Source organism: Girardinichthys multiradiatus, chromosome 21 (assembly GCF_021462225.1).
Source record: "Girardinichthys multiradiatus isolate DD_20200921_A chromosome 21, DD_fGirMul_XY1, whole genome shotgun sequence".
NCBI classification, from domain to species: domain Eukaryota; kingdom Metazoa; phylum Chordata; class Actinopteri; order Cyprinodontiformes; family Goodeidae; genus Girardinichthys; species Girardinichthys multiradiatus.
The window spans coordinates 33708325-33812202 of NC_061813.1; the positions used below are offsets into that span (position 1 = coordinate 33708325).

The window sequence follows — 103878 nt, forward strand, 5'->3', positions numbered from 1 at the left end:
TACAGGTGTTTGTCAGAACTCTGGCAACAGAATTTTGGAAGAGAAGCAGCTGACAGATTGATTTTATACAGAGACCCGTATAGACACAATTACAACAATAAATCCACCAGTTTTTCTGCATCCTGACTGGAAACCCTTTATCCTAGTGAAATTGTAATAGGGTAATTTAGTAACAGACTTTATTTGGATTATAAAATTTTCATCTAGGTCCAAAAAGCAGCTAGAGTCCATGCTTGCTCTGAGGTTTCAGTCTTAATGAGTCTACTTGCGTCTTAATCTAGCATTTTTGAGCCCATAAACAATTATTTCTGCTATTTCTGCAATGATTTAGAACACCAGGAAAGACTGGTAATTCAGTGACACAAATATGAAGTTTTATGTCATCAGCAGAAGCATATAAGAAATGTTGTAGTTCCTTATAATAAAAGCAAAGGGAAGCACATTGGTGATGAATAAAAAGTGGCATGAGAACAAAGCCTTGAGGAACCCACCTTTGATTTGCTGAGATTCATAACTGCCAAATGAAACAAAGTAGTACAATCTATCAACGAGGATGTTTTGATCAACTGTCTCTAACACTTGCACTAAGATTCAGGAAAACAGTGTTTGATGTACTGCTGTTAAATCCTGGTGTTAAATAGTTTTTCTAATGAAAAGAGAGTAAATGTGTTGCCTTTTCAATGATTGTTGTCAATAATGCCAGGTTAGATGCTGGCTTGTCACTGAGGCCTCGAATTTATGCTTCTTTAGCAGAGGTTTGATCACTGCGGTTTTCAGAATGACCTGAGACCTTTCTCATCACTGTTTAAGATTAAAATTATTCTTCATCAAGAATCAATGTTAGATATGATTACTAGTGTAATTGACTTCCTATGTGCATAACTCAATCACACTTTGCTACTGTTGGATACAGATTTTTAAAACTCCATTCATATCAATACTGGCAGCACATAATATATCTCTGCAAGAATGTTTGTCATGGTGACTCTAGTATGCCATCAAAGCGATATTTAAATAAGAAACTGACTGTGATCCTGTTTGAACAGCAAATGAAAGGAATGACGATGTTCATCACAGTAAGCATTAATCCGTTTAACTGTCAAATCCTTTGAATGGTTAGGATTCTCTGTTAGTCCTCCGCCAAATTAATAAGCAGCTTAAATTATGTCAGATGAATCTAACAAAAGTTAAATTACGTTTTAAAATGCTGAGTCAGCAAAAAGTTAGACTAAGTCAATATTGAAAACTACTGATGCACAATGATAACTGCCTAAAGTTTGTCATATAGCTAAAATCATTAGATTAATCATTAGATTAAAATACCCCACATTCTTTAAAGCAATGGCTCATGGAAGTTTTAAACTCTGACTTTTCTAACTTCCACTAGCAGCTAGCTGTGCTGCACCACTAATGCTAGCTTGCCTATAAACAGAAAAAAAGATTCATTTTTATCAAGTTATTTTGTCACTTGCTTTTAAGTGCAACAACTAACAAAATTTATGAACTTTGTAAAAAAAAAAAAAAAGAAGGTAATTATTTGCTACTGTTAGCACAACAATTCTTTTAAAGGGGACATGTCATGCAAAATCCACTTTTTCAACCCTCAAATGAATTTTTTGTGTACATGGAGTCTGTAGGAGGGCAGAAAGGTTGAAAGGTTTAGTCTTTCCAGATGCTGTGTAGATATCTTTATTTTCTGTTTGGGTCATATTTTTCAATCCATTCAGTTTTCTCTTTTCATTATTACATCTTTGAACTGTTACGTCACAGTAGTTACTGCAGAACAGCTAAACAAGGTCATGGGGTTCCGGCTGATTTGCCATTTTTATTCCTCGCTGTGATTTTGTAGTCCAAGCTCAAAAACAACACAGCTGCAAGTGATGCAAGTCTAAATGTTTGGTTGTTGGCTGTATTAACCCAAACAACTCATTACACCGTCCCCCAGCATCAGAGCCTCTTCGAAGTGCCTTGCCTTCAAGGACGAGTATCAGCAACCTCCGCCAGTATTAAAAAAGATTTGACAAAAGACAAAACAAACATTACTTTAGACATGAATTTATTGTGTTATGATATCCTGGCCATTGTTTTGATAGCAGTAGCATCGTGCCCTCTACTTACGTTAGTTCTGTGTGTTGCTTTTATCTCCTTAAGGAGATAACTGTACTGTGTGTTTTGAATATTATTTTTACATAAACAGTTTTGCATGTTTTTGCCATTTTTGTCTTGTGTCTGCATTGCTAGATAATTGTGTCTCTGTTATCAAACTACAAAAATGGCCGAATGGAATAAAGTTGTTCGCTTTTCGACCTGGAGGCATTTAAAGAGACAGCACCAAAACGAGTTGCTCTCAGGCCACCTCAGAACAAGGAGTTGAGACCAACGCATTGCAGTTCCACGTTACATAAACCACAACTAAATGATTTAAGGGTGAAAAGGAAGGATTTAAAAGCATGACACGTTACCTTTAAGTTAAATTGTTCAGAATTTCATCACTGAGTTTCTATACCCTAAATAATACACTGAGGGATGTGGATAAATAAAGGAAGTAAATCCTGGCACCTTCTGATTTAAGCTGATAACTCTTAGCTGACTTGGCCTTTAAAAACATATAATTAAACATTTGTTTAAATTCATTTGACATAATTCAAGCTGCTTAAATCAATTTTAATTTGGTAGAGGACTAATAGAGAGTCCTAAATACTCAATGGATTTGACAGTTAAACCGATTAAAGCTTACTTTGATAAACATCCTCATTCCTTTCATTTGCTGTTAAAGCAGGATCAGAGTCAGTTTCTTATTTATTACAGTGCTTATTCAATGCAAATCCATTCGAAAGAATAAATTAACTAAATTAGGAAGCCGCAAGTGAATTCAGGAAAAATTACATTTGGTCTGAAGAACTATTAAAAATACCAGAAATAGGAAGAGACAAGTTGCCTTCCATCATCTTGGTGCACTGAGGGGGAAATGCCAAGTTGAGATAAAGGCAAATCTGACAATCAATAACATCAAAGATAATTTCAAAAGTTCTTTAAGATTTTGTAAGCAGAACTGAGGTGCATCAAACACTACAAGAAATTAAGTAAAAATAGTCTATGTCCAGAATACTGAGGAACAAGGCTAGAAAATTGGGATGAAGGCAGCTTCTATTTTATATGGGACATTTAACTAATGCTAAACATAACAGTTAACCTTTAAAGTCTACTGTACGTTTGTTTTTACCGATTCATTTTGCTAACGAAAATATAGCTACAATGACCAAGTATCTTTACCAGTAAAACACAACTATTTGTATTCAGTTTCTTATATTCTGACTTCATCAGGTGGGAACAGTAAGATTTTTAGAACAACTGCTGCTCACAAACACTGCTGGTGAATTAATTAGTTTGGTGAAATAATAAAACTGCCAGCACATCAATGCAGGATGTGGGGGCTTCCAGGTGCAGCAAATCAATTCAACATTAACTTTACATTTAAATAAATAAAGCAACAACAAATAACACCATACGTTTCATTAAAAAAATACTAATATTGCTTTCAGAGTACTGATAAAAAGAGATGATAATCCATCAGAAGCTTTGCATTTTTTGGTTTTACATACGTTAGTGCTAGCTAGCAGCCTTACAAAGTAAGGAAAGCAGCAGTTAGATTTAGTAATTGTTAGAAACATTATCATTGACAACAAATTAAAGGATGAAAAAGAACACAAGATATCATTAATTGGGTGGTGGACCAATATATAGACAAGGGCGATGGAGCCACAAAGTGAGTTAAGTTGTCCTTAATAAGATTTACAGGCTGATGCAGGACTAGGAACACAGGTAGGATTACAGATATGGAGAAGATGAAAAAATCAGGAGGAACCAGTGGTGAGCAATGAAAACCAGAGGGTATAAATATAGAGGGAGGGGGGAGAATGGACCAATGAACAAGGGGGGCTAATCAGGAGAAATATGGAGCAGCTGATGACAGGGAGTACGCAGACAACTGAAGGAGTGAGGTTAATTAACATGGAAGAGCAGGGACCTGGAGGGAATCTAACAGAACTCTAAATGTACAGGAATACAAGAAATATGTAAACAATGGGAGTAACTAAAGAACAGAAACAGGGTGGAAACAGATCTAGGCGTCAGAGTGTGACATTTTTGGACTTTGTTTGTGGCTTTGTTATTCAACTTTTGCTTAGATATTTCTATCTTGGTTTTTGCATCATGTCTTCTAGTTCCTTTGCTCCCACTACCGCCTCCTAGTGTTTTCCCTCTTAGGTTTCTTTATGTTGGTTTTCTTATGGCCTAGTATGGTTTATTAGGCCCGAGCAGGAAAACTGCAAGGGCCTATTGTAATCGCTTGAATTCTTATTCTTTGTTTTTTCCGCTGCCTCTTTGCGGGGCAATATGGGGACTTTGCCATGCCCCAAAACTCACCAAACTTCACCCAAAATTGTCCCCCGCGTGAAATTCTTGATCCTTAATGTCGTCGTCGGTGGGCGTGGCCAAACCACTTAGCCACGCCCCCAAACGTGAGATAGGCCGAACCGTAAGTCGTACAGATCTGAAATTCGGCACAATGCTAGAACTCCTAAAACCAAGAAAAAAAGTATCTTGGGGGTTTTGGATTAAAGGCCGATTTTTGCCCGTTTTTCACTTTTACTCACCTCGAACTTTAACGAACTCCTCCTAGGGATTTTTAGCTATCGGGTTCATATTTGGTCAACATACAGTTAATGAACTCCTCCTAGGGATTTTTAGCTATCGGATTCATATTTGGTCAACATGCAGTTAAGGCATGGGGGATTAAAAGTTATCAAAATCCTGAGTTTTTGGCCATGTTTAGGGGGCGTGGCCGTGGCACGAAGTTGGCGTTCGCGCCGAAAGTGAAAAATTGCAATAACTTTCCCAAAAAATATACAAATCACACCAAAGTTGGCATGAAGGAGGACCTTCGTGTTCCTGACGATCCTATGGGGTCAAATGCTGACATCATCAAAGCCACGCCCCCTCAGAACAGGAAGTCCCTTTTTCCACTTCGAAAGGTGCCTCTCTGACCCTCTTGACCCAATCAACTTGAAAGTGTGTCAGAAGACAGATAACTAGTGGGTCTAACTTCGTTTGAGGCACAGTGACTTTTCATAAAAGAGCGTGGCTGTGGCGGCGCGCCGAAGTCAGACGTCACGCCATGGCCATACGTTTGACTCTAATTTCCACATAGATCATCTGATCTGCACCAAATTCAATGTGATTGAACCTACTCCAGTCCCCAACAGAGATCTGATGACATATATGGTGGGCGTGGTCTAATTCGTCCACAGCGCCCCCTAGAAAACTTTAAAAAATCAGCCCCAAGCCATGCTTTGACCGAGGATTGTGAAATTTGGTACACATATGTACCTTCTCAGGACCTACGTAAAAGTTTATTGGAGCATTGGTCCAAACCCCACAGGAAGTCGGCCATTTTGGATTGAAGTTGCCATTTTGACCCTGTTTTGGCCGTTTCTAACTCGCATATCTGAGCGAACTCCTCCTACAGCTTTTGACTTAGAGACTTGAAAATCACTCAGTATACTCTTAAGGGATTGGGGATCAAAAGTTATCAAAACCTTTTTGATACATGAAAGCGTGTGGGCGTGGTCACGCCTCAAAATATGACTTCTCGCCATAAAACACTAAATTTATATAGCTCCTACAAGGAAAGTCACAGACAAATGAAACCTTCTGGGATTGATCTACCTCTAGGCCTGAACAATATTCACTCATCACATTCTGACATCATCGAAGCCCCGCCCCCTGAGAACAGGAAGTAGCAAGTTTTCCTTTACAGAGTCAATGTTTGATGTTCTTCACCTAATCAATGTGAAAATGTCCCAAGTAACAGATAACATGATGCTCTTAGACAGTCGACAGTACTTACTGCTTTAGCTGGAGGGTGTGAATATGATGGCGTGGCAAATTCTGATGTCACGCCACGGCCATACGTTTGGCTCTAAATTACACATGCATGGTCCGATTCACTCCAAACTGAATATGCTTGATCTTTGTCATCCCCCAAACAGTTCTATTGGATTACATTTAAATTTGGATCAATAGCGCCCCCTAGGACACTTCAAGGGCTATATCTCCCTCATACATCATCGGATCCACTTGAAATGTAGTATACATGATCATGAGTTAATGATGCACATTTTGACACAGTCAATTGATGATGTTCTTTTAGCCCCACCCACAAACAAACAAGCGACTGCAGCGTCCTTCTGGAAGGTCCGATTTACTGGACATTTTGAATGCTTTTTGCCAGACCGAAACTCTGCATGACCGAAGATCATATGACATGTTGCTCACAGTACCACTTAGTGACGACGTGTTGAAGTGAAGCAGTGTCATCGTCGGTGGCGTGTATGAGGCGATGCCAGGCTCCTGCGGTCGCTCAACAACCCGAGTTGCGCTGAGGGGTGCGAGGGCCTTCAAAGCTGCTTGCAGGTTTCTAGTTAATAGTATTATTGTTATGGTAATTATTATAGTTCATTGTCTTCCTTGTATTCTCTAGTTTAATCTCTCTTTTAGTATCTGTGTTTCTTCATGTTTTGGTAAATTGTTCCTTTGCACTCTTCTTGTTTACTAGTTTCAGTTCTAGTCTATTCAAGTCAGTATGGTTAGGTTTGTTTACTTTTGTATTCAGGTTTTCTTTATGGGTTCTTTGTTTGTTCTTAGGTTGTTATTGTAGTTCCTATGTTCCCTCTAGTTTCTCTGTTTACTTTAGTTCATGGTTATTCTAGTTTTCTTCTGCTTCATCGGATTAATTATCTTGCTTATATTTTTGCTTATTCTGTGTTTTCTGGTTATTCTTTATTAGTCATTTTTCCCATGCTTAGTCTTTGTATTCTTTGTCACCTGTTCCTCTGCCTCCCTGCCTCATTGTCACACCTGTTCCTTGTTCCTTTGATTACCTGCCCTTTGTTCTCACGCAGTATATTAGTTGGTTTGGTGTCATTGTTTGTTGCTGGTTCCTTGGGTTATCTATGGATTAATGTAGGGTTAGTCCCGAGTTCGTCATGGGTTTACATGGATTGGGTTTGTCATCCCCATTCCTTTATGTCTATGCTTTGTTTATGCCACGCTTTGGAAGACTATGCTTCGACTATGCTACGTTTTGCCTATGCTATGCCTTGCCATGAGTACCTGCAGGTTTGTGCAGGTTTTTGATCTCGTCTTTGTTTCATCCCTGCAGTGTTTTTGTTACATTTTTGGACTTTGTGAATAAACAAGGACGTCATTAAGATGCGCTTCCCAAGCTCTTGTCTGCATTTTGGTCCGACCCAAAACCCCACCCTGACACTAGGACATTCAAACCAAAACGCCAAACACAGGAATCCAAGAAAATAATTTTTACACAAGAATGATTTATGAATCTAAACTAACATGAATAACAGCAACTAAACAGGAAAGTTGCAGATAAATAGGCAAGAAACGTTAAACACAAACATCTAAAACAGGAGGATAATGACACAAGAATGAACTAAGAAGTATACACAGGAATTAATTAAAATGGCAACACTAAGAGAATATAAACAAGAGGGAAATGAATATAAGGAAGACATGAAAGAAACTCAAACTCTTAAGGAGCATAACATTTAGTTTATTTTACTTTAGTTTAGTTTATCTTGGCTTAATTTAGAACCGCATAGCTTATCTTGTCTTGTCTCATCTAAGTATAATTTATTTTCTCTACTTGATGCAAAAAAAGTTTTTCTGTTGATTACAGCAACACCAATTCATACAGTAATGTGTAGTATGTTTCAAATTACCATGATATTCAGCTGTTAAATATATTTAGTCTCTTTTTGCTACAAAGCAAAAATATCTGGCTTTACAGAAGAGGTGATTCCATATTGTTTGCCCAGGGTTCTTCTTTAATTTATTTGAGTTCCAAATAAACCGTCCAAAATTTCATATATTTGTCTTAATCGTGTTTCAAATACTGAGGCTTACAGAGACTGAATCCCTTCAGAGCAAACTTACAACATGGAGACCAGGGATCAGCCTTAGTGCATATTTTCCCTCTATATTATGAGGAAATAAATTATGCATATCAGAGCAACACAGAACAGTCCTGGAGGCTTTTGTCTGCATGGTCTGCTCGGTGTTCACACTCTGGCAAATGAGTCATTAACTTAGCGTTTCTAGCTGTCGCTCCAGCGTTTGCTCGGTTTTTCACCGTACAGAGAACAGAATGTGGGGAAAAAAGCATCAAATTTCAACACAATGATCAGACTTTAATGTAAATTGGGTTATAAGATGGGTTCAACTAATAAAACAGGAGACTGAAGACAAATTAAACAGCAAACCTGGGGTTAGTCTTTTAATCTTTTCTAAGCAAAAAGAGGAGTTTGTAATGCAAGTTTTCAGTGTTTAATTTTAGATGACACTATGACTTTTTCCAAGAGAAAGAAAGTCCTCAACTATTGAAAACGAGGCATTGGCTAATACATTGAGATATTATCTCATCGGAAAGGAGTTTGTACTTGAGATCATCATGCTTTAGCATGGATCCAGAATATGAAAGACACTAACATAATAACAGGATGGACTTATCTCTCCTGCCATTTTGTTTTCACGTCCAGTATAGACCGGGACACAAGGATGTCATAGCTGACTTCCCTTCCCATGACTCAGAGGAGAAACTGTCTTAAGGGGAGGGGAGTGTGACAAAGTGGGTGAGAACACCATTTGGCCAGAGAGTTTAGGATATTATTTTCACAACATTCTTGTTTGTTTTAAATTAGCCATGCCTCATCTTGTAGTCTGAAAACAATTACTATCCCAGGTCTGTTTATGTTTTGCATCTTTACAGATTTCTATGACATCTTGGTTTAAGGCTGCACGGTGGCACAGTTGGTAGCACTGTTGCCTTGCAGCAAGAAGGTCCCGGGTTCTGGGGTCTTTCTGCATGGAATTTGCATGTTCTCCCTGTGCATGCGTGGTTTCTCACCGGTTACTCTGGCTTCCTCCCACAGTCCAAAAACATGACTGTTAGGTTAATTGGTTTCTCTAAATTGCCCTTGAATGAGTGTGTGCTTGGTTGTTTGTCCTGTATGGCTCTGTGTTGCCCTGCGATGGACTGGCGACCTGTCCAGGGTGTACCCCCCTTCCCACCCATAGACTGCTGGAAATAGGCACCAGCCCCCCCTGTGACCCACATCTTCTATAGAAGATATACCACGGTATATCTTCTATAGAAGACATAGAAGATGAATGAATAATCTTAAACTAATTCTAACACGTTTTGTTAAGTCCACCTTGGATTTATTTAGAGCAGTTAATTTGTGCATTTTATTTGTGGTTATGAACTTACCTGACTTAGATGTGTTCCAGGAGCAAATGGAGAAAATGCTGCCTCACTTCCTGTAATTATAGCTTCCTGTAGAAAGCTGATTTCACAGGAAGGGACCAAGTGAAGAGGGGGAAGAGAAGTTGTTGAATTTAGCTAAAGTTAAAGTTAGGCTTTTTGTTTGCCTTAGCTTTGGATATCTTATTGTTCTGTGATGTAATGGCTAAACTAAAAAGTTCTCACTAGCATAAAGTAGCATCAATAAGTAAATGATTGTGATGTTTAGTTATACCTGGTATTATATTCTGTTAGGGACCATTTTGTTTGACTTCCCTGAGACTATTTAAGCAGAAGAATTTAGCTGTTCAGGAGGAGAGGACCAGGCCAGTGTAGCTGAGTGCATTTGACATTAATTTTGGTTGACTTAAGTTCAGTTCAGTTCATTCGTGCAATGTTAAATTTTGAGTCAACAAGTCTTTTTGATTTTTGTAAATATTTCTTTGGTCACAATATTTTGTCAATTAACCTCCTGCTACACTGGACAACATCTGCAACCCCCAACGTGATTTTAAAGCAAGTTAAACCTTAGCCTAAGAATCTCCGTAATAGAAATACCCGGTCCTATATGCAGAAAAGTTATTGCAGACATTTATTACTTATAGGCCAGCCGACTTATATCACAATTTCCCAAAAGTTCAGTAAAAATCCATTTAGCTGAGAGAGTTCCTTTGAAAATAATAGGAAGAATCTTCCTTTAAATGTATCTTCGTACAGGCCAAACTTTCTCTTTTCTTGTCTGAAAGTTCATTAGTAGCCAGAAATTTCAGTTATGAGGCTCATCTCCAACCTGCTGCCAGTTTTCAGGCAGTTTCTCTGTTTTAAAGACAAACCTTAAAACCTTCCTGCTTGTTATCATAGGGCTGCTTGAAACCAGGCATGGCTTTAGTTATGCTGCAATAGCACTAAACTGCTGGAGGACTGGATGCTGGTCCATGAACTTTTGCATTCATTCTTTATTCTATTTTTGGAAGTGAAATCAAACTCTGGAAAGGATGTCATTTTGGTTTTCTGATTCGTATAAATTAAAGACAAAAAAACAGAAATGGCTTTATTTTGCTTTAAAATATCCATGTATGGTTCGTTCTTTGGCTTTTTCGCTTCATAACAATACGAGAAAAAACGAATAATGAGCTGTTTTTTAAATTTTTTTGTTTTAAAATTAAATTAGAAAAATGAAAATTCCAAAAATAAAGAAGGATGTGGTTTTCTATATTTATCAAGTTTTCTATGTTTTTAGGTCACCATTTAGGGCATTTTGGCAGAGCCAGATTCAAGCAATGGCTGCACTCAAACCCAACACTGATTACAGAACTTGTGCGAAATTCTGTTCTCCTGAAATAAGTTCCCCTGGTCACACAGCACAGATGTTACACCACCACAGGGGCTACATGGATATGGTGTTTCACAGAGTTCATAAGGTTCAGGTATGAGTCCTGTTAGTTTAGTGTTAGTGGACAGCAGACTGGTGAGGAGAATCTCCTGAGACAAGCACACAGCCCATGTGTAGTAACTGCGCCTCCTGGAGTCAATATACAGACAGAAGGGGGACAGATTATTTCAGGGGAACAGAATTTTCCCAAGTTCTGTAATCATTGCATGTTCGCTGGTAGGGGAGTGTTGAGGCACTTTACACCCTGCGCCCCTCAAGGTCAAACAATGCTCCACTTTGACCCGTTCGACCATTGTTGTAGTTTGATAACAATTATCTAGCGCTGCAGAAACAAGACAAAAACGGCAAAAACAATGCAAAACTGTAGTATACATAAAAATACTATTCAAAACACTCAAAACAGTACGGTTCTGTCCTCGAGCTAAAAGCAGCACAAAACAAAAAAAAGCAGAAGGTACAATACTACTGTTATCAGAACAATGGCCAGGATGTCATGTCAACACACAATAGATTCATGTCTAAAATAAAGTTTGCTGTCATTTTAGCGTTATTTGCAGCTTACAGCTTTGCTGTGTCCGTCGTTTCCACAGACAGAAGGAACTGACCCCTTAACCAGATGAAGTATTTCAGCAAATCCTTCTTGATACTGGCAAAAGTTGCTGAAGAACTCATCCTTCAAGTAGAAATAGGAATTTCCCCACTAAGGTGGGTATATTTCTATGAAAAATAAAATTTAACCAGGCACTTCAAAGAGGTTCTGATGCTAAGGGACGGTGAAATGAATGTGGGTTAATACACCCAACAACCGAATATTTAGACATATTCACTTGCAGCATAGGTATACTTAAGCTTGGACTACAAAATTGCAGCGTGAAAAAAATATTCCGGATACGCGAAATTGATCAGCCAGAAGTCAATGACCTTGTTTAGCTGTTTCGCAGCAAATACTGTGACGTAATAGTTGGAAGAACTGATAGAGAAAACTGAACAAACTGAAGAATATGACCCAAACAAAATATAAAGATATCTCCGCAACACCTGGAGAGACTAAATTAAACTTGTTTGCACTTCTACAAACTCCAAGTACACAACAAAATATATTTAGATTTTGCATATGTCCCCTTTCCTCCTTGCTACGTTTAACATTTGTTCACTTATGGAGCTCTCTTAAGGCCTAAGGTGCTTCATGAATAACTCACTGAGGGAAAATTTTAAGATATTTCTTAGAATGACTTCACTAGGAGTTATTTTAGTCTTGGGATTCTTTGTGAATACGGGCCCAGAACATTTGTAGACAAGAATATTTAATGGGGTGTCCTATTTTTCTAAATCAGTATGAGCAGATGAGAGCATCATGTTGCAAAAGCAAAAGTAAAACTAAAAGTACAGTAAGTTGTATAGTATAGAAATAAAAAAGTGCTTCATTAGATAAACTCCCTCCTTTAGAAAGCTTTATCCGATTGACCTTCTGCAAACTAAACCCCTAGAAAGTACTCCCACCTTTCTGATCCACAAAAATCACCATAAAGTAGCATCAGTGAGGAGAATAACTACCTGAATGACAGCAGGAGCTGACGTGCTGAGGCACGATTCCCCACCAAACATAAAAAGGTGTTTTTTCTGTCACTTTGTGCTCATAACAAGGATCTGGTAATAAAAGAGCTCTGAGGGGGTCGACCTCTCCCCATATTTCCAAATTAGTGACCTAAAGGAAGGACAAGCAAGACAACCTGATGGAGGGAAGGTGAAGAAGAAGTGAGAAGAAATGTGAGAATTATAATAAAGTGAAAGGTTGAGAAATGAAGGAACACAGCAGGTGTAGGACTGAAAAAGGACAAGCTCATGGCCTTTTGATGTGCAGGGATATTTCAGCACTGGTCACTGGTTATGGAACATGCTACCAAACTGTCAGGACTCGTTTCTTTTCCGAGTCACAAAAGAGTACACAAAAACAGAGCAGTGTCTTCATGCTGAGATGTGCAGGGCGATAAGGTCACATATGACTTAATGCCCTTTAAATCAGGGATGAACTAAAGGTCCCTCATTAGTCTTATTACCAAGTCTGGCTCAGGGATATAGTAACTTAAGTTATAAGCTGTTACATGGTGACTTACCACACGGTTTGACTAAGTATAAAACCTTTTCTTTTGAATTTTAATGTTTAAATGAGCATCTATAGAAATTAAAGGTATAAGCGAGTTTTAATGAGGGGTTTTCTAATAAAAAAACAGTTTTCTAACCGGTCATTCACTTTTGCTCCTACAAAACAGAAGCCTGCTAAAGTTTGTCTTCCATCTTACTTACAAAGCCCTTTCAAAGCAGGATTTGAACCTCAAACTACGCTGCTGAGCAAATTGCAAGTATCTGTTTTGATGCAGTTCTGTGACCTTTAAAGGTCAGGTTTATCCACCATCCATCTGTATTTATATTTAGCTAAATCTGAGCCAAAAGGCACCAGATTTTTAAAGAACATCGCTGTTTGTGATACACCGTTACAATGAAATATTCACTCTCTCCTGAAAGTTGATGGTATTATCAGTGCAGGCGATATAACAAGAAAATAACCATGGCTTTGCTTTACAGTGAACACAAAGGTAAAAAAAAGTAACACATCCTCTCTTTTGTTGATTGATGCTTGATAGTATAGCAAATTATTCCTGTAATCCTTTAATAAATTTAGAACACTTATTAAAGTTTTTTCCTCCCTAATATAGTCCCTGTCTGCTCATATTCATATTGTGAATCAAATAAGTCATTCAAGTTTACATTATTTCCTAAATAATAATAAGGGAGGGGCAAATTGACATTTCTTTGTTCATTTGTTTGTATATAATTTGCTCTATTTGGTACTCACAAATGTTTTTTTCTTTTTATGTTGTTGCTTCATCTTGCCAATGGACTTCCAGTGCATTTATTTAGTTGATAACTCCTTGCAGACTATTGTGGCAAATTTACATAAAACCACCACACAGCCAAAATGGCGTACCTCTAAAACCTGTTGATGCATATTCACAACAAGGATCGCTTTGAAGACACTTCGTCACCATCTAGTGGTCTGAACTATGCTTAGTTTTGCCTAATTTGACTCATTTGCATACTAAATACCTAAATATATGTTTTGTTTGTGCTATTTTCAAAATAACAGTCACCCCAAGAATCTGACTGCAAAAACACAAATACATGTTTTATATATAATAGATGTAGGTATTAATAGATTAAAGTTTCTGAACCTGCCTCATTATGTTTGAAGATTGCACCGCTGATGGCAGCCTTGGAACTTCGCTCCCCAGGAAGCCGTGTAATTTAAATTTAATTTGTGTTGCTCATTGCTTTGTAACCTTGTATCTGAAAGGAACTTTATAAATAAACTTTGCTTACTTCCTTACTTACTTAGACAAACTTCATATACCGAGAAGGGAGAGTTCAACAGTACATTTTGAATTCAGATTTAAATCTGAATTCGGTGCATGGATGGTTTTGTTCCAGGTCTTCCGGCTTTCTGCTACAGACCAAAAACATGACTCATGGCAAAGCTCATGACCATAGATGAGGGTAGGAACGTAGATCGACCAGTAAATCAAGAGCTTTGCTTTCTCACTCACCTCTGTCTTCACCATGACAGACCGGTACAGCGCCCGCATCACTGCTGACACAGCACCGATCCATCTATCGATCTCCCGCTCCATTTTTCCCTCATTCGTGAACAAGACCCCAAGACCTCCACAGAAGATGTGCCGGTGGGATTGAGGAGGGTCTTCGAAGAACTCAGCCCACCAACCCACAACGTCCCAAGTTGAGGTCAACAGCACACCCTCCCCACACTAAACACTATTGGTGGGGTACCTCTTCCCGTCCCCTGAGACGTCAGATGGTGGACCAGAATCGCCTCGAAGCCGTACGGAAGTCGTTTTCCATGGCCTCTCTGAACTCCTCCCACGCCCGAGTTTTTGCCTCAGCAACCACCCAAGCCACATGCTGCTTGGACTGCCGGTACCCTGCTGCTTCTGGAGTCCCACAGGCCAAAAATCCCCAATAGGACTCCTTCTTCAGCCTGACAGCCTCCCTACCAGCGGATTCGAGGATTGTCGCAGCGACAGGCACCAACAACCTTGCGACCACAGCTCCGGTGAGTCGCCTCGGCACTGGGGGCGTGGAACATGGCCCACTCGGACTCAATGTCCCCCACGTCCCCCGGAACATGTTTGAAGCTCTCCCGGAGGTGGGAGTTGAAGCTCGGCCTCACGGGAGACGCATGTCTTTCAAAAGAGGACACAAATAAACATTGAGAAAAAAAGAAAAACAAACATGTTAGAATGCCATATAACTCAAATTTGCTTCTAAATTATCAGTTAGGTCATCCTTAGCCTGTCGTTGATGAGTAGATAGTCTCCCACTTTCCTCGGCACTGATCTTCTTGAGTCAATTGTTCCATTATATACATTACTTTTACAATTTTTAGCCAGTCATCTTGTGTTGGTGGATCTGACTTATTCCACTTCCTCATGATTGCTTTCTTACGCGCTGCCAACAAAATTTAAGTAAATATTTGTCTTCTTTTACCCAGGGTGGGCTCATCTTATCCTAATTGTGCAGGGTTGCTCACAGACTAAAACTCATGAGCTAATTTAGACCAAATTTACATGAAAATCACCATTAATTACTCTGTTATGTCGTGAATGGAAGCCTGAGCAAACATTTTTATGAATTTATATGTTTTTAAACCCTGTGTGAGGAGCGTGGGTCTGGTTTATTTAATGCATATAAAAAAGTAGCTATTAGTGAATATTTAAAGGTTCAACAAGAGTCTGGAGAAGTTTCCAACCTTGGTGTGATAGATGTCCCCTCCTCCTGCTATCCTGGCAATGTACCTCTCTTCATCATGCCATCCTTTGCTTTGAGCTCTCATTCATCATTGTGGCGCTGAAATAGGAGCAACCGCCCCACCTAACGGTGCATCTGATTAAATGTGAATCACTTTGCAAAACTTAAAAAAGCACTGCCAGGCTAGTGCCTTCAGGTTTCTTTCCTGCAGAGCCAACTGGAAGTGTTTTCCAAAACTTGCTGCCATTCGCTTCTTTCTGAGCTCCAGCCTTTTAGCATTTAATTAGGGAAAAGTGATGAAATGTTCTGGAAATTAAGTCTGAAGTGGCCATGAAAGTGGAACAAGAGCCATTTGCTTGTGGTGTCACAGTCCGTCCTAATATTTCTGTGTGAACATCTGAGCCTATTTGTTTCTGAGTGAGGCCTCTTTTTGTGCATATCCCATGTCCAGGCCATCTGGAGCTGCGACGCGTGTCTCTGTACGTTTTTACACAATAAACGTTCACAACAGATGGTTAGATATCCAAAAGATGGATCATCCTCTTCTTCCTTAAAAGTCATCCAATTTAAACCCTGGAGCAGAAAACAGACGTTTGGCTAAAAGACATGATAAGATCCATCCATCCATCTATCCATCCATACTTCCATCCATCCATACTTCCATGTGAAAAAAAACTTAACTTAAAAATTATTTGGAATTTAACAGATTTATTAAAGTGTCTTTTAGCTGGTAAACTTCATGATTTCTAGTCAGAAATATTTAGTTAAGTTTACTAAAAAATGTGAAAGTTGTCAAACTAGTTATATTGGTTAAATGTTAAGATGCGGCATTTAAATGTACTCATATTTATACCTCAAAACTTCATAGATACATGAAACGTTTACTGGTTTTACTTTGTTTCTTGCAGACAAAAAGCCTTTTTTGTATCTTCTGCACTCAGAAGGAAAATAGTGCAACAAGGAGTTCGGCTGAGGGTTTGTCATTGTTTTCCAAAATTGCATTTCCTGGTGAGGAGAAAAGAAATAAAACCTGCAAAGTAAAAACTATCAGGAATGCTTTTTTTTCTTCTCGGCTTCAGAGGTTTGGATGGAGTCCATACGAGTGGATGCATGGGTTTTGATCAGCCTATTGTTCATGGATTACAACTGATTGTCTAATTTAACAGACTGATTTAAGTAGCGGTGAATCATGCATAGTTACAGCAGGAGTGTGTATTTGGATTCTGACACTATTGCACTAAAATTATACTGATGTCCACCAGATTACTGCAAATTTATCGACCACATTAAATAGTTTGCTGTTTATTCATTTAGGTGTTGGCATGTGTTTTTTTTTTTTAGAATTATTATTTATTTATTAATTTCTCCAAAACAATAGAAATCTAGGGAAAACAAAATCTTTAATTATCAAGAGTTTCCTTTTCCTGCTTATGTTTTCAGCTAGAAGCTTTTTGTTCTGACTTTGACTGCCGTCTCACCAGGCTATATTCTTGTAAAATTTGTGTAATTAGTCATTTTTCCTTTCCAGCATTGTTTTTCAGCCAAGCATCTCATTTGTAGCACAGTTCTCCTGTGAAACTGCTGTGAAGGGCTTTAGGAAAAAAGTTAAACAAATAAAAGGTTTAAGTGGAGACACCAACAACACAGATATGGTCCAGAAAATCAACATGATTTGGATTTTACCAAGTGCTGTATTTTATATTCATAAAATGAATGAAGCTTGGCTTTTTTTTAAATTATGTAGTTCTGTTTTAAAACTATGTTTTTCTGGCAGACATTGCTGTTCAAACTGAAGTATCTAAAGGGGCTCTTGTCAGTGCACCACATATGGAGGCTATAGTCCTTGATGAAGCTGTCCCGGGTTCAATTCCCGACCTGAGCCTGACATAATGTGCTGAGTTTTTGTAGGACCAAGGTGCAGACGAATGCTCGGGAGCAGCATGGTGAGTTGAAGAGTCTTTCCTTTAATAACAATAAACAAGAACAACTTACATGAGTAAGCCTGACAGTGAAACGGACATGGAGCCAAGAAGCAAGCAGGGTAGCATACAGGGTTGATGACAAGGATGTAAACAGGAGGAACAATGAAAACCAGGAAGCTAATAAACTGAGGGAAGTGGAGTATGAACCAATGAACAGGGAGACAGGCTGATCAGAAGTAATCTGGAACAGGTGTACACCAGGGCTGCAGGGAGACTGAGGTAGTGTGACCAATTAGTATGACGAGCAGGGGGAAAACAGGGACATGAGAAACTGAACAGAAGGTAAACAAAGGACTAGACTAAATAACAAAACCAAGAGAAAAAATAGATCTAAAGGGAAATGCAAATAGACACCAGAATCAGAAAGTAACAAAAACTTAACAAGAAATCCACAAGACCTAAATGAACAGAAAACACCTGGCTGAGAACAGAAAACAAAAACAAAACACTGACACTGGCTGAGAAGAAGGAACAAAACACAAACTCAAAAACCTAACACTGGCAGATCATGACAGAGCCATTTACTGCATATCTTCCCCTTCTCTGCACTTCTTCCTGTCAAACTGTCAAACTGCTAATGCAGGGGTGGGAAACTCATACACTGTGCCAAAACGAAAGACTTGAACAAAATTGCAGGCCAACCTTGATGTTTATTGAAAAACTGTTCATATATTTTTTTGGTTACAGCTAAGTTAGCTCCGCACATGAGACCAACAGCCTTTATGAACACAGAGCCTGCTTTCTATCTGTCCAGAAAGCTTCAGTTTTTCACCTTTTTGTTTGGTCATTTTTGGAAGGGATGGCCCGATGTGACTGGCATGAGGTCGCTAATGAATGTCAACAGAGGAGGTGGGACTTGCAGGTCCTGATTAACATGCCAGCGCACCAGCAGAGCATTCTGGGATTTTTACCATTAGTTGTGCTTGGCATGCTCTAATAAGGTAAGGTAAGGTAAGGTGAGGTAAGTTTATTTATATAGCGCTTTTCAGTAACGAGACACTCAAAGCGCTGTACATACAATTACAATACAATCACAAAGAACACAGAAAAACAAATCAAATGCTGAGAAATCTAAAAATCTCTGGTCAATATTACAATGATACAGGTAACATTAATAATTCTTTGGGTTTTACTGGTAAGAGCTGGTTCTAAACCAATCTTTCTAAAGAGGTAATTATATCATTAAGTCCTCTATGTAGGGGAAAGCATCTTGTGCTAAGAAGTCTCATCATTCCACTGAATTCTAACTAGTGAAGCTGAGTCACTGGTACAAAACAGCTTTAATCCACATTTTCAGGTGCTAATAATATATTGCTTTTACTGGTGCTGAAGTTGAACTAAGTAATCTAATTAAGAAAGCTGGGTCAGTGGTGTAAGAGCAGCTGAAGTCCAAGTTATTAATAATGTTTGGTTTTCGCTGGTAAAATCTATGAAAAGTAATGAAATCACACATTTAGGTAAAGTAAGATAGGAGGGAAAAAAATAATATTTCAGACTCTATTCTTAGCAGAATAGAGTCTGAAACAGTACAAAAAAACCTTAGCAGGGGTAAGCAACACACACATAAGTAAAGATTTAGCAAGGTTACGGTGGAATCTTGAGGGTGCGAATATATAAAAGTCTGTGTGTTTGCAAGAATTAGACTGTCAACACTGATAGAAGCGCCATTGTCCTTGAGAAGAGAGGTGGAAGTTTTATCAATCGGCCGCATAGTCCTATCAGCACACAGCTGGGTAGGGGAGTGCTGGGGAAGAGCGTCGTGTTTATATAACATCCAGGAAATATTTTGTCGATGGCCAGTTAGCAGAAGTTGCCAAGGCCACATTGGGGAGCCAGATTTAGAAAAACAATAAATGTTGTGGTAAAAGGGTGGCTTGCCCTCTTCAGGTTGGAGGGGAGTTCCTGCCTCAAGTGGAGGAGTTTAAGTATCTCAAGGTCTTGTTCACGAGTGAGGGAAGAATGGAGCAGGAGATCGACAGACGGATCGGTGCAGCTGCCACAGCAATGGGGGCACTGTGCCGGTCCGTTGTGGTGAAGAGAGAGCTGAGCCGAAAAGCAAAGCTCTCAATTTACCGGTCGGTCTACGTTCCTACCCTCACCTATGGCCATGAACTTTGGGTCATGACCGAAAGAACGAGATCCCGGATACAAGGCTGAAAGGAGCTTCCTCCGTAGGCAGGGCACTCCATTAGAAATAGGGTGAGGAGCTCGGCCATCCGGGAGGGGCTCGGAGTAGAGCCGCTGCTCCTCCACATCGAGAGGAGCCAGTTGAGGTGGCTCGGGCATCTATACCGGATGCCTCCTGGACGCCTTCCTCGGGAGGTGTTCCAGGCACGTCCCACCGGGAGGAGGCCCAGGGGACGGCCCAGGACACGCTGGAGGGACTATGTCTCTCGGCTGGCCTGGGAACGCCTTGGGCTCCCCCTGGAGGAGCTGGAGGAGGTGTCTGGAGAGAGGGACGTCTGGGTGTCTCTTCTGAGTCTGCTGCCCCCGCGACCTGGTCCCGGATAAGCGGAAGATGACGAGTACGTGTACGAGTACGAGTAAATGTTGTGGTTCAGGCAGTTGCGAATTTCCAACCACCTTAAGAGTTTTACTGGTACGTCTCAATTGCGAATCCAAATAGCCAAATTTCTGGTATTTTCCGCTGATCCTGAGCATACAACTTCTCCAAAATTATATCCTTTAACCTCTGAGTCCAACCGCTGCCAGGCTGCGATTCTGTTCAAGAATCGTGTCCAGCTTGCGATTCTGCTCTCTTAACATTTCAGTCTGAGTGTTGATCGCTCTACAGACATCGCAGGAAGCTTTGGAATGCTTTGAACAGCTGCCCACGTTTTGCAAATCACTCGATAAGCCAGGTAACCACCAACTCCAAAAAGCAGAAATCCTGTTATCAACAGTCCAAATATGTACACATTTTCTGCATCCGCGACCGACATTGTAGTCAGGCACACAATCTTCCACTGCTGCCAAGAATCCATTGTGTTTCCAGAGAAGAATGTCCCGCCTGGACAAGAGGGTCTGCTGTACACTGTCTTCCCGTAGGAACAATTTTTTTTGACCAATTACGTTGAGAGTCCAGCTGACCAAAACCATAATTTACAAGTTTGAAGGATATGCAAAGAGAGGCTCTGAGAAAAATACAGACAAAAAGCAGAAGCAGGGATCAGCAGGGAGGGAGGGAGAGAAAATGCGTGTGTCTTCCACCGAGAGCAAGAGAAAAGTGGGCTAAAAACAATTACATCGTGGGCGAAATTACGCCCGTGGGCCTGAGTTTGACCCTAATTAATAAAGGCCACTAGTGTTATGAATGCTTAAAAAAAGAAGCTGTTTTTTAAATTTTTACAAAAGAAGTCTTCAGTTTGGTCCCTTTCAGATGAACTTCCCTTATGGGTAAATGTGATGCTTGTCATGCACATAAATGTCAATTATTGGTGAAAACTTAAACATATATTTTATTTTTTTAAAAGCAACAGTTTAAAGTTTTACTGTATATTTTCTCCCAACCCACCAAGGGTCATAATTATACATAAAGGTTCACATATATACTTTATATTTGCAGTTGCCCTACAGCAACTAGGTCCTAGGTTTAAATCCTGACCTGGGGTCTATGCATGTAAGAGAGAATCAACAGTGAATTAAAACTTGTGTACACTATAGAAAACAACATGCTGGAAATAATAATTAAAAGCCCCAAAATAAGGTAATTCCTGTCCACGATGACTGTGAGAAAACCTACTTGATGCTTTCAATTTAAATTATAATATTGTTTTTGGTCCTTATCTAAACTGTGTTTACCTCAATTTCTTTGGATCCAAACCCAACAGTGTGGCAGCATTTTGACTTTCCCAGCATGGTGAACAAACAGAACACCAAGACTAAAGAGCAAAAAGTGAAAACAGTCACATCCAAGAAGGACGAATGTTGGTCAAAGATACCGGAGAGGGTTTCTTTTCACTGATGGGAGGATGAGCAGCAGCATTTGTCTTCATCTCTCCGATCAGCCTTGGCACAGGGAGAAGGGCAAAGGTGAAAGATGATAGATGAAGAATAAACAAGCAGCACAAAGCCCTGAGCTTGTGTTGCATATTTGAGAGATGCCCAAGTGTGAATTCAGCCACCACAGTCCAGGTGCATCTGTTTAAATGTAATTGTTCGATGAATATTCTCATTACACAACTTTGCCCTTTTGATGTTTCTTTCTTTTTGGAGGGGGAGAAAACACAAATCAGGTTGGTTTATTGAGCATATTTCATCATATTTTAGTCCTACAAGACCTACAAATCTTGACAGTCATAATTTATAATAGCCAATTCCTCTGCTTTTCAAACCAGATAGGTAATTTTAAAATTCACTTTCCTGACATCATGAAAGGCTTTGGAAGTAGGAGATGCATCTTCAACAGCACTTATGGCTTTTAACAGGAATTATTTCTTGACAAAAAATATTTTCCAGAGAGATTATGTCAAATGTATGCGTGGACCCTTCTTGGAAACACATTAAATGATAGAGTGAGCACTCTTACTTTACTCAAAGATCCCTTGAAACCAGAAGAGGGCAGATTTCTTCTTACCCACCAATTATCTGTTAAATTGTTTTTCCTCAAAGATTACAAAACAATTAAAAGGCTTTGAATGAAGGAAGAACTCAAAACTGAGGGAAGAGGAGACAACACAGTTCACTGCATGTCTACAACAGATGTATATATTCACATACTGTAATATTAACTTACAAAGGCTAAATTAGCATACTGAATGGAATGAGTTAATATTAGCCAACATGCTAATGTTATAATTTAAGCTAACATCAGCATTTAGGCTAATCATGTTAGCCAACATGCTCGCCCATATGCTAATGTTAGCATTTAAGCTAACATTAACATTTTAGTTAATATTCAGTTATAAGGCTAAATTAACATATTAAATGGGGCGAGATAATGCTAGCCAACATGCTAGTGTTAGGCAAAAATGTCACTCTTATAATACTCTGTTTCAACAAGTAGTTTTGAGGTAACTTCAGCTTGTTAAGCTGTTTTTTAGCTGATAAGTCTTCCTATTTAAACAGATGAAATGACCTTTTTGCTTTGCTAATGTTTCTGCTATTTCTGCTAATTTATCAGATTTTGAATTGAATTTCAGCCGATATTCTGCTGTCTAGCTTAGTATCTTTCTTCCAGCTTTCAGCAGAGGAGTTTAGCCTTCTGCTTTCTGCTAATTCATTACATTTCAGCAGATTTCCTGCTGTCAATTTCAGCTTGTTTCTGCCAGCTTTCAGCTAAACAATTCAGCTTACAACATTCACACTGCATTTTAGCAGGAAATGCAAATTTTTCTAGTTACTTAAATGCTAAATTAGCATGTTGGCTAACATTACCTCACACCATTGAAAATTTTAATTTAGCCTTATAAGTGAATATTAGCCTAAATGCTAACGTTAGCTTAAATGCTAGCATTAGCATGTTCGCTAACACTAGCATGTCGGCTAACATCAACTTAGTCCATCTATAATGGTTATAACAGCCTATATGCAAAAGTCTGTGAAATTTCCCTTTAACCCTCTGGAGTTCATGGATGCGACCCTGCCTCTGTGAGTCTGTTTTAATTTATGTTTAAAGCGATGATGTTAAACTAAACACCTATTTATAAATTGTGTTAATAGGCCAACTAAACCAGAGTTATTCTAAATTTATTAAAAACAAATTTTCAGAATATTTTCATCTTTCTTGTTGGGAGAAAAAAACGTTTTCTCTGTAATCTCTGAGAATGTAAAACTGTATGTCCTAGCAAACATGCTTGCTAATGTGTTTGCTGTTGTAAATCTCACATATTCAATCAATAAGAATGGATAGCAAGTTGTTGCTAATGCATGGAGGCAAATTGCCCAACGACGTTGAGATGAGAACGATGAGAAGCGGAGTAATGCAGGAATGGAGTAGCAGGAAAATTATAATAATAACAATATTTACAGTGAGTTTCTACATTTAGGCATTTGTGGCATTTAGTTTGTAAGTTTTACACAGTTTAGTAATTTATACTGTGATGTCAAGGATTTTCAGAAGGCTCGAAGACAAAAAGGGAGATTCGCAGCTGACTGAGGGAGAAAGTTCTGAGTTTGTCTCAGAAACTGAGAAAGAGGAGGGACGTTATAAAGAAAAAGATTAGGTTCTGGCAGATGCGGATTAGAGGCTGACATTTTTTTGGGAGTCCCACGGGTCACGGGATTCCCACGGGAAACCCGCGGGACGGGAGACAGCATCAGTAAAGATCCCGTGATTGGGACGGTACAGGATAAAAAATGAACGGGAGCAGACGGGAGCGGGAGCTAACTAATAGGAGGGAAATAAACTAGGATCAATTGTCTTTGGAAATGTAAAACTGAGACTTTGCTACAAACTTTAAGAAAAAAAAACTTGGATCGACGCCGCCATTGTGTAGTTTTTTTCCAAGAAGCCTATACTATAATGTGAGTCTAACGAACTACACGACCCACAAGCCAACAGTGCTTCTGCTCGGTGTTTTCCACCTGCGTTCAGAATGGAGGGAGCAAACGCAGGTGGAGAACTGGACGTGGTAAAATTGGATTTGTAACGTAAAGTCAGAAGTAAGGACTTATCTATTAAACTCATAGAGCTGACAGGAAAGTCGCAAATATTACCAAACTTCAGGAGAGTTGAATGTAGCGGTGTTAACATGCAGTCTGCTGCTTGTAAAACGTGTTTAGTCGTAATCAAGTTCACCAGTGATTAAGGGACACTTGTAAAACAGATTCTGGATTAAATCAGCCCTGCATCTCTTCATTCATCAAACCAAAAGTACCAACATGTGTCAAGTCTCATCTGACCAACAAAATTGCTGCATGTGCTCTAAAGATTTAAGAGGTAAGGTACGGAAGCCCGTGAGGGGACATGGGGAAATTTATTTATTTCGCGTCTCCACGCAATACTTTTGCGTTCAGCATTTTGGAACAGCAGCACAGATGATAAACTGCTCATAAAACAAACACTGATATGTGATTGATATGGTTTATTTGTCATATGCAGGTTAACACGCAGTAAACAATGCGATAAAATGCTTAGGATTAGAAGAACCGTTCAAATCACGATAAAAACAAAAACACTAATGGCGTACAAAAAAAAGTACACATCATGCAGCAGTAATAAGGAAATAAAGTGTCACAGATGTGGTTTCGTGCAGTTTTATGGTCCAGAGTTCAGTAGTTTGTTTGACAGCTTGTGGATAAAAACTGTCTTTTAGTCTGATTGAAGATAATTTTATTTAATGCTGATTTCAAAATAAAACTCAATAAATCTCAAAATGGGTGTAGTGTTTGTTTCAATTTTGCAGTTATCTGGTTTGGAAACTATCCCACAAAGTATTGCGAAATAACGCAAAGACTATTGCGTGGGAACGCAAAAGAGAAAAAATTTCCCATGTCCCCTCGCGGACCTCGTAGAAAGGCTTCATCAAGGGAAGATATTAAATAAATATGTTGTGAAATAGAAAAAAATTGAATGTACCATTAAACGTACAATTTATTTAATACATCCTTAAATATTAAGTGTACCACTAATTACGTCATGTCGTCTTTAAAATTATACTTAATTATTCAGTGGCATATTTAATTGCATTATAGTCCATTTCATGATATAATGGTACATTTATTGTTTCTAATGATGTATTAAATAAATAAATGGTACCTTTAATTTAATGGCACATTTAATGTTACATTTCTTTCATGTTACATTTACTTCACTTATGGGACATTCACAACATTTATTTATTTAATGATGATTTTATTGTATTAATTTTGTCCAGTTTGACCCTCCATTCTTGATGCCTGTATAGGAGGTCATGTTAGAATTTGAATCAGGTGTTCTGGAGCAGACACACATCTAAAACTTGCAGGGAAGGGGTCCCTGAGGACCAGGGCTGTGAACCATTGAGGTACAGTTTCTAAATTGTGAAGGTAATGCCTTTTTGGCCTTTTGTTCAACAAGTACAGTTCTCTTACTAGGTGCATTTTTCTTTCGTTTCAGTAACTTGAAACATAAAGGTGATGTCATTGTTCAAAGGAAACAGTCACTTAATAAATAAGTAAAATACAACTATGTACATTTTGTTTATTCAACTAAGATAGGCATGGTCTGTTTCCTTGTTTGATATTTTATTATTTCTTCATTATTATTCTTTTTACTTTAACTGGCCTTTACTACAGCTAAAAACAGGGACCTAACTGGTCCTTCAAAGAAAGAAATTGCCAAAAGACTAAATAAAGAAAACAAAAATGGGAGTGGCACAGGAGTGGGAATCGTTCTGAATGGGAGCGGGATGGGAGTGGGAGTCAATTTACCAGGAGTGGGACGGGACAGGATTTTTTTCGTTATGCTGGCCTGGGATTGGGATGGGACAAGACATTTTTCTGTGGGAGCGGGATGGGACAGGAGAGAAAATCCACTCCCGTGTCACCCTCTAATGCGGATGTGGCTGCTCTGAGATTCAAGCAGCGGCGCCTCGCAGCTGTAAGGTCCTGATCTCCGCTGGGTCGGGCCGCAGAACCACTCCCTAGATGTGAACCCTGGAAGACAGAAAAAGATGCTGACAGTGTGCCAGAAATAAGCAGGTTCCAGCCATGGGGAAACACCAGGAGTCCAGGTAGATAAAGTAATATCCCATAGTCCAAAATATCTTTTTGTATTGTTTTTTTGCCACTGAAACAGTGAAGACAATCTGCCGCAATACCAACAAAAATGTAGCAAAAAACAAGTCATCAGGGAAGAAATACAAATGGAGTGACAGGTGAGTGGAACGTTTGTAGAAGTTTTATGGTCTCCTGATCTACATGTCTTTGGTGTCACTTCCAAGTATTCAGGACTACTGGAAACAAAATAATATTTTGTCTGTCCCCCTTCCCCAAAAATTGATGTCAAGAGACAAGTTTAAATCAATATTTTGAAACATCCACCTTAGTAATCCTGATGAAGCTGTACAGAACGACAGAAAAAAGGGAACAATTCCACATGACAAACTGTTTAGAGTCAGGCCTCTCTATGATGACATCCTCACTACCTGCCTGGCTTATTTCCACCCCAGTAGGGAGCTGGCTGTGGATGAAAGGATGGTGGCAACTAAGGCAAAAACTGGAATGACACAATACATGAAGGACAAGCCAACTTTTTGTTCTTGCTACACAAGCAGTAGCTACACAATCAGATTCAGATAAACCAGTACATCTGAATCTCAAAGTGAGCATAGGTTGTCTTATGATGTAGTCATGAACCTCATTCAGACATCTGGTCTTGGCACCGGATACCATATTTAAATGGACAACTTTTACACCAGTCCCAAACTGTTCATGGATCTGTCACATGTGAAATTTGGAACATGTTGCACCTACAGGGAGAACAGAAAAGGATGTCCCAAAGGGAGAGAAAATGCTCTTACGAAAAAAAGGTAGAAGAGGGTCTGCCAGATCAGAGAGGGGCCTCTTGTTTTTCTGAAATGGATGGACACACAATGATGCTACAACATCCATCCTGCATTTTCTAGAGAGAAAATGAATAGAAGGATGAAGGATGAAGATGGCTCCTGGGCTGTGAGGAATTCCATGTCCAACACCAGTTACAGCCTACAATAAAAACATGGGTGGAGCTGACCTTTCAGACCAGCTGATCCATTATTACTCCACCCACAGAAAAACAAATCGCTGGTACAAGACCTTGTTGCTGCACTGTCTGGACATTGCCACAACAAACAGGAACAGGCCAGAGTCACTAACATGCAGTGCAGCACTTCACTCCGGATCTGCCCTCAGTCACCTTTTTAACATGACGGAGCATGATCCTGAACTACTCCCTATAACACGGAAACTGAATTGACATCAGAATGGACAGGTGAACATTAATGTCGATCGTTTTTTGTAGAAAATATAATATTAAAGGCATGACATTACATAAAGTGAATGGGAAAAATGGACAAAAGGACAAACTGCTTGAACTTGCTCTCGAACAACTTTCTCTTACTCAAAAACTATAAGGCCTATTGATGAGGCTTAAAAATGTTTTTTTTGTTTGATGATATTCTTCAATGCCCTACAGCAGACTTGATATTGATTATAGCACCTGTTTTCTTAATTCCTTAAATGACCAAACAGGGATCAACATGGATTTGAACACAGGACCTCGAAACAGCCAAAGTGAAAAACCAACCCCTAGACCAGCAAGCCACTGCCAGCTGACAGCCTTCTAAGTATGTCAGAACAAGATCAAGCTATCGCAGGCTGGTGGAAACCCAAGCGCTGTCAACATGCCATCTAGTCCGAAACCACACCCTACAGGTTGCTGACACAGACCTTGGCTCGTTGGTCTAGGGGTATGACTCTTAGTGTGGGAAGTTCTAGGTTCAAATCCTGGATACATTCAAATCAAATGTGCATTCAAGTGAGTGAGAGAAACATATGATGGAGTTCACACAGTTATCTGGAATCAGCAGATTTAATCCCCAGACAATAGATGTGTTACTTCTTGTTTTAGTGTCAGCCTTCTAAGTATGTCAGAACAAGATCAAGCTATCGCAGGCTGGTGGAAATAGTGTCAACATGCAATTTACAGGGGATGGTCAGTTAAGAGCCAAAAAGCATTTCAAAACAAGAGAGAGAAGGAGAAAAGTACGTGAAAGCAAGTGCACTTTTCGTTTTTGGTTAAGCTTTTATGTTTCACATTACAAGTCAAACAATAAGGGTTCTAAGATGAGCAGATACAATCACAGTCCTACCCACCACTTAAACCAAAACTTCTGTAATGTGCACCTTAAGGTGGTTGATGAGAGCTTAAAACTGCTTTTTGTTGATCATATTCCTAAATGCCTCAAAGCTCTACAGCAGATGTGATATTTGTTTTAACACCAGTTTTCTTAAATTTTCAGTCTTTTAGGTGTACTCTCCTTATACAACCAAACAGGGCTCATTAGAATTTTAATCTGGGATCTCTCACACCCAAAGTGAGAAGCCTACCCCTAGACCAGTGAGCCACTACCAACTGCCAGTCTTCTAATGACCCTTTTCCACTGCCTCGATTTGGCCCGACTCGGCTCCACTCCATTACTGTTATTTCACTACCGGTACCTACTTTTTGAGTACCTCCTTCTTATGGTGCATTCACACCGAACGCGGATTCTGCGAATATTTTGCCTCATTTGTGTGCTTTTGCCCGCTTGATATTCCGCATGAACTCCGCGTTGGCATTTCGCAACAAGCGGCAAAGCTTCGCCGCGTCATCAAATAGGAGGAGCTTCCATCTGCTGCTTGCTGGTTTCAACTGAACATGGCGGACATGGATTTCATGGATAATTATGGTGTTTTACCTGTGGAGAGTCGAAAAACGCCGCCGACGTCGACGTCCCTGGGTTCACCACATTCTTCAGGGACGGGAACAGTTTGGAGAGTACCACCACCTACTCCAGGAGCTGCGTCTGGATGACGGTCGATTTCAGCGGTACTTCCGTCTATCCAGGACCCAGTTCGAAGATCAGCTGTCCCGCGTTGGGAGACAAATCGGCCTCCAGGACACCAACTACCGGCTCTGTATCCCCGCTGCTGAACTTCTGTCCATCTGTCTTCGGTGAGTAAATAAATCTTAGCTCAGTAAAAAAAACAGCCGATTTTTAATGTCCAGATCTCCTAAATATAAGATATTTGTGCCTAAACATAACCAGGCCAGGTCCTTTCTGTACTTGTCTCGGTAAAAGTAATTAGTTGAGTCATACAACTCTGGCTTGCCGCACACCGCCACTATGATCTGGTCCTCCATCTTCACTGACAACCGCTTCTTCTCCGCTGTGGTCTTTTACCCTACGTCACAGCCACATCCAGTCCCTGATTGGTTAACGCGACGCGAATTTAGGAAAAAGTTCAGATTTTTCAACTCGTCCATCGCTCTCGCTCCGCTCCCGCTTCACTCGCGTCCTCCGTCTCCTTCGCACCGTGCCGCGCCGCTCCGCTCCTGAACGCGCCTCTACATAGGGATAGCATGTAAATTGGCCACTCCTATTGCAGAATCCGCGTTCAGTGTGAACGCACCATTAGCAGGGCTAAGTGAGGCCGAGTCGGTACTATACGTGGCGTGAACAAATGGCTGTTCACTGATTGGCCGTGGGCGCGGCCAGCTGTAAGAGTCGACCAGCGTAAAAAAACAACCTGCATTTTCAAACATGCATTCAAGCGAGTGAGAGAAACATATGATGGAGTTTGCACAGTTATCCGGAAAAGTCACCCCTTGGAGCAACAACGTGGTGCAAGCTTTTCTGGTGATCATAGGAGACTACAATATTCAGCGGCAGCTGAATAAATATATAGGAAACAACTATTAGAAATAAAATGGGACCTAATTCAAATCTTTCCAAGTCTCTTAAAGGGAAAGGGAAATCTTAAATAAGAATAATAAAACAGATGTCAAAATCCTACCCATCAAATCTGATTGTCATTGCAGTCAGCAGATTTAATCCCCAGGCAATAGACGTGTTACTTCCTGTTTTTGTAACGCGTTTCAGTCTTTTCTTCTTTACATTGGCAGTTGGGTGTTTTATTTGCAGTTATGCAGCACGACACATGATGCTTTAAAGTCACGCCTCCAGGAGGTGTCCCCTTCAGCGGAGCAAAAGCGGGTTTATGGAAATACAACACACAACGTGCAGAGCCGTATGGAGCCTTGCAGAGCTGTTCCGGGCTGGCCAAATCGAGCCAGTGAAAAAGGGGCATTTGTGTGTCGGAACAAGACCAAACTGTCGCAGACTGGTGGAAACCCAAGCGTTTTCAACATGCCATCTAGTCCGACACCACACCTTACAAGTCGCTGACATAAACCTCGGCTCGTTGGTCTAGGGGTATGATTCTCGCTTCGGGTGTGGGAGGTCCCGGGTTCAAATCCCGGACGAGCCCTGTTAAACACTTCATGGACAATCACTCAATTGCAGGTTTGATATATAAGAGTTTAGATAGAAAATGATGTCTATGGGGTAAATTGTGCATCTTTTTCACAAGGAGTCCTACCCAAAGGGGCAAACACAACTCTATGAGAGCAGCGATATACATTCTTCATGGTCTTGGTTCTTGAGAATACAATAACTTTCATCTCATACACTACATGTTTTCTCATGGTCTCCTGTATTACTTTACAGTAACTCTAGCAAATGTCAAAGTTGAGACCAAAACACGAAGTGACAATATCTGAAAGCACATTCCCAAAGAGTTGAGCCAAATTATGACCTAACCTTTCTTTGGTATTTGTAATAGAATAAGTTGAAGGTTTTCTCAGATATCAAGTCTCAATTAATTTGAGGGGTAAATCAAAGTTAAGTCTCAAGTCGCTAAGCGGAAAAAGTAGTCAAGTCTCGTCTTTTGCTTCAAGCCCGTCAAGTCTTAAGTCATTCAACCCGAAGTCCAAGGCGAGTCTCTGGTCTTTATGTGACAAGTCCACGACAAGTTTCATGGTTTTTGCCCGAAGTCCATGTCAAATTTAAAGTTTTTGTGGGGCAAGTTAAAATCAAGTCCTTGAGAAGAAAGTCCAAGTCAAGTCTCCTGTAAGTCAAAGTCAAGTTCTAAATATTTTAGCCTAATGTCAAATCTCAGGTTTGTGAGGGTCAAGTCCAAGTCAAGCCTCAAGTCTCTAATGAATAGAGCGTTCTCATATCAGACGCATGCCAGCTAGTTTGCATCAAATATAAAGTTGCAGCAGGTTTTTAAATTAAATAATTGAAGGGATACATCTAGAGGTTCCCAGATTGTAGCTCTAGAGGACTGGATTTAGATACTCCTGAGTTTTAAATGGAAACCTCTGTTACAGCTTGGATCTCTCTTAGAATAGTATCAAACTTGTTCTATGTGGGAATCATTAAAAGTAATCCTTCTGACGTTCTTTTAACCTTTGCTTTTCTTCTCTGCACAATATGCTGACCCAATCAGGTCAGAGGACCTGGCAGAAAGTGATTGAGAAACACGCCAAAGTCCAAAGAAAACTGAGAAACCTTTCTAGAGTCTGAACAAACTGATGATCAATAACACTTAAAAAAAACTTTAAAAGTCTTGCTGCGTAGAAAAAAAATATAAAGAAGAATCAGGATTGGTTTAAAACTTCTGCACAGTCTTTGTGAGAGTGGCTAAGGCTGCTGTTTGTTTTTCACCTCCCTTAGTGGGCATTTCTCAGCCACTTCTCAAGTCCTTACCTTTACTAGAGCCATCTGTCTCCCATATTAATTACTCCACAACTAACCTGTGGCATCCCATCTATTGTACCACCTAATCCAACCTTTTGCTCCATGTCTTTACGAAAGCTGCAGAAAGCTGAAAATGCTTTAAAATGAATGTTTGGACACTTTCAGGAATGTTTTAGTACCTAATATAGATTCCTGTCTACACTCTGCAAAAGAAAAAGCTTTCAAGTGTTTCTGGACTTGAGGAAACCACCATTCTGCAAAGAATGTGTCCTTTTCTCTACCACACGTTCAACCAGAGCTTGACAAAAGTATTTTTAGATTAAAACTGTAAACCTTATTGTCTCACAACACCTGAATAGTCCAACAGACTTAACATTTTCCTTCCTGTGTCTCAAAGTGAAAATAAAAATATCTACCTGTCCACGTGGAATCTGAATCTGTCCTTTTTTTGTTTGTTTAGAATAATTTCAATTAATTTATAAGCATCTGAAGTAAATCCTACAGTACAGACATCCGACCATCCATCCGTGTAATAAATAAATGTTATAAGGTTAAAGCCCAGTCACTGTGCTGTTTGATATAAGATTAATTTAAATGTCATCATGTAGATTTAGAAATTAATGTATTGTTTTATTATTTTGCAGGATACCATATTAGTTCAAGCAAAATTGTTACGTGCTTTTATCTGCTTCCCATTTGCCAAATCTCCCTGCTTGTTTTGCCAAGATGTGTACTCATTTCATTATATGTGTTTTAAAAAATATTTTTATAATTAACTTAAACAGTCCCCTTTATTGAGTTTTGGCAGATCAGATTTTCAGCGATCATAAGCCTTCTTTTCAAACAAAGCACTAATAAGCTATAGGAAGGAGAATCGATTTTCTGCTCCAACAATAACAGCGGTTCTCTTTGAGTTGGCCGTTGCTTTGTCATTTGTTTCTTCCCTTTCAGTCTCCGGGGTAAAACCGATGATCAGTTCTCTTCTGAAGTCATACCCTTGTCTCAGGCGGCATTTTGATATTGATCAGGGGCCAATAAGATTCCTGATATTGCATGAGAGTCCTTTGTTCAGTTGAACATGTAACAGTTTAATGGCTCTGCAAATTAAAGTTGAATAAGATGGTTGAAGCTTTCAAGTCCATCAAAAGCTCTTTAAGAATGACTTCTTTTAAAATTCACACTCATTTACTGAAACAGTTAGGAAACCCAGAGGTAATGGTGTTATTTAGACATCATGTGGTACAAATTGAGATTGGTGAGTAAAACAACTTGGTTAGCAGGGAACAGTTTAGCAGATTTATTTTGTAACAAGTAATAAAAATTTTGAAAGTCCAGAAACCTCAAAAATGAATCTTTCACACAATGGTAGTCAAGTTGTCAACCACTAATAAAATCCAAGAAGAAGAAGAAGAATTTGTGCAAAACACCTGAGGATTGGTCATACGCGCCTTAACATATCTCAGTGAACATCTGGCATCACTACTGAAAAGAGCAAAAAAAAGCACTTTAGTTTATATGTTAAGGAATATATCTAGAGATATTTGAAATCAAGTGATGAGATTTCTTAAAAACACTGGGTTGTCAAACCATGTTTAATTTTTGCATACACTAAGGTGTATATTTAGGGAACTTCCCTGACTATCTTTGACGTCCACACTCCAGTTTGATAGATGGCGGTAAAAGCACCTTAAATGAATTTGCCAACCACCAAATAAACTCCAAAAGAAGGAGAAGAATCTGTGCAAAACTGAGAGATCTTTATAAGTACCAGAGAGGCAGGTACGGAAACAAACATTTGAAACAATATTGTTCTGGACTTGGTTGCTTCTAAGATGTTGCTAATTGCTTAATAGGGTGTGACCCAAACATTTCTGATCAGTAACTATTACCATGCATTGTTTGCTTTTCCTAAATGTTTAACATAAATAATTAGCTGTTTATTGAAAACATGATGTGCAAGAATTTGTTTAGTGTGTATTTATGGCAGTCAGTCAGTCAGTCATCATTTTCTACCGCTTATTCCATAATGGGTCACTGGGGAGCTGGTTCCTATCTCCAGCAGTCTATGGGCGAGAGGCGGGGTACACCCTGGACAGGTCGCCAGTCCATCGCAGGGCAGCACACATATGTATTTATGGCATCCTGATATATTTGGAATATTTCTTCTTAGCAAATATTACAGAGTTTCTGTGAGAAAGGAGACTGTTGTGAAGTAAAAATTGCTTTGGTGTAGTTTCTGGTTTTCAGTCATCAATACGTTGACTTATTTACACCACAAACACAAGTATTCCTTACACTACTTCATATCTAAGTCTGTGCATTCTTTGTGTTGTTTGTTCAAGGTTTTTCATCATAATGAGCTACAACAACATTTAATTTCCCTTTGGGATTGATAAAGTATTTTTGAATTGAATTGAATTTTTCACCGGGAAAAAATGACTGGAAACAAAGAACTGAAGAACTGTCTAAAAATAAATGATGAAAGAAAGGAAGATTGTTTGGTCATTGAGGAACTCAGTGGAAGTAACTGTGTGTGGATGTCTATCGCTTTCAAGTAGGGAAGCACAGTTTAGATAACTTGACAGTGGTTGACTGCAGATGTTTTTCTTTTAACTTAACAGATTTGTTTCCAGGAAATTTTCAAAATGTGCACATAAAATAAAATCAATATTTTCTGACACATTGTGGGTAAAATGGAGAAAGCAGAACTGTTTTAAGTGCTGTAAAATTTCAGCGGTCACTTTCACTCACTGGAAACATTCTGAAAATGCTTCTCTTTCCTCTTAATTGAAACACTAATGAGGATTCATGCAGGGATTTTGCACAGATAATTACTCATTTTTCCTAAATAAGCCCCAGTGGTTTTGGACTTTTCCAGTTATGGACATGGAATTGATGGGATGTTTCTGAGGACGGGGAGGCTAAGGATGTTTCAAATAATCAGTTGTTCATTAAAAAGACTTAATGTCTTTTTTTTCTGTTCCTTTTTGTTTTGCTCTGGCAACACATGTACCCTGAAATTGAGCAATTCATCTTTTGCAGACTCTTTGTCCTTGTGATGGTTTGAAAGGACTGATGTTTATCTTCATTATCTTCATCGTTCCTGCGTGGTCAAATTATTGTAGTTAAGGCTTTGACAGAGCATGTAAAATTACGTCCGTATCACAGTTTTGCTTTTTATTCTATTGAAGCGTCTATTCAGCGAAGCTTGACTATAATTAGGATTATTGTTTGATCGTATTTTTCTGAACATAACAGCTTGTAAGCAAAGGATAACTATACAGTACTGTGCAAGTGTCTTGCTCTGATCAGCCTGACTTTCTTGTAAACCTTTAAAGTCGTCTTAAGTAAGTCTTTTTCTTTGGACCTTTGCAGATTTTAATTGTAGTGTATTTTATTTACTCTGTTGACATTTCTTTGCCAGCTTTCTTTACTGTCTTTTTCCACAGCAGCTGTGTTGCTTTAAGCGTGGATTAAATATTTAAATTGCACATATTTATTCTTGCCTATTTATTCCTCTTGGGAGGAACATGTGGCTTCGGATACATGTTGCTCATCAGCTGCCAGCACTGTTCAGAGAGTATGGAAAGTGTCCTTATTGCATTTAGTTGTCTGGGTTTATTAAGGGGTCCCTGGGTACGTTGAGCTTTGTAGCAATCAGAAATGTCTATCATCTTCAGTGCTCCATGTAATAAAAATGTAATTGCTCAGACTCTGTCAGATCAATGTTTACTATGAGGTACCAGCTGAAATAAAGGTGTTTTCCTTTTCAGGACTTTGATCGCTACCTGCTCTGTTTTTTCTTGTTTTCTACTTTGGCTGTAGCCTTAGTGTTGTACTCCTCTTAGATTAGTCTGTTCCTGTGGCCAACCATCATTCAAGCCTAATTTGTTGGCTCTCTACTTTCACCAGATTTGCTCCCCTTCACCTTGGCTCCGAGTCACTGGGTGGGCTTCATATCTAACCATCTGCTGTCTTCTGGTAACACCTAACCAGCTGAGGGCAGCTTAATGAGCAGAAAATCCTATACTGGTCTGTAAATGGAATGAATAGTGCTTTTTTAATCATACTGACCAATCAAAGCATTTCACAGTAGAACCACAATCAACCAGTCGCATTAAGAAACACGCACACATTCATACTCAGATATGCAGATCGGTGAGCAACCTCGGGTTAAGTGCCTTACCCAGGCACGACTACTCTTCCCACTGAGCCACAGTTGCTCAGCCACCCACCATATTGAATATATTTGAAAATGGAAGCGAAATGGGCTTTGTGGTCTTTAATGTGTTAAATAAGGAATATAAGAAGTTTAAAAAAGTTATTTTCTTCCAGGAATTATAGGTTTTTATTTAATGAAACATGTTGCAAAAAGTCTGGGAATTAACTGAACTTATTTCATTGAGCACTTTTAAGTCCAAACTGAGAGCACTAGAGATGACCTCCCTAAATTGTGACGGTTTTTCTTAATTTGTACAATATTTTAATTGTGTAATCTAATTGTAATTGTTGTTTAACTTTTGCTGCCTGTTGGTCACGGCTCCCTTGAAAAAGAGTTTCTTAATTTCAATGGGACTTTCCTTGTTCATTAAAGGTTAAATGACATAAAAAAAATATATTATCTTGAAACTGCTGATGATCCTACATGTGCAAGCTTAGTGTGAGGGAGGGATTGCTGCATAGTCGGCGACACAATGCAAGCGACAGTCTGCTGTTGCTACATGCTCATCCAAGAGGAGTGACTGCTGCAAGTCATTGACTCGACGCAATCTGCTTGGTTGAATCTGTTTGTATAATTGGGTTGAATTGACTTTTTTTTTTGGAAAAGTGCATTCAGAATTGGCGCTATATAAATAAAACTGAACTGAATTTAATTGAATTTTGATATATTTTAGCCACTCCGACTGGGAAGAAACACCAACCAATATCCCGTCCCTGCACTCACTGAATGAACGAGCTTATAATTTAGCTGTTTAATGCTGAAGTGGATGTTTTGGTGTTTTAAAAGAGCTCCCTAAAGAACATGAGACACACAAGCTGTTTAACTTGCCTCTCGGCAATCTGTCACGGAGCTAACAGTATGGCAGCATAATTTCCCTGTTAAAATTCAATTAATGTTAATGCATCCTGCTGATAGATGGATGAAAGGAGAGAAGAAGAAGATGACAGATTATTTGGAGGCCGAGAATTGCTCACAACCTTACTATTAATAAATGGGAGCGAACACAAAACATTTGCATGTGTAATTTAGGTCATTTTAGAATTTTTTTTAATCACACTGTAATTGTTTGAGTTTTGTATTCCTTTTTGTATTATTGCTTTTCTAATCTATTATACCACTGTGCCCGGTTGCGCTCCTTGCAGTTAGAATATGGTTGGATTGTTGCATTTGGAAAACTTTAAAGCACAATGTAAGGGCAATCTTGACTTTGCTACAGTCTCTGCTTTCATGAAATAGTTTTTGTCTATTTTTCTTTAAACTTGCTGCTAAATTTCTAGGCTCTATGCCTTTATTCAGAGTGGATACACGATTTGATTAGGTTAAAGGAGTCAGTAATTTGAAATTGTCTTCGATTGTTAAGTTTGAAATGGAAATAGTTTTGAAGTGGGGTTCTGTAATGTTGTAATCAGTGGCCAGTATCTTACCTGCCCTAATTTGTGCCTCATTTATTGGCTCTCATGCTATTAATGTTTAGTACACCCCCATTTTGCAAATAGGGACCACACTTAGTCTTGTCCTATAATATTTGATAAGGTGGAGCATACAGAGGTGAGTATTTGGACCATGCTTCTTAGCACGATCTCGTTCTTGATCATCCAGAGTACCTCCTGTGGAACAAGACTCCTACGTCATTTGGAAGAGGAAAAGGCCCATTTTATGACAGATCCTCCACCATACCAGTGAGTATAAGGTGTCTTTCCACGTACTTCCCCTTTGTGCCAACCTAAAGCCACCAGTTTGTTCCTGTAAAACTAAATCTAAGTCTCATCTGACCAAAGCATAGGAATGCTTAGCAAACTCCACATGTTTACGTGAGACAGAAAAGGCTTTTCCCTGCATTTCTCCAACACAACCAGTAAAACATGTACAGTCGTATAAAAATGTCGAATATTATTGAAAAGTTAATTTATTTCATTAACTCAATCCACTAAGTGAAACCAACTATATACAATGCATAAATTACACACTGACTAATGTTTACAATCCATTATTTCTGTTAATTATGATGATTTTCTCAACACAGCTAATGAAAACACAGCATTTAATTTAGAATATGACATCAGACCATTAAAAATATATTTTTAATATGTGGGCTCAATGGAAAGTATGTTTAATACATGCTTAAATCTTGTTATTTTCAAAAGGTACTTTTAATGTGACAAACGAGCCTCATCAGAAAGCATGTTCTAATTTATTGAATATGACTGTAGTTAGTCTAATGGCTGTTATGGAGACGTTGTGACCCCTAGATGTCACCTTACCTAAATTACATGTTGTCTTGTCTTTCCCATTTTGAGGAGTGGCTAAAAGAAGTGTGTCTCGGTGGCATGTCATATTTATGCTAATAAAAAGCCATGATTTACTAATTAAAACTTTCTAAACACTCTGAAAAACCAAAAAAGTGAAGTGTAAATTATAAAAATGCTTCAGTTACATTTAGTTTATAGGGCTGCCAATACATGTGGTAACTTAGTTAAAAACAATTATTTTTAGCCATTTTAAAGCTCTTTACCAGGAGTGGCGATACTTGTGGAGGGTAATAAAGACATGGTTTTCCACAAAGAAGACCCCAGTTACCTTTATGGTCTCTGTAAACCAGAATGGTTTTGGGGGCTAACTGGACTATGAAATAATTTGACACAAGTTGACTAGAAGAACAACATTTCAAAGCAATTAACAAAAACAGTATATTATTGTATTTTTCAGCTTATTACCCGACCTATGTAGAAACACATATATTGATTGTGAACTTTTGTATTAATAGTATGGATTTGTTTTTTTTTAAAGGACTGGAAACTATGGAAATCTGAATTTGGAAATGTTTGGAATTGTGTTGTGAGAACGTATGTGTTATATGTACTTTTGCTGGAAACTTAAATGCCTATTTCACTCAATAACAATGAAAATTGTGCTTTAACTTTAGTGTAATGTGTTTTTTCTAAATACCATGAAAAAGAGCTTGATAGACTATGTTTTCTAAAAGATTTTCATGAAATTGTTTTTAATACAAAGTGTTAAAGAAATCACATAAAGTTGTATACCACCTATTATGCACTATTTTTGTGTGCAGCCCCATGCTCTTCAGTCATTCATAAATGTAATTCGTAACATTGCGTTCGAACACTGCGAATGATGTTTGTCTCTCGTTGAGATGAAGGCTGTAATAGAGAAATCTGCTTTTCTCCTTATAATAATCCATGGGTTAATCCACATGCTTTAATACGCAGAGAGGAAAAAGTAATTGTCCCGCTTTCCGAAGAAAGACAAATTTACACATGCTTTGCTTTGAACTAAATAAATAAAAACACAGAGGCATCTTTTTGTGACATGAACTTGTTTATGTTACCAAGGCGATGAGACGACTCGAACAGATTTACAGCGAAAAAGTGAAAGCTGCAGCTTCACAGACATCTAGACCAGTGCTTCCTAAACCTTTTAATAAGAAGCATACCACCATAATGGCAGAGAAACAGCGAAAACATCAGTGCAACGAGACGTTGACTATGTCAGTTTGTGGTTTTACATCTGAAATGCAAGAAAGAAAATATTATTTTCCATTGGCGCAGCATGTTTAATGGAAGTTTTTTTCTTATTTCAAAGTTTTAAGTTGGAAAAATCTATAGAAAGTTCCCTTAATTAATGTTTGATAGTCGGAAATTTCTTACCTTAACAGACCTAAAAAAAAAAAAAAATCAAAGTTTATTCCAAATTCCAGCACAATATAAGTGGCTTTACTCTACACTGCAGTGAAAAGGTTGCCCCTTAATTATATTTGTAATACTTAAATTATCCAAAAACAATAACCTGAGTAAATACAAACAGCCGTTTACAAATGATGATTGGTACCAGAATTAAGAAATGGCTAAAGCAGAACCTGTCTGACAACATAAAGTAGGCTAAAAAATCTCATTGCAACATATCACTAAATAAATTAAAGATTAAGGTTGATGACATCTATCAGTCTGGGAAGGGTTACAAAGCCATCTCTAAAGCTTCGGGACTCCAGTAAACCTAGGAGAGCATCTGGCCTGCAGGTCATATTCAATTCAGTTAATGTCAGAGTTCATCATTCAACAACTGGGAAGAAACTGGGCACAAATGGCATCCAGGGGAGAGTTCCAAGGCCAAAACCACTGCTGACCAAAAAAACAAAAAAACAAAAAAGGGCCGTCTCACATTTGCCAAAAAATGTCAGGAGGATCCCCAAAACTTTGGGGAAATATTTTGTGGACTGGCAAGAAAAAGTGTAACTTTTTGTAAGATGTGAGGCACTTTGGACCCAGAGTAAAACACCATTTCAGAAAAGTAAATCATACTGACAAACATATGGTGGTGGCAGTATGTTGGTCTGGGGTTGCTTTGCTCCTTCAGGACCTGAACCACTTACCATAATTAATGAACCTATAGTTTCTGGTCAAAATCTTGTTTAAAGGGGGACATATCATGCTAAATCCACTTTTTTAGCTCTAAAAGACCTTTTTGTGTATTGGGAGTCTCTGAAAGTCTAGAAAATGTGAATTTAGTCACTCCTGTGGTGATATATTTAGATGCTTTTTGGGTCATATTTGGTCAGTCTGTTCAGATTTTTCCATTTTCCAATACGATTTGTTCTGTATTACGACACATTATTTTTTGTGCAACTTCTAAAGATGGTCATGGACTTCTGGCTAACCAATCCAGCGAATCCGCCATTTGTTTTCTCGCAGTATTCTTGTAGTTCAAGTTGAAGGATGCCGAAGCAGCAAGCGTAAAAATCAAAATGTTCTGTTGTATTAACCCACACCAGTTATTACACTGTCCCGCAGGATCAGAACCTCTTTGGAGTTCCTGGTTAAATTTGATTTTTTATGGAAACGTGCTGACATCAGTGGGGAAAGTCCTCTTGGTTTCAGCAACCTTGGCCCGTATGAAGGAGGATTAGCTGAATGACTCTGTCTGTCTGAGGAGTCAGTTTTGGTCCATGGAAGCGACGGACAGAGCAAAGAGGTTGGCTGCAGATGACAGTAAAATGACAGCTAGCTTGATTGTTGAGGTGTTGATAAACTGACTGGCTGTTGCTTTGATAGTACAGCTTCATGCTTCCTGCTAATGTTAGCGCTCAGCGCTTGCTTTTAGCTCCTTAAGGACATCACCTTATTGTGTTTTGAATAACAATATGAAACAGTTTTGCAACCTGTTTGGTTGCCCTTTTTGCCTTGGGAACAACATGATCCAAATGCATTCATTAACTATGTTAGGGTCTTGTTTAAAAGTTGTGTTCATTCAAATTGTGGTAGCATTTACATTTTAAAAGGTATCTTACATGTAGTTTGTGTAAAAAATGTCAGCGACATTAATAATGGGCTTTTGTTACTACTGTGAATTCCTTAACTTTTCTCTGCTATTGTTTAAGAATTTACATTTGTCATGGTATACTAGGGCAGGGGTATTCAAAGTCAGTCCTCGCCAGGTCCTGACATTTCCCTTCTTTAACACAGCTGATTTAGAAGATTGCCAGCTCAGCACATGCCTGTTAATAAACCATGTTTGATAGCTTACAGCTACAGTATTAGTTTTAGTGCTGTTGTTCTCATGCATTAGTAAACGTAGCACGTTGTTGGTGCAATGATTTTGTATGTGCTTCTTGTTTTTTAGACATTTGTTGATATTTATCGAGGGCAAGTAAAGTGATGGAATCTTGTTTTATTCAGATGTCTAAAGCAATGAGGCAGGAGCCATCATTTACCAGCACAGGCCCAACGAGGTGGAGGGGAAGGCTCCGCAGCCTGGAGGGGGGCGGGGTGTAATGTGCCTCATTTGCATTTAAAGAGACCGCAGCAAATTAAAAAATGTGTTAAATTGACGCCTGAGGAGTCCAAAAACATGCCTGTTTTGAATAAGCAGTATAGAAGATGAATGAATGAAAAGAATGAATAAAGAACACCTGAGGAGCTAAAATAATGACAAATTCAAACCAAAACATTGCAGTTCCACTTTACACAGACCCCATCGGAATGATTTAAATAGGAAAAGGAAGGATTTAAAAGCATGATTTGTCCCCTTTAAATCCAACTGGGATGCTGTATTATGACCTTATATGGGTTGTTTTGATGCTTAAAAAACCCTTCAATATGTCTGAATTTAAACAATTCTGCAAAGAGGAGTGGGCAAAATTCTGTCCCCGCAATGTAAATGACTCTTTGCAGGTTATCATAAACCCTAGACAGGATATGTTTCCACCACAGTTGGTACAATGTTTAGGTTTTAGGGTAAATTACATTTTCATGTAGAACCAGGTTGTTGTTTTTTTTCCTCCGATAGATGAAATCATTATTTAAAACTCTTTGTCTTTACTTTATTATACGCTTATATTTGTCTGAAATGAAATTTGTTTAAACATCTGAAACATTTAATGGTGACAGAAAAATCAGTTTGGGGCAAATATTATCACTTATCATTGTAAGTCATTCACTTCACTTTGTAGAGGAATTTCCCAATTTCTTGTGCCGAGCTTAATGCTTTTAAGATGATGTGCTTGGACAGCTCATATTTCATGCTGACGGTGACAAATTGCTCAATATTACAGTCCCCTTTGCAACTGTGCCAACATTTCTTTGGCCACTAAGCCACTGAAGGGGACCCAGATGCCCACTTTGCTACTTATACCCCAGTTTAGGCACCACGACTGTACATAACTGTAAAATGTGTCCCATAAAACATTGTGTAATGTTCCTTTAATGGCTTCCAGGTCTGATGACTGAGAGTTTATTTGTGGCAAATTGGTTAATATTTTTAATTAGTTTCAAGCTTTGAAATGAGGACATGAAGAAACTCTTATATAAACTCTTTTCCTCAACCAAATTATTACTGAAAAAAAATAAAAGCTCCTCCCACACAAATTTAAATCAGCACCAAAATATAACAAAACAAAAGAAAAGATTTGACTGTAAATATGTTGCCAAACTTCGTAGTGCTTCTCCAAAATGTCTGAGAAAACAATTTAGTAATTTAACAAATAACATCAATATGTAATAGGTGCTGTTTGCTTTGACTTTCATATATAGAAATGAGTTAACGAGGGGATGACAGGAAGAAGTTTGGCATCTTTCCTCGTAGTTCTTCAGATTCAGTCTTGTTGGTTTCCATGTCTGTTGCTAACACGGTAAATTGGCCCCATAAACATGCTGATTTTTGGCTTGCAGCAAACACATTTCCATTTCAGATGCTACATGCCACACGTTTACCTAAAATCCTTCCAAACATCTGAATTCAAACAGAAAATGACTGATTTAACAATTTCAGTTCTTGGAATATAAATGTCTAGTGGACCAATAACACTTCAGCGTTTAGATTTGTGGCTTCAGACTTTACATTGATTTTAGATGAGTGTTTGGAGACATTAGAAGCATTTTGATTTTTTGCCAAGGGTTTTATTTGCTAACAATGTTTGCTTTGTAAAAAATAACCAGCTACAGTTCTTTAAAAAACTATTTAATGCCTTTTATCTTAGTTTTTCTTGTTTCACATCATGAAACATATGAATATCAGAAAAATATTATCTAATTAAATACAAACTGCAAAATGTTGCAAAAAAGCAATGCAAACCAACATAGCCCTCTGAGAAAAAAGTAATTGCCCCTCATAATAACTGGCTGCAACAATAGCGGTCAAAAAGTGTTTCTGAATTATCGCTGTGGAGGAACTTTTGGCCACTCTGTTTTTCAGAAATGCATTCATTTAGCCACATTGTTAGGTTTTCATCCATTAAAGGCTTGTTTAAGGTCATCCCCCAGCATCTTAACTGGATTTAGGTCCATACTTTGACTAGGACAGTCCAAAACCTTTATTGCTAGTATGCTTTGGATCATTATCCCTCCTTAGTCCACAGAATATTTGAATATTTTCTCAACAGATTCTCCCATCTGTGGATTTCTGCAGTCACATTGGCCCTTTTAATGCCTTTCTAATTAATGTTGTAAGTTAAGGTTGTTGGCCACGTCTTGGTAAGTTTGCAGTTGTGCCATACCTTTGTATTTCCAGATGATGGATCAAACAGTGAAATGTTCAAAACGTATGACACTGTTTTATAACCTATCTCCGCTTTAAACTCCTCCACACATGTATTGCCATTTTGTTTATGGATATTAAATACCATTGGATGCTATTTAGAGAGATCAGAGCAAAAGGGGACTGAACAGAAATGCACATCACACTTTTTGAGATCATATTTCCTAAAAAATTAGCAATCCATGAACCTCTTTCCTTCTTTTTTTAAGATTATACGCTACTTTGTGTTTGTCTGTAACATGAAATCCCAGTAAAATATGTAGAAGTGTGTGGTGCAACATAACAAAATGTGGAAAAAAACCAAAAGAAATATGCACCCTTTTATGTTATTAAATTATATTGCAAATAACTACCCGATTTTTCTAAATCTAGGCACGATTCTGTCTAAAAACATTTTAAAGACCTTTTATTTGAGAATAAAAACAAATTATTCCTGTGTTTTATGATTGAACAGTAACTTGCAGCATTCTGCAATCAACCCTTTCACGTTGACTCTGTTTTGGCCCTAATGGTTTCCCACAAAGTGGACTAAAATAACAAATTAATACACAGACAGTTAAATGTGAATCCAGTATGAATCCCTCTGGTTTCCTTGTTGCTTTACTCCAGGTAGGGCTGTGTGTGGTGTTATAGTTGTGCTCTTTTGAATGGGATTCAGCGGTTTAATCCTGGTGGGAAAGGTGTGTAATGTCAACACAAAGCACATCTTCAGTCTGCTTTGTACACAAAGCTTTAGAGGGCTTTTGTTTTTGGATCGCAGAGTGTTTCTCTGGGATTAAAAGACCCCAGCACGTTCTGCATTTTCAATCCTCTTCTAATAAAGATGCTTTGTCTTATTTGGAGACCTGCTCCCTTTAATTTGCCTCTCCTCTGCTGTTGCTTTAGTCCTTTATTCCCTGTAGTGAGCCACCAGAATCAGTTTAGGTGTGGGGCCTACAGGAGCGAGAGCAGCAGCAGCTTCCGCAGCAGTGCAACCAGCGTTCGCTGGTGACGGCATCATGTGATTGGCTCCCTGGGAGGACCCGTGCACAGAGTTGGGTGTGGGCGCGGCGGTTGACAGGGCGGGAGCGGTCACCTGGATGTCCCTCTCCTGGCGGGCGGTGCGACACGTCTTCGTCGGCCGAGAAAATGTCTTTAAAGTGGAGCTTCGCTCTGAACTGGGACAGCAAAAGAACGCCCGGAAACATCTGTGAAACTGCACACAAACACAAACAGCAGTAGGTGGAAAGGTAAAGTGTAAATCTTTAGGATACAGATACAAAAAAAAATGAAAGACATCACTTCAACTGAAGCAATTAACAGTCGTATTTTAACCCGATTGTTGCTTGTTTCCACAGTAAATGTATTTCTTATATGGGTCCTGTCACAACACTTCAGGCAAAACATGAAACGAAGCTGGTTTCCTACATGTGACCAGGTAGTTTTTCTCTAAAAGAAGATATTTCAAGATGTCCTCCTTGACTCTATCGGAACAAGACTGCATCTGACATCAAAGTAGACAGGTCACATAAATAAAATAGGAAATTGTATTTTTATGACCTTTAGCCATATGGGTGAGGGTTGGTGTGTGTTCGTGAAAGGCAGAAACCCCACAACAATCAGCATCAAAGAGCAGCACAAGGTGTTAGCTTCAGCAGCTCAGGGCAGACAGACACCAGACATCGCCCACAGGATACCCATACGCCCAACAGGGGAGCGGGACATCGGTTTCCACATGGTCCAAATATTAAAATGTTACTTTGTAAGTACAAAGAAATAAATAACAGTTGCGGGGGCAAAACAACATCAAACAGGCTAAAAGAAGGAGAAGGAGTCTCCATGAATAAAAGTCGACTGCAGATGGTTTGGGGAGGACTGGGGAGAGTGGTCTATTCCAGATTAATTCCACAGTCTCCCACTTAGACACTCATGAATGAAAGAATTGAATAATTTAAACTGAAGTGGGCAATATTGCAGAGTCACCAAGGAAGACTGAGTGCCGATGGTGTGTCCAAAACGTTTTTGTATTTAGGGCTGGAGACTTAAGTTATTGCAGCTTTTACATGTTTCCCTCCAACATATTTGTTTGTTTTGTTGTACAGGATAACTACCAGATCAAATGTGATTTAATGATTTATCGTGGTCTCATTCTTTACACCACAAAAACCTGGCATTTCAACAGGAATGTAGACTTTTTTTAATTCTCTGGAAGTAAAAGACAGATAAAACAGAAGGAGATAAAGTTAGAAAAAAGAAGATGATTAGGAAGACATAAATTAAAGTCAATAAAGAACAACAATGGGAAGATTAGAAAGAGGAATGATTCAAAGAAGAGACTGAAAAGGGACAATTCAGGAAAGAAGAAGTTAGCAAAGTCAGAAAGAAGAAAATAAAAGAGAATAAAATTTGAGTTAGGGAAAAAAAAATGAGAGAAAGAAGAAAGAAAAATATCGGAACAAACGAGCCAAAATGGGAGAAGAGAAATGGAGGGAAACATAGAAAAGAAAAGGGAAGAGGTGTAAAACAAAGACAAATAAGAGAAACAAATACACAAATGCAAATCAGGAAAGTTAAAAAGATAATGAATTTAATAATAAAGGAAAAGGTGAAAAGAAAATGGATGGAAAGACTGGAAAGAAGAAAATAAAAAGGGCAAAATGATATGGAAACGTCAAGAAAGAATGAGGAAAATAAAATAAAATAAAGGGGGATATTGGGGAAGAAGAAGACAAAGAAGTAGAAAACAAGGAATAGAGACACACAGGAAAAAAGAAAAATACAAGAATGTATGAAAAGAAGAACTAGAAGAAAGGAAGAACAAGAAAGAAAGTTTAGAAGCAGGAGAAGAAGAATCTCAAACCAGACTGAAACACCAATTATTTCAAAATAATGTCCATAAAACAGCTATAACAGATTCAAAAGGAGAAAATACAAACAAATGTTCTGGATGTTGTAATGCTCCATGATCTGAATCATGCAGTCGTTAAATACATGTGGCCCAAGAATGGAGCCTTGAGGAACCCCATATATGACTGTGAGTTTGGTCAGATTTATAATTATCAAATGATACAAAATAGTTCAGATCAGAAACAGTTTAACATAGCAACCAACAATCTCATGTGCTTTTTAATCTATCAATCAGAAAGTTAAAAATATAAAAATATATCACAGTATTGGTTTCAAATAAATAAAAAAATCCTGTTTTCTTTTCTCCATGTTTGTCGTCCAGCAGGCGTCCCCTGGATAAACGTAGTGTACTTAGTATACTCTTCAATTCCACACGTATACTGAAAGTCTACTACATTTCCCCACAGTCCTGCAACTTAAACAGACATGCTGCCAGAAACAAAATAGTACCCGAATTCACCCAGTCTGTTCTTATCCTTCAGCGCTAAAAAGGAATCCACTTATTTATAGGACAAATGAGACCAGTTTGCTGTGGTTCTTAACCGAGATACTTAAGGGAGACAGTGCATCACATATGATCCAATTAATTTCTGTTACCCCGAGGACATTGTGAAATTATACGGCTCAGTATTAAGTCTTTTAGAGTCCCAAAATAATAATCTACCACAGAGTGAGAGGGGGAAAGAAATGTATATTAAAAAGAACCCCACAGGAAACACACACTTACATATGAAATAAGACAGAAAAAATAAGACAGGAGTGGTAAGAGGACAACAAACTGACGTCAAGAGGGATTAGAGGCAAACACTGGGATCTTAAGGCTCAGGAAAGACCAAGCTGCCACCTGCAACTCAAAACCTCCCTGTCTAAAACCTGTGAGAGGTAAACAAAATATCTGACGATGCTTTAATTGAACGTTTGTTAGGGGTAAAGTGACTATGTATAAGGAGACTGCCATCCAAAGCTTAAGAACAGATAAAGAGTCGCCTTTTTTGGCCATCCTATCACAGTGATGCTGCTGCAGGTGTGACTCTGTTTTCTAACAATCTGTTGTATTTCTCAACTTATATGGCGTTGTGAAAAAGTGTATGCCCCCTTACATATTCCTTTTGTTTTTTGCTGTTTTGTCACAACTAAATTTTTCTGATCATCAAACTACTTTTAATATCAGACTTTTAAGATAACCCATGTAATATCAAAAGCATTTCTCAAATTATGATTTTATTCATTAAGGAAAAAAAAGCTATCCAAAATAACCGGGCCCTATGTGAAAGAGTAATTGCCTCTTATATCTAATAACTGGTTGTGCCCTTGGCAGCAAGAGCTGCATCAAACAAATGTTAAAAAGTCTCTTACATCGTTGAGGAATAATTTTGAACGGCTCTGCTTTGCAGAAATGTTTTAATTCAGCCACCTTGGAGGGTGTTTGAGCTTGAATGGCTTGTTTAAAGCCATGTTCAGAGTATTTTAATCAGATTTTATTCCCGACTTTGACTAGGCCACTCAAAAACCTTCATGTTGTTTTCTGACTCATTCAGAGCTAGACGTGATGGTATGCTTGCATCACTAAAGTGGGATTGACCATAAGGTTATTAATTAATGGCAGACATTCTCCTTTAGGGTTTTTAGTAGAAATCATGGTTCCTTCAATTACGGCAAGTCGTCCAGGTCCTGAAGCAGCCCCAGACTATAGCACTACCACCACCATGTTTGACTGTGGATTTCTCTTTTTCTGAAATGCTGTCGTAGCTTTAAGGTCTTGAGGATCATCAAAATGTATCTGGTAAACGTGAGATGGGCCTGTGTGTTTGCTTTGATCAGCAGTGGTTTTGGTCTTGGAACTTTCCCATCATGACAATTTTTGCATAGCCTCTCTGTCATATTGTTGATAACCTTTGACCTTATCTGACACAAGTGAGGCCTGCAGAGCTTTGTTCTGTTGTTTTTCTGGGTTATTTTGTGACCTCATAGATGATGTCAATGATTTTGCTTGCAGTGACTTGAATTTCTTTATTACCCCCTCTCTCCACCCAACTTCTTGTCTGCCTACTTCAAATAAATAACAAAACAAAGGCCACTAATACTAACCTATCTGAGCAATGAGTCTGAGAATAGAGTGTTTCTACTGTCTTTGTATTGTTTATTTAAGCTGGTTGGTGAAAGCCTTTCATTACAGCCAATGAAATGACCAGATGCCATGCGGATAGCTAATGCCTGGTTTACACGGCAGGATTTTAATGATGATTTTTGCTCCAATGTTCCCCTTCCGACATGCCCTAATCATCCTGATGGCTCCTATGAGATATTCCTGCCGTGTGTGGAGTTTTATGAGTGATCGATTTCCCAGCTCACATCTGAATGTTTGTGAGTGAAATCTGTTTGTGTGTGGCGTGTTTTGCTTGCTGTGTGGCTGGACTCAACACACATCGTAGGACCAAACCTGTGATACCTACGTTTTTTTTATTATCACGTCTGCGGTCTCTCAGGTGTGAAAATCATCTGACAATTTGAAAATCTTGCCATGTGAACCAGGCATAAAGCATTACAATTAGTCAAATGCAGGCCTGGCAGTTGGGTATGAGTGTGTTTTGCTTGACAAGCGGTGACGAGTGGTCAGTGCTGCATCAGATTCTCTGGTGGCCAAGCATGCGTCAGCTTTGCTTTTAGAGCCATCATTTCTGCTAAAGTTACTTGAACTGCACCATATTCCTATATTCCACCAGTTTATTAGCTTTTATTCATTTACAAATTTAGGACAATTTAATCAAAACCCTTGGATACAGCATGAATGCTCTAAAGACCTCACATCTGTGCATCATTACTTTTAACTCCCCCAGCAAACCTCCTCTCTATGGCAGGGGCATTTTGGGGACTCGTGACATCCTTCAAGATGTTCGCCATGAGTCAAGTAGACTGGAAAAAACGCAGAGCCTCAATATTTCCAGCTGTTGCTGAACAGTTAATTAAAAGCAGCACAGATTAAGACTCGCCATCAGTACGTCCCTGATTCCAGCAGTGGACTCTCAGCATCATCTGTTCAGAGGAGACTGTGATAATCAGATGACTACGGAGAGAGGCAGATAAAGACTAAACAGCTCAGACGCAAGAGGACAAACAGATGGCCTCTACATGTGTGGTTCCCACCATGAAGCAGCGAGCAGCAGCTGTGATTGGGTGTTATGGGGCCAGAGGCGCTGCAGGAGATGGAGTAAAAATAAAAAATCTATTTAACACTCAGGGTGACCAGCCCACCTCCTATATTTCAGCAGCACAACAACATAAAACAGACTTCAGATTTCTGCAAGAAGCAGAGCGGTGGCCTTCATGATCTCTGACCCAGTCTTATTATAGATGGTGAAGGTAAACAACCATAATCAGCCACTAATAGGCCATTAAGAAGCATTAATTTCATAGAATTCAAAAACATTAAATACGTGTTTTGTACATCTTTTTTCATCCATTTATCACCATTAATTTCAAATGTCTAAACTGTGCAAAAGAGACGCGACATTTTAAAAATTAGGCTTTATGTCAGTCAAAATCTGCGCTTTTAACTAACTAATAGTTAACCATATATAAACGTGATTCGAAGCATGAGGAAGCAAAATAAAAACCACATTATTTTCACAAAATAAAAAATCTTTCTGCCTCATTTATCTGTACCTCCTCTAATAACAAATCTCAAAAAAGAAAGTGAAGTATGGAAGTTTTAAAACTATCCCTGACAGAAGTGAGTGTTAAATTGCCAAAGAAAAGAAAAGCTCTGGAAGACTCAGAGGAAACAAATTTTCTCAAAAAGGAACCACAAATAGCTTTTATAATACAGTGCAGAGAGGAAGCAATGAAACGCTGCAGTTTATCTGAGGTCACAGAGATAATGTACATTATTTTCTATACTGTGTCCCACACTGTGGCATTATTTTAAAAAAGATGAAACTGTAGTCTATATTTAGGCTTAGTACTTTTAGATTTGTCAGGAGTCTTGGAGATGTAATTTTATTTAGATATTTCTTAAATTTATTTGCAAATAAAATTACAACAAAACTCAATGAAATACATTTAGTCATTCCTTGTCAGAAGCCTGAAGTTTGGTTCTTAAACTGTCTGGTTAGAAACATTCTGATGCAGGAGTAGGCCTAGTTAAAAACACATCTGCTCAGATAAAATGAAGGGTTCTTCCATTAAAATGGAGCAAAGCAGATGTAAAAATAGCAATAATTAGGCATATGTGCAAATTCCTTAAAACTGAATGTTTGCCTTCTTTGTAACTTTCTCAAACATATGCACATATTTTAAGGAAATTATCACTTTTTAAGCCGTTCTCTTCCTTAAATTTGCGAAACTTTGAGAAAGAGAAAGATCTTTAAAAAGTCGGGATTCTCAGAGCAACTTCGGTGATAACACCTCAGACGTGTCAAAGCAGAGGTGTAAAGGTGTCGTTGCTCCGGGTCGTGAATCTGCCCAGCGCTTGAAGTCTTCAACTCGCCTCAACTCACTGTGTTTATAGTCATGGGCTGGGAGGAACTGAAGACTGAAAGCGCCACACAGCAAAGCCTCCTCTTCAGCTCAGCAGGTTCGGGCTAGCAGTATCGTCGATCAGAGAGAGAATTTACCCCACCTCACAACAAGTCAGACATCAAACAAAACTAAATGTCTCACAGGCTGGAAAGTGACAAGCTTTCTGAGCTTGTCACTTTCCAGCTGTCTGAGCGACAGCTTGAGGAGGAGGCACATAAAAGGAGCGTGCGACGAAGGGTGGGGAGTGAAAAGGTCATCGCCAAGGTGCGTCACATCACACGCTAATCAAAATCAAAGCTGCGTTACCTTCAGAAGATTAAACACAACTCTACATCTCCACACAGTCACCTTTCCATTTCCTGGCCGTTCTTTATCTTAATGTCTACACATTCATCTTTCAGTTTTTACCACAGCATGTTCACTCCTGTTTCATTGTCAGTCCCAAATTTCCAGTTCCATCCCGTCTTTAATCGCGCCGTCATAACTTTACTTTTACTTCAGCATTCCTTCGCTGACACTTTTCCCTGCACCTCAGTTTTCCTTGTCCTGTTACTGCTCCTGCAAAAAAGTATGTCCAATACCCACTGCTGAAAGATACTCACTCAGCTGTTTTATTTTATGAAGAAAAATCACATTTATGACCTTTTAAATCATTTCATTAATAGGTAAGGTTGGTCCAGTTTGTAAAGTGCACCTGAAAAACTGGAAGAAAATTGTTAAAATGTATGGGTTTTTCTCAGATTGAGTAGAGGGAAAATAATTTAATCATCTCTTATTTGCAAACAAGTACTTGCAAAATAAAGTCAGACTATTTAAATGAGTGTATGGTTGAATTAGGATCCTGCTGCTGACGGGTGCTAAATCACTAGGATAAAAATTGGCCCCATAGGTTTCAAAATGCAGTTTGTGGATTAACAATAACACCATTTATTCTTGTGTCACAAGTTTAAATTCCCAGGTAAGAACATCAGTGAATATGCTGGTAGAACCAGGGTGAGGATATTTTGCCAGCCGACTTAAATGGAACCTGTCTGACAACATGAAGTAGGCTAAGATGCCTCAAACTGCAACATATCACGCCCTGATGTAAAATAATTCCAAAACAGATTAAAAACAAAAAGTAAAAATTTTGAAGTGGTTGAGTCAAGTTACATCTGGTGTTATGGATGGCTGAACATGGCTGTTGTAGTCTGATGGTCTGGGCTGCTTTACTTCTTCAGGACCTTGATGACTTCCTTTAATCTGTTCTTGCTTAAAACCCTTCAATGTGGCTGAATTAAAATTATTCAGCAAACAGGTGCGGGCCAAAATTCCTCCACACTGATGTAAAAGACGTATTGCCACTTATTGAAAATGCTTGATGGCAGTTGTTGCCACCCGGGCAAAACCAGTTATTAGGTTGAGAGGAAGATTTCTTTTTCACATAAGATCAGGTTGGTTTGGTTAGCCTTTTCCCCCTAATACATAAATCATCATTCTAAAACTGCATTTTGTATTTAATCTGGTTTTATTTGTTTGACAGTAACATTTGTAGTGAAAAAAAAACGCTAAAACAGAAGTACTTTCTCACGGCACTGTAGATATGTTGCGGCAAAAAAAGCATTGCCGTCTTCGTCGGGAACACAAGTTTTTCTTTATAAAGAGCAAAGCAAACAAACTACTGTTAGTGCAGAAATCTTCAGTCTTTCATCATATCGATCAATATTGATTTCTACTCGGAGTTCTTCAGGCTTCCCGAAGGTCTTAAGATGTTTTTTATCTCAGTTTTTTGTCCATTGTGGGATTATTCTCAAAGTAAATGTTTTTTTTAATTCATTAAGCTACTTTCCTCTGGACTATGAATCACCCATGCATAAAAAGGCTCCTGGGTGGCCTAATGTTTGAATCAGCTGTCCTTACAAAGACATAATTTCTTTCCATGTCTTTCTTCTAATAAAAAAAAAAAAACTTTCAGCACCAACAAGGTTCCCCAAAGAGCTATTAATTGAAAACTTGTTGAACAGTTGATGATCAGATGAAGGATGATGCATCTCTCAGATCTTGTCAGGTCTTTTCTGGATTTACCTCTCGTTTTCTTGTAAGATATGATGTTTAGACACTATTCGTCTAGAGTTGATATTTGTTTCAAGCCTGGCACTTCTTCCTGAATGTTCTACTAATCTGCTTCACTTGCTTTTTAAACACACTGTGCGCTGTCAAAATCAGATACAGGAACAAGACAGAAAATGAGTGGAATAACGACTCCTATAACAAATACACCCAGAAGTATTGGGTGACTGGAACCATCCATTTCAAACCACTTAATCTATGATATCTGAATCTCTGTAAAGTATTTTATGGAGCTGCAGATGATACGAAATCTGTAACAAACCAATTTAACTGAGTAAAAATAAACTGTTGATGTGATTTTTTTACTTGAATGTGTCACTTACTTGCAACTGATCCAACTCATTTAAGTAATTTACGTTTCTTGAATTCATTCTTCTAAATCAGTGTTCTTGTGATCCAAATGTCACAGCAGACTGACCTTAAAGAACTACATCGTGCCTAACAAAAAAAGAGTTATCTTCAGTGACTCCATAGAAGAAAATGTGCTAATTTGTTTGGTAACATACAGCATATAAACCACAGAGTCCTGCTGAGAAATGTGCAAACCTCATCTAAAAATGACCAGAGCTGCAGGATACCAACACCTCTCTCTGCAGCAGGACGCTTTATGAAGGACACATGCCACCCAGCAATAATGGTCTTCTCACCCATGTCCTTTGGGAAGCACTTGTGCTGCATCAGCACTGGAACACTAACAGATTTCATCCCCAGGCAGTTCTGAACAGCACAACTTAAACAAATACACAATAGTAATCCCTGCATTGGTAAGCTGTCTGCATTTAAAGGCACCTATCTGCTTATTCTCCTTATTTTTAAGTGAGAACATGTTTTGCATCAAAAGGGTTTCTAACAAATTATTGAAGAGATTGTTTGTGGTGATCCACTTTATGCTCAAAGCTCACTTGATATATGGGTGAAAATATTGGATTAATAAAATATTTGCAGCCCTAAAATGACTGTGTGGCTTTATAGGCTGAGAGGAGTAGATTGAATTGCATTATATTGTATTTCTTTGAACCACACCTTTATTTAATAAAGATAGCATATAAACTTGATATTGAACAACTGAATAATCGTAAAAGACTATGACTATAGTTGCCTTATTTGCAACTTTAAACACAACATATCTTCAAAATGCCAACACTTTAAGGTGGAGGCATTCATTAAATCAGATCTAAGAAATCAGGATGTTTTACATTCCCTAAAACTTTTCATCATCAAAGATGAAGACATCTATCAAGCCTATAAACAAAGTCTTAAGTTTACTTTTTTCAATACAGATTGCTCTGATGCAAACTGTTACAGTGGTACTAAAATCTAGAAGTAAAAACCAGTATAATCACTGATAACTCGGTTTATAACGTCTGAAACCGAAGCTGTCAGGGTGTGACACTTTTGGACTCTGTGTTGGTTTGTGTTTTGTTTATCCTCAGTTATTTTGGGTGTTAGGTTGTAGTTTCTCCCTCCTCGTTCATAGCTCCTTTAGTTATTGTTGTTTTTTTTAGTTATAACTTAGTATGGTTTACTCTTTGTTGTTGTTGTCGCTATTATTATTATGATTATTATTATTGTGCTCTGTTTTCCTTGGGTTCTTTAATTTAGTTTCCCATCTAGTATCTCTGTGTTTTATTTATGGTTAGGTATATGTGGTCCACCCCAAACCTCCACCGTGACAGAAGCCTAAAATCACACAAAAAACAAGTCTACAGGTAGTCCAGAGTTTAGTGAATTAGGCTGATTTGGAGATTTTATTCCCAAATTAATCTAAAACAAGAATAAAACAAGAATAACAAGAATAAAAACCAACAACATGTCAGTGTCTGAAATCTGTTAATACCCATCCAAAATGGGTTCAGAATCTGTTATTTGGTTAAATCAGTCAAAAAGGTCCCGGTCCTAAACCAGCCTGGCAACATCATCATAATAAACAGAAATAAAGGTTTGAAAACATCAGTCTCTGTGTAATTACTCTATAATGTGTTACACTTTATTAACTGAGTTACTAAAGTAAATGAAGTTTTCAATAATAAAATAATTTATTGAATGGGACTGTAAATTCTGTACAAAATCAGTCTGCTGGTCCAAAACCAGATCATCAAGAATCTTTCTGGAGGTTAGATGTTTTAAAATTAACATAAAGTCTCCAGAAAAACTCAGTTGGGAAAAAGGGCAAAGACAAATATAGCGAGATAGCTAAATTCAAACAGCAAATGGTTATTTTATACCATTGACATTGCATCCTATTTATTCTATGTTCACATTAACTTAATTCTTTGAAAACTAAAGGGCATTTGGGTCTCAGAAAAAACTGTTATGAAAAATCTGATCGTGAAATGTCTTTACATTTAAAAATATTTTAATGAGTTTTAATTTAAAAAAGTGTTGCTTGATCTTGATAGTAAAAAGGAAAAAGGTGATACTACGTCAGAACAGGCAACAGTGTCCTATCAGGGCTGTTCCTGTTTGTTCAGTGATATTAATTAACCAACTGCTTTGAAGATCTATTGATTGTGAAATCTTGCATGCAGTAAACCCCTCTGTGGTCATGAAATCCTTTGAGCGACTGTGTTAAAGCATCTGAAGGACATCACAGACACCTGCTGGACCCCTGCAGTTGGCTTATCGGGCAAACAGGTCAGCATATGATGCAGTCAACCTGAGACTACACTTCATCCTGTGCTAACTTGGCCACCCAGGGATGTATGACAGGATCCTTTTTGTGGACTTCATTTTGGCCTTTAACAACATCAACCCAAACATCCTCCACCAGAAGCTCACCCATCTCACAGTGCCAGGGTCCACTAGCTTCCTGACTGACCAGCAGCAGCAGGTGTGGCTGGGGAGCATCTTCTCCCGCTTAAGGATCATAAGTACCGGCGCCCCCCAGGGGTGTGTTCTCTCCCCACTCCTCTTCTCTCTGTATACAAATAAATGCAGCGGACCTGTTTCTGAAACTGCAGAAGTTTACAGATGACACCACCGGTATTGGTCTGATCCGGCACAATGACGTGTCTGCATACAGACAGGAAGTGGATCAGCTGCTCCACTGGTGTGGCAGAATGACCTGGAGCTGAACGCATTAAAGACAGTGGAGATGATGGTGTACCTCTGGAGAACACTCTCCCGGATTGCTTCCCTTCACCATCCTCAACAACACTGTGTCTACTGTGGATCACTTCTGGTTCCTATAGGAACCGCCCTTTCTTGAGTTCTGAGCTCGCCCTCACACACAGCCACTGTTTGGAAGAAGGTTCCGCAGACACTGCACTTCCTGCAGCAACTCAAAAGGTTCAACCTTAATCCACAGGAGCTGCTGGTCATCTTCTACACTGCCATTATTCAGTTTGTCCTGTGTTCGCCCATCACTGTGTGGTTTGGCTCATCCATAAAACAGGGCAGGTCTAAACTACAGCTAACATCTCTGCAGACCCCACACATCCTGATAACAAACTGTTTAAATGTTTATGCAACAGAGCACAATTTGCAAAAACCAGCTGCCACAGAGACAGTTTATTTCCCCAGGATGTCTCCTTGATGAAGACACTTAACAGAGTGCACAGATCAATACCATGCATATTTGCAATAATTCATTGCCCTCTGGGAGATATGACATTCATTCATTTGCATGTCTTTCTCTTTTGTAAAAACATATATATATATATATATATATATATATATACAAAAAAATATGTTTGTTTCCCTATTTTATATGTTTTTGTATTGTATTTAAAATGTCTGCATTGAGAGCAAAGTGTAACAGAAGTCAATTTCCTTGTTTGTGTGCACAAACTTGGTAAATAAAGCTAATTCTGATTTTCCTGCACTCTGTCCTGCAATTTTCAACATTAGTGCTGTGCAGCCATACAGCCAGCAGGGTGTCAGTTCATGGGGGTTCTGCCTTAAAGTGTAAATGAAGAGCCAGCAGCCAGAAAGTCCGCCTTCTGCTCGCTCCCCTTGCGGGTGTAAATCACACAAAAACTTAATTACTGGCCTGGGTGTCACATAATTAGACTCAGTCTGCTCTTCGACACAGAACAGACCTGAGAGCCTTATTTTTGTCCTTTTCCCAAGTAGTTCTTTTAATGTTTAGAAATAAAAAAAATCCAACAATATGGAAAAGGACAGGCAAATCTTTTACTATGCAAACTTATATATTTTGTATAGATTATGGAAATTTAATTGAGTATGCAGCTGTTAACGGATAAATAAATCATGCTGTATTTCTGTTCTGAGCTAACCACCTGTTAATCAAGTGTAACATCTTTATAACTGCTGTACTTTCTCAGCTGTGAATGGACACGTTTCTACTTGATAAGATCGCTTCTGACTCTGTAGAAACTGCGACTTCCATTAAACAAATTAAATACCCAACATTTAACTGTCCTTCATTGCTTTGGGCAAATAGTTAATGGAACAAAGGGTAAGTAGTTCATTTATTGACACTATTTTATTTCAGCATGAAGCAGGCAGCTCTGGTCTAAATCAGTGGCGGCGCAGTGAACTTTATGGAATTAGATTAACATTCCCAGTATGCTTAATAGTTGAGAAAATATATGAGGAATATGAAATACAGTTTGCGGATAAAAACATTCAACAATTAATATATAGAGAAATTTATCTGCAAAGATAATAACTGTAAGGAAATTTTGTGATGGCTTGTTAAAACAGAAGAACTGCAGACAAAGGTGCTTAGTACTAAACTGAACTATTTTAATTCTATATTTTGGTCTGGATTTTCCACTACTATCCATATTAGAAACATAATTTTAGCTATTTGTGTTAATTTTATTTATTTCTAGACTCTCACTTGTGTTCTCCCAATCTCTAGATGAGTATCACTGCATGAAAATTAAAATGCAGAGACAAATATTCTAAAATATTATTATTGAATCAACAATATGTGATACGATTATGGCAGAAAATTGATTAGGTCTGCAGGCTAAATATTAACAGTCTGCCGGCTAACAGGCTGAATACAAACAGTCTGCAGGCTAGCCACTGCAGCAGCTAACCGGCTTAATATAAACAGTCTGCAGGCTAGCTACTGCAGTAGCTAACAGGCTAAATATAAACAGTCTGAAGGCTAGCTACTGCAGTAGCCAACAGTCTCAATATAAAATTTCTGCAGTCTAGCTACTTCATCACCTAAGAGGCTAAATTTAAACAGTCTGCAGGCTAGCCACTACAGCAGCTAACAGGCGTAATATAAATATAAACAGTCTGCAAGCTAGCTACTGCAGCAGCTAACGGGCTAAATATAAACAGTCTGTAGGCTAGCTACTGCAGCAGCTAATAGGCTTAATATAAATATAAAACGTCTGCAGGCTAGCTACTACCAAATAGGCAACAATGAACTAATAGTTTTGCTATACCATTATTTTTCCTCCAAAAAATGGCCATCCATGGACATGTTTTCCAAAATGTGACAAAAAGTTTAAAATCAATTTTGGTTGATCAACTTTAACAAATTTCTGGCCAAATATTCAGTTAAGTTAAGAGCAGAAATATTCATATCCAGGCAGATTTAGATTAATTTAAATCATTCATTCAACCAAGACGTTTGTTTCTGATAGGGAATAAGACAGGCATCTCAAATTAACGTCCACAAAAACAGTGAGACGAGTTGGACAAATACATTGACCATCTCACCTGTTTATTCATGAATATGTATATAAAAGGGTTGACAACAGTGGAAAACTTGGCCAGCAGCGACGGCATGATGCTCGCCTCCGGGGTCAGAAGGTCTCTAGGGCCAAAGGTGGCGAGCAGAGCCGCTACCCCGTATGGCAGCCAGCAAACCAGGTAGCAGACCACCATGATGATGACCATCACCAGCACTCGCTGCTCTCTGCGACGGGTCACTGCTGAGCTCACTCTGCGCACCTGCAGGACAGAAAATACCTTACTGCAGAACTCTGATGACTCAAAGTTAACCCACAAAATATCTTAAAAAAGCTATTTGACCCTTGCTATTTTAATATAATTATCAAATAGGATAATTTCTTTCAAATAATTGTCATTTATTTGTTCACAAGCCTGCCTGTGAGTTATAGTTACTGTGTGTGTACATAGCCAACTCGAATATTTATCTTCAATAGCTACCTGTCAAATTCAAAGCCAGATTTTCCATCCATAAAAATAAAAATCTGTTTGCCATCCCAGTCAGTCCATTTTAAATTACAAAATATTTTAAGTCAGAATGTTTCTGCTTAAACTTCAATCTTGCCCAATCGAGAAGAAAAATTTCACAACGTCTAAAAATGCAAAACAAGTTTTAGTGTCTAGATAAACAATAATTTAGAATGAATATGTGTGTAGTCACAGTTTATCCAGTGAGTTTAACCTGAATTTCATTATTTTTTAGCAGATGTTACCTCCCCATGTCTGGTGCCAACAGTATTAAAAAGTTTAAATTCAACATATAACTGGAAAAATGTGAACCTTTTCCACTATTACTGTTTTTCTCTTGTTTTCAGAATAAACAATAGAATATAATGCCCTCATTGTCACTGTATTCACATACAAGATAAGACAAGCTTCTTTGGTAAGGTGCTTCATACCACAAAGCACACCTCACACACACACACATGCAGACATAAAAATACATGAATGGTGGGTTAGTGGTTAACATTGTTCCCTTACAGCAGGAAAGTCCTGGGTTCAAATCCCAGTCTGGCCTCTTGCATGTTCTCCCCACTCATGCCTGCATGAAATCTTCTTGGGTCCCAAAGCATGACTGTTAGATTGGCTGCTTGTTTTTTCTGAATTGCCATGAGGTATGAGTATGTTATGGAGCATTGTGTTTCACCTTCCGCTTCTTGCCCAATGACCACTGGAGACAGGACCCACACCCATTGCAAAACTGCAAGGATGTGTGGGTGTAACCATGAATGGATGGATGGATGGATATCATTCCTGCCTTCACGTGCATATCATAAAAACAACACTGTTGGAATTATGATTATTGATTAATTAATCTTTATCAATAATTATAATTAAAAATCATAATTTGACAAAATTAATTTCTTAACCAAAATGCTCATTTATGAATCGAGACCAGAGATGTCTTCTGGTGTTATAATTGTGGCTCAACGCCTCTGATAATTACAACCGTTAAATCCTCAGTAATAATTGATAACTATTACCAGAGATGTCACTGTTTAATCAACTGTTTCTGCCGAAAAGTGTGGAACCTCAACCTTATCTTGATTGACGAATCACTCTTGCACAAAATAAACACCGAACGCCTTCTGTTTATCTATGTGAATATTTATTAAATCACAGCCCTGATACAATCCGCTCTTCCGATTTAATAATCCTCACCTACTCAAACATGCAAAGTTCTACACAAAAGGGGTAAAATATCTAACTAAACAAAATATGGGATCAAACCAGCAGTTATGGCAAAAATGATAATATGACAAAGGGGTGTGGTTGTGAGGATGTTGGGGCACAGCTCCGCCGTAACTCAGTTATACTCAGTCATAAAACCTCCCCCAACTCTTGAGCAGACAAAGGGTTATAAAACTTTTGGCAGCAAGCTAGCAAGCAGTAAGGTTGAAGACAGAAAATGCGGAATTTCACCATGAGGTTATTTTAACAGTCCAGTCTCACAGCGCACCTGCGCTTGCTCTCAGGTGTTCAGTAACCCCACAAAACACAAACAAAGCTGGGTAGCGCAGCGGCTTCCAGACATCAAACACGGCACATCAAAGTTTCAATAAAAAGGTTACATGCACATGTCATTCAGAACACAGACTTTCTAAGAAAGAAATAAAATAAAGGACGGGTTTTACTTGTCGTCCCCCTTCTGAGCGGGGTTGAGAGAGAATGGGGTGGAAGTTGGAAGTTACTGTGCGTCCACAGTTAACTTCAGGAAAAGCGGTCAATCTTCATCCTCTGGCCTCCTTGGCGAAAGGGAAATTATGATCTGACCATCACAGTCGACTAGGACAAAACACGGTGGCGATTCGTCTCCTTGAAACTCCGTGTTTTTTTTTTTTTGTTAGGTGTTAAACTCACGTCTTCGATCGGCAAAGTGAAATTTCTGGCCTTCTTATTCCAGAAACCTCAGTTATGAATTCTTCATTGGCCAACGAGAGAGAATAAATGAAATCCACTCGGGACTCTTCTCCAGGTGATGCTTCAGATGTTGGTAACCGTGTCACGGTCTCCAGCTGAAGGCGAGTGTTCAAAATGGGCGCCTTCCTATATAGCGTCCTGTGACGTCCGACTTGGGGCGCCCCATCATATCAGTCGCAATGTCCGACAGGATCTGTAGGAACGGACTGTTCTGGATACAAAATGGCCGAAAACGCCAGGAGGCCTGGTGGCGTACAGCAACGTGCAAATGGTCCAATATTCAGCAAACAAGTGGTCCAACAACACACACTGTCTCAATAAATAAAGTGCTGTGTTTCTGCAAGGTATAGCAGCATTTAAGTGTTATTGCTTATGGAAAGAAGCTCTTCTTTCATCTAGTCTTCATCTTCTCACACGTGTCACACATCTCCCTGAGGGGAAAAATCAGTGACCATGGTACAAAAATACACGTCAGTGATCTTGGTAGTTTTAGAAAACAATCTAGAGGCAATTTTCTCTAAAGATGAAGGAAGGTGGCCAATGATCTGTGTTACTCCCTCTGTTTGAGGCCATTTTATTTGCTGCAAAGCATCCAGTGTACCATACAGTCACACAATACACCCGGATGCTCTCTATGGGGCAATCCTTAAGAGTTTAAGGCTGTGAAACCCCTCCACAAATTCACCATTGATGGGAAGGAGCAGTTAGCACCACACTTTCTGAAGTCTAAATTATTTCTTCTTCTCTTTCAATAATCAAGGTGTCATCTGAGCACCGTGCGGCCAGTCTGTATGTCTCAGCTCTACAGCCGCCTCCTTTTCTTCCTGAGATGAGTCCAATAACGGTGTCATATTCAAACTTTATGATGGTGTTAGAGAGGTGGGGGACGTTGTAATGCAGTGAGAATAGTAGTGGACTCAACATAGCTGTGGGGAGCTGTGGTGAGAATGAGGAAGATGACATGCGAGGACCAAGCTTGCCTGTCTGAGGTTGATTGCTAAGAAACTCCTCAATCCAGCAGCAGATATGAGAAGAAAGGCTAAAGTGAGATTGTTAATATTTTTATTGTATTTTATTGATAGATCCCCTGAGATAAGAACCAAACTGGATCAATAAGGACTTTTTTTATACTATCAGGGGAGATAGTATTAAGAGGCCGACATTTAAATCTGCATTCAGAAATGACCTGATAGTCATAAATACTGCACTATCATATTACAATGAAAATAATCACCGAGATGGAGAGAAAGAGTGAGAAAGGATCAGGCCATGGCGATGCAGTTTTGATTACTCTTAAATGGAAGTATTGAGCAATAATGCAGCTAACTTTCCTCTGAGAGAAATATCTGCTGACTGCTCAGTCTACAACTATCGTTTTATGCATGAATGCTTGATTTTCAAAGTTAAATGAAGCTTTACATGACTGTACATAGCTTTAGATCAAAATCAAGCGGTTTTTAGTTGACTGATTCCAAAAATTACGATTTACTTTACAGTGAAATAGCTCAAAAACGTTTGCTCCCTGAACATTTTCACAAAGAATGTGTGCTGAAAAATTCAGACTCCTGTTTCTTTCTATTTTAATGTAGAAAAATATTGTGGTTACAAGGAGATAACAATTTCTAAACTCTTACAGATGAATGTAAACATCCTTTTGTGTCTTGAAAGTGCCCTTAAAAAGGATTCATATCAGTTTAACTGTTTCACAGCTTGTGAAGTTGCAACCGTAAACATCAGTTGATAACAATGAGATCAGAATCAGAATCAGAATCAGAATCAGAAAAGCTTTATTGCCAAGTACGTTTTTGGACATACAAGGAATTTGTTTTGGCGTAGTCGGTGCAATACAGTACAAATTAAACAGTATAAACATATCTACAATATAAAATAAATATATGTGCACAGTTTTAAGTGAGTGAGAGTAAATATAGAGCAGTATAAGATGCAAGAGCAATAAAACAGTGCAGGTGATCATTGTGCAAGTAAAGCAGGAGTCCATGCTGAGCGTTAATGTAACACATAGAGTTACAGGTTACAAGTGTCCTGTCAGCAAAAAAAGGGGGGGTGTGGGGGAAAGGGAGAGTGTCAAGGTGGTTTCCGGGCTTTGTTAACCAGGCTGGTGGCAGATGGGAAAAAACTGTTCTTGTGGTGTGAGGTTTTGGTCCGGATGGACCGCAGCCTCCTGCCAGAGGGGAGAGTCTCAAAGAGTCTGTGACCGGGGTGGGAGGGATCAGCCAGAATCTTCCCGGCCCGCTTCAGGGTCCTGGAGGTGTACAGTTCCTGGAGCGACAGTAGACTGCAGCCAATCACCTTCTCAGCAGACCGAATGACACGCTGCAGCCTGCCCTTATCCTTGGCTGTAGCAGCGGCGTACCAGATGGTGATGGAGGAGGTGAGGATGGACTCAATGATGGCTGTGTAGAAGTGCACCATCATAGTCTTTGGCAGGTTGAATTTCTTCAGCTGCCGCAGGAAGAACATCCTCTGCTGGGCTTTCTTGATGAGGGAGCTGATGTTTGGCTCCCACTTGAGATCCTGGGAGATGATGGTTCCCAGGAAGCGGAAAGATTCCACAGTGTCAATTGTGGAGTCACAGAGGGTGATGGGGGCAGGTGGGGCTGGGTTCTGCCTGAAGTTCACAACCATCTCCACTGTCTTTAGAGCGTTGAGCTCAAGGTTGTTCTGGCTGCACCAGTCCAACAGATGGACCACCTCCCATCTGTACGCGGACTCATAACCATCAGAGATGAGTCCGATCAGGGTGGTGTCGTCCGCAAACTTCAGAAGCTTGACAGACTGGTGACTGGAGGTGCAGCTGTTGGTGTACAGGGAGAAGAGCAGAGGAGAGAGAACACAGCCTTGGGGGGAACCGGTGCTGATGGTCAGGGAGTCAGAGACGTGCTTCCCCAGCCTCACGCGCTGCTTCCTGTCAGACAGGAAGTCAGTGATCCACCTGCAGGTGGAGTCGGGCACACTCAGCTGGGAGAGCTTCTCCTGTAGCAGAACTGGGACGATGGTGTTGAAGGCAGAGCTGAAATCCACAAACAGGATCCTGGCGTAGGTTCCTGTGGAGTCCAGGTGCCGGAGGATGAAGTGAAGGGCTAGGTTGACTGCATCATCTACAGACCTGTTGGCTCTGTAGGCAAACTGCAGGGGGTCAAGGAGGGGGTCGGTGATGTCTTTTAGGTGTGAGAGCACAAGGCGCTCAAAGGACTTCATCACCACAGAGGTCAGGGCGACGGGTCTGAAGTCATTAAGCCCTGTGGTCCTTGGCTTCTTGGGAACAGGGACGATGGTGGAGGACTTGAAGCAGGCTGGCACATGACATGTCTCCAGTGAGGTGTTAAAAATGTCTGTGAAGACTGGAGACAGCTGATCAGCGCAGTGCTTCAGGCTGGCTGGTGAGACAGAATCCGGACCAGCAGCTTTCCGGGGGTTCTGTCTCCTGAAGAGTTTGTTGACGTCCCTCTCCTGGATGGAAAGAGCCGTCCTCGGCGTGGGTAGGGGGCTGGTGGGGGGGAACTTCAGGGTGGGGGTTGGAGGTGCCAAGGCCCCTCTTGAGGTTGGGGAGGTGGGGGTGGTGGATTGTGGCTGCAGCTGTTGGGGGGCGTCGTGGGAGATGGTTGCAGGACTGTCCCTTTGTCTTTCAAAGCAGCAGTAGAACTCGTTCAGGTCGTTGGCGAGGCGTCGGTCGTTGATGGAGTGGGGGGCTTTCGGCTTGTAGTTGGTGATTTGCTTGAGCCCTTTCCAGACAGACGCAGAGTCGTTGGCTGAGAACTGGTTTTGGAGCTTCTCAGAGTACAGTCGTTTGGCCTCTTTCACTGCCTTGCCAAACTTGTACTTCGTCTCTCTGTATATGTCTTTGTCCCCACTCCTGAAGGCCTCTTCCTTATCCAGTCTTAACCTTCTGAGTTTAGCTGTGAACCAGGGTTTGTCGTTGTTGTAACTCACCCTGGTGCATGATGGTACACAGCTGTCCTCACAGAAGCTGATGTAGGAAGTCACAGCCTCTGTGTACTCGTCCAGACTGTTGGTAGTAGTCCTGAACACATCCCAGTCTGTACAGTCTAAACACGCCTGGAGATTCTCCACAGCCTCACTGCTCCACTTCCTTGTCGTCCTCACAACAGGTTTGCAGAGCTTTAGTTTCTGCCTGTATGCAGGAATCAGGTGGACCATGATGTGGTCGGATTGGCCCAGTGCAGCACGTGGGATGGCGTGATAAGCGTCTCTGATGGTGGTGTAACAGTGATCCAGAATGTTGTCCTCTCTGGTCGGACATTTTATAAACTGTCTATATTTGGGGAGTTCGTGGGTCAGATTACCTTTGTTAAAGTCGCCAACGACGATAACTAAGGAGTCCGGGTTGGTCCGCTCCACACTCAGTATCTGGTCGGCGCATGCGCTGTGCGACCTGCACGTTAGCTTGCGGCGGGATGTAAACACCGACCAGGATGAACGAAGCGAACTCACGGGGGGAATAGAAAGGCTTACAGTTTATGATGAAGGATTCCAGGTCTGGAGAACAGTGCTGCTGAATCACTGTCACGTCGTTGCACCAACCACTGTTGAGGTAAAAACAGATTCCTCCACCTTTCGCTTTGCCGGAGAGTTCCGTGTCTCTGTCCGCTCTGTAGAGCTGGAATCCTGCCAGCTGCAGCGCAGAGTCCGGTATTAATCCACACAGCCACGTCTCCGTGAAGCACAAAACTGCCGATGAATAAAAGTCCCTGTTTTTCCCCAACAACAGTTGTAGTTCCTCCATTTTGTTGGGAATTGAGCGCACGTTAGAGAGAAATATTCCAGGTAACGGTGTTTGTAGTCCACGCTGGCGAAGTCGTACCAGCACCCCAGCCCGTTTCCCTCTCTTCCGGCGTTTCACCGCGTGAACAAAGGTGAGTAAAGGTGAGTAAAGGTGAGCGCACCTTTGACCAGAATGTCCAAAAATTCCAGAGCAGTAGGCAGAAAAGTGGGAAATAACTCCTCTGGTGTAGTAGCCCTGATGTTCATGAGTTCTTCTCTGGTGAGAGAGCTCCGGGTACCATCACAGAGGACCGTTTTAAAGCAAAAAACAAAACAAAACAATGCGCACCAACACGCATTGTTGGTGCGCATTGTTTTGGTGTTATATGATAGACCAATAGTGTTGAAACATTTTGTCACGTGGGCCAAAATTGTCAAGCGAAAAGTACACAAAACTGTCAGAAACAGGGCTGTAAATTACTGTAGATCCAAATCCATAAAAAGGGTTTTGCATGTTTGCCTTATTAAAAGAAAGGCATTCAGTTTCCAACTTCTTTTGGGCCTATTTAAAAGAAAAAACATGAAACCATAGTCTATTCTAAGCAATAAGAATCGGATTTGGGCCGCTCTTTCTCTACACATGTTTGCTGTATTTATGTAAGTTTCATAAATTAATTAAAGGTAGGTTTGAGTGGATCAAAGTCTGCTTTTGAGTACAGGCCACTGGACAGATGTGGTTTTATTTAATATTTTACTACTAATTTGTCTATAATAATTTTGTCCTAATTACAAATAAAAAGTCTCCATCTGCATCAACCACCTGTGCCGTCAGACCAAATTAGTTTTATTTATGAATTACAAACAGGGGCCAAAAAACATCAGTTCAGAGGCTGCAAATTGCCCACCGAGCCACACTTTAGACAACCTGTGATTAACAACACAATAGCGAAGAATTTTGAAGAGGAAGGAAAATGAAACATTGTTTGCAAACATCCTTTTCATTCATACCCATTCCGCCTGAGATAATACTTTGGATATCCACTTTTCACTAAAATTACAGCTGCCAGTCATTGGGGGTATGTCTCTACCAGCTTTACATACTTTACATAATTCTTTGCAAAAAAGCTCAAGCCCAGTCACATTGGATAGAGAGAACCTGTTAATGGGTTGTTATTCTGCTGAAAGGTGAACTTCTGCTCCAGATTGGTTTTTTGCAGCCTCTACCAGGTTTTCTTCAGGATTATCCTGGATTTAACTTCATCTTTCTTCAAATCAACTCACCAGCTTCTCTGTTTCTGAATGAATCAAATAACCCCTATCAGCACAGATTAGAGGGCCTCTCCTTCTATTAAGACAGACATTTTTTTCCATCATGTGTCAGTCTCTGAGCAGTCACCTTTTGACCAATGATTTGCTGGACTAAATAACACCTTCAGTGTTACCCTGAGCAACCTACAGCATTTCAATGGAGGTGACAACTGCTGTGTCAGCTGGATGCCGAGCAAGTTCAAAGTATATTTCCAGCTCTCACTTCCTACTGGACAAGGGTAGTTTTTTAATAGCTGCATATTCAGGACAACAACTATAATATGTTAAGACGGCTGACAGTCAGGTCAATAACAGACCATCAAGATTCATTTGAACAAGGACAACCTCAATATGATTGCTGGGCTGACAGACAGCGGTGATGCCACTAAAGTCAGAGTACAGTGAAGGTTGGGAAGATGTTAAAAGACTAAAAGTGAGTCAAATTATTTCTAATTTTGTTTATTTTGTGCACATTGTGCATAAATGGCTTTGTGACATGGCTTAAATCATAGCTGAGCCCATTTGGAAGAAACAAAAGAACAAATAAAACACCTGGAGTTTGCATGTTCCCCTTGTGCATATGTGGGTTTAAACTGGGTCCAAAGTGTCTAAAGACTACTGGACTTCTTTTCTTGTTTGCTGAAGACTTTCCGGTTCTCTCCAAAAGTTTTTTTTAGCACAGGACATGGATTGGTATAAGGTTTATAAGCTGTGGTCACAACAATCCCACTAATGGCGCCATTAAGGTCACATATGAGGCTATTAGGTGACAACGATCCAACTGTTGAACCAAATAAGGAGTATTGCCAGTGACTGATGTGACCCTAACAGCCCCATCAGGGACCTTAACAGTATCTGACTACAATTTATAAGGCTGATGCTTCTGACCCATGTTCAGAAATAGAAGCCATTTGGAAGAGAGATGAAACATCTTAGAGAAAAAGAGAAGAAGTCCAGTTGTCTTTTATTAAAGCACAGAGGATTGTCATGTCCTAGATAGATGAGACTCTACACCAACCTCTTAATCAGGTGCTTCAGTTTCCTCCAACAGTCTGAAAACATGCAGGTTAGGTTTGGTTGCCACTTTAAGGTGCCCATGGGCTTCCCAGGCCAGAAGGGTACAGTGGCTTTCAGAAGTCTACAAGCCCTTGTTAAAGTCCAGGTTTTGGTTGAACCAAAAAATAGGTAATGATAAATTTTTTATTTTAACCTTTTCCACCTTTAATGTGACATATATCCTGTACAATTCAATGACAAATAGAGGGAAATATATAAACATTTAAAAAAGTGTGATACCTTGGTTGCATTTGTGTTCACACACTTAAACTAAAACTAAAATCACCTTTTGATTTAATTTCAGCACTCAATGTTCTTTGGTTAAAATCGATTACCATCCTGCACCTGAACTCGCCAATATTTGCCAAGCAGATGGAGAAACCTCTAAAGAGTTTAAAGTCTGCAATCTGATTCTGTTATGCTAAATGGAAAATTGAAAAAATGTTGTTTGCAGAGTAGAAGCCTCAACATCTTCTTAAACATAGAGTCAACCCACAGTGGTACACACAAATGCAATATATAAAGCAGAAAAACAAAAACTGGCAGAAGAATTCAAGTTTACAGTGATAGCTGCAATCGCACCTCAAAAATGCTCTCGGCATAGGCAAAACACGGATCAAGGTCTGTCAGACTTTCCACATTATGAGCCAGCAGGGTGTGGGATTCAAGGCTATATCTGCCTTTAATAATCAGGTATCTTGTACAGTTTCAGTTGTTTGTATTCAGCTCATTTAGAATATATAACATTTCAAGGACCCATGATGTTTTCTCCCTTAAGAGATCACCATAACTGACCCTTTGCCTCCATCTCACCCTACCATCGTCCTCTGTCACACAAACCCTCTGCATATTCTCCTTCATTACATGCATGCCATACCAACTTTATTTATGAAGTGCTTTAAAACAAAGTGCTGCACATAACTGCAAACTGTAAACATAAACTAATAGAAAAGGCATATATAAATATGATATAAGAACAATAAAATATTAAACACAATAAAATCAATTAAAACAAACAACGTCAAACTAAGTATCTTTGGTTGAAAGCCAATGAATAAATATGGGTTTTAAGTTTTAAAAGCAGGCATTGAAGGAGCCTCTCTAATATGCAGGTGTAGGTTATTCCACAGTTGAGGAGCAGCAACAGAGAAGGCCCTGCTTCCTCTGAGCTTCCCCCTAAACCCTGGTACCTGCAAAAGCTGCATTTCGGCCGATCTGCGGGGCCGCAAAGGTAAGTATGGATGAATTAGCTCAGAGAGGTACGACGGGGCAAGGTCTTTCAAGGATTTAAAAACAAAAATAAGAATTATAAAATGAACTCTAAAATGCACAGACAGCCATTGGAGTGAGGCCAGAACAGGGGGGATGTTTCTGTTTTTGGAGCTCCAGTTAAAAGACATGGAGCATCATTTTGAACCATCTGCAGACAACAGAGCGAGGACTGACTCCAAAATTAATAAAATTACAATAGTGTAAGCAGGATGAAATAAAGCATGGATGTCATTTTTACCAACTGCCTTAAGTGATAAGAGCAGGACCCTACGTCTGCTCTAATTTGACTGCCTAATTTAAAATCCCTGTCTAACTTAAAACCCAAATCTGTGAAACTTGGTTTAAAATAGACTGTCAGGGGTCCCAAATCGACAGTGATGGACTCACATGGGCCATTTGGTCCAAACATCACCTCTGTTTTCTTTTGTTTTCAGTAAAATTTAGAAAGTTTAGGGCCAGCCAAGCTTTAATATCCTGCAAGCAATCCAATATTGCTTTTGTTAAAAAACTGTCCTTCTGCTTTAAGGGCAGATACACTGAATTGGGTCCCACCACCAAATCAATGAATTCCAGCGTTCCAATCACTTGCATAGCTGCAGGTGTATAAAGTTTGCTGTGTTCTGAATTCCCACTAAGTTATTTAGATGTAATGTTAAAATGTTGTGGTCCACTATGACAAAAGCAGCAGTTAGGTCCAGCAAAAACAACGCAGGACAGTCACCAGAATCACAGGCCAAAAAAATTTTGTTAATGACTCTTAATAATGCTGGTCCGGTACTGTGGAAGGCTTTAAAAACCAGACTGAAAGATTTCAAGAAGGTCATTTTCATCCAAGAATGACTGTAGTTGACAGAATACAATCTTCTCTAAAGTTTTTGAAACAAATGGCAGCTTACGAATGGGTCTACATTTAGCCAACACATACTGATTTTTTAAGATCTTAGACTACAAAATAATCACATTATTAAAAAGCTATAAAAAGCTTTTAAAATGTGCACAGTTTTAACAGGTAATATATACTAAAGGTTTAAAATAATAAATTACATGGATCTTATAGGAAGCTTCAAACAGATAAGTTAAGTTGTAAACTACCGTCATCTTTTGGGATCCTTAAAAAAAAATTTAAATTTATGTAGGTTTTAGTCCAGTAAATATTAAAGCAAAGTACACAGTTTCACAATCAGTTTTACATGTTTTGCAAAGTTTCATTCAAAGTAAATGAACCCGAAGACTGCATAGCAATGTGTTTAGAGAAAGCCAAACACAACAACATATCACCACAAAAACCTCATGCTAACTGTCAATTATGGTAGGGCGGGAGTAATAATTTGAGCTTTTTCTGTTCCTACAGGCACCTTGGGTCATTGAGCTGACCTTGAACTCCTCCGTATACCAAAGTAAGCCAGAGTCAAATGAAAAGACAGCTGTCCATCCATGGAGGCTTGGCCCAAACTGAGCCAACAGCAGAACAATGATCCAAAACACAGCAGCATAAGTCCAACAGAATTACCCAAAAAAAAAAAAAAAAAAGAATCAAGTGTTGCAGTGGCCTAGTCAAAGTCCAAACCTGCTGCGGTGAAACCTTCAGAGAGCTGTGCCTCTGCTTTCATTTAATAAATGAGGGTGTGAAATCTGTTGTGTTCTCGTACACCTAAGATTATATTTTAAAAAAAAATAATGTAACTGTAGTTGTCCTTGAAAGCAAAATATACCTATTACCCATAATGAGTTTTCAAAAATGCAGTTTAACCTATAGATTAACCTATGTATAAATGATAGCCTCCTGCCTTTGCTTGCCAAGCTCACGGGTCAGAGATTGACCTCCAGCAGCTTACTTCCTACACCCACTGTCAAAGTTTGCGGTGGGGAAGCACCAACGCGGTAGCAGGACATCGGCAGCCGCATGGTGGATGGATACATTTAATGAACAAAGATGAACTTACAGGACACAAAGGAAACACAGGAACCAGGAATGACAACAGGGACTGCAACGAAAATACAACAGACGACCCGACAATGAGGGAACAGAAAACATGGAGTTAAATACAGCAGATGAACGGTACCACATGGGACACAGGTGGGTGCAATTAACAGAAACACAAAACAGGTGTGGATCATGACACCGACATCCTGAGAGTCTAGGCTCCAGAATGGTGTCTCCCTAATCTGTTGATTCATCAAGAGACTTGCTTAGTTCGCTTAGTTCGACCCCTTCCCTAAAAACTGATTTGCCCCAGAAAACAGAGGTGCCCACTCTATCATAGCTGTTTTACTTCTTTGCTTTCCTCTTTTTGTCAGATGTTCTGCCCCTCTTTACACCTACGTGCAATTTCCATCAGCAAACCTGCCACCACTAACAAGAAGCACGCTGAGAGTCTTCTCACCACATCTGGCCCTTTTCTCCTCCTGTAATTAATTCACATGGCACGAACAACAACATATTTGACAGCTCTCAACAGATGTGGATGCAGTATTGTATCTTCTTCCCCCTGCTGATAGAAATTGGAGTATAATTACAGCTGATTTAGGATGATTTCCAACCCTTAAGAATCATCTGAATAACAGGAGAAATGGAAATAACAAATCTGCACTGCTGATCAAAATGCTTGCCTTTAGAGTTACATGTTTTTTTATTTAAAACCAATGAATGAATTTCAAAGTCATGGAATAAAGGATACATGATTGTCTATTTATTTTAGAAATAAAAATCTAAAAAGCGTGGAGTGCATGTATTTATTCCATCTTTTGCTACTGCTCCAGGTCTTTTGGAGTATGTCTAAATGTTTGAGTGAAACAGCTCCAGCTCAGTCAAAATGGATGGAGAGCATCTGTAAGCAGCAATTTTCAAGTCTTGCCACAGATTCTCAACTGGATTTAGGTCTGGACTTTGGACCAGTTTATTGCATGAATATGCTTTTAACTAAACTATTTAATTGTAGCTCTGGCTGTACATTGTCGTCCTGCTGGAATGTGACGCTCTGCCTCAGTCTCAAGTCTTTTGCAGCCTCTAACAGAATTTCCATGTAGCACACTGGGCATAATGTGTTCGTTTCCTACAACACATTGTTTGTTTATATGCAAGACATAAACGTTTGATTCTGCACTCAGATTTTGACCGAGTGAAAATGGGGCGTAAAGTTAAACCATTCACTTCAAAGAAATCATGTGTTGCCAGAAGATCAAGATCCAATGTTGACCACTTGGTGGTGAAGAAAGACCTTCATCCCATTTGGGTCCACCACATGAGGGGAGGTATGGTAAAAAGGACTCTGATCCAAGTATTAATACTGCATACCTTCTAAAGTTTAGCTTGTTTTCTATCAACTTATGTTTCTGCTATTTCTGCAAACTAGGTGTCATTAAAGATGTAGCTTCAGAGGATTATTAATCTCCTGGGGTCTTAATGGGCTGAGGTGTCAGATGGTGTAGAGCTTATCACCAGACAAGGATGAGTGCTGCCAACGTTAAATCTTACATTGTTAAGATGTCAGACCCAATTCTCCAGTCATGGCATTTCTCACATTTTAAGTTTCTCTTTGAATTGTTTGAAGCCATATTCCCAACCCTTGTCAGCTGTGTAGCCTCCAGTCTGAACATGCAGATCTGATAGAGGCTTCTGATTATTTAGTTAAGGTCACAGATAAGGCAGTGCACTGCTGGTGTGCCTTTTACCTACATCTAAATTACATTTTTCTTATCTCAAGTCAGCATTTACTCCTTTTCAACACAAGCAGAGCAGGTTTCAGATTTGAAACTCACAATGCAGTGAACATTATTTCCATAGCTTTGTTAAACCTCTATCTCATGATAGTTCAGTCTGCAGAATCTCACCTGTCTGATTGTGCGCAGGAGCTTCCCGTAGGAGTAGACGATGACGGCGAATGGTAGGACAAGGCAGAAGGTGAAAAGGCTGATGATGTAGGAGATGTTGTTTGGAGTCTGGGTCTTCCAATCAACAGAGCAAGTGGTGCCGGGCCCCTCGGGCCCATATCTGCTCCACCCAAGCAATGGAGGCACAGTCCAGGCCACGGAGTAGAGCCAGGAGAAGCAGATTCCTCCCAACGATGTCCGGAAGTCTCTGCCGTTGGCTATGGTGGGCTCCATCATGGTGCAGTAACGCTCATAGGACAGAACCGCCAGGGAGATCAGCGAGACGATGCCTGAGGGAGATGGAATAGAAGCACGTGAAGTAACTCAATATGGACCTGGTCCCTACAACCTTTCTCCAAGCAGAGTTTACATTGATTATTGCTTCTGCATGTTTCTGCATTTTTCCATATCATGTTCATTCTCAGATCCAGAAAACGCTTGGATCTAAATTCCTGTAATTGAACTAACAGTAAGAGTCCAGTTAAGGTATTTCTTTTCCAATAAATTTTTATTAAACTTTTTATTTTCCCTTAGCTTTGTTTTAATCAAACCTTAAAATGTTACGCCATATGTGGTCACAGTATAATATAATATAATAATAATTCATTCAGACGTGACTAATTATTTGTATTAAAACACTTTAACATTTAATAGACAACTGATTTTTTAGACAACAGGATTTTTAACTGCTTCCATCCACTATCATTTTGTGTGTACCAAATGTTAATTAGAGAAAGCTACCATTAGATGGATTACCAGAACTAAGTGTGGTACTGAACATCTCATCTTAATAAAACTTTCTGTAGCAGAAATGCAAAGAATAAAAATATATTTTTTATTTCTATTAACTCATTTGAGACTTGTTTCACCCTGACATTTTAGTAACCGTAAACATAGAGGAAAACTATATTTTCAGGTGTTTTCATCTACAGCTGGGATGGGCTTTTGATAGAACCAACAAAAATGATCTTAAAACAGGTCAATATTCAAAAACAGATTTTACTTTTGAGGCTCCACTAATTTTTTTAGCTCATGCAGAGAACCAGAATAAGGCATTTAGTGAGCATCAGCAATAATATGACGAGTTTCTGAGTTTCTAAGAACAATCAACTTATACCCTATTAAGGGAACATTTTCAAGGCAACTGTGGTTGGATCAGATAAATGTTTTTAGCCGTGAACATGGATGGACTTTTGGAAAACTCAAGGAATTTTTATTATCATTTTATTATCAGAGCAAGACTCAAAGTGAGCTATCTTCAGTCTCAGTGATGTAAAAGAATACTTCTTAAGATATGTCTGCAGAAAACTTGAAGGCTTAACCAAGCTTTCAGCCTCTTTCTGCAACGGACCATAATGTAGTTCCAAATGTTGACAGCCTTTTGGAAAACTCAGAGTTAAAGTAAGGGTCCACCTTCTCCATTGAAAACACACAGAGATTGCTGGCATAAGATCCTGAAATCACTTTCAAATGTCAAATAAAGAAAAAAACTGGTAAAACCCTGTTTTGCAGTGACCCTCCAACAGGTGGTCTGACAGTCTCTGCTCCTATTATAAATAATGAACAACTGCATATGAAGGATTGGATTTCAGGGGGTTTGGACCCCAGAGCAAGGGCCAGTTCTGGTTCCCTACCCACACTAACTTGCTGTAGTTATGCAAAGTACAACACATTGATAAACACAGTTAAAACAAGAAATTTACCAACTCAAAATCAAAAATACTTTATTAATCCCAAAGGGAAATTAAATGTTGTTATAACTCATATTATGAAGGTTTCCTCAAAGAGCCGTTGTAGATGCTGATGGCTGTGGGCAGGAAGGATCTCCTGTAGCGCTCCGTCTTACAGCAGATCTGAAGAAGCCTCTGACTGAAGACACTCTGTTGTTGTAGGACAGTCTCATGAAGATGATGCTCAGGGTTCTCCATAATGTTCTTCATTTTATGAACAATCCTTTTTTGCACAATGATCTCCAGCGGTCTTAGAAAAGTCCCCAGAACAGAGCCAGCCTTCTTTATCAGCTTGATGAGCTTTTTTAAGTTCCTGGCTCTGATGCTGCTTCCCCAGCAGATGATGACAGAAGAGATCACACTCTCCACCACAGACTTATAGAGGATCTGCAGCATCTTGCTGGAAACACAGAAGGACTGAAGCTTCCTCAAGAAGAATAATCTGCTCTGCCCCTTCTTGTAGAGGGCTTCACAGCTGCATCTCCAGTCCAGGTGAACATCAAGGTATTTATACTCCTCCACCAACTCCACTTCTTCTCCTATGATGGAAATAGTGTTTAATCTATTCGTGTTTCTCTTCAAATCTACAATCATCTCCTTTGTTTTGTTTAAATTCAATATAAGATGATTATATGGGCTGTATGAAACATCACAACCTTCTTTTTAGTCTGACATTAAATCAGATTAAACTTTTCTTGATTTAGTTCAGTTATGACTACAAAAAATATATTGGCCTCCTAAGTCCTAAGATAATGAGGAATCATCTTTTTAATAATTGTCTTCAGATTTACATACACCTAGATTATTATGCCAGTTTGGGAAATCCCAGATTATGTTGTCATGGGTTTGTAAACTTCTGATAGATATTCTAAACTGAAAGAATGTGAACTTTTTGGAAGGTGTTTATTCTCTTACATTCTGAGTAAAACTAATACAGCATTTAAGAAAAAGAACATCATACTAGGACTCAAATATGGTGGAGGTAGTGTGATGATCTGTGGCTGATTAGCTGCTTCAGGACTTGGATTTGCCAGAACTGATAGCACCAGAAAGTCTGTTCTGACAGAAAATCTTGAAGGAGAATATCCGGCCTATAGTGGACAATGGTCTGAAGCACACCTCTAAAGTTCACTTCTAAAAAGCTAAAAAAAAACTAATTATGAAAGATTTGGAGTGTCAAGTCAAAGTTTAGAATTAAATCATTGACCTTAAACAGGTCGTTATCGCTCAAAAACTCTCCTGTGGGACCGAATAAAATAAATTCTGCAAAGAAGAGTGGGCCTAAATTCCTTCACATTGATGTAAATCACTCACTGTCACTTATCACACACTTCTGACTTCTTATTAGGTATACATGAGTAAACAGGTACGGCAGTTACTTCTTCAAATATGGCCCAGTGTGTTTGAATAGCTTTTGTGTGCATGGTTCTTTGTCTTTTCTGTTTCTGTGGTGGAACTGGCAACATAAGCAGGATTCCTCCCGCCTTACAAACCCTGAAGACACTACACAAAATGGAAGAAAGAATGCAATAAGAGTATTTGAAAGACAAACAAAGAAAAACGACAGGAATTTATTATGCAGTTAATGGGTAAACAAATTTGAGAAATATTGTATGAAACTTCCCCACTGTGCTATAGTAGGAGCTCTTTGTTCAAAAGGTTTGTTATCTCAGCAGGGGCCGGTTTTCCATTAATTTTTGTGACGATTGCGCAGTTTGTACCCTGAGCCTGGTGGGAATATGGGTCCCTAATGCTGGCTCTGATTCAAACATGGCACACTTTTTATTCTCCCGCATTCATTTTAACTCAAGAAAGGTGCAGAATAAATTTATGGGAGAAATGAATGACCTAATGTCCCAGGACTGAGTCAGCAGAGGAACTAAACATCTTTCATTCTGTCTGTTTCTTGTTCAGGTTTTATCTCTACCTCCTTTCTGATGTTTTCTTTGTCCCCCTCTCTCTACCTTTGCTGTTTTAGTCTATTGTTACTTCTTCGTTGTCTTTCTTTTTTAGATTCTGATTGGAGTTCTACCAAATCGGGTCATTTGTCTGTTTCCCTGTTGTTGCTTCCTCAGCACATTCTTACAACCATCTCCTGTAAGTAATGGATTTAGTGTGACCTGATTGATTCAGTGTCATGAAAGGCTGATTTTGTTAGCAAAATACGGTTAGAAAATTTATTTTAATTTTACCTGCTAGATTTATTTTTCTTTCTACCAAGACACCAGTGAGTAAGGGAATGCATAACAAATAAATTTAGCTACTGAATAATCCTCTGACAATTGTTACATTACTGTTGTCTTAAAAAGCAAATCTATGAGAAATATTAAATCCATAAGTCCTAAACCTGACACTTCATCTGTGAGTGTGGAAAGAAGAAAACAATTGCAAACTGCCCCTTTGTTAATAAAAACAAATCATACTCTTTTTTAAGTTTCACATTGTTTTCACACCAAGCCTTTGGTGTCTGGAGCAGATCAGACTGGTGTGAACCCATCCCAGACGCTGAAACGGAGAACCGTACCCTGGCAGAATTACAACTACCGGTCTCGGCACGGTTTATCCAGACCCTAGAGCGGTTCGCTTGCAATGTGAATGCGTGCCAGGCCAGTGTACCAAAATCAGGAAGAGAGAATGTAACACAAGAGCAGCGCATTTGAGTAGAAGAAGAAGTAGAGGAAAAACAATGTAAGAGCGGGACTCAGAAGATGAAACAGTTTGAAAATGTCTCGTGACGCTAGGTGGACATTTGAACACCAAAGTAGCAACAGAAACCCAGATGAGACAGACTTCTTTGTGCTAATTTCTTCACGATCAGCCTAGTACTGCCCCCGAAATGATCCGTTGAAACTTAAAGTGTGAATTTTTTCACTTTTACCAATCCCTGGATCCGACCAGCAGTGTGAATACGCCCTTATTCCCACTTAATCTTTGAAAACATATTTGGGTTTCCAGTTGCAAAAGTCTCCCTGATCAACCACCCTTTTCACTTCTTCGTGTAAACATCTATATATACTCATTTAAAATGTGAAAGTGTAACCCCTCCCCCAGTAAGGGACTTCTTCCCTTACTGAAATGAAAAAGATCTGGTGAAAAGTTACTGCACCTTATTAGCTGTTGCAGTTTCCAGAATTCCTGTAGAAAATGTAAAAATATTCAGCATGACAGTTTATAGCTTTTTTTTTAAGCTAGAAACTTGAATATTAAAACATTCCTGAGACTTCATCCAAACATCCAAGTCTGTTGGATAGATCCCTGCTGTCTCCTGTTATGCGTCAGAGCAATCCGGGCCAGTTTTAGGAGCTATGGGCCAACAGAGAGATAACGAGCTGGACAGTTACACTGCTGACCTTGAAATGGACAAGAACAGATGCGGAGAAGAGAACTTAGATCCCCTTAGATCAGATAGTTTCCGATTAATAATTAAAAGTTCTTAGATACTCTGATCCACTTCAAAACAACAACAGCAATAATAAAAAACACAATTATTTCAATTGTTTTCCCAACTCAATAATTGTACTGAAGTTAAAGTTCGGAGTTTTCTACAGTTTTTGAACTGAGATTGTGCTACTGGAATGAAGAATTTGTGTATTTTAAGGATTTTTACACATCATTAGCAAGTACTCCCCATCCCTTTAAATGACAAAGAAGCATAAGTCAGTGTCCCACAGTTTCTCTTCCGAAAGAAGCCAAGTTGAGAACAAAGAGAAAGAGGTCAAATGTTTTGAGTGACTTCATTTAAATTATTTTTTTCTAATGAGAGTGACCCAACCAAGTTTTGTTACAAGCCTGCCAGATGTCCAGCGCTGCACGTTAAAATAGCTCCCAGGTAATAGAGGTAATAGAACTAAAGTAGACAAACTTTTATTTGGGAATTACCAAACAGACTGCAGTTTATCTGAGTTTTTGTAGGTGGAGAACATCCCAGTTCTGATTCCAGTTTAATCCTGAGCAGAAGAATTTATGTTTAGTTGGCCTGAAAGTGATCCAATAACTATTCTTTGCAGTCATGGTGAGATAAAATATAACTTCTATTGCTTTGTTTTGCTTTGTTCTTTATTTTAGTTTTTGTTGGCTTCCAATCTGTGGCTTGCATGAGCAGAAATCAATGTGTTGGCTTTCTTTGTGCATTCCTCTTTTAAAAAAGGCTCAAACTGGGAATCCGTCTGCAGGCGAACAAAAATATCAGAGTTAATAAGCACGAGTTTAGTGCACCTAATGAACATGGTACGGCTCAATATGAAGTCAAACAAGGCAATGCTTTTCAAACTAAATCCCCTCAGTGGACAGCAATTAAACACAGTCGAGTCTGATCTCCCTCCTCCAAAAGATGTTAAGATCCCATTCAGAATTAATGCATAAATAAACATAATCTTGACCCCATCACTATACGTGAAGCCGTTCAATCCTGCAGGACTTATTCTTCAGTTGGTGGCCAATTAAAGCCATCAATCACCCCCAACTACTTAATAAATCTTTGATGTCCGTCCATCTTTTTCCAGCGTTTTGGAAAAGGCAGTGAACATACCGATCCCAGAGGTGGATCTCAGAAATAACTCATATTTAATATCTTTAATAGTCTTTGATCCAGTCTCAGTTTTGATCCTTTTAGTTATTCCTTATTTAATCTACAGTTGCTGCTGAACATACATCATGAGAAAATTAATGGTGAGAGTTCCCTTGTGCCTCCTAAAAAAATGGAAACCTCTCTCGACTTCTTCCCTTACTGAAATGAAAAAGATCTGGTGAAAAGTTATTATTATTTAGTGCATTTGAAAGTAAAATCAAAATCAAACAGAACAAATACGTTAAGATTCTTACTTATTAATTCCCAATAGTTATTCATAGCCAAGCCAAACTTATGGTTGCGCAACACAAAATAATTATTTTGAGGTACCACAGGGCTTCCTTCTAGGGACCCTTACATGTGAATTTGTATGTAGTACCAATGGACAGATAAATGACAGCTTTTCCAGTGGTTATCTCCTAATTATTCTAGGCAGAATGACTCTGCTGTTAAATATATAATAAATATGAAGGCCAAGCTAGATGCTGAACAGAAGTTCTAATGCGATAAAGATAAATCTGACCCAAAAACATAAAAGTGCTTGACAGGATATAGTGGGATATCTTAAAGTACTTTAATCTGAAAAAAATTTTAAACACACACACAAACGTTTCTGTATCTGTATCACAGGGTTCCTACACAGTCTGAAGCAGTAAGTAAAAGTATGTAAGTTGTTTTAATTTCCAGATCTGGATAGGTATGAAAAGAAAACACAGAGTACAGAGTATAGGATTTATTTTTGTATTTTCAGATTTATTCTCTGTCTCACTGTCCACATATATAAACATTTATTTTCTCTTTTTATGCTGGTTAAGATGTAAAGGATGGACAGTTATTGTAATGTTAGATGTATTTTATTTTTTGTTCTACATCATCAGGTTCTGAGTTTATTATTTTATTATAATTCTTCTGTTTTTCTTACTTATTGACTCATGCACTGAGGCCTAAAGGCCTTCAAAGGTTTCATAGAAAACAAGAGGGAACCCTATGACCCTACCATCCATCCATCCATCCATCCATCCATCCATCCATCCATCCATCCATCCATTCATTTATCAAAGCGAATAAAAAATTGATTTCAACTTCAGTCTGAATAATTCCCAATCATTCTCTTGGAAACTACAGTTGGGAGAAAATCCAATCATTCGTTGGCTCCTGAAAGTCGTCATGTGGGAATAATCCTGTACCAATTAAAAGGTATGTTTTAATTGGTACAGGATTAATCCCATGCAGCCTGGAAATGTGGAGTTTAGATCCAAGTGTTTTCTGGATCTGGGAATTAACATAGGATATGGAAAAATATTTGTTTTCATCCATCCAGTTCAGTTGTCTCAGTCATTTTCATAACTCAAGCTCTAATGATCACAACATTTTCTTTGAATTGTTTCTAAGACACACACACTCTTAAAACACATGAAAATAAACACATAATTCACATTATTTTTTATTTTGTGTGTAGTGTTCATAAATTGTGCTGTTTTTAGCTTTGCTTTATGCTCAGATTATGTATTTGTTTATATTTTATCTAGATTTTATTTATCTTCCTGGTTTTCTAAATTATTAAATTGTAATATTTTTCCAATCATCACTTAAATATCACCTCTTTTTTTTAGTCACAATTAATCATTTATTTAACGTAGGCTTCATATTGTATTCTATATCATTGCCTTTGTAGCTCATTTATCATTTCCCTCTGAACTTCACATGTTTCATTATCTATTAAAGCAACTGACTTCTTAACTTCTACATGCGCTAGTCTCCAAATCCAGTAGTTCCTTATTTTTACTTATTGTTAGTAGCCATTTTTATTGCATTTGATTGGTTAAAAAGATCCTGAAAAGTAATGACTGATGTATTGGTTATTTCCAGTGAATTAAGACCATTAGCACAATTTTGCGAAAGAGACCAATAGATGAGTAAGAACACTTTGCTTCATCAGAATTGCAGCTCACATCCTTTTATTCAGGCTCCAGAAGGTAAACCATCAAATAATACCTCTGCAATTATACAAATAAAGAGAAGTCTCTATTCAAAGTTGATTGATTGTTTGCTAAATGTAAAGTCTCTTGAAGTACAAACAAATAAGATCTAAAGTGAAAACCCTGATCAGGTCAGCAGGGTCACCACTCAGTCACATCATTGCTCTCCTTCAGCTTACATCGCTCCAGTGGCTGGAAAATCCACATCCAGAAGCTCCTGAGCTCTGGGGGTTACATCAATAAATTCTGCTCAGTAATAACAGCGACTGTCCTAAAACCCAGAGGTTTACAAGTTTGATTGTATTGGGTTGGGCCGACAAATTTCAACACACAACCTCAGAGGATCGAGTCAGAGCTGATCTATTATCCATGAGTTTCAGAAATGCTTTTTCTGTGTTTTATCTGCGTGTGTAACTCTTTGTGAATAACATCATATGGCATAATGTAGCTTTGGGACTAAAGCTGAACAATGACATTTGTGTTCTGTTATTAACTGAAGTTCAGTTTCCAAGTTTGGCTCTCTTAAAGGGGCAGAAAATCACCAAGTTGCAATTTCAGCTTTTTTAGTTTTCTATTTATGGTAAATATTGGATTATGTTGGGCAGAGCTGGGAGCAGCAGTTGGACGTTTATTTTCTTGCTGTGCAGGACAGTAAAGTGGTGTTAGTGTATTTCTATCAGAACTTTTAGTGCTACACACAACAATGTGGTTACATGTTATTTTCGCGTTTTAACATGTTTAATTCATACTTTCATATCCACATATCCAAGCTCAGTTTTCCAGAGTCATCAGCCTTTTTTTTTAAATCTATTTTTAAATAACAAACACAGAGATTCACTATGAATTTATGAAGATATTTTTACAGTGGGACCTTGTAAAAGATGGATAGAAGATCGTTGGAACAGATGGATGGATGGATGGATGGATGGATGGATGGATGGATGGATGGATGGAGGCAACTTTTAGACAATATGATAAGAAAACTCTGGAAATACAAATATTTGTCATATCTGTTTCCGTTTTTCCACACTCATCTAGATGTATTTTTTTGTCAGCCCTAAAGTCCAGAAAGCAAAATAACAATAACAGTTTTTACAGACTGAAAATACTATCGAAATATATTTTCCCCGTTCTGCCCCCACTCACAAATCCTAATAAAGGAGCATCTTACCCAGACATGAGTTGATGAACCCGTACCAAACGCATCCAGCGCGTCCGATCAGCCACCGCCCCTGGGTGCTGGCCGCGAAGCTGAACGGGGTCCCCAGTACGCTGACCAGCAGATCGCTCACAGAGATGCTCACCAGCAGCAGGTTCATGGGTGTGCGCAGGACCCGGTACCGGCAAAACAGCGCCAGCACCAGGAAGTTACTGAGGAAGCCGAGAGTGCCGATGCAGCCGAGGCACACTGCCACCACCAGGTGCCCCGTCGGACTCAGGGAGGGAGCGGGCAGAGAGCCCGAAACTCCTCCGTTCGCCTCCGTCGTTGCTACTCCGAGACATCGCGCACAGCTCAGACTCGCGTTGGAAACGATCATACCTGGCCGAACCGCGAAGTTTGGACCAGCGGGAAGTTTGCACCCATCCGGTCTCGGTGCGCTTAGCTCGGTCAGCTCATCCGGAGAGGAGATGGCGCACGGTGGAGTGTGCCGCTGTGGTTTGCGCACATGATGCACTCCGCGGAAAAATCCGTAAACAGGTTCTCCTGTCCAGCAGAGCAAAGTGTCCAATGAAGGAGGACTCGTAAAGGACAAGCAGGTGTCCAGTAGAGTAGCTCCCACCCCCTTTACCTCCAGCTGTGCGCTCCTGTAGAAAGTGCGTCTCTGTTTTTATCATCAACTGCGCTTTTTAACGCGCCGGGGGACAAAAACTCAACAGGAGGCGGTGTTGGAGCGATGTCTGTGTCAGTGTGTGTTTGGAAGGAGCTTCAGCCTCTCAGTATAATTGAAAGCCTGACGAGTCACAGAAGACACTGAAAGGGAAAATGTGAGCAGAGGGCTCCTTACTTGGGTTTCATTAGAATAAATTCACGTTTCATCAGACTAGGATGCAATCGTAATCATTTCCCAACCCGCAGTTGTGAAAAAATGTTCGCCCCCTTACACACTCTGTTTTTATTTTTTGTAACTAAATGCATAAAATAATAAAAAATATATTATCAAAGTTAACCTGAGTAAATTCAAAATGCAGTTTCTAAATAACTTAATTTCTTATGGGAAAAAAGCTGTCCCGACCAACCAAATCTTATATATGAACCTTAAATGTGCCCCCTTGTTTAACACTTCACAGTTACGTATTACTTTGTGTTGATCCTGTTTGTAAAGGTTTGTGTTTGTAAAGTGAGAAAATGTGATAAGGTTCACGCGGTTTGGATACCTTCTGAAGGCACTGTACAAGAATAGTTTTTAGTGATTTGAATCATTAAGATAGTGGAAAATGCTTACAGTAGTTAATCTGGTATTTAAGAAGAAAAATCTGCAAATTGCAGGGTTTTAAAACTGTCAGCAGCTGAGGTGGGTGTGACTTTATTTCTAGATGCAAGGTCCAACTTTCTGAGATGGAATACAGTATAAAACTCAAATTATCCGATGCTTTAAAACTGTGCCTCATGGATTATTTATGATTAGTTTCTTGCTTAAAGTAGGACAAAGAGAAGTCTAAAATTAAAAATAGTGCACCTGTCATACATACAGCACAGCTGGCTGCTACAGGAAGCAATAAAAGTAGCCGTTTAAAAAACCCATAAGGCATTACTAGAATAAGGCAATTACTCATGGGAATATTCATAATCATGGGCATTATTTATGGCTAATAGGGAGGCAGGGAGGAAGACAAAATATAAAAAATAACCCTAACCCTAACACAGCTGAAACCAAAATGTCATTTTTTGTTTCTGTTTCTGTTCCTGCTATCATTAGTACTGCAAGCCACTACAGGTAGATAGAAAAGTAGCAGTTTAAAACCCTCATTAGCCATTGCTAAAGTTATACAATGACCTGTAGTTCTGTTTATGATTTGGTTATATCTTAAAGAAGTGCAAAATAATAAAAATAACACCGCAGAAATCCAATATGCACTTTTAGTTTCTTGTTCTAGCTTCCATTAGCTGACAATTACTGGAAAATCCCATCAGATTGTGCTCTAAAAGTAAGACGATGATTTACTGGATTGTTTGAGTTTGTTTTTATCACGTTCTTGGTTTGGATCGGACCAAAGTGCAGATAAGAGCTTGGCAGCCGCATGATGAGAGGAAGACTTTTCTTTAATTAAAGGTCTTCAAAACGTAACATCCAACAAGTACAAACATGAGTCGAGCCAAAAACTTACATGTGTACATAGTTCTGTAACGTAGCAAAACTGAAACAAAAAAAACAGAGTTCAGGCGGGCGACCAGGAGGTCGTCCCCAGCAGGCACAGAGTTCAGGCGGGCGACCGGACCTGCACCACAGAGTTCTGCGGCGAAGTAGCCAGCGAAGAGGCCGACAATCAGGAGGCCGGCAGCGTTGAAGCCAGCGGCGAAGAAGCCAGTGTTCTGGAGGCCTGCAGTGACGTAGCCATCGAAGAGGCCGATGATCCGGAGGCCAGCGGCGGAGAAGCCAGCAACGAAGAAGCTGAAGGTCAGGAGTTCGGCGACGTGGCCAGAGTCAAGAAGTGAGGTCTTCAGAGGTCAGCGGCGAGGATGCAGGCTGCCTGGAGGCCAACAGCAGAGATGCCCGGGAAGCCCACGAAGCGAGGAGTCAGGCGGTCTGCGACGTGGCAAGATCCTCAGAGACTTGAACCTGGCATCCGGCGTAGACCCAGGCTTAGAGTCGTCAGGTGCATTGTCAGGCGTACGGTCAGTCAAAAAGTCAGGCAAAGAGTCAGGCTGTGGTGTGTCATCAAAGAGTCAGGCTGTGGTGTCAGACTGCCCTGGAGCACAGTCAGTGGGTCCTAGAGCTAAGATCTGAGGCGGTCCTTCCTCAGACCCCTCAGGAAACTCAGGAACTAGGATGAGAGGCGGTCCGTCCTCAGACCCCTCAGGAAACTCAGGAACTAGGATGAGAGGCGGTCCGTCCTCAGACCCCTCAGGAAACTCAGGGACTAGGATGAGAGGCGGTCCGTCCTCAGACCCCTCAGGAAACTCAGGAACTAGGATGAGAGGCGGTCCGTCCTCAGACCCCTCAGGAAACTCAGGAACTAGGATGAGAGGCGGTCCATCCTCAGACCCCTCAGGAAACTCAGGAACTAGGATGAGAGGCGGTCCGTCCTCAGACCCCTCAGGAAACTCAGGAACTAGGATGAGAGGCGGTCCGTCCTCAGACCCCTCAGGAAACTCAGAAACTAGGATGAGAGGCGGTTCATCCTCAGACCCCTCAGGAACCTCAGGAACTAGGATGAGAGGCAGCTCGTCCTCAGACCCCTCAGGAAACTCAGGAACTAGGATGAGAGGCTCTGTAGACCTGGCGGCGGCATGCTGTGAGTCCAGCTGCTTGGCTGCATGCTGTGGCTCATAATCCTTGGAGCTCTGTGCTGCTCTAACAGCCACAAGAAGAGGGTCGAAAGGACCTCTAGCAGAAAGAGGAGCTGGAGCGTCGAGCCATCCCTCCGCAATGAATTCGGCCTGTAGAACAGAGTGCACCAGATTCAGATCCTCTGGATGATTCATTAGATGAAGCACAAAATCACAGCAACGTCACTTCATGAAATCCTCTTTCATTTTCTCCAGCCTGACTTGAACCCAATTCAGGGCTGGAGGCTGCACCGACGACTGGTGACCTGCAGAGCGCGTTGGGTGACCACCCACCAACTCCGGGGAAAGCAGCTGCAAGGAGGCCATGGCGGATGGACCCTCCGTAGAAGGGTTGGAGGCGCCCATCCGAACCTCCCCAATGGCGACTGTTCTGCGGCGACGACGTCATCCAGGGCGGGAGCCGAACCCAGCGGGGAATTCGGCCGCAGCAGGTGCCGCTGCAGACGAGGATGGCTCCGGCGAAGCAGCTGTGAGCAGGTTGAGCTCGGCCGGAGCTGCTGTAGCTGGGGTGGAGCACTTGCGGCAAGGGCGACGTCGCCTGGAGGAGGAACAAGCTGGAGAGGTATGATTCCGATCCGGTACTACATCCATGGGGACCCGGTCAGATACACCGAGACACTCCATCTCCTCCAGCAACAAAGGTGAGGGTAAAATCTCAACCCCCTCTCCATACATAGCTTGTAGCGTCTCCTCTTGCTGCTTTATCCACATTTTAAGTTCTTTAGCTCTGTCTGCTTGGTCCTGTTTATGGCTGGTTCCTAATATCAAGTTCTTGGTTTGGATCGGACCAAAGTGCAGATAAGAACTTGGCAGCCGCATGATGAGAGGAAGACTTTTCTTTAATTAAAGGTCTCCAAAACGTAACATAATCCAACAAGTACAAACATGAGTCGAGCCAAAAACTTACATGTGTACATAGTTCTGTAACGTAGCAAAACTGAGCATAAACAAGGTAGTGAACGAGGAATAGTGATGGAGGAACCAGCGGGGAACAAAGAACACAGACCAACTAATATACAGGGAGAAAACAAAGGCAGGTAATCACAGGAACTAAGAACAGGTGTGGCAAGGAGACATGGAGGCATAAGGGACAGGTGGAACTGATTAACAATAAAGGAAACCATAGACCTAAGAACAGTTAATACAAAAACACAAACCAAATCCAAGGATGTCATACCATGACAGTTTTGTTGCTTTAAGGATTACAGAGAGTGGTCAAAAACAAAGATACAAACACAGAATGTCTGCTTGTTGCTTCTTTTTGCAATAAGCTAGAGTTAGCATATCATAACAGCTATCTACGATAACAAAGGTTTCAATTTAAAGCCATTATTAGCCACTGCTAAAGTTAAGTATTGACCCGTGGTTTTGTTTATGGTTTAGGTATATTTTAGATTATGATGCAAAAACCTAACTTGCACTTTTTGTTTCTATCTGCGTTCCAGCTACTTTTAGCTCTAATGCACGGTTAGCCGCTACCAGAAGGTAGAAAAAGTCCCACAACTCATGGGTTTAAATCTGTCCTTTGCTTTTAGGAGGACAGTGAGACGGACAAAAATACAAATAACACAACAGACTCTCCACTCGTTTTTCCTTTTCCCCTAAGCTGGTGTTAGCATTACAGCACAGCTAGCTGCCACAGGAAGTTAGAAAAGGAGCAGTTTAAACGCTTATTGGCCTTTACTTTGAAAGTTTTGAGATTTTATAGGATATATTTGCCTGACAAATTATTATTATAAATAATTGAATTGTGTGGTGCTTTCAGTAAGGAATTTTCAGTGTCGATGTTTTTGAGGACATTTCTGTAACATTTGTGAATATTAACCACCATGAAAAGTGAAAACCTTTATTAATAGCTTAGGTTCAACTTCTGTGAAACTGTCCTTTTGAATTTCTGACTGTATAACCAATAGCACTAGTTTTGAGATTAACAAAATGTGCAAAATGTCAAAAAATATTTCTATTCCAGTAAAGGTTCATATTAACCTTGAACAGGAGGCCATCCCACTGGGAGTGAATTATATATGAAACCGAATGTGTTGATCTAAAAAAAACATGTCTATATGTTAATGGAATATGCATCACATTCCTAAATCTCCCAGGAAAAGACATCCAATGTGTTAATTTTCCTAGCTGGAAGTTTTACCATCAACATTCAACTGTGCAATCAGAAATCTCTTTGCAGGTGTGAATCAATTAAAATCGGATTATTAACACATCAAACACTTCTTCTCTTCTCACCAAGAGTATTTATTATGATAAGAAATGAATAAATGAATATCAAGTTTGTTATTTTGGACATTTAAACACAAACCTGCATTATAGGGCAGAGTTGTAATTCAATAAATATCGCTGTCCCGAATGAATAAAAATGTTTATGTGCCAGAAGCAGAAACCTTCAAAGAATTTCCACAACCTGGAAATTTGGGGCTTTTAGGATTTCTTGAAGTTGAAACACTTTTAGAAGTGTTGCAAATATGTGCAAAATGATTCCAGGTGTGTGTTTGTGTGATGAGGAAATCTGTCAGCATGAGGTTTATTGACATTCAGAGGGAACCATCAAAGCTTCCACTTTCCCGTCTGAATCAAAGACATCATGAAGCCCCAGACAAAATGGCTCCACCCTCAGTCTAACATTTGGCAAAAATAAACCAGGGTGACTCAAAAATAACATTATTTCCCTTTTTTCTCAAATTCACTCAATATCCACGTGCAGTTTAGGAAAATATTAATACATACAATATTTTCTGACTAGCAGTACCTATACATTGTTTAATATACAGTCACATGAAACAGAAACCTTCAATGACTGCTTGCAGAGGTTTTAAAAGAAAAAAAGCAGCTCGAGTCAATCATTATCAGCAAGTGTTTCCATCTCTGTAAAACACCATCAACAATAATGTCAGAGAAGCAACTGTTGCTGCCCATTAATCTGTAAAGAGTTTAAAGCATTTCCAAACTATTTGAAGTCCATCATTCAACAGTAAGAAAGTTTAACTGAGAGAAAAACTATATAAGACAATCTTTCCAGGAGTGAAACATCCCAGCAAATTTACCCTAACATCTGATTGTGCAATGCTCTGAGACATTGCAAAAAACCCGAGAGCTCCATGTGAGATTCTTGGAGGTCTGAGTTAGAGCGCTTTAAGTTAAAGTTTAGGACTGTGCGATTGGAAAAAGACTAAAAAGGTTTGGCTTGTTTGGAACGGGTGCCAGGAGAAAGCTTCTTCTTTTTGAAAAGCGTATGGAAACAACGTGGGTTTGAAAAGCTGTATCAGAATAAATCCCAAAACCTCTGGAAAAATGTCTATTTACAGATGAGATCAACGTAGCCGTGTTTGGTCATGATGCACAGAGTCAAACGTGGTTCTGTGGATCATGACCAAACATGTCTACATTGATCTCATAGCTGGTTCATCTTGGAGTCATTGAGTTAAAAATGAACTCTTTAAAATTCATACAAAAAGCAAGCTGGTTCATCATCAGGATGATGATCCCAAGCACAGAATCAAATCCACAGCAGAACGCTGGAAAAGAGATACATCAAGAAGTTGCAATGGCCTAGTCAAAGTCCAGACCTCAACTTGATTGACATGCTATGGTTGGACCTGTAAATCTCAATGAACTGAAACAACATTTGAAAGAAGAGAGGGACAAAGCTCCTTATTAAGTCATAAGGAAAACAACGTCTTCAAGTTGTAGCTGCCAAGAGTGCCTCTACAAGCTGTTTTATCCTGACAACACAGAAAGAAAAGTGAATGTTTTCTACCACAATATTAAACTGTGGGGTCCTCTCAAGTCAGTGATTGCACCACTGATTAGCTGAATGTTTCAGTAAAGGAGTGATTAAGATGTAAGTTGATTTGTTGACCCTTTGTTCTCAACCTGTTTCTGCAAATCAGTTTACGTGGTCATTGCTGAAATGTTCTTGTTGCTGAAATCTTGATAAATATTCAGCCAGGGGAGTAAATTTTACAAATGAGCAACCAACTTATGAATAAATGATGAAAATCTGGTTGAAAACATGTGATATGTTACTGACTTACTGGTATTCCTTGCTTACAGACGGGATTATTATGGATTTGTTTAGGAAATATGATCGCAAGAGAGCAATTTTAAGTGCATCTCACAAGACACCACCTCACTTGTCTTGAGGGAGTTTTTGGAAAAAGATACACAAACATTCATATCGGAGCATCCCTACTTCTTATAAATGTTGAGATTTTGTGTTTTTATTGTTCTGCCATGAGTTGAGCAGACTAAGTGCTGCAATAATCAGAGTTTCGGTCGAGTAAAAGTTCTTTCATTTGCACCAGTTTTGAATCGCTATATCCATTTTATTCTTGGTCAAAACAGGAAAAACATGTGCAAAACGATCACTGGTTCGAAACCTTGGTGGAAAAATCTCTCTGCAGCAGTTTCAAAAGATTTCATGGATTCCCTCCCATGTGCCAGGATGGAAATAAATAAATCTTTCTCTCACTTTGGGAAAAATCGCAAGGATTGGGAGTTTTTCCCTCGGTTTACTAAACTATATGAACCAACTTGGAATAAATCTAAGCGGGAAGACAACACAACACAGGAAGTGACCAAGGGATTAAGAACTGTCTACAATTTGCTTGATCCAGCTGTGGAAACAAAACTGGCTGCAGCACCAACAAAATATCCAGAGGAGTCTCCAGAAAGGTTTCAAAGAGCAGGCAAGATGGGGATTGAATTAACTGAATGCAATGAAAGCATTTCAGAAGTTTCATTTAATGTAGTCATGTATGATGGTGGGGGATGGGCATTCAACAGTGGTGCGATAAAGGATAAAGAAAGTGTTTAATTAATTAAGGAAATGGAACTTAATTGAAAGGAGCAGATAAGCTTACAGAAGTTGCCACATTTAGTTAATGAATACCTGTACTACATCTGACATACACCTTCCAAATTTGACCTTCATGGACAAGAGGCAAGAAAAATGCTATCACTGAAAGAAAAGCAGAAGGAGTTTGCCACAAGCCATGTCAGGGACAGAGCACACGTGGAAGAAGGTTCTCTGGTCAAATGAGACTAAAATCCATCCATTTTCTGTTCCAATTATCCTTACAGGGTCACAGGGAGGCACTGGTGCTTATCTCCAGAGGTCTATAGCGAGGTTAAGAGGTGTGGTACACCGTGAGACAGGGGCGGATCTAAGGGGGGCAACTGCCCCCCTACTGTACCTGCCCCCCCAGCTGCCCTCCTACTTCCGTGTCCATAAACTACTTGGAATTACTAGTCGCTTGTTTGTCCAAAAGCCTCTGACAGCCTTCAAATTGAACATTAATTTACCAAAAATGTATAATTGTAGATATATTCTGAGGTCCCTGAAAATCTTAGTTACGGCCCTGCATCATACACCGTTTTTATCTCAGGCCCATTAACGAGGCAGTCTGTCTGCAGCCCAGCAGAGTGGAGCAACTGAGCTGTTCAGGTTTCTGTAGTTAAACCCAGTTTGTCCAGGTGAAAAGGCTACTTAAGTTTGTGATGAATGAAATATCTCCTGAATCGACCAACGTTCACGGTGTGATACGTTTATTAAACGTTTAACAACAGTGACTTATCATATTTCCCTTGTTAGTTTAACTGACAATGAGCACGATAAGAGTTAACGGAAAGTTTAGCTATGAATATAAATGTTCGGTTGTGCTTTTTTTAGGGGCTGATCACTATATGATCAATATCACAGAAATGAGGCACAATTGAACCACGTTACATCCGGTCGGTCAGATCGGGAAAATAATAAACTGGCTGCCAAGAGAATAAGATTTCTAAATATAGAAGACAGAGAAGACAACGGATGAAGGAGAGAAAGAAGAAGGGGAGTCAGGCAATCCAGCCTGTCCAGCTGAAATTAGATGTTTCAATGAATAACATATTTGCACAAGTATACAGGCGGCGTTAGATAGTCCAGGCTTCATAGATGTAGTCAATTTATGTTATAATTTTATGTCATAATAAAAAGTAAATCCTACAATGCAAAAATGCAGTGAAATCTGTATTAGATCATTCTAATCGTCACTATATATTTTTTAAATCGATGAACTTCAACGATGAGGTCATTGCCACCCTGCCTAGACCTTTTGTGCCTCCTTTGCTCCTGCATGTAAAGTTTTCTAGATCTGCCACTGCACTGAGAAGAAGAAGAAGAAGAAGAAGAAGAACACTTTATGTCATAACAGTTACCAGCAATTAAATAATTTCTGGTTTTCACTGCACAATATTGGAACCTCCAGCTTAACTCTCTGCAAAGACGCAGTCAGTCCACATTTAACGGAGGCATCCTGCATGTAAGTCTATACAGGGAAGATCCCCATATTTATGAACAGTGCTCTTCCCTTTGTGGATGAGAAGTTGACTCCGATCAAACAGCAGTCGCAGACGATGTGGGAAAACCTGGAACTAATCTTTGTTTAGAGCCTTTGAGTTTAAATGTAAAAACCTTGACAAAGCTGCTTTGTGGAGAAACCTTATTTGTTGCTAAATGTTCTCCTTGGGGCCTTCAACAAATAGATGCTGAATGAAAATAAACAAAAGCAAGCAGAAAGAGACTGAAAGAAGGTTGCACTGCAACAGCAGAAACATTCCTGGCATTCCTAAAGGGCTTATTATCAAAAACTCCTCTTATCAGACATGATCTCAATAATCTGTTCAAATAGTTCTGATGGCTCAGGGATGTGAGACTGATTCAGAACTGCTCCAACCATGTGAGAAATGCAGAAGATTGTATAACTGAGAGACATCTGTTGGGTTATATGAAGTTTTAAGGAGGTGTTTGCTCCTTAAAAAGGATTTGTTTTTTTCAGCCACCACAACGGGCCCAGATAGTCATGTCTTACCTTCCCAACTCCTTCATTTGAGGTAGAAACTGACCTCCTGCATGGAGGGAGAAGTTGACCTTCTTCCAGTGTGGTTTGGACTCTGTCAGGACTGCTCCTAGTATTGTGATCTGAAACTGGGAGAATTTGGAAATAGTCATTTTCCTTTATTATTCCATCCACTTTGTGTAATCCACCAGTACAACTGGCAGCAAAAAACCTTCACAGCATAATGCTGCCACTACTCTGTTTGACAGTTAGCACAGTGTTACTGGTTTTTTAAAGACTCACATTGACTCCTTGAAACCTACTTATTGCAGTCGTGGTCAATAGTCAAACTGAAACTTTGTATGCGGAGCAGAATAAGTGTGTGCAATTAAAGCGGTCTACAAATCTGACCGAGTTAACCTAGTTCTATCAGGAGAAATCAGCCAAAATTCAAAAAAAACTATTGTGAGCTCGTGGAACGAAAGCAAAAACATTTGACTCAAGTCAAACAGATTAAAAAAGAAATGCCAAAAAGAAAAAGGAAATGTATGAAAATTTCTATTAGCTCGGGCTTTTGTTTTGAAACAAAAGGGTGGGAACATGAAACACAAATCAGATTAGTGACCAGCTGCATCTTTTCTTACTCTTTTCAGTAGCGATCAAGTCATTTAAAGCCCGTTTCTCTACGTAACCTGCTCATGAAAGGACTTCCAAGGTGTTTGAGGCTTCAATTTAAAAGAAATTCCCACGGGACAAATGTTGTCTTTTACTCCACATGACAAGAATAGAAACAACTGGCTTAGACTCTCCAGGGAAAGTCAGACTTAGTGTTCAAAAAGATGTCATGTTTGTGGGAATCATCCAATAAATGCCTGTAAGCTCTTCCCTTGAAGCTTAGATGCTTTCGCCTCACATGTCCCTTATCAAACCCGGCTCACTTCAAACAGCTAGAGATGGGAGACATTTTTTTCACTCAGATTAAAACGAAATGCTTTTAGTCAGAGGATTTCCCCTCTGCCAGGCCACTAAACCGACGCCTGAGTAGATACCACAGCCGGAGTACAAGCAAATAATCTTCGGTCAAAGGCTTTCTGAATTATTTTGCACATATAAAGAAGAGTTGGACAGACAGAAGGGGATGAAGCTGTGTATATACATGCTCTCTCTTTGTCTCTTCTGTCCTTCTCAGCTCTTGTCCTTCGCCCCACAGGGAGGCTAGTTTGGCCACGAACGTCTGGGATGGGATGAGCATCAGTGTCCATTTATCCACGTCATTACACGCATGAACCAACGGGGCAGCAGACTCGCAGAGTTCCGTCTCCAATCTCTGGTCCAGTAGAAGAAACCTTGACTCCTAGGAAGAGCAGCCGTGTGATTACAGAGACAGACAGAGACGGAGTGCAGTTTAGCAGGAGGAAATGATCTGGAGAGTTTCTGGACAGGAAATTTATCCTTGAAAGGATTTAACACCACAAATAGTTCAACATTTCAAACTAGTCAGTCAGTCATTTTCTACCGCTTATTCCATAGTGGGTCGCGGGGGAGCTGGTGCCTATCTCCAGCAGTCTATGGGCGAGAGGCAGGGTACACCCTGGACAGATCGCCAGTCCATCGCAGGGCCATTTCAAACTATTTCCTTTGAATTGAGTACATCTTTAAATAAATATGATCACTGTATAACTAATGTTATTTTACAGCTCGCTGATTATAGGGTACATAAACATTATGCAAATGTTTTGAGTCATACAGGATTTCTTAGGTCTGCACAAGATACATTTATAAAATATATATCTATAAGAAAGTGTTTTTCAGACAGTAACAAAGCATTTATATTGCATTTCCATGGCTTATGAGCAAAACATTTTTTGTGTGAGTCAGACCTCATTTACAAAGCTAAGTGAAGGTTGACCACAAGACAGCACTCCAAATACAACTAATATCTAATAATATCTAATAATTTATGAGATCTAGTATTTCAGAAATTATGTTCACAGCAGCTAAACGTCAGAGAATTTAAAATGGGGAACAATATGCACTGAATTCATAACATAAATAGCGCAAAATACTTGTAGATGCCAACACGAAACATGATTTTCAACGTAGTTTAGACAAGCGGTTCTCAGTGTTGGGCTCAACGAGTGTGGGCTCCAAAAATGTTAACAGTAACGCATATTTATACAATAAATGTTCAAAAATACAACTTACTAAGTGATAAAAGCAATAAACCGTGTTGTTGAAGGTGTTTGTGTGTCAGTATAACATTCTGTAATTGATTTAGGTGTATTCCTAAATAGCAGTAGAGGTTGTGGGTCTCTGTTATTGTAAAATATGAGATCCACTTCTTGTCTTATTAATGGTTGTTTGTTTATCATCATAATAAACTGACTTATTGTGACAACAATAAACTATAACCCACATAGTGAAAGTATTTTTGGGATTCATAAAAGCAGCATTAAACATTAATTTCTTTAAAAAATATGATTAATTATAGCTATTTTGTGCTGTTAAGCGGTACAACTGCTCTAGTTAATGTAACGGGTTTGGAAGTAGCCTGTTTAATAATCAGTAGGATGTTCCTAGTTGGTTTTGTTGTTTTTAGAGCAGTTATTCTGTCTGTGGGGCTTTGACTGCCGTGGCATTGAGTCATAGCCGTACAATCTATTGCCAGACTGTAATGCATTTTCAAATACGTTTTACCACCACTTCCATCATTATTGTGAACAAATACCACTTGTTATATTGTGATAAACTTTTAAGTTAATGTCACCCATCCCTGTTTTAGAGTTGCCATCACCAAGCTCTGGTCTTGGTCCCATAGAGTTCCAGCGAGGCGACCTCCAACCCTGAGCCAAATACACCAGCTCTGTCAGGAGGAATGGGAAAGCTCCAGATGATACTGTCCTGGTTTTGTAAGCTTCTGATTCACAGAAGGTTAGTTCACAACATCTGGGGTAAATGGAGGCACACCTGTGGGGAAATTAAAAAGCTGATTCTGATTCTTCTGATTCTTGAGTTTGTCGGAGTTGTCCTTCTAAACTCCTGCGTGTTCGTTTATTTGGTCACAGCATCTTAATTCTGCTTGAGAAAAACTAAACTTAAATGTCTAAGAAAGCAAAACAGAGGTTGAAGCTGATTCACCCGGCCGGGGAAGAGAGGTGCTGTCGTCTCTGTGTAGTCAGGAACACTTCTGCTCTTCTCTCCCCTGCACCGTTCTTTTATTGAACACACACATACCAGGGAATATACATTTTACATTTGTTGTGCAGCGCCTTATCAGTTTCTCATACATTCTTTTGCTGAAGGTCAGTTCTGAGGCATCTTCTATTGATGAAACTGACACATGCACTCACACCCTTTAGTGCCTGTTTTTTCAAGTTCACAAATAATACATATTCTGCACAGTTAACTTTCTAAGCGTTACAGGTTCAGACTAATTCCACACTGTTATGAACATAAGAACACATTACACTTGGTTATATATAACATTCCCCCTTTTGAAGTCTGTTAAGACTTCACTAAAAGAATACAAAAAGTAAACGTCTATACCAGAAGCCTAAGCACAGCGGACTCGAATTAAATTCTCAACACCCCTTCAGGCTGCTCGTCGTCATCAGGGATAGCCAACAAAGGCATCATATGAGAGGGTGTGGTTGCCTTGCCTTCAATAGTTGCAGTAATAAAGCGCACAATCAAAGATCTAATACATGGTACACAACAACATCCACACGTCACCATAATAGCAACAAATACTGCTATGGAAATAAACAAAGACATGATTAAACCGGTCCACTGTCCAAACATACCAATCATCCAATCCTCAAATGGGTTATCAATACCTGAATGTTCATGCATGGTGGCGGATAGCGTTTTGAGGCCTGCTAAGGCATTCGACACCGATCCGTCTGGTGCTGTATTGTTTGGAATAAATGTGCAACACATATCACCAAACATTGCACATACGCCCCCCTGTTCTGCTAGAAGCATATCCAGCGCCATTCTATTTTGTACTGACATAAGGGAAGTAGGTCCTGTTTGATCAGCGAGTCCCTCAACTGCATCTCGAGTTCAGTTCGCGAGGCGTAGGATATTGTAATGAATATAATTGATGCGGTCGACATTCTTGTTAGGGGTCACAGGGAAAAGGGCAGCAATGATTGGTATATTCTCAAATCCTGCAGAAATTTGGTCAGCCAATATTTGGTTCCAGCTGCAGATCTTTTAGAGAAATTGATCTGGCGTCCCCTCTGTCCTGCAAGTTTAGTGCCCTGCTCCAGCTTATATGATTCAAATGAATGCATAGCTCATTAATATGCCATCACAATTTTGCAGAAACCTGTTAATAAGCTATTATTTTAAATCAGGCATGTGGCAATGAAGAAACATTCATGCTGTGGGCCCTGAGGAGGAGGGTTTGGTGACAGTTGTATGTGTAGGTTTGTTTTCCTGCTGGAGGAGAAACCCTTACCCCCAGTCACATGTACTTTGAAGCTGCTTCCTTCCAGTATTGCCCTGTATTCAGCTCCATCTATCATACCATCAACTCTGACCAGTTTCCATGTCTTTCCTGAAGAAAAGCTTGTAATTCTGGTCTGTAGTGTGGCGACAGAGCACACATTCAGCCTCCAGGACAACATCTACGTTACGTTGTCTGTCCGACGCAAAAGTGCAAACCTCGTGACATGCAGCCTCTGCAGCAATCCTTCTCAAGGCGTTTGATTTAAGCGGCTGCGCAATTTGGAGGAAATGTGTTCAGGTCACAGCAGGTGATCTGTTCATATTTTAAGTGCAATTGTTTAATTTTTTTGTTTATACATAATCACAGTCCGTGTTTTTTGTCACTGCAGAGAAAAAGTTAAATATATTTATCTTGATGATGTGGATTCTCTGTTCAGCTTATTTGGACTGAATATTAATTAAAATAAATGTTATTGATTGTTTAATTTTCAGCACTTTAAAAAATAAAGTGACGGGTAAAAATAGATTATGACCGGATTTTTCTTTACCCTGTTAGTCAAAATGACGGACAACAAAAAAGTCTAGTGCAACCTCTGCTGCCACCATGTTTCACAGTGGGATGGTGTTTTACTGCTGCTGTTGTGGGCCCTACATGGCTTGTGGCAAACCAGACTGCCTGTTACTTTCTTGTAAAAATGCTTTTCATTATGACACACTCTCTCTAGATCTCTGAAGTGCATGACCAAAAGTAATTACGTCAATAATTTCTCCCACCTGCACCATGGAAGTCTGCAGCTCCTCCAGAATTACCATAGGCTTGTAACGGATTGATTGAGGCCCTCCTTGCCTAGCCTGTTGGTTTGAGTGGTTAGTTATATTTTACTTGTTTGCAGATGTGCAAACCTGCTTTCCATTTTCAGATGAGGGCTGCATGGTGGCGAAGTTGGTAGCACTGTCACCATGCAGGAAGAAGGTCCTGGGTTTGACACCCAGGATCTTTTTGCATGGAGTTTGTATGTTCTCCCCGTTCATGTGTGAACTCTCTCCGGGTACTCCGGCTTCTGCAAAAACATGGCTGTTAGGTTAATTGGTGTCTCTCAATTTCCCTTGGGTGCAAATGGGTGTGTGCATGGTTGTTTGTCCTGTGTGTCTCTGTGTTGCCCTGCAATGGACTGGTGACCTGTCCAGGGTGTCCCTTGCTTGTAGCCTGCTGGAGATGGGCACCAGCTCCCCCATGACCCTGTATGGAAGAAGCGGGTATAGAAAATGGATGAATGGAACAGAGCTCTTGGAGATGTTAAAAACTTGGGATATTGTTTTATAACCTAACCCTGATCTAAACCTCTCCACAACTTAATGTATCTATATATTCAAAAAAGTGAAAGACATTTATTTTTTTTTTCTGCTGCCCACCTATTCACCACTCAATATTCAGGTTTACCCAAATATAATTAAACCTAATTTTATCCCCGGATTTGCTGGTTTATTTCTCGCTTTTTTTTTTTCAGTGCCAAAATAGAAATGTAAAGCTTGCTACTCGTTTCACCCTACTGCACAGCTACAGCTAGAACCTCTTTGTCCCTGATGCAATGGGAACATTTATGTTCAAAATGTGTTTAGACTGCGTGTGCAGAGCTGTTGACAACCTTTACCTTTCAGTTACAGCCTTGTTGCACTTTGAAAACCTTTAGTGACAGTCTGGAACTGCTGAAATACCTCGGCGAGGTGTTTTAACGGATTAGATTTGCAGTTGAATGGCAAAACAATTACCTCCAGGTTTTATTTCATTAGCTCCGATCCTTGACCTTACTGCAAAACCTCAGAGCAAAATAATTTATTCAGAGTTAGAAAAAGATAATCTTTCTGTAAATGATGTCACAACTTCATAAGGAGGAGTAAGCAACACAGGGTGTGAGTATAAAACAACAGAATAGGAAAAATTTGAACTGATTGCTATTAAATAAAAATACAAGGTGCTGCTGGGACAGGAAAACGTAAAAACAGCGTCTGGATCACGTCTAAACTTCACATGACTGGAGGAACAATAGAGAGAAGATCTGCCAAAGGACAACTAAAGGAGGGAGATGCTCAGAGTGGCTCAGAATATATAATATAATAAATAAAATAGAAACAGAATAGGCAAATAAAACAAGAGCATGGATCAAGAAACTAAAGCAGCAAAACAAAAACCTCCTGATGACCCCAACAAACCCAACACAGAAGCACAACCCTCCAAAATTTCGGAAACTAAACAAAGATCTTTATAACGTGCAAACGATAGCAAACTAGCGATAGCATGCTAACGAGAAGCTTAGCATTACTTTTTAATTGGAAAAATTGTATAAATTTGAGCTGAAAACTCCAGTTTTTACAAGATTTTGATGAATATTGCTTTGGAATAAAAGGCCACATTAAAGAGTAATAAAAAAATTTTTTTTTGCAGTTTAAGTTTTAAAAGAATGAATTGTTTTGTAGAACTTTCAAAAAGAAAAAGACAACAAATTAAAATCTTTTAAATGAATGAAGTCTTTATTTTAAATATATAAACAACAAACACTAATGCAAAAGCCAATTCCATATCCTACCCCATTAAAATCTCATGTTTGTACAGTTTCTGAGGTTCTATTGATGAAAATCAGGATAACAATTTGAGACACTCCTCTTTTATTTCCGTCACATAATGTTCCCACCACTCTCCATGAGCTTTAGCATCTCAGCCACTAAGGAAATACCCCTGGTGTGGGCATTAAATATTTTATCTTGTCAAAATATTGCATCCAAACATTCCTTTTCAATTGTAATAATGCACACATAACAGCTGCGATTTGGTATATTCTGCAGGTCTAATCTGGACAATGCTCCACTGTGTGGTGAAAACACAAGATTTAAAAAATATACATGAATTAAAATATACTTATGTCTCAGCATCCTTACTGTTTCGTGCATCAGATATTTCCAGCTGTCTCCTGCTCATCTGACTGTGGCTCACAGGGATGCTTGCATAGATGAGCGAACAAAGGGAAAAATCAGATGAGCACCTAACAGTGGACGGATAAACCCTTAGACATCTCAGAGGATGTGGAGAAGGCAGACAATCTCACTCTCCACCACCTGAAGGAAAGAACAGAACCTGGCAGGTTCTGAGGAACATTAGCCAGATACCGATCAATAACAGCATGCCCCCCCGAGCTATTTTCTCCTCATGTCTCTGCAGTCTGATGTTATTGAGGCAGGGAGGACCATCAAGAGACAAACTTCCATAAGTGTAAGGTCGCAGGATTGACCTTGGGGACAAGTGATCAATCTGAGACCGTAACAAAGAATAATAATTTAAGGTTAGGTCAGGAGGCTGGACCTTTGGAAGGAAGGTGTGTCCTGCAAAATAATGAAAGGATTTTAAATAATGACAAGAGGTGGAATTTTTAAAAGGGGAAGCATTAGAGCAGATGGAAAATGACAAAAAAATCCTGATTTCAGAGCTGGAATTTAGCTCAAAATGTCTCCCTATCTCCACAGCAAGTCTTCTGACATGTGCCAGAAGTCTTGTGCTCCCATTTCATGTTGTCGTGTCATGATGTACGTGTTGTATTAGACCTTTAGACCCAGTTCGTGTAAAAGATTGCTCACAAAGAGGCGAACAGTTTTATGACTTCAGTTGTCACTAAAATACGGAGCCTGCGAGGGGACATGGGGGATTTTTTTTATTTTGCGTCCCCACGCAATACTTTTACGTTCGCTCGCAAAAGTTGTTAATCACCTTGAGAAAGCTGTGCATTTTGGAACAGCAGCACAGATGACAAACTGCTCACAAAACAAACAGCACTGATATGGTATTGGTATGGTTTGCAGCAGCAGTAAACAAATAAAGTGTCCCAGATGTGGTTTCGTGCAGTATTATTGTCCAGAGTTCAGTAGTTTGACAGCTTGTGGATAAAAACTGTCTTTAAGTCTCATTGAAGATCATTTTATTTAAGACCGATTTCAAAATAAAACTCAATAAATCTCAAAAACGGGTGTAGTGTTGGTTCAATTTTTGCAGTTATCTGGTTTGGAAACTATCCCACTAAGTATTGCGAAATAACGCAAAGACTATTGCGTGAGAACGCAAAAAGTATTGCGTGGGGACGCAAAAGAAAAAAATTCCCACATGTCCCCACGCGGGCTCCGTAGTTTTCCGTGTATTGTGTTAATGCAAACACCAGAACAATTTAAAGATTTGCCGGTATTGCGCGACATAATTTTAGTCGCAACTGTAGTGAACGCAGTGTGGTGAATGAATATTCAGAATCAGAATCAGAATCAGAAAAGCTTTATTGCCAAGTACGTTTTTGGACATACAAGGAATTTGTTTTGGCGTAGTCGGTGCAATACAATACAAATTAAACAGTATAAACATATCTACAATATAATATAAATATATGTGCACAGTTTTAAGTGAGTAAGAGTAAATATAGAGCAGTATAAGATGCAAGAGCAATACAACAGTACAGGTGATCATTGTGCAAGTAAAGCAGGAGTCCAAGCTGAGCGTTAATGTAACGCATAGATTTACAGGTTACAGGTGTCCTGTCAGTAAAAAAGGGGGGTGTGGGGCAAAGGGAGAGTGTCAGGGTGGTTTCCGGGCTTTGTTAACAAGGCTGGTGGCAGATGGGAAAAAACTGTTCTTGTGGCGTGAGGTTTTGGTCCGGATGGACCGCAGCCTCCTGCCAGAGGGGAGAGTCTCAAAGAGTCTGTGACCAGGGTGGGAGGGATCAGCCAGAATCTTCCCTGCCCGCTTCAGGGTCCTGGAGGTGTACAGTTCCTGGAGCGACAGTAGACTGCAGCCAATCACCTTCTCAGCAGACCGAATGACACGCTGCAGCCTCCCCTTATCCTTGGCTGTAGCAGCGGCGTACCAGATGGTGATGGAGGAGGTGAGGATGGACTCAATGATGGCTGTGTAGAAGTGCACCATCATAGTCTTTGGCAGGTTGAATTTCTTCAGCTGCCGCAGGAAGAACATCCTCTGCTGGGCTTTCTTGATGAGGGAGCTGATGTTTGGCTCCCACTTGAGATCCTGGGAGATGATGGTTCCCAGGAAGCGGAAAGATTCCACAGTGTCAATTGTGGAGTCACAGAGGGTGATGGGGGCAGGTGGGGCTGGGTCCTGCCTGAAGTCCACAACCATCTCCACTGTCTTTAGAGCGTTGAGCTCAAGGTTGTTCTGGCTGAACCAATCCAACAGATGGTCCACCTCCCATCTGTACGCGGACTCGTCGCCATCAGAGATGAGTCCGATCAGGGTGGTGTCGTCCGCAAACTTCAGAAGCTTGACAGACTGGTGACTGGAGGTGCAGCTGTTGGTGTACAGGAAGAAGAGCAGAGGAGAGAGAACACAGCCTTGGGGGGAACCAGTGCTGATGGTCAGGGAGTCAGAGACGTGCTTCCCCAGCCTCACGCGCTGCTTCCTGTCAGACAGGAAGTCAGTGATCCACCTGCAGGTGGAGTCGGGCACACTCAGCTGGGAGAGCTTCTCCTGGAGCAGAACTGGGACGATGGTGTTGAAGGCAGAGCTGAAATCCACAAACAGGATCCTGGCGTAGGTTCCTGTGGAGTCCAGGTGCCGGAGGATGAAGTGAAGGGCTAGGTTGACTGCATCATCTACAGACCTGTTGGCTCTGTAGGCAAACTGCAGGGGGTCAAGGAGGGGGTCGGTGATGTCTTTTAGGTGTCATCTTCATGGACCTGGCAAGCCTTTCTCCTTGTTTCCAGCGCTTGCCCCACTACAGTCAATCCTATTAGTAACACAGTGTTAAAACGCTTCAGCTTTGTCTTTTAAATTTGTCTCATGAATGTCTCCTACACCCCTGTGTCAAACATGTTTTTATGTACCGTGGCCGAACACGCAGCTCTGAAATCTGATTTAATCTGATC

The 103878-nt window shown here is 39.7% G+C and overlaps 1 protein-coding gene and 1 non-coding gene across 2 annotated transcripts; one reads left to right on the forward strand and one right to left on the reverse strand.

Moving 5' to 3' along the window:
* Nucleotides 1–30436: 30436 nt before the first annotated feature.
* trnap-cgg lies at nt 30437–30508 on the forward strand. The gene has a single exon. It is a non-coding gene; the product is annotated as a tRNA-Pro (tRNA).
* Nucleotides 30509–39337: 8829 nt separating this feature from the next.
* On the reverse strand, nt 39338–84158 carry tmtopsb (teleost multiple tissue opsin b). Its single transcript, XM_047349196.1, has 4 exons — nt 83342–84158; nt 73856–74184; nt 59213–59446; nt 39338–45245 (listed from the first exon to the last, which is right to left on the reverse strand). The coding sequence occupies exons 1-4, from the start codon at nt 83706–83708 to the stop codon at nt 44940–44942; spliced, it is 1236 nt and encodes a 411-aa protein (XP_047205152.1). The 5' UTR covers nt 83709–84158; the 3' UTR covers nt 39338–44939.
* Between the last annotated feature and the right edge of the window lie 19720 nt (nt 84159–103878).

Coding starts and splice junctions, on each gene's coding strand:
- tmtopsb (XM_047349196.1), bottom strand. CDS start 83,708: ATGATCGTTTCCAACGCGAGTCTGAGCTGTGCGCGATGTCTCGGAGTA. Junction 59,447..73,855: donor TCCTGCGCACAATCAGACAG/GTGAGATTCTGC, acceptor TCTGTCCTGCAG/GTGCGCAGAGTGAGCTCAGC. Junction 45,246..59,212: donor ACATATTCATGAATAAACAG/GTGAGATGGTCA, acceptor GTTTGTGTGCAG/TTTCACAGATGTTTCCGGGC.